Raw genomic sequence first — 106,988 nt, 5'->3', positions numbered from 1 at the left:
TTTAGTCATCGGTGCAGATATTCTGGAGAAATCCTGCACGAACCGACGATAATAGCCAGCTAACCCCAGAAAACTTCTGATCTCGGTAACTGACCTCGGCCTCTGCCAATCCATAACCGCCTCAATCTTCGTCGGATCAACCTTGATCCCATCCTTTGACACCACGTGTCCTAAGAAAGTAACTTGATCCAGCCAGAATTCGCACTTCGAGAACTTAGCATACAGCTGATGCTCACGCAAAGTCTGCAGTATCGTTCTCAAGTGGAAAGCATGCTCCTCCTCACTCCGAGAGTAAATCAGTATGTCATCAATAAACACAATGACGAACTGATCCAGAAACGGCTTGAATACCCGGTTCATCATATCCATAAACGCTGCTGGTGCGTTAGTCAACCCAAAGGACATGACCAGAAACTCGAAATGCCCATACCGCGTTCTGAAAGCAGTCTTAGGCACATCGACATCTCGAATCCGAAGTTGATGATACCCGGATCTCAAATCGACCTTCGAAAAGCACTTTGCACCCTCCAACTGGTCGAACAAATCATCAATACGAGGGAGAGGATACCGGTTCTTGATAGTAACCTTGTTCAGCTGTCTGTAGTCAATACACAGCCGAAATGACCCATCCTTCTTCTTGACAAACAACACCGGAGCACCCCACGGAGAAGTACTCGGTCTGATAAAACCACTATCAAGCAATTCCTGTAACTGTTCCTTCAACTCTTTAAGCTCCGCAGGAGCCATCCGATACGGCGGTATCGAAATAGGAGCTGTGCCAGGAGCAACATCAATACAGAACTCGATGTCACGATCGGGTGGTAATCCAGGCAACTCCTCTGGAAATACATCAGTGAATTCATTCACTATCGGAACACTATGCACATCACCACTGTCACCCTCTAAGTCACGAACAACTGCTAAAAAGGCCTGGCAACCCTTGCCCATCATACGCTTGGCCTTGATCGCCGAAATTAGATTCTTAGGCGCTTCTGTCTTTTCCCCTTGGAAGGAAAAAGGCATATCACCCGGAATCCAAACAATACCGACTTCCCTCGACAGTCGATAGATGCAAAATGGCGTGAAAGCCAATCCATCCCCAAGATGACATCAAAAGTCAATACATCAAGCATAATCAAGTCAGCACTAAGCTCTCTACCATGTATAACCACAGAACAAGAAGGATAGACCACATCCACCACAACACAGTCAGACAAAGGCGTAGATACAGATAAAGGCTCTAACAACCTAGATGGTGTCACACCCAATTTAGCAGCAAAACTCGATGAAACAAAAGAGTGTGTAGCACCCGCATCAAATAAAACCAAGGCATCTACAAATGAAATGGGAATAGTACCTTGCACCACGGCGTTTGATGCACGAGCATCCTGAGGAGTCAGAGCAAATACTCTGGCCTGACCCTGCCCCTGCTGCGGTGCCTGAGAAGAACTGTAACTACCCGAGCCTCTACCACCGTTCCCACGGCCACCAAAACCACGCCCTCCTGAACCACGGCCCCGCTGGCCACCAAACGAAGCGGCAGGTTGAGAATACCCTGCCGAAGGAGTGAAAACGGGCCTCTGCTGCTGAAAGAACGGCTGAGCAACACTAGCCGATGACATCTGCTGCCCAGACGACGGACACTCCCTAGCAAAGTGACCCTGCTGGCCACAAGCATAGCAGCTACCTGGTGCAACTGTGCACTGTCCCGAATGTCTGCGCCTGCAGTTCTGACAAAACGGAACGCTAGAAGTACCACTGTAACCGCGACCAGATCCACGGCTATTCCCACTGTAACCCGAACTGTGAGAATACGGCTGATACCCTTTTCGAACACCTCCTTTTTGACTCTTATACTGGGAAGGCTTGTGGTGATAGTTGCTGCTACCACCCTGCTGCCCAACACTCGCCTTCTTCGTCTCAGTCATTTTTCCAAAGTGCAGCAAATTTGCCTCCATCCGACGGGCACTGTCCACTACAGCAGAAAATTCCTTGGTCGTCTCAGTCAGAAGACTAATAAAATCAGCACCCAGACCCTTCACGTATCTATCGTTCACTCTCTGTTGTTCAGTCTGCAGATCTGGGGCAAAGCGACTAAGTCTCACGAACTCAGTAGTGTACTCGTGTACCGATCTGTCATCTCTCTTCAGAACCAGCAGTCTGTCTCTGAAACCCTCTGTCACTGAAAACGGCAAGAAGAAAGCTCTGAATCTTGCCACAAACTGAGCCCAGGAGATGGTAGCCATTGCAGCATGAACAGAGCTACGAAACCAGTCCCCAGCTGAACCCTTCATTGACATCTCTACCAGAACGATGGTCTGACGCTCTGTAGCCTGTAGTCGCCGAGCATTCTGCTCAACCTCCTCGAGAAAATCCAGCGCGTCTCCGGAACCGTCAAACTCTGTTGGCTTCAGCCTCATGTAAGCCAATACCAGCTCCCTGTCAGTGGTTCCAACACCACCAACCGCAACACCACCAGCCTGTGGTGCCTGTTGCTGCACGATCTGTCCCAGCATAGCATACTGGTTCTGCATAGCGATCTGTCCCGCCTGCAGTTGCACTTGATTATTCTGGAGTGCAGTGATCCCCGCCAGAAACGTCGTAAAATCAAATGGATCCATAGGAGCTTGTGGTACACCTGGTGCCTGAACGCCCGCACCACCACGTCCCCTACCTCTACCTCCAGCAGCCTGACCTCTGCCACCCCGACCTCGGCCAGCTCGGCCTCTACCAGCCGGAACTCCACCTGCACGTCCCCTGCCAACTTGAACCTCTGGTTCATGTTGGTCGACCTCAATCGACATAGCGTCATCAGCTTCAGCCTCAGCCTGAGCTGTAGCACGCCTACGAGTATTCATTCCTAAGAATGAAACAAACAATTCTCAAATAATGCCCACTTGGCAACACCCAGAGTATAATTAAATGGCTCAAAAATTAACAATTTATCCAAAGTAATAACACAAACATTCCAGAGTAAAGCAAAAATTTCGCAAAATAAAACATTAGTAACACATAAGACCGACTCAAACATCCCTAAGGGTGAAGGTAGAGGTTTTGAAAACAAAAGATGACGTTTCAAGAGACAAAACTTGAATCCTAATTCCGCAGTAGATCCTATGACACAACTATAACACTTATCATGCCTTAAAGCGATGAACACGTAACATGCAAAAATTTGGCCTTAGTTCGAAACTAAAGCTCTGATACCAACTTTGTCACGACCCAATTTCGTGGATCGTGACCGGCGCTAGGGTATGGGTATGGTCGTACCAAAACCCGTAGCAAGCCTTGCGGAAAAACAATAAACAATATAAATAACTTAAATATCTGAAAAGTTCAACAGCATGCCTTATATATAAATAAATAATATTTCAGAGTGAACATGGCAAATATAAATAGTCGCTCAAATCGACAATCCCAAAGTACAATAATAAGTAATGTATAAACTAGTTCTACTGCGGTCTAAGAGTTCGAAAAATAGAAACTAGTTTAATAACATAAAAACCTCCGAGGAGTCAAAAGAATCGGAGTGGACCAGCTTTCAAATCATAAACCTGGAAAATTTGGGAAAACAACGGGGTCAGATATACTGAGATGAGTTCGCAATACTATTTACATTTATTAAGTTTAAAACCCTTAAATCAAAACATTTTTATACTAATATAATATGATTATGGAAAAACAGTATTGAAATGATCCCAGCGTAAGTATGACTTAGCATACCGATAACCCAGAGTGGACGGGAACAAATCCTCGTCAAATAAATATACCAGCGTGAGCAAGACTTTAGTCTGCCGTTTCCCAGAGTACTTACCGGTGCACACAGTCTCGATATAAGCCTATCGAGTAGCTCGTTTCAATCCAGATCCATAATCCGTAAAAACAGTTCACAAACATTTATAATATTAAAATACGATGCGGTACTTAATAAAGCGGTAAATAGCACTACAAACTCACTGCTTGCTTATCCACGTGATCTTGGCAAACAGCTAACCCTGCGTAGACTCCGAAGCACGAGCAGTCGACGGGTCTAAAATAATAAATAGGTTAAAATCCGTTGACCCCTAACTCTAAGATCACTAGACACCACGTAGAACTAGCACAATTAAATAACCAGATAAATCACAGAGAAACACAATTCCCAAATAAAATATAATGCCGTAATTAATTCAAGACTATTGAGTCCGTACTTAAATTCAATCCGAAAATATTATTAAAATAATATTTAATTGATAAATAAAATCAATTCCTCAAATAGTGGGTTAGCCGAGTTTTTCAAAACTACCAAGCTAAACCCACATGTCGGTGACCCAAGTTTAAACCGACCCAACTGATATTCCAGAGTTTATAAACCACAGTTTATAATTAATAAAATTAAAATAAAACTCAATAGCTTGAAACCCAAGAAATTAATTATTACCGACAAATATCTCAAATAATTAAATAACAAACAAAGCTAAAATATAATTTAATTCCAAAGGCATTCTAAGCCAAAAGTATCAATCTAACAATTAATTAATAATTAATAATAATTATTAATTTAATTTTTAAATATTCAAATATTATTTTTATGCCTTAAAAATAATATAATTAATTTGACAAACTTTCAAATAAAAGAAAATCCCCAATACTTATTTATTATAGTTAATTTTATGTATAACTATAACTAAATTAATATTTAATTTAAACTTAAAATATTAGTGCCCGGAGAAATTTCAAATTATAAAATAATATTATTTAAACCGCTAAATAATTAAGTCGAAATCATTTTAGTATTTTAAACTCAAAATAATAAGGTATAACTAGTTAATAATTAACCTTAAGCACTTATTCAATTTACTCACAATATTTCAATGGTTAAAACAGACTTTTAACCAATTCAGAATTTTAAGTAACCAATCATGCATAGCCACCTACCCCTTCTTCTCCAATTCAAAACTCAAACAAGCCCAGGTTATATAATTGCACATACGAAACCAAACCTCAAAACATCAATTCCTTATAAACTCATTAATCAACCAAAATTAACACAATGAATCAAGGACAACAATCAAGAGTTCAAGAATTACATAGCATCTCCAAATCAAGAAAACATTCCCTGGACAATTTAAAACATAGCAGTGAAGCTTAAGAACTGAAATCGAAACCGAACAACCAACCAACAAATCCGTAAGATAAGGAACGATTCAAGAAGCTATAGAAGTAAAACTAAAACCTATGAATCAATGTCCGTAAGACTCAAACTCAGAATCACAAGAACATAGCCTATCAATTATAACAAAAACCGGCAGAAAACAAACTAACAATTAGAACCAAATAGCACGTGAAAAACGATGAAACGGCATCGATCATTACGGGTTCGATTACGTACCGTTTGACAAACGAAAAGTGTAGAAACGTAGATGTGTGAGTCTACTTTCATGGGAAACAAACGGAATTGATTTCGACCTCCGAACGGCTGCCAAACGGATCAAAATTCAGGAAGATCGATTTAGAACTCAAAAACAGAATTTCTTAAAACGGTAAAACGGCGGCGATTGATACGAGAAATATAGCGTACCGTATTACGAAACGAAAATTGGGATTTGTAGATACGTGAGTCTTCTTTGACTGGAACCTTTCGGAACTGGATTTGGGTCTGAAACGAGTGAGATATCAGTTTTGAACGGAGGCGTCGTTTATTGATCAAAACTGAAGTTGGATTAAAACTTACCAAGATTTTCACCAAACTTTGGTTGATGATTAGCTCGATAATACTCAGCGATTTTGAGTATGGAAAGCGGCTGGAGATTGATTGCAGTGTGGTGAAAAGATTGGGATCGAAAAGTTGCTGATTCAAGGGAGTTTGTTAGGTTAGAAAGTGAGGCAAAGACGGGTTGGTGAAAGGGCAAAACTGCCCTTAGCAGCTAAGCCTGGTTCTCGAACGAGACAGGCTGGTCTTGTTCGAGACCAGTGCAAAAATTGCACTGTCTCGTTCGAGACAGCCACAGTCTCGAACGAGACCGTTCGAGAAAAACTCAGGTCTCTCATGAGACCTGGGTTTTTCTCCTTGGTTCAACCATTTGGTTGAACCAAGACACAAGGGGACCGAAAAATCAAACCCAAACTTGAACCTAACCTTTAATCGAACCACAAAAATCAAAAAGGCCCGAAAAATTACCGAAAAACCTTCAAAAATATAAAAAAAAATTACGGGGTATTACAGAAAGATATGTAAATTAGTTTTGGTATTTAAATCATACGCTCACACTATTTACAATAATCTAGATAAATTAATTTAGCTAGACATAGTAAAAATAAACAAGCAAACAAATAAGAATTGTATAATTAAAGAGAAGGAAGAAGAAATCAAACTTAATTTGACTTGAAAATAATCCACTTTAATAAAATTTTAAAATCCAAATTGTACTTGGATGATTTTACAAGTTAAGTTAAAGAATAATTAAACTAAAAACTCAAATTAAACTAAACTAATAATAAAGAATAGAATGATTTATTTACATTATAAATTGTATGAATCAATAGTGTTGAGTTGAACTCTATTTATCGTTTATTTAATCTCTTTTTAGGAGTAAGATTCAGTGTTTAATGTGCAGAGAAAATACTCCTAATCCAACTTGGACTTTGATCCTTGATGATCTCAATCTTCTAGAAATGCAAGATTCCACCTTTTTATGTTGTAAAAGAAGTTCGGGTCAAATTAGGATTGATCCCGATCAATTTGGTGCGTTCCGAATGACTTTTTCCGACAATTTTTCTCTTGCAGGTCCTTGCCGAGTTCCCTCTTTTTTCCTCTTGGAAAGGCTTGGTAAACTCGGAAAAATCAATTTCTAGACTTGATTCTTGCTGAGTTTTCCATTTTTACCGCTCGACAGAATTCTCCACGCAACTATCAACTTCGGAAAGCCATAGCTCTTTGTACACACCTCCAAATGACTTGGTTCATGATTCATTGGAAATTTTAAGAAGTATAGTTTATTTAATACGAAGAAGAAAAATTCATCAAAGATCTCTCTATATTCCTAAATAGCCAATCAATGGAGAAATGTCAAATATGCATGTAGGAAAATATAAAGCACAGTTTGCCAATTTTTAAAACTTCATAAGTCGAGTGAAGCACCTCTGAATAATGTAAATCTGGATGTCTACTACAAGTTATATGAAGAACACTTTCTCATTGAGGTCATGAAACATCAGTTCATGAACAATATCAATTTAACATATTTTCTTCGTTTCTTTGCAAATTTCTTTAATTCTTGGTCCACGACTTTCTTGCATAATTGACATATAAAACAACACCTTTCCAAACATAATTTCCTCAAAATAATATCTAATGCACATAATATACTTAGAAAAGGTACTATACAATTTAAGCATATCAAGTATTTTACATGTAATCTCTTGCATTATACTATTAAATGACAATTTTGTAAAATTATGGATGAATGTATTAAGGGAAATGTTATTCTTCAAAGATATGGAGGCAAAGGGATCCCCTATGCTTACTTTTTCTTGATTTGCTCAAGGTCTTTTTAGTCTTGTTAACAATGTTGTGGACTCTGGTACAATTCATGGTGTGAATTTTGGTAATAATTGTCTTGTGTCACATCTATTCTTTCTGGATGATAACCTTTAATTATCTATGGATAATGTGATTGATACAAAATCATTAGAGAGTTGCTGCAGGTTTATGGCAGAGCTTCTATTCAAGTTAAAGCCTAGCAAAATAAGCTATTATTTTGTAAAAGGCACCGATGTGGAATGAAAGAATGAAATTCAACAAGTGCTTTAAGTTCCAACTGTATAATGCTATGAAAAGTATTTAGGATTGCCATCAAGTCTTGGAACAAGGAAAAGGGGTAATTTCAAGTCAATCAAAGATAGAATCTGACAATAGCAAGCTGTAAGGATAATTTGTTCGTTAGGAGTGGTAAGAAAGTTTTTCTTAAAGCCGTGATTCAAGCAATTTGTACTTTCTATATGAATTGATTTAGATTTTCTAAGACCGCGATTAATGAAATTGAAAAGTTGTGTAATAAGTTCAGGTATGACAGTCAAGAAGGGATCAAAATTGGGCTAGATGAAAGTCTTTACGTGAACCTAAGTGCCATGGCGAAATGGACTTCAAGGATTATGAATGCTTCAACAAAAGTCTATCATCCAAGCAGGAATGGAGAATTTTTACTCAACTCAGCCTCTCCTAGCAAATTTTTACAAACAACAAAGATATTATAAAGATAGTCCACCTTTCATGAATGCAAAGTGTGCTGCTAGCTAGAATGGTTTCACATACTTGAAAGTGCATTATATGTGGTAACTAACGGTGTTAGTAGAAAATAGGAAATGGTAAATCTATCAGAATCTATCAAGATCAGCGGATCCCACGAGAAAAAACTTTCATAGTTATTAGTCAAACTATCCTAGGTTCGAATGCTATGGCGAGGGATGGTTCAGGGGAAATAAACCGTGGAATTTGGATTTGAATAATGCTTCGTTTACTCCTGAAGATTATCACCAATATCACTTTTGCTTAACTCTAATAAACCTGAAATATTGAGATGACATTATGACGAGAAAGGTATTTATAAAGTCAAAAGTGGGCACAAAGCTCCATTTTATATAAGGCGACTCATGAGGCTCTGATTCTTCTATTATAATAAAATGGTGGAAGTTCTTTTGGAGCCTCTCAATTCCATCTTAAATTAAGATTTTCATATGAAAATGCTTCAAGAACTAGCTCCATTTCATAACCAATTTATCCCGCCGATGTATGTGTATTGACATCCTATCCTCTCTTTGTGGTAATGATTACCAATCATTCATACCATGTTTAGGGTTTGATGCTTCAGGCTTTTAATTATACGCACAAATGTCATATTTTGATATTAGGTTGATTTGGTTCAATAGACATTTTGTTCTTTTTCGAAAGAGCATCAAACCGGGTTAATTGTCGGAGTGGTATATGAATCAACTATGCTCATGAGTATTAGGTTGGGAGCAAGAATGAGATTCACATAGTAATCACTGTACGTAGTCATGCCTCTATTGTAGATAACCGATGAATTCCTCATAGCATATGTTTACTGTGTAAATATTGATGCTGGTTTAAGGAGATGATCCAAAGCTATAATTATGGTGTTGTGATAAGAGACTGGAAGAGTGAGGTTAAAGCTGCATGGTTCAGACGATATGGTAATACTGCGGAAACTAGTGTAAGAAAAGCTTGTGCAAAGAGTTAATCTATTTTTCTTTTATTACCAATTCAGATTCAAATGATACATATACCTTAATTTGCATTTTAATGATGTTAGTTTAATAGCACATGATTGTTTTAGCTTCATTAAGGATAATAGGTGTTCCTTTAAAATTGCTTTTATGTGCCGGCAGATCAATCAGCTCTTTGAATAATGAAATTTCTACTTAAAAAAGGTGTAAAATACTTAAAGAAAGGTATTGCACATTTAAGGCCTAAAATAATTACACAAAACTAAATAAAATCTGAATTAGAGTATGAATATAACATTTTCATGACTAAACTACGCAGCTAACTGTGATATCGAATCCAAATAGCACCACTATATCCCATCAATTTTTTTATAGGGATATAGAGTTATCTTTTGTACACAAACCCTAATAAATTAAGATACAAATCCCAAATTCAGGGTGAAATATAAGGACTATATTTAACATACCTATATTTGTTGCTTCTCCTAGCACAACAGCCAATGAAATAAGTGATCATAAGAAAACAAATAATTAAAATGGTATGAATAAAAAAAATCCTGAAATCGATCCTCAATTTGGCTAGAAATCCAGCCTTACAAGAATCGCAATCGTAGCAGAGCAGATCTTGATTGTTGTTCCATGTAGTGCAGTCTGTATCATTGTTCATGGGCAGTTCTAATACTGGCACTTCCCAAAATGTTGCATTTTGGTATTCCAAATTACATGATGTTGGTGGCTTGCAGCAACCCGACTGAAAAATACATTTAAATCAATGTTAAAAACAAAGAATGTCGATTATTAAAAAGATTAAATTCAGTTCACATATTTTAAAATAAAGGAGTTGGATATTAAATAAAATCTTTTCATTGGAGATAAACTCATTAAAAAGTTGGTTTATTTCAAACCGAGCTTATGGGCAAAAAAATGAACTTATCCATATCTATAATTAAATTGATATAATGTTCATAGAAATAATTTCGATAGTGTGATTTTTTAATTTGACGAGTCCTTGCCAATTATATCCAAAGAGTAAATAAAAATAAAATATAAGATAATCCACTAACTTACTTTAATGATAAAAGTTCATAAATAAAAAATAAACAAGATACATAAATGATTAACATTAACGTTTTATTAGAATATAGGTTAAAAATGAAGGACTAATATAAGATAATCCACCAAAAGTCACCAACTTTCACGTGTTTTTGGTATTTAACATAATTTTTTAATTTTGGCAAAACAGTACATGAACTTTCATAATTTTGCAATTAAAGACACCGACATCAGTATGGATGTAAAACGACACCGTTTTAGATTAAAACGGCGCCGTTTTGGGTGTCTAATTTCACTATTTTTTAAAGTAAACATACACGTGCTTTTAATTGCAAAATTTTAAAAGTTAATGTACTTTTTGTCAAAATTAAAAAATTATATTAAATACTAAAAACACGCGAAAATTGGTAATTTCTAGTGCATTTAATCCAAAATAAACCATAAAATTAGAAAATATTATGTATAATTTTATGATTTGTTCGTATGTCATTATTAAAATAATTGCTCTTATAATTTGTTTTATAAAAGAAACAGCTAGCACTACTAATAAAGACTAATTTATCATAAAAATAGGCTTAATTACTTAAAAACCACCCACCTTATAATTTTTTTCATTTATACCATGATCTAGGAAAAATTTCAATTGTACCCTATTTTTGATTTTCATGTTTCATCTCTACCCTAATGAGTTGAATTGATCTATTTTCTTTTAAAAAAAGTTTAAATTAGTCCTTCATTTTTAACCTATATTCTAATAAAACGTTAATGTTAATCATTTATGTATCTTGTTTTTAATATTTTCATCTTTAAATTAATTAAATTATCAAAAAATTACTTTTGGGGTACAAACGAAACATAAAAATCGCAAATAGGGTACAAATGAAAATTTTCCTACGTCGTGGTATAAATAAAAAAAAAATTAAAAGGTGAGTGGTTTTTAAGTAATTATGCCCATAAAAATAACATAAGATAGTAAAATTAAACTCTTTCATCTTTTTATTTACTTTTCGTGTATAATAATTCGGACTCACAAAAGTTACGGATTAAACTTTATTATTTAAGATTACTTAGACAATCTGATCATAGATATGGATAAACAAAATTTGCCTAATTTATATGCAAAAAAAACTAGTTTCACTTGACCCTCTATATATTCTAAGAAAAAAATGGGCTATCTATTTATAACAAAAGAAGCATATTGAAAAATTGACAATATGATTTGTCTTCTAATTGTGGCATAACATGTTTGTTCCTTATCAAATTTAGTGACTAGATATCGATGATTATGCAGGGTAAAATTAGTGTCAATTCGTTGAAAACACTAACTTCAAATCATCACAAATATTTATGGATTCACAAATAGTTTATGCATTGTTGTTATTCTTAGCATCCATATGCAAATCTCAATGGAGAACACAATTGATCATTAAATAAAAAAATTAATTAAATGACTAATTAAAGAAAAAAAAAAACCTGAATCGGAGTTAATTTCATTTTCTGAAAATCAGCTTGATTTTGATTAACAGTCTGCAGGCTAAATTTCTTGCAAACTTGAGCATCAACCATACAACTCTTGATACGATCCCAATGATATTTATTAACGACGTGAATCTGCAACCATTTTGAGAATTGTTGTAGCCTATACTCCTTAAACCCTAATCCAGGCCGTACACTACTACTGCCTGAATATTTATGTGTAACCAAGAATGCAAATAATGTAAATGCCATTAATCCAACAATAAGAAAGAATATCAAAGCTAAGTAAATCATTAGAAGAGAATTATCTTTGCAAAATGAACCCAATAACCCTATTAATGACAATACAATGAAGAATACACCCATTATCAATAGAGGATTTTGCATGAGCCTTTGGCAATGATTTAGACCATGAACATGAATATAAAGTCCCGAGCTTAAACCCGTAATCCCGAAGATTAGGAAAATCAAATTGATCAACGATATAATACAATTGCTAAGGCGAACCATAATTTTCTTGATTTTCGATTTTCGATTTTCTTGATTTTTCGGATTCTTGATTATATTTATAACAAAGAAGAGAACATTTTGGAGATGGTTAATTGAGAATATATAACAAAAGGAATTTGTAGCAAACAGTGAACTGGGTATTATTGGTAACTAATAAAGGTATGTAAATTAATTAGGTTATAGAAGAAGTTGAAGGAGGATGGACAATAAGTTTCATAGGCATGAATTTGGAGAATAAGAGAACCATGAAATTCTTTTAACAAGAAAAACAAATTAACTTTTAACAAACAATACAACCAACTCCTTCGATGCTAACTCAACTAATTCTTATTTCAGGCCAATTGGCTGGAATCTTCCATGTATTATATTTAGTACGTACCCAAATATTATCAATTAACATAAATCGTTCAAATTTGGGTTTAGCTGTTATTATTTTTTATATTGATAATTTATATGTTTATGTTTTTGATGTATTACTATTGCTATTTATAATCTATATATTAATTCAAATTATTAAATGTTATTTTATAAAATTAATTAAGAAGAATTTTGAGTAAAGTGTCATGGTGCTCCTAGAATTATGCCGCATTCATTTAAATTAACTAGATAAAATATGGCCAAAATTTTAAAAATTTATTTTCTCGTTTAATTTTTTTTTATCAGAACTTAGTACCTAATATATTTTTATCTTATGCCTAAAATATTTTATCCCTTTTAAACAGTATATTTCTATAAACACTTTATGGCTTAATACATCATTTGACCGGCCCCTAAATTATACTATTTTATTCTCTGCGCCCTCTAAATTAATTTCGTGTTCTTTTAGAACTCTTAACTCTTTTTTTTTATTCTATTTAACCCCTCATTCGGAATGTGCACACCACGCACGATGACGTGGATAAAATTGCTGACATGACTTTGCTGACATGGGGTTAAATAAAATAAAAAAATAGTTAAGAGGTCCAATGGAACACTAAAATAGTTTAGAGGTCATAGGGAATAAAAGGGTAAGGTTTAGGGGTCAAAAAATATATTAAGCCTAAATATTTTTTTAATTTAAAATAAAAAGTGATGAACTTTACATATAATTTGAAAAAATTCATTTAAGGTTTTAAAAATCATGAAATTTAGCGTATTTTCCAATTTTAACACAAATTTTAAAATTTCAGAATTGATTTGAAAAGTTTGAAATTGCAAAAAATTAAAAGCTAAAATTTTTAAAATTGGAAATTCGTGAAACACACTAAAAATTATATTTTTTTAAAAAAATTTAGTCTTTTTTAATATTATCACAGTATAGTAAATTTATATATTTTATAATATCGTTAAAAACAGACAAACTTCATTTATCATTATTGAAATGTAATAAAATATTTACATGTACAAAAAGTTATATTATATAATTATTCGACTAAATTTTGATATTTTTTTATTTTTCTAGAAGATTAAATGGATAAAAATTAAATAATTGTATTTTCAAGAAGGTTAAATGGGTAAAAATTAAAAGTTTGAAGATGCAATAAGAAAATAAAATAAGTTCAGGGGTCAAATAGAACAAAATAGTGTAATTCGGGGGTTCAATAGAACAATTTATGCATTTTAATTATTTTTCACGCACTTCAAAGCGTTTGAAAACACGCACTTTTGCCATGTTGGAGTTTGGTAAAAAAAGTTGCAGTTGACGGATTAAATAAAATAAAAAATAAAGTTAAGAAATCTAATAGAATATCAAATTAGTTTAAGAGTTTCAAAGAATAAAAGTGTATAATTTAGAAGTCAAATGATATATTAAGCGAATACTTTATCGTAAATGAAACATTAATTTAACAACTTAGCTTATATATCAATAAAGGAATTAGACTACGATATATTTACATAATTTAAAAGTTATAACGGTAAGAATATCATGAAAAAACTAATGTAGCTCGAACTCATATCATCATTATATGAAGGTCTAACCGCTCAAAAAAACCTTGACCTTTAAATCCTTTTTCAATCCCATCCTAACGTTAAAATTTGTTAATTTTATCTATTTTTAGTTTTTCGTTTTTAATTGTACCCCAATTTTTTAATTTATGGTAATTTTTTCAGTTCAACGATGAAACATTCAAATAACTAAATAAAATGATAAAATTACTTTTTTTATTTAAAAAATTACAAATTAATACTTCATATTTTAAAAACTAATAGAAAACTATAATCAAATTAAAACTAATTTAAATTTTTAATTAATTTTATTAATAAATTAAAAAGAGACATAAGTCAACTTCTGACTCCAAATCTGCCGCCGTTTTTCTCGAGCCCGCCACTGACCACCTCGGACCCGATTCAGACCCGCCGCCAGAAGACTGCTCGTCCTCCATGGAAGATAAACTGATTCCAAATCGGTTTCGGGTGGTTGTGAGGTCGGAGTTAGATGGCTACGGGGTTGTCTGAGGCGTTTTAATGCCGGGAAGAATTTGACAATTTTGTAATTTAAAAAAATATTTGTTTGTTTATTAAATTTATTTTGATTTAATTAAGATTATATAAAAAAAATTGTGAAGAAGAAGGTTTTTTGTACTATTTACAACACTAAAGTCTATTTAGAATATAGTTTAAATTTATTTTGAATATTATCCAAGTGAAAAGTGGTCAATTTGATGCTTCAGGGTGTAATTAAAAACGAAAAATTCAAAAGTGGGTACAATTGATAATTTTTCAACATTAAAGTAGGATTGAAAAAGAGTTGAAAGATCAGAATTTTTTGACGGATTGGGCCCTATATAAAATACTCATATGTGAAATATATATTTATTTATAATGATATGATTTTTTATGAGATTCTAACTCCATTAAAATATTTTTAAAGTTAATTAACTATTTTTATTTTATTTTTAAAAAACTTCAATTGATATTTTCATCATTTATGAAGTAAGTTGTTTAATTTAACCATTTAGTCTAAATATATCTAAATAATTTTATCAGCTATAAAAGAAATATAATAAAATGCAAGGTCTTAAAAAATAACAAAATAAACTTTTTTATTATATGAGACATTTCTATCCTTGTAGAAAATAATAAATAAATTTGTACATATATGTATTCCTTAAAATAATCTACTTTTTTTTTGAATAAAAAATAATATACATAGTATCCCTATATGAATTTTTTGGTAAAGTCCAATAAAAATCTGATACAAACCAGAAAAAGCTCATAAAATGATCCAAAATCGGGAGAAGAAAACGTTCAAAGCTCAAGAGTTTGAAAATAAAACTCAAAAGAGGTTGAAAAATAAAGGCTAATAGATTAAAAAAATCCTGATCTTTTTTTTTAATTTTTAATTTTACCCTGATGTTGTAATTTTTTTAATTTTATCATATTTTGCATTTTTAGTTTTCAATAGCACCCTGAGATAAAAAAATTAAATGATTTTATTATTATAAAAATTAAAATATATAAAACAATTATATTGAAGGATTATTTCATACTTTTTTTTCATATGTAAAAAATTCAATAAACCCTTAAATTTAAAAAAGTTTCAAATAAATTCATAATAAAATCTTAATTATAATTCATTATTAATTTTTAATACACCTCACTGCGCTTTTATCGAACCCACAATCACCGGACCAATCGACCGAACTCCGCTTATCACCTACCATCGGAAACCACCGGAAAAAAAATATTTTTATTTTTTATTTTTGCCGTCAATGCCCCTCCTCTTCCGAGGAGCAACAACTCCTCGGAAGAGGAGCATCTGCTCCTTAGGCGAGGAGTTGCTGCTCCTCAACGAGGAGTAGCTTTTGTTCCTCATTGAGTAGCAACCTGCTCCTCCGGCAAGGAGCAGCTGGAAATTTTAAAAAAATTAATTAATTTATTTTTATTTTATTGAGAAGATAGCCTTTTTGTATAAATTATAACTTTAAAAAGTATTTAGATTTTTTGATAAATATAAATTATCTATTTTGAATATTAGCCAAATAAAAAGAGTTCAATTGAATGCCTCAGGGGGCAATTGAAAACTAAAAATGCAAAATAAGGTAAAATTGAAAAAATTGCAACGTCGAGGTGGAATTGAAAATCAAAAGAAAGGTTAGGGGGTTTTCAACGTATTAGCCAAAAATAAAACACAAAAGGTTGAAGAGTCCCTGCTCCTAGCCACACCCATAAGGTCTGGCCGGTACTCGAGCATCGCTTACTCATCCAGTACCACCCATTACTCGTTGAGCACATAGAGCTTGACAAGTAGAAGACCAAGCAGAAGGTCTATTGTTTCTCGGACATGTTCACATTATATTTTTGACCTTTTGTGTCACGACTCAAATTATTGAGCCGAGACCGGCGCTAGGGAATGAGAGTGCTAGCTCCGAAACCCGTAGCAAGCCTAAAACAGTTATAAATTTTTCGCATTTAAAATTATAATATTGTATATAGAATATTTTCGGGAAACCCCTTTTAAATAATATACTTATAGATATTAAAATATGATATCAGAGTTTACAATGAAAATCAGTTATTTGAAACCAATTCACAAAACCTTATATTGACGCCTACTGACTATTGCAGCTCTAAAAATTCATACTTGTGCAAGTCCAACGACTTTTGGCACAATGGAGATGGTTTGTCTGATCCGACTCCGATTACCTGAAAACATCAGAGTGAGAGGTCAGTATTTAGGAAAATACTCAGTGAGCTTGCAAGTTAATAACAGTATTATTAAGACATAACATCGCATATAATAAAAATTCATATATGCAAATCGATGCACGATATCAAATTATAACATAATGTAGTATATAATACTCCAAGTATTAGATCCGATTGAAACCCTAATCACGATACTCAATACGATCTATAATTTCATGCGGTTCATAACGATAACAATCGATTCGATCGATCCAATTGGTAGGGTCCCGAGATAATTCAACCGAGTTCAACCTCTACCGTCACTTTATCCCAAGTTGTGGGTCCGAGATAGTTCAACCGAGTTAAACCCACTGGAAACGGGTGTTGAGATAGTTCAACCGAGTTAAACCTCGTATCCCATTCGATATACATATTCCAATTTCGATACGATACGATTCGATAAACGATGTTCGGTATTCGATATAATCCCATGACACGATAATAATCTAGACACGCTAGACTGACATACTCACCAGTGATCACACAGTCCTATTGACGTCCAATAGATAACACGTTTCCTCGAATCATATACTGGTTCCAAAACTATAATAATTCGGTAAACGATACTATAATCGATAATAGCAATTCGATAAACGATACTTCAAACCATATATTATGCGATGTATAAAATCATAGTATATAAAAATAACTTTTATAAACAATACGCGAAAGTAAAATGCAACTCACAGTGACCGCTTTCCGAAATATAATAATATAAAGATCCCATGAACCCGAGCTCCATACGTCGTATGATTACGTAGCTATTCCAGCTCATCGGCCTGGTAGCTCGTCGATACGTCCGTTACTTATCCGAATCACATGTACGTTTAATTTATAAACGTAGACTTAGAACTAAAATCCTAAGTTATAAACTTAGGTGAGTACAATCGTATTCCAATACGGCTCTTAACTTTGATAACTTCTTAATCGTTTTCCTTTTTATCGATATCTTATAATAAGTTCTTTATATATTAAAACCTTAATCGAACGCATTACGTTCGATATCCAAATTTTGTATTCTCGGAGTCCGTGATTCACTTTTAATGTCCGACATACTTGAAGTCGGAAATCTAGGTCTTAATGGGACGAAAATGCTCAAATAGGAAGGTCTATGGGTTGTGCGAGCGCACGAAAGGTTGTGTGTGTTCGCACAACCTTGTGTGCGTCCGCACACATGGGTGTGCGCTCACACACATGAGCGTGCGTTCGCATACTTTGGTGTGCGTTCGCACACATTTGTGTGCAGTGACACACAGTGCTTCGCACTATACGGAATCCGTTTCCGGTCGATTCCGACGTGCTCGAACTTGATTCCGACATGCCCCTATCTTATTTAAATACAAATTCAACTCCAAATTTATCAAAAACGATAGTAGTAACGCGATTATAATTCGTTTAATTCGTTAAAACGAAATAACTCTTGTTTATTAATTCTCGCAGCAAAAATGTCGAGCTTACCTCGATTTGAAGCTTAAAGATGGTAGAGAATCAAATTCTGAACAAATCAATATAAAAAACGCTCGATTTGGACGAGAAACGGCGAAACCGCGACGGATCATATTTGATCGTCGAAACCTTCAGTAGGTTTCTTATTCCTCTGATCATCTTTCATTTTTCCTTATTCATAAGGAAAGATATTTATATATCTTGGCTAACTAGCCACTTTGGTCCTTTTAATGTCCAACATACTTAAAGTCGGAAATCTAGGTCTTAATGGGGCGAAAATGCTTAAATAGGTAGGTCTATGGGTTGTGCGAGCGCACGAAAGGCTATGTGCGTTCGCACAACCTTGTGTGCGTCCGCACACATGGGCGTGCGCTCGCACACATGGGCGTGCGCTCGCACACCATGGGCGTGCGATCGCACACCATGTGTGCGTTCGCACACATTTGTGTGCGGCGACACACACAGTGCTTCGCACTATGCGGAATCCGTTTCCGGTCGATTCCGACGTGCTCGAACTTGATTCCGACATGCCCCTATCTCATTTAGACACAAATTCAACTCCAAATTAATCAAAATCGATAGTAGTAACGCGATTATACTTCGTTTAATTCGTTAAAACAAAATAACCCTTATTTATTAATTCTCGCAGCAAAAACGTCGAGCTTACCTCGATTTGAAGCTTTAAGATGGTAGAGAATCGAATTCTGAATAAATCGATATAAAGAACGCTCGATTTGGACGAGAAACGGTGAAACCGCGACGAATGGTATTTGATCGTCGAAACCTTTTGTAGATTTCTTATTCCTCTGATCATCTTTCCTTTTTCCTTGTTCATAAGGAAAGATATTTGTATATTTTGGCTAACTAGCCATTTTGGTCCTTCATTTCTTTAACTTAAACCAATTCTCTTTTAATCTTTTTAATTTAACCAAATGGTTAAATTATCCTTTTTAACTCGATTACCTATGTATTCTTTATATCCATATAAATACTACTACCTCAAAATTATTATTTTCCGTCAATAATATTTTAATTACTATTCTCGATATTTAATTGGCTAATTTGCACTTTAGCCCTTAAACTTTTCAAAAGTTGCAATTTAGTCCAAACGCATCCGCGTCCAAATTTTAATAGGTCTCCGATTGACCCGAAACTTTTACCACATATACTGTAAAACATTTCGCGGACCTCGGCGAAATAATTTCCCTTTTCGGGACTTAACTGGTTAAATTACCACTTTTGTCCCTGAACTCTAGTTTGGGACTTTTCTTGACAGTTTTCCTTTTAATTTAAATTCCAAATTTAGAATTGGAATATGATATTAAATTCCGCATAATTACTTTCCCAAGACCGACCTAATAAAGACTTATTTACTTTAATTTCTTGGAAATTATTTCCGATATCGCCACCCTGGCGAATCAGAACTGGACACTTGGTCCAATTAAATACTTAAATATTTTGGGGTATCACATTTTTGTTACAGCCCGAATTTCACCCGAAATTTCGAGCTGAGACCGATGTCAGGGAAAGAGAGTAGTAGCTGTAAAACCCCCAGTAAACCTAGAACCTCCATAAATGTTTCGCAAATACAATTACTCCGAAGGCTTCGGGATCGATGTCTCATTAGCCGAAGAAGACCCTGGTCAATCCACGTCGCCTGCTTGACGAGAGTCAGCAACATAGACATCGTAAATTGGTCAGCGGGCATTCAGATTATATATCATATACAATCCGTTTTCAGAAAATACCGTTAACACTTTTTGTCCGTTTAATGTAAACACGTTTTTAAACACTTATATAAGCGAAATACGTTTCTAGAAATACTAGTGAAATAACCCTGTTTTTTAACATATGTTTCTTTCTAAAAACTGGTGTAGTAACACTAGAAACTAAAGACTCAACTTATTTGCCTTATCACATAGGCAGCCCTGTGTCAAACCACATCACAACCTTTAATATAATTATATGTTTAATAAAATAATGCAAACACATTTACATTTCAAAAGCATTATATTAAACATATTAAAATATATATACAGCGAACCAATTACATATAGCTGGTATATATAAAACATACCGTTTTCGTAACTCAAAAATAGACAGCCAGACACATATGTAAAAGAATGGTAGCAACTATACAATGGCCTATATGTAGCCACCAAAATGGTATATACAAAAACAGCAGTTTCAGATCAGAGTATATAAATAATGAACTACTGGTAAGGCAACAGTCAACTGTCTAAAACTACTACAGAATTCTAAGATTACAAAATAATATGCACATGTCAAAAAGGTAAATCTTCCATGTAACAAGAGTATGGAAGCTCGATCACTCTAACGCTAGACACCTAAAAAACATTAACAACAATGGGGTTAGAAATATAAATATTTTTAAGCGAGTAAACATGTTTACATTTCAATACCAAAATCGCATAAACAGAAAAACATTAGTATCTACAAATATTACCAATTTGTTGATTCAGATGAAACCTTAGTTCTGTCACTTTCTAGCGTTTATAATATTGTATGAACTACAATGTATGCCTTCTTATTTAATACAGGATGGGCCACAAACTTTGTTATAGCCATCTTCACTATGTATAGGGTTGTTGGGTTGTAAACTGAATTACCGCAGGACTTCCCGTTAGGTCTAGGCCACTTGCAAGCCATTGCCATATGACCTAACTTTAACATGCATATGCTTATGGTACTTACAATTAAATCTACTTTATTAACATCAGTAAACACACAGTTCTATTGTTGCTCAATAGATTGCTCGTTCCAACAGATCTCTTTTGGCTAAGTTTCATATTTAATGTGATTTTTGGATTTAAACAGTTGAATATTGATATTCAAAAGGAAACACGTAAAGTCACAAAACTTCTATGTCTGATACTTATTCCTGTAATATGTGTGACAGACTTCATGGTATCCTGGTCTGACTGCTTGACAGCTGGTTGGATCAAACACACAAAACAAACAAGATAAATATCAACACATATTTCATGTATAAACTTCTAGTTCGGAAACCTAGTTTTAGACAAAGCATGTTATCACATAAACATATAACACTTATGGTCTTTCTCTTTTTAAAATTTTATGAATAATTCTAAACTTGAAAAAAACGTTCAAACTTCTCTTTTAGAAGTCATTTTAGGTATTGCATTATCTAAAGAAAATCACTTTATAGTATATACTTAATTGTCAAAACAATTCATGATAGTTATATACTAATCGTTTAGCAAAACCGATTGCCAAACCTTTTAAAACCTTTTAAACGCCCACTTTATATCTTTAAATGTTTGTTTTTACATTAAAACTTTATTTTTAAATATTCACGTTTGCGTTTAAAATATTCATTCAAAACATTTTAGTTTTGAACAGAAAACACCTCGAGCTATTAGGCAAAAACTCATCGGTATCGCCCCCCGAAAGTCCTTTGTAAGCCCCGTTGAGCTACTAAGGAGATTTTTAGACTTTGAATCTTCTAATCATAGAACCAGACGAGTTTATAGTATAACCGGTTCAACGATTATCTGGGTTTTTACGGTTTTTTGCGATTCAAAGAGGTTGAACCGGAAATCCGGGTTTGAGAAAAGAATTGGACTGGACTGACCTCCGGTTTACGGTCGAACTGGCCGGTCCGGTTTTGAAAACACTGCTCTTGACAATCAGCAGCCAAATTAGCTTGTCTTAGAACAAAAGAAACAGTAAAATCATGTCTGTTAGTTAAAAGAAAATTATAATCATTAATACTGAAGGCAAACTCTGAAATATTTATTTGCTGAAAATGAATTTCATCAACCACAAGATTTGCATACATTTCAAAAATGACTTGTCATTTTCCTCTACTTATAATCTAATGAATTGCTTCCCTTAACCTAATAGTTCCAACTCCTTAACTCCAATTTGACCAGTCCAAGATTAGAAAACAAGGCTCTGTGTGCTTGTTTCTGGGTCTGTTATAATTGCTGCCTTGTCATCAACAATTGCCTTTTCCGTCTCTTTTGCACAACTCGCAACATTTTTCACCAGACAAACCTTACAACCCATCGCCGCCCCAGCACTGCCGCCATCAAACTCATCAATTGATAACCCATCGTCGTCGCCATGGCAATCAAACCCATGGATCAACAACCCATCGCTGTTGTAGCAAACCTTATGATGCAGAGAGAAAAACGGAGGAAAGAGTGCTACGCGAGGAAGACGAAGATCAGAAGCAAGAAAAAAAGTTGCAATTGATAATGCTTTGTACTTGATTAATTGAAACCGTAATATTGAAATGAAAAAATTTTGTTCCCAAATTTTAAAAATATTTTTCAATATGGACTATAGAACGGTATTTATCAAATTAAATTTGGATTGGACAATGTACTACTCCCTCCGTCCCGTTTAAGAAGGGACATATTCCATTTTTATTTGTCCCATCTAAAAAGACCATATCGTGTTTTCTGTGCCAATTTATATTGAACTTCCACTTTTATCCTTTTAGTTGTTTCAATATGCATTGAATGCAACTCAATTTATAATACATTTATTCTATTATTAGAAAAAACTATGCTAATTAATAGGAGTAGACATGACAAAATAAAATATTATCTTATTTTATTAATCCTTGTGCAGAACTCATTTGTCCTTTTCTAAATGGGACGGAGGGAGTATCTAATTTACTCAAATATTGTAATCATCCGCTAAATTAACTTAAAGTAGGAGGATATTTTGGCATATAGACTGAATTTTGCAATTAAGTATCAATATTTTAACAATCTGATTCGTTTGTTATAATTCCAACTCTTATTTTGAATCTATTTTTAAAATTTATTTTTACGGGTGATGTTTTAATTTTAATTTCATGAATGATTATTTTAAACTATTTACAATTTACAAATGATTATGTGGATTTAAAAGGATGATTATGTATCCTAAAATAAATTTAAAATTAAGAGCCGGATATATTTGCCACAAATTATAAAATTAACAGATAAAAATGTCAAAAAATATTTTTAAGATCATACTAGTCATTTTGGTCAAAAAATTGGATACATAAAATTTATTCGCCTTTTATTTTCTATTCTTGAATCTAAAAATTAAAATATTTAGTTTTGGGTCAAACAACAAAAAAAAAGGCCAAACCTTTCATAAAAGTTTCACAAAAGTCAAACCATTCAATTTTATCCAATTTGTCTTAAAACACATGATTTCTTTTCAATTATGTCCAAATACACAATTTTTTTTATATGGCGCTGATGTGTGGTATTGCCACATGAATAAAATTACATAGTTGGACATTATTGAAATGAAATCATGCGTTTCAGGACAAATTTGATAAAATTAAAAGATTTGGACTTTTGAGAATTTTCATGAAAGGTTTGACCTTTTTTGGTTATTTGGCCTTGATTTTGATATAAAATTGGATAATTTTTTTTTGAGAGAAAAGATGAGCTTTATTAACTAATAAACTGGAGTTACAAGCTCATTTATCGGGTAAGGAATGTCACCGTCAAACATACGGTCCTTATCAAAGAAAATACCCCATTTGGATAAATTATATAGTTAAATTATTAATTAATTTTCTCTTACTCATAATGTAAAAATTACTTTGATAGTAATTGTTTTTTCTTGTAATTATCAGAATCACACCATATTAATATGTTCTTACTAATTTTAAAAAATTCAACAATAAATACAAATTCATCAAAAAAAAATTACAATACAAAATATATATAGTTCAAAATTGTGCAATTATAAACATTCATAATGATTTTTTTGGTCATTAGGCATATTGAATGTTAAATTAATGTAGTTTACCTTATGTCTAACACATTCGAATATAATTGTAAATGATCGCAATGAACATATACTTTAAAACTTAATATAAAAAATATTAAAATTGTATTCACATTGCTGAATGTATCTCTTCCTAACAATTAGGTTAACAAACTAACTACCTAGTTCAGCAAATCCATCAATAAATGAACTTCTTTCTAACCATTATATTTCAACAAAATTAAAGAGAAATCTTTAACATTTTGCTGTAGGACATCCTTACTTTTGCTGCTTTTACCTTCTTCTAATCATATATAATATGGAGACATATTTCATCAAATCGTACTTCAAAGTATCACAAATAAAAAAAAAACATACGCGCGCCTTAATTATGCTGATTATTCTCCACCTCCGGTCGATTTTAGCTAATTAGTATTAAAGTCTACTTAAGGATTAAATTTTTTCATTTGAGAGCCGCTCGTGGACTAAAAGAAGAAAGAAAAATAGTTGTAGCTAAAACATTTAATGTCTTGGCTAAGAAGTTGCCTCTTCTTATCGTTCAACTTTGTAGCCCTAATATCGGGTTGTTTTGCAATCGGTTCGTATCTTTACTTCCAAACAAATGGAATCACCGATTGCAAAAATGTTGTTCAGAAACCACTTCTGATAATCGGAATCATTTTAATTTTGATATCATTGATCGGATTAATCGGTTCATTTTACAAGTTGGCTTCTCTTCTATGGCTATATTCATTGGTTGCATTGTTAGTTCTTATTGGGTTAACATTATTTTCCGTACTTGCCTACAAACTTGATAACCCTAATGGTAGTAATCAGAACTTATCAGGATTAGGGTTTAAGAAGCATAGTATGGGAGATTACACTCAATGGTTGCAAAACATGGTTTCTAATGGGAATCATTGGAATGGAATTAGAAATTGTTTGATTAATCACCAAGTTTGTGACCGTCTTTATAAGGATAATCTTATTCAAAATGCTGGCGATTTTTTTCTCAAGAAATTGTCTCCCATTGAGGTAAGAATCCATAAACCAAATTCTTAAGTATTATTAATTCTTCTCATTTTGTTATTATTCATTTCGACTTAAGTCGTTGCCCTGAAAACCCTAAAACATATTACAGATTACAGATTATTGATCGATGGCGACACAAATTGGAAATGGCCGGGTTGGATCAACTAACTATAATTATAAAAAAAAATTAGTTCATTTTGGTTTTCAATCTTGAAAATTGAAAAAAGAATATCTCTATACGATACAATTATTTAAAAAAATCTGATAATACATTTTTATTTGGTTAAAACATACAATTTATCATATTTGGTATGAATTTGATTTTAAATTTAAACATTTCGTACTTTTATGAAAATATGTAAAAGAGAAGCATTATTTTTGTGTTTTGGTAAAATAAAAAACCAAACCCCCTCTAATTCGGTCTACTTTCTATTTCCTACAAAAGTATCAATTTTATCATTTTTACTATCCAACCTAACTGAAATATTGAAGGCTATACTCTTGTTACAATTAATGACATTTGCTTAAATATAGGTGAAATGTATTTGTCTATAATTATAGTTCGTTTGCTAAATATTTCATGATTTTAAAATTTTGACATTTTAATCTATTAATTTTAAGGGTTAATGTCAAAAAAAATCACAAACTTTACACATTTTCTCATTTTAATCACGCAGTTTAAATTTCCTCATTTTCATGCACGAACAAACATTTTTTCCCAAATTCATGCACGGCGCTGAGGTGACACTCATTCATTGGTGTAAAATGACCTCCACCTCAGCGAATTACACCAATGGAGTCGTGACACCTCAGCACCGTGCATGAAATTGAGAAAAAGTGTTAATTCGTGTATGAAAATGAGAAAATACGTAAAATTGGTGAATTTTTATGACATTAACCCTTATTTTAATTTATGCTAAATATATTCAACACTTATTTAGAGCTCACATTCCACAATATTATATATCATCATGTGCAAAATTTATCCTATTTAGCATATAGAACATCGCATCACGTTAACTAAAAACTAAGCATAGATATATTTGGTAATACTAAAAAATAATGAACCAAATTAACAAATTTTTATTATTATGATAATTTGGCAAACGAGTGATAATTATAGAAAGATAAACATTTTATTTTAAATGTATGACAATTATATCTCATTATTATGTGGAGATAATATTAAATTTGGATTAATAGCAAGTTCATTAACATATTTTTGCCTGTACAGTCTGGTTGCTGCAAGCCACCAATTTACTGCGGATATGTATACAAGAATGCAACAATATGGATACCAAAATCAGGTGCAGCCATAAAAGAAAGGGACTGCACTATTTGGAGCAACAATCGGAAGAAGCTATGCTACGATTGTAATTCATGCAAGACTGCTGTTATGGAAAAGAGTAGAAAAATTTGGAGAATTTTTGCTATTCTTGATTTTATTGACATTGCTATTCTCCTTTTCATGTTTTTCCTTAGTTGTTGTACTAGGAATCAAATTTTATCTGATAGAAAGTACAAAAGATTATTATTTTAGTTCTATATTTTTTTCTTTTTCTGAGATTTATTGTTTTTCTTTTAGGATTAGATGTCTATATATATATAAAGAATAAATCTAGAATAAAAAGTGGCTTAATACATAAATATGTCCCTACACTTTTAACTTTTTGCACATAAGGTCCTTGTATTTCAGTACCCCTATTATAAAGCCCTACACTTCTTAAATCAGTAGCCCGCGATTCCTCAATTCAAGTTGTTGGGCGGCACAGTGGAATCAGTGTAAGCATATCGATGGAAGTCGAGCTTTTGAAGCATAAACGGCGGTCGAAGGTGCATAAACGACGATCAGAGGCGATGGATGGCAACCGTCCTCTGCTTCCTCCGGTGTTGTATATTGTTGTTTACAAATAAAAGGTGTGGTGCGTAACAGAGGAATAAGTAAAGAGGGGTAAAATGGTACTGAAATTATAATTAGGTATAAATATAAAGTTCATAAATCAATCGAAAGATTTCTGCATAATTTTTTTTAAATGCTAATGTATATTTTTATAAAAAAATGGGATATAGCGTGTTATTTTTTCTATAATTATTGTTAAGAATGTAATTGAGGAGGCATGGTTAGTTGAAATTTAAAGAGGAAATTACACCATTTAACCAAAAAAAATGAAAATAATTACAAAATTATATAATGACTTTTTTCATTTATAAAAATCATAGTTGATTTAAAAATAATTAAAAAAGTATCAAATAATAAAAAATAATTACAAACATACAGTGTATATTGTTGGTATTATAAACTAACATTATATCAACACTATACCAACATTATGCATACTGAGATTTTATTAATATTAAATAAAAATTTATCAAAATTATATCAAATCGTATACTAAAAATTAAATTAATAATATATCAAAATTATACTAGCAATATACCAAGAGTATACAGATTAAAATTTGCTGGAATTTTATTATCTACACTATCTATAAAAGCACGGATGGGGGGGGACAGACAAATTTATTGAATAGTCCTTTTCAGTTTACTACTAAATAAAGATTTTATAGTCATTAACTAATTAGTTAATTAATTAATCACTATTGTGATTAAAGTCCTAATTAGAATACTTAGCTAAATTATCTCCAATTTAATTTTTAGTATGTAAAAAATAATTAAATTGTCTCCAAATTAGTAGGAATACCTATCTTTTAGTTTGATTGAACTACAAAATTAAAATATTGTATTTGATTAATATATTATTATTTAAATTTCTATTTTATTATTTTTAAAAATATTATTAATAAAATTAAGTTAATTATTTAATTATAGTTATTATGAAACCAAAAGAAGAATAAATTCAGTATAAAAAAAAATTAATAACCGAATATATTATATTTAGTTTTACAGAAATTCTTAACTAATTTAATATTAATTATAAATAAAAAACTAATATAATTATAATAAATTTACTAATATGTTCATTGACGAGTTACATTACGAGTCACGTGCATAGCACGTAATGCGAAACTAGTTAGATAAAAATTATACTAACATTGCACCCAATGTTTTTAAAACCGGACCGGAGAGCGAACCGACTTCATTGGGGGTTCACGGTTGGACCGGTTCAACCGGGTTCGATCGGATTTTTTAATTTTAATAATTAATAATTTTTAAATTATAATAATATTAATATATAAAAAAAACAAATAGAAAATATAAAAATTAATTTTTATATTATAATTTCATGTATATATTTTTAATTTTGTACAAATACTATATCTTTTTAAAGTAATATAATATTTAAAATCATTTTTTAATTAATTTTATGATATAATAGTTTATTTATTAATCAAATCTTACAAATTTATGAGGTTAATTCGTATTTTATTAAATAACTACTGATTTTTAAATTAAAATAATTATAATATAACAATTTCAGATAGAAAATATATATATGTTTATTATTTAATTACCATGTATATATTTTTAATTTTGTACAAGTACTACTATTTTTCTAAAAGTAAAATACTACAAAGTCAAATTTTCATTAATTTCATAGTATATTAGTTATTATATTAATGAAATCCTACAAATTTATAATGTTAATTCAGATTAATTTTAATATTATTGGATTTCATACTATTAGAACATGTTTAATTTTATGTTTATTAATTTTAACAAAACATTTGCAGGTAGTGTAAATTTTATTTTAGTTTATTATTTTCTGGTTTTTCATGAGAATAGACCCACTAAGTGACATTTCTTTCATTTAAGAGAGTTTTTCAAAAATACCCATACTGTGTATAAATATTCTCAAAAATACGGTTTGACCAGTTTGGATTGATTTTTACGGTTTGACTTTTAAAAGTTGCGAAACTACACTTTTTGAGTTGAAAAATACGGTTTTTTATTTTAAAAATCCAGTAAGTTTACTATCGGGTTAATAACAGTTTACCAACGGTTTACAAACAATAAATTTACTAACAGTTTACTAACGGTTTTTATTTATAAAAATACAGTAAATCTCCTATCGGTTTACTAACAAAAAGTTTACTATCAATTTACTAACTGTTTACTAAAAGTTTACTTAAAAATCAAATTTACTATTAATTTACTTTTTAACCGTATGGTTAATTCATTAATCGTTTACTATCAGTTTACTAAAAAATAAGTTAATTTACCATCCGTTTACTAACAGTTTATTGGTTTTACTAAATAGTAAACCGGTAGTCAATCGATAGTAAACCGGTAGTCAACCAATAGTAAATCGGTAGTGAACCAATAGTAAATAGGTAGTCAACAAATAGTAAACCGTTAATCAACCGATAGTAAACCGATAGTTTAACAGATAGTAAACCGTCAATCAACCGATAGTCAATCAATAGTAAACCGATAGTGTAACAGATAGTAATTTCAATTGGGTATCCTCAAAAACACAAAAGATTACAACTTTTGTAATATTAAGTTTGAGGATCCATCTCACAAGTCAGTATGATTCTTTATAATTTTAAGGTCATTTTTATTAGAATAAGTGCAAAGTTACATCGACACTTCAACTACATAGACCATCGGTTGCAACAGAAATTATACCAAAAGACAAAAAAATACAATGGACACTTCAAATGTATAGACCACTCTTGTTTCAAATAGAGTGGCACGATATGTTACAAAATTGCCACCGTATGGTACAAAATAATCAGACCCAGTATTAACAACATTTCCTCGTTTCTAGCTTCTGATTTAGCACTTCTTTGCAACTCAAAGATCACAATAGCTCCGACCACCTATACATGTATAAAAACAGGCCTTATTAGTACTAGCATAACAAAACTCCAATGCATATAGCTAAGGGAATTACAAATATCCAATATATGTAGCATTTAGAATAATTATTGAATCCACTTTAACAAGTGCCCTGAATGCAAAAGCCACAAACATTCATAATAGATGCAACTGAAGCTAAGGTAGTCACTAATCATAGTACAATGCATTCCTCTCATTTATGTTACCTCAAAAAGCTACATTTGGCACTGTAGTTTTTTGTATCTATTAAGGAAAACCAAAAACAAATAAATGCTTACTAAACATCACTGCAGAAAATTGTAGGTTCATTCATATTTTTCTGTAATTAGTTTAATTGTGCAGCGGTATATCCCTAACCTCCAATCACCAAAATAGTTCAATTAAATTCCAAAAACATCTACAAAAAGCAAAGATAAATTGAAAAAGAAATATTACAGTGAATAAGTAACAAATGAAAACCCAAGCAATTAAACATAGCCGCAATGATATGAACCCGGCGAATCGACGAACAGAAAACTGCAAATCAACCTTGCCACTTCTAGATCTGACGGAGCTCAAAATTTCCGAATAGAAGCGCGGTGGTCATAGAATTATTAAAATCAACGGCAACCTCATTTGGTGGTGGCGGCGACTGCTGCGGCACGGAGTAGACAGAGATGTAGGAAATTAATGGGACACTTCAAAAAATCCTTAAGACATTGAATCATTATAAAAAAGAAAATGGAAATCGTATTTTTCAATTAAACACAACATAAAAATAAAAGAAACTTAAAGTGCACAGTACTTTTGTAGGTGAACGGGCCGGATAGTATAATTGAGATTATTTAGGGCTTCCACAGTGCTAGGCCTAATTTCCTCTTCATTTAATTGTCATAGTAAAGCAATAAAAGTGGGTCCCTTTCCAAAAGTAACGGCTAAAGTTGTCAAATCTCCTCTTTTCCCTTTTTTTAATAAAAAACCGGAGTTGTCCGTTTTCCATTATTAACCGGATTTCACCGGTTTGATCCGCTTTTTTCCGATTTTCTGACTTTTAAAATTTTAGCATTTAACCGGACCGGATGACTGACCAGTTTCCGGTTAATCCGGTCCGACCATCCGGTCCGGCCCGCTTTTAATAACATTGATACACCACATCGTATACTAAAATAAAACTAACAATATATTAAAATTCTCTAATTCATTACCAACTATAGTGAAAAATACATATAAAAAAAATATATCTATTATCAACTAGAAAATATATATAAAAATTTATTATCGATATACCGAAAATATACTGAAATTATATCAATAATAAACCAAATACTATTTTTAAATTCTCTGATTTATAGTTTTAATATACTGAAATTATACCATAATTATACCGATATTATACACATCATATTTTTGTAAATAATTTTAATTTTTTGGTAGTTATGTAATTAATTTTAAATCAGTTAATATTTTTATAAATAAAAAAAATTTACAGATACTTTTATAAATATTTTTAAAATTTTAAATAATTTTGTCATCATCCCAAATTTAAATTAGAAATTGGACTTAAATTGAAACAAGAAGTTTAAGTCCAATGCTATTTCACCCTCAAATAAATAGGTAATAAATAAGTAAGAAGCAGGTCTAATGGGTATGTTTGTTTTTTTAGGGGACATGGCCACCTCAGGTCATAAGGTAGGTCCGTCACTATCGCTCATCAACTGGTCACCGTAATTTGTTCAGCTCACCAAATCTTATCCTCCTACTTCAAACACTTTCAGCTTTTGTTCCAAATGGAACCAAAATTCCAATCCTTTACTTCTCCTTGCATTCACCGGGAAATGTCATCGACACTAGAGGTGGCCATGGGCCGGGTCAGCCCGTGAACCGGCCCGAAACCGGCCCGGTCAAACCCGGCCCAGAACCGGTCAAACCCGGAACCGGACTAAAACCGGCCCGGAACCGTATAAAGGGCGGTTCCGGACCGATTCCATATTTGTTGAACCGTGAACCGGCGGTTCCGGGTCGGAACCGGCGGTTCAAGGGTCGAACCCGTTGATAAAAAATATATATTGTATATTTTTAATATATATATTATATCTTTACCATATAATATATTTACTTTTACAATAAAATATATGTTATATTTGTTTTAGTTAAATTTTGGATTGACATTTTAATTTAAAAGAAAAAAGAATTTATTTTCTTGTAATATTATCTCTGTGAGTTATTTTATTGTTAAATTACATTTTTTAGTAATTAAATTTTAATTTTATTTTTAATTTTTTTTAAACCGTCCTAAACCGGAACCGGAACCGGAACCGTCCGGTTCCGAACCGTCATGGAACCGTCTCTTAGGCGGTTCCGGGCCGGTTCCACTTTTTCTTGAACCGTGACCCGGCGGTTCCGAACCGGAACCGCCGGGTTATGAACCGTGGCCACCTCTAATCGACACCATTCTTATTGACTCGCCTGAGATTGTCTCATTGATGACAGAATGAATTCGAGAAATTTGCATTGGCTGTACTCTTCAACTGAAGAAGATGACTGAATTTTTACTTCTCCACACCAGTGGAATGGAGAGAAATATTTTTTTATAAGAGAATATAGGTGAAGGGTAAAATAGGAATAATGGTATATTGAGGCATACTATCTAAACAATTTTTTTAAAACGAGAGATTTCTGATGTAAGTTTTTAAAAATTTGAGTCATATGGTGTAATTTTTTTAACGTAAAGACTTTAAATATTGATTTCTAACGTAAAGATTTTAAAAATTGAGTCATATGATGTAATTTTTTTCCGTCCTGCGCCTATTCAGACTTCCATCCACGAATTATTTCTTCTTTATATGTTATTTCTGATAAATACATTTTAATATATTAAATTTGTCATAAAATCTGCTAATTTAGTCTCTGAAATCTAGAAGTAAGTCGGCCGCTAATTTTTTTTGAAAATCATCATTGGGGTTCGGAATCTTCTCACCAATTTTTTTATGTGAGGTCGTGGGAATGAGGAGTTTTGCTCTTATTATTGGGATTTATTTTTATCACCCATTATTATCCTTAATCAGGCACTAATTAAACTCACCCTTAGGCAAACCGATTTATTTTTAAAAAAATTGGGACTAACGGGTTTCCAAAAGTTTACATATATCCTAATAAAATCCAAGTGGTGTAACCCCAAGGCGTAGATGAGTTGGTAAGGCGCTCTTCTAGCTTAAGTGAGGTCGCGGGTTCGAACCGTACTCATGTATGCAGCCGTTTAAAACTTGGGGCCAGAGCTTTGCCTCCCGCAAGGGACCTACCCGGCTCGAGTGGGGATTAGTCTGAATGTGGAAGGCTTAAAGGTGCCGTTTCATAGTTGGAACCCGTTCAGGACACCTCATGATCAGATCAAAAAATCCAAGTGGTGTAGTGGAAAGTGAGTTGTGTGAATTTTAAAGGAGAATTAGGAAGCTATCTTGTTTTTGAAGGAGGATGATTAGGAAGGTAAGGAATGGTATGCATCTTTGCAACTACCACAAAAGAAATTATTTTCTATTCTATTCGTTGAGTCAACTCCAAGACTCTTCTCATCTCTTTTTCTTGGCTACCTCTTCACTTTTTCTCTTGTTGTTGGTAATAGTTTAGCTCCAATAGCGTTCCGTTAGATAGGAACAGATTTGATAAATACTCGGATAGAGTGTTCGAACGGAAAAATCCATATGGAAAAACATGGACATGGTTTCTTGATTTTCTTGTTTGTTATTCAATTGTCCCTTGGCCTGCTCTCCTTCGCTTGTTGTATGATTGCTGAGTTCAAGAAAGTCAAGGTAATTTCATCTTATAATGAACTTTTATTTTTGTGTTTCTTTGATTAATATGCAACTTTTTTTGGATTTTTGTAGAGGGGAGATGTCAAGTTGGATAATAAATTTTGTTATTTGCCAGAAAGTAGGGCTTTTGGCTATGGAATTGCTGCTTTGATATGCTTGATAGCTGCTCAAATCATAGGTAATTTGGGAATTTGCTGCAAAAAGAATTCATTTACTTCAGAATTTGCAACACCATTTCTGGTTTTATCATGGTAGGTCTCTCACTCACATGCCTAATTTCTACTTTTCTTTCTTGAAAGTGATGTACCACACAAATAATATACTTATTTAGTCAGAAATAATTTTAAATAATTGTCAAATGAATATATCAGCTTATTAATATGCATACATAGGTTGCTGGATTCAAAAGTATTTTATTCAGTTTGACACAAATTTACTTTATTCTTTTTTATTCTTAACCATCCAACTTATTCAGTTTGACACATATAATTTACTTAAATATCTTTATATATATATATATATTGTAAAAATAAAAGCATTAGTACAAACATATCTTTAATGAATTAGTATTTGTTTTAATTTTTAATGATCTACCTAGTTAATTAAAGTAAAGCATTATTTGGTAATATGGTTGAGTTGTTTATGACTCATGCCGCAAAGAATTTCAATTCTATTTTGTTTCCACTTGGACTATGTTGCAGGATGAGCTTTGGGGTTGCAGTGATTCTATTAAGCACAGCAACTAGCATGGGGAGACGGCAGGAATATGGAAAAGGATGGTTAAAGCAGGAATGCTATGTAGTCAAAGATGGAGTCTATTTCGGATCAGCATTCTTAGTCCTGCTTTCTGTAGCGTCCGCAATTGCCTCGGCTTTTTCCAATATCAGAAAAACACAAGCGACAAGAGTACACGCACACGCACAATCACAAGCACAAGAAGTTGCATAGCAAACAAAGTGTTGTAGCAAATACAACCTTTGTTGTGGATATATATTCAAAGAAACAACTACACTAGCAACATACACTGCTAAAAAAACATATATTTTGCCCAACACATCAATTTACAGCCAAAAAAAGAGTTCCGATTGTAAATTAAACGCGGATAAATAAGTGACTGCTACATGTTCTCATTTTTCTTACCACATGTAAACAAATCGAATTGACAGTTCCAGTAATAAAAAAAAGAGCCAAATTGATATCAAGTTGGTCAGCTAGATGAATTCTAATGATTTCACTGTAATATGGAATCACAAAGTCCTATCATTATATGAACATACTTCTCATATCACTAACACTACAACCAAGACTTCTCTTCAGAAGCTGTATACCTACAATGGAGGAAAAGGAAGAGAAGAACAATCATGCATACATCTATAGCCATATTTGGTTCATCTAATAGGCGCAGAATGAAATAACTATTCCGTATAGAATAACAATTCCTTATTTTGGTTCATGGAATAGGTATTCCATAGAATTGCTATTTCATAATTTTGTGGAATAAGTACTCCTCTCAAAAACTAAAGAATGACTATTCCATTCTTTATAGATTAGCTATTCTATTTGACAAGCCAAAAGCCTAACAGAACAACATTTGACGAATTTTTTTAATAAATCCAACCAAATCATGATTAATTTTCCACATAATTTGGTCTTTTATCTGTGAAAATTATAAACCGAATACTAACCTCATCTTGCTTTTTTCACTCAGAGAAATGGTTCTGACCATTCCATCCCCGACTAAGTGAATTACAAGATATTGTGTCGAAGAATTCTTCTAATATGCAGGCTGCGAAAGCAACAACAAAGTTACTTACTCAATAACTACAATAACTATTTCACAGAGAAACAAGAAATAGTTGTAGAACCTTTGTGTTGTCGTAATTTTCTTGGTAGTATGATGGGTATCAAATCATACTACCTAAAATGTTGTCGGACCTACCTTATGATCAAAATTAGTAACACTGTGATCATGTGCCTCTTTGTTTTAAACAGTAATACAATTTGTTTTAAACTATAATGATATTAACTCGTACATTATATACTTATCAAATAATGCATTACAAGCAGCTCAAAATAAGATTTAACCATGAAAAAGGCAAGCGGCAAGCTTAATATCGATATGAAAAATCTTAACAAAATATGGAGCAACAATTAAGAAAACGATTTAGGTTTATAGAATCTTAAAGAAACGATCAAAAAATATTATAAAAATTAATTAACTAAGAAATAGTAACAAAATTTAGAGAAACAACTTACTGATATAAATGTTTGTAGGTTTAGATAAAACATAAAATAAATAGCAATTTAATCAACAGCTGAAACTAAAATCTACTGCTCTTTTTTTCTTTCATTGGACGAAGAACATGTTTAGCCAATTTTAACGGGCGAAGGAGATGTTTGTGCCATGTTTGATGTTCTTTGTGTGTTTAGCCAATTAATTAGTAACTTTTTTTATTGTTAGTTGTGACATGAATCCACAGCACAAACTTAACTTTATTAGGCTTTATATTTTGGGCTTTTTATTCAAATAACCAACATTTAGATGTAATTTACTTTTGAGAGAATTAGCTAATTACCTAGATTAGAAAAATATTAGCATTTAGTAACCCTAAAATTCTAACTTGATTTACATACCCCACGCGTGTCAACCATTTATTTTTTTACTCTGCTCTTTATTTTTTATACTCCACTTATACCTAACACACTTTATTCAAAGTTTCTTCTTCTTCTTCTTCTTCTTCTTCTTCTTCTTCTTCTTCTTCTTCTTCTTCTTCTTCTTCTTCTTCTTCTTCTTCTTCTTCTTCTCTTCTCAGCTCATTTAAAGAGAAAAAAAACAACAAATCAACAATTCAATTTAAAATCTTCAGCTCATAACAATTCAACAAATTGATTTCTCTAATTCTATCATTACTTTTTAAAAATTTATTGTGACTTTAAAATTTAATTTCGATCCGCTCGAATTTTTAATTCCTAATCAAATAGCTTCAAATTTCACTTCGAACTCAAATCTAACGATCATAACTTTCTTAAAAAATAAAGAAAACTGTAAATTATTAATTTATTTGTTCTTATTAAAAATCTATTAAAAAGGTTTCAAACGGTTTCAAGTACAGTTTCAATTACGGTTTCAAACCGTTTACAAAGGTTTCAAACAGTCTAAAACAGTTTCTAAAAAACACTTTTAAACAGTCTAAAAAATAACAGTTTCAAACAGTTTCAAAAAACAGTTTCGAACCGTATAAAACAGTTTCGAACCGTATAAAACAGTTTCAAACCGTTTACAAAGGTCTCAAACTGGATAAAACAGATTCTAAAAAATACTTTTTCAATAGTTTATAAAATAACAGTTTCAAATAGTATCAAACAGTTTCAAACCGTTTACATAAAAAATAACAGTTTCAAAAAATCAGTTTCAAACCGTTTACAAAGGTTTCAAACAGTATAAAACAGTTGCAAACCGTTTCCAAAGATCTCAAGCAGTCTAAAACAGTTTCTAAAAAACACTTTCAAACAGTTTAAAAAATAACAGTTTCAAACAGTATAAAACAGTTTCAAACCGTTTACAAAGGTTTCAAACAGTATAAAACAGTTTCGAGAAAACAGTTTCAAACGATTTCTAAAATTAATTTAAAACATTTGAAAACCAGGTCAAAATATCATTAATGAAAAACATTACGATTTTTTCAAAAAAAGTTGTAAAAAATACCAAAAAACGATGCTAAAATAATTTAAAACAACATAAAAAGAAAAAAGTAGAAGAAGAAGAAGAAGAAGAACTTTCTCATCTATCACCATCATATTATCTCTTAAACTCTTTTTTTATTCAAATTTTTTTGTCTTGTAGTTCATTTGTATAATGGGGAAAATAAAAAAAGCATATTTAAGAAAAACGAAGAAAAAAAAAAGTTGCAGAGGAAAGAAGAAGAAGAAGAAGAAGAAGAAGAAGAAGAAGAAGAAGAAGAAAAAGAAGAAGAAGAGAGAGAAAAAGAAGTGAGAGAAAAAAAATGAGAAGGAAGAAAGAGAGAAAAGGAGAGAGAAAAGAAAAAAACGAAAAAAGAAAGAAGAAAGAGGAAAGAGAAAAAGGAGAGAGAAAAAAAAGGAAAATAAAATATGCATGTGTTTAAAAAAAGGAGAGTAAAAATACAAATAAGTTATTTTGCTAATTGAGGTACAACTAAAAATAATAGAAAAATAGAGTAAAAAAGTAAATTTTTGAAATTGAGGTATTTAGAACAAATAAGTTAAAAAAAGGAGTGTTTTGTGCAAATTCCTCTTTACTTTTATACTGATATATGTGTTTGACATTTTAAAACTACCATACAAAAAAAAAATTTATTATTTTTATACCATTCATATAAATAGAATCCTAATAACACAAACTCTCATAATTACAATTATTTTCCCTCTCTTCAGATTTCTCTCTCGCAACTCACCTTTTGTTCTTTGCACCAATCCGCTCTGCCGTTCCGTTTCCATCGTTTCCCTTCCACCGTTCCACCTCCGCCGTTCCGCCTTCGTCTCGCCGTCATCTTTCTTTTATCGTTTTGATTTCAGATCTGAAATTTTTTGTTCTTTTTTTTCATTTTTAGATCTGTAATTTGTTATTGTTTACTGTTTTTTTCACCATTAAACATGTATAAAGAGTATATTTAAAGAATCTAATACTCATTTCATGTTATGTAGAATAATTTTGTGATTTTATGGAATAAAATTCTGTTATTTCTGCATTTTTCTTGTGTTTCTGCGTTATTTTATTTTGTAGAACGATTTGTTGATGATGATTGATTGCTGAATTATTGTAATGCTACAGTTTTGTTGATTTTATGTTGACTTTATGTTGATATTATGTTGATATCAACTGTTTTTTTATTTTAACATTGGCAAATAAGATAATATTGTCTGTGAAATAAACTAAAAAATTAAATTAAATTGAGACTACATAATGATATGATTACATTGGAGAAGATCCTCAATCAAAATGTTTAATTGATGAAGTTCGAAAGGAAAATTGTTCGGAGTTCAGGATAGATAACGGAATGTTAAAATTTGGTACAAGAATATGCGTGTCAGGTGTAGAGGACCTAAGACAAAAAAATCATGACAGAGGCACATGGATCAACGTATAATGTTCATCCTGATTTCACAACAATGTATGTATCATGATGTTAAACATATGTATTGATGGAACGGAATGAAGAGAGGCATAGCAAAATCCATATTATTATAACATAATCATAACATTATGATAAGTTTAATGATAAAGTATGTACAAATAATTTTACATTATCCGATTATGATACAGTTATAATAATATTTATGATAAGGTTATAAAAAAAAGGTTATATGATAAAGTACGTAAAATATATTTGTATTAATGGTTATAATAATGTTATGATACAACTATGATAATACTATGACATGATTATGATAAGATTATGATATAGTGCGTAAAATAATTTTGCATTACGTTTATTATAATAATATAAGACAATTATAATAATGTTATGATAAAATTATAATAAAATTAATGATAAAATTATGATAAAGTATACTATAATAATGTTATGATAATATTTCTAATATTGTTATGAAAATAAATTAAGATAAAATAATGATAAACTATATAAAATAATTTTACATAATAAGGTTATGATAATATTATGATAGTTCTATGACAACAGAGTAAAAAATCATTAAGTTTTAAATACCGAGAGTAGAAATATAAAGTTGGAAAAGAAGTTATATTCTTTAATTTTTCTGTGTTGAGGTTAAAAAATACAAATATTTTTATATTGTAGATAAATACGTAAACTTCTCATAAATTTAGGACTCAGCTTATATAACTACTGTAAATTATCAAGATCGTGGATTCAAATCCTTCCACAAGCGCTCTCCCTACCCAATAAAACTACTTAAAATAATAAAATCAAAACACACTTTTATAAGGAAGACAGATAAACGAGGTAAAATTTATTTTAATTGATTTCTTTATTAATTTATTTAATTTTGTAACTAAAAAATAAATTATTTATCTAAGGAAATTTATTATAAATTTAATTTACACAAAATTTATTTATGTCAGGAAAATAAAAACCATATTTTAGAAAAGAAAATTATGATGATATTTATTTGGAAAATGCTATTTAACCCACCATTTTATATCACCTTCATTATCCCTCCTTACGTGACAGCATTTAATTCGTCAAATCCACCTCCAAAAGTGTATATCTTAAATTTCAATTTTTAATTCATCCACTCTTTTAATGCCACATAAGGTGGGTTAAAGAAGGTGGGTTAAAAAGGAGGGTTATATAGCATTACTCTATTTATTTTTAATATCAAAATTTGATGATCAAATATTCTCATCTAAATTAAGAATAAGTAATTCATACCAAATATAAGAATTAAAACAAAAAAAAAACAAAAATTAATACAACAAATTTTGAATTGGAAAAATATGATAGCAATAACATTAATTTGTTGGAAAATGGTTAGATATAGAAACACATATAAATAAGGAAATAAAACAGTGAAATTATGCAATTAACACTAAACCAAAAACAGTTAACGAATCCAGAAGAGAGTCTCCACTTCTTTGCTGTTTTACTCCGTTTCTCCCTCCCTTATTTCCTCTTCCCAAAACAATAACCCCACTCACAAAAACATTTTATTTTCCATCATTTCATTTCAAAACACACCATTTTCTTGGCACCCAAACACCATGACTCGTGCAAGTAACATTGTTCTAGGAGTCTTTAATGCCATTATATTAATCCTCGGCTTAGTCGCAATCGCCATGGGTTTGTATTTCTTCCTCGGAAGCAATTCGCAATGCGAAAAAGGTATTCAAAATGAGATGTTGATAATCGGGGCCGCTTTGTTTATCGTAGCATTGATAGGACTAATCGGTTCTTGTTTCGGGATTAACTTTTTTTTGATTCTCTACTTGGTTGTGATGTTCCTTTTGATTCTCGGACTTATTTGTTTCACAATATTTACTATTTTCGTCACGAATGAGGCGGCCGGTAGGGCGGCTTCTCGTACCAAGATCATGAATTTTAATACATGGATAAGAGATCGTTTTGTGAATGGTAAGAATTGGAATCCGATTAGAACATGTTTGATCGATGCAAATGTTTGCAAAAGTCTCGGCAATGTTGGTGTTGATCCTAATGTTTCGAATTTTTACAAGAAGCATTTGTCTCCCATACAGGTACGTGCAATTTATTTTTTCTTTGTTAGATTTAAACTCTCTTCATTTGTTTGATTTTCTAATTCAATTTTTATTTACATTGTGGTTATTTCCATTTAGAAATCTAAATTTTTACTTGAATGATTTGAAAGACTAGACACATGATTATGATGAGCGGTGATAATGTTGTAATATTTAGAGAACTACATCCTCTTATGATTATATGATAATATGGATTATAATTTTTTAGATTTGACCATAATATTTTGCACATTAAATTTGTTTCAAAAAAATCGTGATTTTCTTAAATTATCATCTTTTAAAACTAATATGGATGCACTTTGTGTGGGGTAATACACATGCGTAAACTAAAAATACATTAGAAATTTATTAATAGCCAATGTTGTTGGGTTAAACATTTTCGGTTTGTTATATATTGATAACTCAACATTCGGGAAAAACTACAATAACTTTATTTTTAGCTTACTTTGTTCATTTGACCATTGAATGAATGTGATGATAATTCATCCGACAGTAATAAATGAACCAAGTAAGGTTTACTTTGTAAAAAACAATGTAACCTAAGAGCATCTCCACTCTAGTGCTAAAATACCTCACAATGCTATAATTTAGCATTTAGTATAAAAAGCACATCTCCATTGCACTTCTATTTCATGTGCTAAATTTAGCATATGCTAAACTTTGTGCCAAATTTGTTAGAAAGTTTAGCATATGCTAAATTTTATTATATCTAAATTATTTACAGATTTGCCATCAATAATGATAATCACTTATAAAACTATAAATTTAGCATTTAGTTTAGCATTTTGCAATGGAGCAAATTTTAATAATATGTGCTATATGTAGCATTTTATCTTATTTTATGCTAAAAATAGCATAAAAAATACAACATGCAATGGAGATGCTCTAACGTTCATTTTCCAAATAATGAGAGGTTATCCGGTCAAGTCAGCCGCATACGCAAACTTGACTAATTGATCGGATAACCTCTTCTTGTTTTTTTTTTAAATAAATAATAGGCTAGTAAAATTTAACAGATTAAATATTAGTAACCGTTATATAAAAGTAACATAGTTCAGTAACCGTAAAAATATCTAACCGTAGTGTTGCTCGAGAACCTAACAAAGAACGACGAAATGGATTCCGATTTTTTTTTTAATATGAAAATTGAAATAATGAGTTTCGTTTTGGTAAATATTTTCAGTCGGGTTGTTGCAAGCCACCAATTGAATGCGGATTTGAGCATGAAAATGCAACATTTTGGGTAAAACCTAAAGAAGGATCAGGAGTGAGAAACAGTGACTGCAGAACATGGAGTAACGAGCAGAAGAGTTTATGCTACAATTGCGAGTCGTGTAAGAGTGGAGTTGTGGATAATGTCAGAAATAAGTGGAAAATTATGGCTATTGCTAATGCCATTTTTACTGTTATCCTCATTCTTTTGTATTCTGTTGGTTGTTGTGCAAGGAAGACTTCTTCCTCCTCCGCTAGTTATACCAAATATACAGGATATAGATCTTATGCTTGACTTCTCTAAATTGTTTTTTTAGTTTTATAATATAATTTATTTACTACTTTTTATTATAGGATTGTTCTTTTTATTTTCTTTTATATGGATTGATTTGTAAAGAGTATGTTTTAGTAGTATTTTAATTTTCATATTAGATTTGTTTACATAATAAGAATGTTGGTCAGTAATATTACAGTTTGTGTTGTATACTTTTAGAATTACAATTTAGTCATATTTTTCTTTTTTTTACTAATAGATTTTTTTTTGAATATTATTAATTCAAATCCGAAGCAGTTATAAGCGCGAGAAACTTAGGAAATTGACAATACCACTCCGAATGATCTGAAATGAAACAAACGTTTTGCGCTAAAGCATGTGATGTCTGTTCGCAGATTGCCTCACAAAAATAAAATAAAGATAACTAAACTATAATTTTGATTTCATATACTAGGAGAAATTATATTATAAAAACTAGCCCCTTTTTTTTAATCAAGATAAACATATAATTTTCCTCAAAAAAGCATTTACTATAACTTTTACATACAGTCTTTCTACATTTACTTTAATTTTTACAAAATAAATGTTTCGGATATATTATTATCACTTTTATTTAATAATAAAATTGACAAAACAGATAAAAGAAATTGCCAAAAAAAAAAACCCTTCACATTGGCCGGAGATGAGCCTAAGACATAACCAATCGTAAAAGCTCGTTGGCTAGTCATAATGACTTGCTCAAAATCAATAGATTAACCACACAAATTGGGAAGAAATTACTGGTAATAGTTAGCATTTTTTACCCAAAAAAAAAAAAAGAGGTTGAGCACATGCACAATTTTGGTTCCCTATAACCAGTGAATTAAGAATATTTACTGTATAAGGTAAAATGACAGCATAAAATGATACCATAGGCAGTTAGGTTAGCTGGAGATGAATGTTCTGCAAGATGCAGTATGACAACTAAAGGTGTGCATCAACCGGTTCAATCATCAAACCAAAATAATCAAAACTGAATTACTATAATTTGCTTTACTCAAACCATAAACCAAATGCATACATAACCAAATTATAACAAAACCAAATTAACCAACATTCTCCAACCATAACTAAAACTAAAAAACTACAAATCGATCCAAACTAAAGCTTCAATTTGGCCCAGTCAGTGAATTTGATTATACTCCATAGTGCAAACTCCTAATGACAACATTATACATCTAAACCAATTCAATTTTATCAGATGAAATCCCAATCGCAGCCAAATCCCCGTATGATGACAATTGCCAATCTTATAAATTTAAATTATTAAATAATATCATAATAATATTAGTTTGTCCATACTAAAAAAATTATGTTTCCTGCCTTCATAAAATTATAATTAAAATATACATTACTTAATATTTATGTCCACATTAGAAGAAAAAAAAATCATATCCGCCACGATTCATTATTTATCACAATATAACCTCAAAAAATTAGCCTAAGACTCTTTTACTTATTTCTGATAGAACTTTGAACCATATACAGAAATTTCCAACCATAAGAATGTAACTAGATAGCTACTTTAAGAAGCACTAGCCCAGTAAGATTATGTGAAACAAGTTAAAGCTGCATCACAAATATTTCCGAACCTCGTGGTATTCAAAATCTATCTAGGAAAATAAATATCAACGAATGGGGAAATCGAGTTAGCTTCAATACAATTCTCAGTATTAGTAGGTAAAATTGCAGCGTCTTCCTTATTTCACTTTAGAAAAGTACATGCAACAAACAAGAAAATGTACCCTACCAATGAAGTCATGAGTTCCAGCGTCCAAGTCGGCTGGAGTAGAACTGTTGGAATCATAGGAACAACTATTGAGCCACACACCCACCCAGCTGCCAGAGCTCCAAGACTGCAATACAGATGAGATGCAAAAAAAGTAAGAAACACAGTAAAAAGAGAAGAGAAACGTGGAATTTAGAAAGAAAAAAAAAACTCATGTTTGGGTAGGTAAGTGCGGCTTCTATTATCTTCTAACATTAACTTACCCAATAGTGAAAGCTCTGCCTAAGCTCTTTGTCTTCTCATTGAGAAAATATATGCACGCTGCTAAAGAGACTGCAACCTGCAAAAGAAATAATGTCGGTTAATGCAAAGAAAAGGGAATCAAGGTAATTTACTTTAAGATCTCCGATGAGTTTTAATACGTTTAGAAGTGCAGGTGAAGGAAGAAACAATGCGAAAACAGCTTAAAATTTGCAATAAGTTAAATAAACTAAGTATTATTAAATGAAAGTTCACAAATTAAATTTTGATTCAAAATAATAAAACAAAACTAAATTCATGTAAAAAGTGCAAACAGCCTAAGGTTACGTCAGACAGTAATATTTCAAGAGATCACAGCAGCTGGGAAAGTCAATGTCATACTTAAAATGCAGATAAATTCAGTTCGTCATCTGTTAAGTACATATCATTAAACAAAAAGAAGGTGCAGCATCTATACAGTTTCATTAAACGTGCATCTTAGCAAGTGCACTATTTGACCATTATAGCCCTGCAAGTTTCCTTATACACAAAGTAGTGAAGATAGTAGACTAAATACTGAAAAGTGAAACCCTTCTTCAGGCAAGTTCATAACTGGATAGAAAATTGTTCCCTGCCAGCCAACATTTCACCAATCTATTATCTGTGATAATGTACATATGCTTCAAGCATAAATTGGAAATGCAGCCAAAGCTACCATATAATATAACAATCAAATTCAGGAGAATATTGTGTCTTCTATTCCATTTGTATGCACAATGTGTTGCACCAATAGATCACAGCTTATAACGAATACAAATTTAACACCAACCTGAAAAGCAGGTCCGCTTTCAGAAGCAGTCATGATACTCCATCCACCCATGAATGCAAAGAGAAACAATCTTCTGAAAATAACTTCAAGAGGAGGAAGTTCCACAAAATTGAGTATGTTCTTAACCCAAGGTGGAGACTCCTCCACTTTCTTCTTTAACCTGGTTTTCAAATTAATTTTTGTTTTCTTCCTTTCTTTAAAACTGGTCATCAACAACTTTTCAAAAGCTTCCTCTATTGATTCTTCACTTCTCTCATTTCCAGCATATTGCTCCAAGAGAAAATTGCGTGCTGACCAAATTTCCTCCTCAGAAGCATAAGGGCTGACCCCAAGACGCTTATAGGGATTCCAAACATTCATTCGAGTAAATTTTGGAATATTACCTACAAGACAGGACAAACACATATCAGAACAGAGTTCTTTAAGGTCAAATCAGATAGACCAAAACAAACCACCGATGATGTCAAGTTAGCTGTAGGGATTTCTTATTTGGAAGTATTTGCTAGGAGCAAATGCTACTAAACTGCATATCAACAGTTATAAAATCATATTATATCCCCCACCCCCTATCCAAAATCTTGTTTCCTAGCCGCAGTTGAACATGGAAAAATAAAAGTTCACAAGATGTCAGTTTGTTTCAAATGAAAACAAAGTTTGACAAATTCATCATACACTAAAAATTTACAGTCAGGACAAATTATTACCAATTCAAAGCCTCTGTAATCTGTATAAATTCCGAACTATGAAAATAAACTCAATTTGTTAAACAACTCACTTTTAGATCCAGTAGGGAACTTTTAATGCTAAAAAAGAATATCAGTAGACTGTAGAACCTAGGTACCATGGGGACACGGCAAAATGGTGTTATTTTAAGGTTTCCTATGTAAAAAAATGAAGTTTTCCAGAACATCAAGTGTGCGAAACATGACATGTTGATCGAATAAAGTGTCCGTGCTACCTTATATTATTCATATGTATCAGTTAACCTTGAAGCCTACAACTGGGACTCTACAAATGATCTATGGGCTATGATTATGGACGCTCCAAAATATGGACATCCAGCACGCATGCCATAGCCAAGAAATAGTATTGGAGCCTTTGTGTCTATGAAATTACACATAATTTAGCACAATAGTAGTATTGCCTAAGAAGGCCATACACATGGACAAATTTACAACTTGCATCTAATTCCATATGATTCATTTACTGAGCCCTCTTACAAATTCCAGCAAATTTGGTAATAACTATCCAGCGTCGAATTTCTAGAAGTCTTAATATATGCAATTTCTAGACAGTGCTCAAAATCCATGAGCCAAATACAATGGAGGATTATCCAACATTAAAAACCAAGCAATTTCCTCCAAAAAAAAACTCAAAACTTGAAGACTAATAAAAACAGCAAACAGAAATCGTAAACTTGCAGAAATGATAAATATACCTTCATAGGGGGCATCAACTGCACACCTAATTCTTTGAGATTTTCTGGGGATTCTTGAAATCGGGGAACAAACTGTTCTAATGTTTGTACTTTGCTCATATTTACTACTGCAGCACAACAAGAAAATAAACAAAAATATCAACAGCTTAACTAATTATCATACACACATGTAGCTGAAAAACAAAATAGAAGAGAGATGGAGCTTACGGTTTGTTTGGGAGGAAGGGAGAGGAAAGAGTAGGGTTAGAGAGGACAAGAGAGGTCGCCATAATCTTATAATTTAAATCAAATTCGATTTTGGGGAATCAAAAACCCTAATTCTTGTTCGTTTGTTGTTTGCAGCTTCAGAACTATCGCTTATCCAGAGAGGCTTCGGCTTTGGGTTAGCTGGACACAAGAGAAGAGCAGCCAAAGCCGAAAGGGCAGGACGGAACTGTCCGCTTTGGATTATAAACATTTATAATTTCATTTTAATTCATTATTTAATTACGTTTTCCCTCCTATATCCTATATAAATTTTATTTATAAGCAAAGATTTCTGAAATACATCATAATTAACAGTTTAATACTTTTTATTTTAAATATTAAATGGTCTCTCAATTTTAATTTCGTTAACTGAGAGACTTTTCCATTCATTTGAGGGACTAAATCGTTCAAAAGTAAGGTACCAAATCGTTTAATAAAATTAAAAATAAAGGAGCAAACCGTTCACCAAATTAAAGATGGGGTACCAAATTGTTTGAAAGTAAATGTCGAAATTAATGGAAGTGTCTAATAGTTGACGGAATTGAAACTGGAGGATCATTAAATAGATTTTTGAAATAAGAGGTATTAAACTGTTTATTATGCTGTACCTCAAAAACCTTAAAAATTTACTTTTTATTTATTTTTTTCAAATAGAATTAATTATTGTTATTTATGAATTTGGTCTAGAATATTATTTTTCTCCTTGGTTTTAAAAAATGACTATTTTTATCTCATTTTTATGTTTCAGTTTTAAAAAGACTAATTTTAAAGAGGTTTTAATTATTTGAAACATAAAAGTAAAGCGGAAAATAGTTATATATTTTTTAATTGAAGAGAAAAATTGGGGTTCGGATCTTAATTTACAGGAATAATGTTAATTAATCTTTTTAAAGAATAATTTATCATATGTATATGCAATTATAATAAATTGTCTATCAACCAAATAAAGAAAAAAAATTATGAAAGATAGATCTATTCTACTTTAATTGTTAGCACGGGTTAGCGAAAACTAATACATTGTATAAACTAGGCAAACCACAGCCTAAGAAAAATTGAGGGGTCAAAACTCGATCTCATGCATATTGAATGACTTTAGGTTGAGCCTGCAAATGCCTATTAATTAATATTTTATCGAAATGAAATAAATTTTTAATTTTTATCCTATCAATTTAAAATGAATAAAATAATTATTACTTTGTAGCACCACACCATTGTATGTATTCCATTAATTAAATTATATCTGTTGGTCGTACATTGTTGAATTCAGAAATGGCGTTCTTTCAATGAACATATATACATAATATCATTGTATATGAAGTGAAACTATTTTATAAAGAAAAAACAAAAGGATTTCAGAAAGACTATCAGCTTAATGTATTTTGAGCACAGCTTCTTGTTCCAGTTTAACATTTTATACCGGATTTCTATCTATATTTATAATTCTACTTTGTAAATAAATATTATTTTCCCATTTTTTTTATTTTCTGTTTCCGTGCTACATTATCGATCTATAGTTTAGAATTTTGTTCTTGTTGAACAAACTGCTGCCGCAGAATCCTCCTCATCACCTTGTTTGTTGCTGTCCTCGGTAGAGAAGGAAGAGGTACCACATGAGAGACCTGCACAAGCAAGTATTTTTCAGCCAAGCCAATTCCAAAATATTCAAGTTATTTTTAATGGAAAGAGCTGCGGTTTGCAGATATTAATATATCAGGATATACCCTGAACAAAGGATTTAGCTTTTTCTGCACAGCGGAATTGAAAGTCTTCCTCAGCTGTTCCAAATCCGTGGTTGAATCTGGATTCTTGAATACAACAGCTATAACCAAACGCTCCGGTCCACCTTGAGAAGGTGGTACTCCAATTGCAGCTGTCTCCAATATGGTGCTATCAACCGCGTTACAAATGCGTTCAAGTTCAACAGAACTAACCTGCCAAACAGAGTTTACACGAACAATATTTAATTTCAGAATTAATCAACAAGAATCCAATTCCATGATGCAAATCCGGATAAACTCAAGTTCAAAAGGAGGAAAGACAGAACCGGTTGCAGTAGACTGTCAAGTTATAGCAAACAATGGTCCTGACTCCTGCACTCTATCTAAGTCATAGTTGTTAAATCGAAATGTTTGATTAGTGAACCGAGAATGGAAAATTGAATTGTATCTATCTAGAAGCTAACATGTCCTACATTGGGAAGTAATTAACCCATGTATCATCAAAAATGAAATCAATAGATTATGTTTAACAGCTTAAGTTGCAATATGAAGACCCTAGAAGTGGTACACAAGATACCTAAGGGTACTTGGGGGTGGAGCTCACTCCTAACTCTAACATTCAAAATAGAACAAGATATGAGGAATTGGTTAATTGTGCCAGATTAGAAAGATACTGTTAATGAACAAAGAAACAAAGAATATTTAAGTAAAAATAAAAGAAGGTTCATCGGTGAGAATTCAAAAGGGTCAGCAAAATAAAGTAAAACAAGAAAGGTTTGCCGATGAGAATCATGAAATATCTAGCATATTTTAGCAGAAGAAAGAAGGTGCATTTCCAATTTCCTATATCTGAGAGGAAAGGTGCATTTCCAACCTCCTATATCTGAGAGGAGACTACCCTAATATATGTGGATTTATTAGAACATTTCATTCTATTTCTAAAGTGTAGCAACCAAGCAAAAATTCATACCTTGATACCCCCAAGATTCATTGTATCATCTGAACGACCATGTGCATGATAGTATCCTCTAGAAGTATGCTCGAAAACATCCCCATGCCTTCGAAGAATCTGCATAGGTGAAATAAAAAGTCTGAAATCTCAAGTGGCTTTAAACTGTAAACTGCTACTAAGGTGCAGAAGAAAATCATTTACCTTCCCTTTCCAAACTGGCATTCCTTTATAGTACACTTTATAGTGGTCACCATTCAGCAGTGAGCTTGAAGCTCCAAAAATGAGAGAACCAAGAGCCAATTCACCCATTCCTGGTGCATTATGCGGCTGCACTTGCAGAAGAAAAATGAATTAGAACCTTTTTCTTAGCTTGGAAGATTACCTCATTGCAGCAATATGTTCATTAGTGTCACGGGAATTCTGTTTTGAAAGAATGCAGCAAATGCATAATTTACTAAAAAGTTCATAAATGAAAAAAAAATAAGGAAAGCATTAATTTTGCAGAAAGAAAAACAGTCATAAGTAAAAAGGTAAAAAAATTATCTCCTAATTGAGATTGGATTGGGGGTAATAATGGTACTGAAAACTTTCTTAAGCCTCATAACAGAAAAACTCTATGACCAGTATTGGTCTGATGGAATGCAGAATAACTTCAAGTATAACACAAGTTATTCATGTGTAGAAACTTATAGTTGCCAAAAACCACAAGATTTCTTTATTAGGGTGCTAATTAGAAACTATATTCAACAAGAAATGACCAGAGAGACTAGATATCGATATGAAATTTAAAATCTTGAAACATTTAACAGAAGAGGTCCTCTACAATTTAACATTACGGCCAATCAAACATAAAGAAAAAACAGGGTAATGTTTGCTCAGACGGCAGTAATTGCAATTTTTCATCTATAATTCGACAAGAATTAGAGTTTCTTTCACATCTTATTAAATGAAAATGGTGCTTACAATAGGATAGCCATCACTGCCAAGAATAAACAAGCTGCAACCCATTGTTGGTGTGCTAAAAGCAGCTAATGACTGAGACTGCAACAAAGACCCTGTAACAAATGCACCGCCAATCTCTGTACCACCACAGTATTCAATAATGGGCCTATAGCAAGCTCTCCCCATCAACCATAAATATTCATCTACATTAGATGCTTCACCAGTGGAGCCAAAGCAGCTACCAGATTCAAAACAATGTACATCTTGAATCAATATCGAGAACAAAATCTACAATATGCATAACCATGAAGTTCAATAAAATAACAACTCACCTGTAGACTCTTATACAAATGCTACTTCAAAAATATGCTGAATGAAAAGGAACAAAAGTAAATCCTGAAACTTACCGAATAGTAGACCAATCATAGCCAGCAGTGCAATTTGTACTTTTCCATGTTCGTACAATACTTGGTATCACTCCCAACATTGTTACTTTAGCATCCTGATCATATTCAATGAGGATTTATTAAAAACATGCCTGAAAGATATTCATATACCAGAAAAGCATCATATGATACTAGAGCATCTTGAAGTAAAAATACTCTTATTTAATATCCTATTGTCACAACATGCAAAATAGTTTTCAAAGATCATGTCACCGTCCCAGAATGCAATTTCGATGGTCATTATGTTTGTCACATCTCTAATCTGGATAAAGTTATAACATAAAGAAAAAAGATACATGAAAGAAAGATATTATCATCTTATGTCTCAACAAAATATTTAGTTTAACAGGTGCTGCAGTAACCCTAAACCCTAAAACCCATCACCACATATACCGAAATGTAATGGAAGACAGAAATGCAAACAATATTAACTCGGTGGATCTCAGGGTGCACAATTACTACTGAAAATAATGAACAATATAAATACAAGAAAAGAAGCATATATTAGAAAGAGTGCCTTTGTAATTAGACCAGAACAAATTACCATGGATTGATGAAGAATTAGTCACTTGCAAATCACATGCCTTCACAACTAGACCAGAACAAATTACCATGGATTAAACTCCGATTCCCATATTGAACAAAACAAAATTGTTAAAGAACAAAGAAAAAAACAGCTTTTATAAAATATGAGCTTTATCTTGTGAATGGGTCATATGGTACCATGAGGTTAAGCTAAAGATGTCATACAACCGTGAAATATGTGAAAGAGAAAATGTTACATTGACAAATAGGAATGTGAAGTTCACCTGTACAAACTTGGCAAAGCCAGAACCTATTGGGGATCCATTATATAAAGCAATGCAAGCACCATTTAATAGCGAAGCATACACCAGCCAAGGTCCCATCATCCACCCAAGGTTAGTGGGCCAGGAAACTATATCACCTCTCCGGATATCCATGTGGCACCATGCATCTGCTGCAGCTTTGAAAGGAGTTGCATTGGTCCATGGAATTGCCTTTGGCTCCCCTGTACAATAAAATAATCCCTGTTACAAGACAATTTGCAGCCTTTGCCCAGTTCTGGAAAATCTTAATATAGCAACTTCTGGTGTTAAGTTATTAGCTTATCTAATCTGTCATTTATTAAGCTGAGTTGCATCTTACAATTTTCCAATTTAATATATAATTAGCAGTGACCACATCTGTATCAAAATTCAAACCTAATTTGAAAATTTTGTCAAGGAAAGAAATTAATATCAAATCAATTTGTCCAGAGCAATACGACCATACACATAAATTTTGGAGTTAAAATTAAAAAAATTCAAAATGCAGAATCGTATGGGTAATTGTGATGCATTTATTATGAAGCACCGATACGGGTACGGATACGGACACGGGTACGGGTACGGGTACGGACACGGGTACGTGTACGGGTACGGACACGGGTACGTGTACGGGGAACGGCATTTTAGAAAAAAATAGGACACGGGTACGGCGGGGACACGGCAATTTTTTTATTTTTTTTAAAATATATATTTACTCGTATATAAGGTTTCAAGATGAAAAAACAATAAATATTATGTCATAAGATGCGTAAGTAATACGTAAGTTAGTTGAACTAACAATTCCAACATAAAGAAGTGAGTTGGGGTTCTTTTTTTTAAGAGAGGGACTGCTGTAATTTTTTTTAAAATAGGGCTGCTGTATTTTTTTTAAAATAGGGGCTACTGTATATTTTTTTTAAATAGGGGCTGCTGTTTTGTTTGTTTTTTTCCTTCTAAAACAGCCTACTGCTTCTTTTTTAAAATAGAGGGCTGCTGTATTTTTTTTAAATTAAAAATAGGGTTTAGTTTATGTTATTATCTAATTGTATTTGTGTTTGGACCTATTTATTTAATTTTTTTATAAAAGAAAATCCATACAAAAAAAAAATCTAAAATTAACTAAAATGCCACTAGAAGTGTCCCCGAAAGTGTCCCCGAAGTGTCCCCGAAGTGTCCCCGGCGTGTCCCCCCTTTGACCAATCAAAGGTACGGGGACACGCCACGTGGCGTATGGGGTACGTATCCCCGCCGTGTCCCCGTGTCGACCCCCTAGATACGGCACTCCGACAGAGTGTCGGTGTTTCATATTTTAACTAAGTTGTTACACATTCCATAAGAAGAGAATTCATATGAACTGGTTTAAACTAGGACATACATACTGATGCTTAAACAATTCATGGTTACTGGCTACTTCTTTTGTTCCAATTACCACCACATTCTTGTATCTAGATATTCTGATTCTACGTCATCAGATAAAAATATGAAATATTCTATTTTTCATCAGTGTTATAAAGATCTATTATCTGGGAACATAAAACTTACGTTTAAAAGACCATAATAATCCACTTGTTTCTCCCTCTTCTCTAATTAATTAACCCATATAAAGTGCACGACGAGCAATCATACTACCTGTAACATTCCTTTTAGAACTTTACTATTCAATTCTAGAACAGTGGAACTGAAATATGAAGGAAATTTTTTGCTAGACATCAAATGAAGCCCTGTCACAACCAAACTACAAATAACCTTGCAGTACACCACTTGCTTTTTCTACCACAAGAAATCTAAATAGAAAATTTGTCGAGCATGCCAAATCAAATTGACTGAGAGAACAATGCAAAACAGAAGAGAACGTATTATAAACAACAAAGAAAAGCAAGAACAGTTATATTTTCTTGGGCATCTACGTCTAGAAAATGGTGCACAAGGGTGAAAATATGGGGCATCCAAAGAAAACAGAGTACGAATACCAAAAACCGTAAATATATATATATATGTATGTATATGAAATTAAATTCAAAGACAATGACCACAAACTATCAAGAACTTAGCCCACTTAGCCTACCACAACTATACATTATAATAATTGGCATGCTCAGCTATGACATAGATACGAAGCAATTATCTTTTACAGTTAGGGGTCAATGACTTGTGTATTTAAAAAACTTTTAAGGAACTAAGCATCACCAAACAAAAGGCTTGCAGTTAAATTTTGAAAAGTAATTTTATCATTTTTTGATAAGATTGTCATCAAAATTAGAAATCTAAGCCACAAATATACATTTTGTATGTAAGCAGTTCAAATAAAAATGTCAAGAGAGCTTGATGAGATAAAAATCCAACATGTAAGTTACCTGTAGTCCCAGAGGAGAAAAGAATGTTTGTATATGCTTCGACTGGTTGTTCTACAGCAGAAAATTCATTTCCCCTACAGGTTGATGATTAATATGAGCAAAAATGGTCTCAAAGATACACCTAAAAGTGATTTCAAAATAAAGAGAATCATTCAACTCTAAGATAAATTTCTCCACGGTTGTTTTGCTGAAATGTAGACAAATATGAACTCAGATGCAAGTAATATGTGAATTTATATATGCCAACTTGGTCCAACATGAAAGAGGCAACAAACTGCATAATCTCCGCAATCATTTTTTTCAATATACAATCTACAAGCTTAACTTACAATGCACATCCCTTAACTTTGTAAGTAATCAAAAACCTAAAGTTGAATGAAATGTTAACTCATTTAATACTTAGAAGCTACTTGCAAAGAAATACCAAGATCCTGTAGAATATACATTCATGTAAAGATTGAAAACTTCATTATAAAATCAACTACTTCACCATCCTGTGGCAGAACATTAAATTAAACAAGATAGCTCCTCTAATTAGATAAGGAAAAAATTATAATCATGAAGGAATTAAAAGGCTTCACATTTCTAAGATTTTAAAGATTTTATATTGTTAGCAAAATTCACAATGCATCTATACATTTGATGCTTTTTGCTTCAAAGGTCACATTAGTTCCTTGAGTGAAACAATTATATCATACGTCCAACCAAAAATTGTCAGGACAAGGATAAAACTATCACACCAATATTTGGCATGGAAGTCAAAAGCAAGACATTTATCATTCCTACTTAATGTTTATATGATTGAAAAGTAAAGGGGAAAAATAATGGACAACTATAGATTTGGATTGGCTAAATTTTGTATAATCAAATATTGAACAAGAAAGAACACCTTAGATTATCAACTTTATTTAGGAAATCCTGCCAAGAAATATCTCCATCACGCAATTTGATGCTTAAGTTAGAATCTTTTGCTGGAACAACAACTGCCATGGGAGATTGAGCATCCACAACTCTACTGCAGAATCCAAATCATATTGTGAGATAAGCTGTCACTCTGAGAGATGAAGAGTTTCACTCACAGAGACTAAATATTTAACTTTGTCTCAAGGATATTTACAACTTCACCTGTATAAAGGAATAACTTTGTCACCACGAATTATATGATCCTGAACAAAAACGAATTGAGATTAAGATGGATTTAGAAAGAAGCATATCATTAAGTGGGAGAATGACATCAACAAAATGAAAAGCAGCATTGACAAAGAAAAAAAAGATGGGAGCAAATCAATTAGATTGTTGATTCCACATGTGTGCTAGAGAGCTAAAAAGCCTAAAACAATATTGAAAGAAAATTTTAAAAACGAAAACTATTACTCTCAGCTTCTACCATCTTGAAAATATGACCTGGTCACTAATATTTTTTGTATTCCTAGGGTAGGTTTACTAGGTAAGAGGACAAATGCCTTTAAACAACTAAAACAGTAAGGAACTCAGAAAAACAGAATTCAACATCAATATTGTTCACTATAATGGATTATCAGAACAAACCAAGTACTACTAATTTTTTGTTCCTTCAACATATCTAGGGACAAATAATGCAAATTCTAAGCCTTGGTTCAGAAGTTCAGATACATGATGTTGACAACTTAGTGACTGCTCTAACTGCCAATTCAATGAAACATGAGAAGCAAGATACTACTATATATCTACAAATCTATGTATCAAATTAAAAGAAGCAGAAATAATTCAAAAGAAACAGTAACCTGAGTAAAAATAGCTTTTGCTTGTGATATTTTAAGCCGTGTTGATATCTCAAGAGGAGCAAAGCTATCAGCAATAGACACAACAACATATCCGGCCAGAACAATGGCTAAGTAGATAACCACAGACTTGACATTCATAGGCATATCAATTGCAATCGCAGATCCTTTTGCCAAACCCAATGTATCTAATGCATATGCAACTAACCAAACCTCCTTCCGCAACTCCTCAAGTGTCATACTACATACAGGAAGATCATCATTCCCTTCGTCACGCCATCTAATCACAGTATCACCCAGACTTCTTTTAGAATTGAGCATCAAACAATTCTTTGCAGGATTCACATAAGCTCCAGGAAGCCACTGTCCACCAGGATTCAACATGTGGCTATCTTCGCGTAAAATACACTCAGGAGGTACAGCAAATGATACATCCATCTCATCCAGTACAGTTTTCCAATAAACCTAATTGAAACTAGACAGTTAAAGATTAAAACTTTAAAGGGTAAAATTTTGAAGGGTCAATTTTTATATAAAATCCCAACCTTTAACGTTTGCAATGATTTAAGCATATTATTTAAAACGTGGCATCCTATATCCCAACCTTTCTAAACTTGGTATTGTGTAGCCCATTGTTGTTTTTCTTTCCTATGTGGCAAAATAGAGCAACAACCGCACACCTACTCAGCAACACCATTAGTTGCATACTGAATCCTGATCTTTTTCATTTGTAGCGATTTAAGTACATCATTTGTATTTATCAAAAAAAAAAGTACATCATTTGTAATTTGGTAACTCCTAGCCCAATTGCCATGTATGCTTCCAACAACCGGAAAACAGCAATGGGCTATAGAATGCAAAGTTTAGAATGGTTGGGACGCCACGTTTTCAATAATATGCTTAAATCGCTACAAACGCTAAAGGCTGGTGTTTTATATAAAAATAACCCAACTTTAAACAGTAAAAAATACAACAATTGATAAAACCGCCACCAAATAAGTTGCAATACCTCAGGATTTGAAACCGAAAATACTTGAAAAGCAGAAAAACTCGAAATAGGATCCACATATAGTGAACCTAAAAACTCATTCCCGCGCTTCTCTAAAAGCTTCCCTACATTAGTCAATCCAGCACTTCCCCTACATAATCAAAAATCAAAAACAATCAAAAAGGTGAAGAAAAAAAAAATCAAAAATCTGAAGTACTAAACATAAAGTTGAATAGCTTATAAACGGAGTAAGGTGTTTGAGATAATTACGAGTCGGGTAACCAAGCAGGCGGGTCGGGGCCGAAGTCTTTGAAGCAGCCATAATACATCATCTGATGAAAAGAGAATGGAAGGTCAGGATTAAGGACGTTGTTTGAGATACGGTTCCATGACTCGGGAGTGGCGGCTCCGTGATTGGTTATGATATCGGAAACTTGTTTGAAAAGGTTCTCGGCGGTGGTTGAAGATATGCCGAGGGCTTCGATGTCGGAGACGGAAATTGAGTCCAGGGATTTGTATGCCATTTTTTTTAATGATTGGATTCGGAGCAAGTATGATAGAGAGAGTGAGAAGAAAAATGTGCTGATAACTACCTACCAGTGCCTTGCGTGTTAACGGCTAGATTTAAGTGATCATCCACCTAGTCACTCTTTTAATTAAATACTTTATCTATAAATTAAGGATTTTAGTGTAATTTATCCTCTCAACTTGTAAAGAATTGTGAATTAGTACATATTTTAACTTTACAGGCAATTTAGTACATAGTATTTTTAAATTATCAAGTTGGAGATAGTTTTTGGCAAAAAAAAATGGAGAAATTTTTAGGTAGACCGAGTCTGCCACATTATCCGTGTAGTAGCTTATCACATTATGACACGTCATTAAAATAGTGGCACTATTGTAATTTAGTTTGTTACTTTTTTACACATTTGAATAGTAATATTACGATAAGGCCATTATTTTAATGACGGGATAATGTTTGGTCCATAGATGATGTGGTAGACTCGGTCTACATAAAAATTTCTCATTTGAGTTGCCTTATTTTTGTACATAATCTGACACGTGTTCCAATGAAAACATGTACCCTTTAAATTCAATTATCAATTTTCATTTTTCAACAAATTAAAATACCGAATTTTAAAAAAATACTGACGTGAACATTGTAATATACAACTACATCAGCATTTTTGTTGTTGCATGATTAGTCGGTGTTTCAATTTGTAAAAAAATAAAAATTGATAGCTGGCATTATCAAGTTTCAAAATTCATATTTTAATTGTAAATCACGCTAAAGTCGTTATTTAACTTGTAATTAACCATTTATTAAAAGTTTAAGAGGTTATTTTTGCAATTTTGTTTATCACATATAGAAATGTTGTAACTTACTGATAGAAATTTAATTGTTTAGACATTAGAGCATTCATAATCCAGTGTTATTTTTTATACAAAATCTAAAATGAAAAAGTAGCAAAATATATATATAACTAGGTCGATGCCCGCGCGTTGCGCGGGTGTTATTGAATAATTTTTATTTTTTTTATATAAGATGTATATTTAAAATAATTTTTAAAGTTTTTATATAACTAAATTTGTAATGATTGCCAATTTTTTAATTTATATTAAATGAAACTATTTAATACTCCCTCCGTCCCGTTTAAGAAGGGACATATCCCATTTTTAATTGTCCCATCTAATAAGGTCATATCGTGTTTTCTGTGCCAATTTATATTGAACTTCCACTTTTATCCCTTTAGTTATTTCAATATGCATTAAATGCAATGCAATTTACAATATATCTATTCTATTATTAGGAAAAACTATACTAATTAATAGGGGTAGACATGACAAAATGAAATATTGTCTTATTTTATTAATCTTTGTGCAAAACTCATTTGTCCCTTCTTAAACGGGACGGAGGGAGTATATAATATAAAACAAAGTTTCTTATTTGTTAATATAATATAGTTAAATTTAGATATTAAATTTAAAAAAATCAAATCTCATAATTTATAAATAGTATTAATACAACGTAACTCTTCAAAATTTATAAGAATAAAATTATTTAAATTGTTTTAATTTAAAATTTATTCAACAAATTTAAATTTAAATTTTTGAAATAAGTTTTGTTTCATAACTTGTAATATTAATTATATATCAGAGATCTTAAAACTTTATAATTTAAAAAAATTAATTCTACACTATAATTTTTCAGATCTTAAAGCCATTGAACTTTTTTTTTTATACAGGATAAGGAGGCAAAAGCCTAAAAAACCTACAAAACAACAGCTCTACTATAAGAGACTCAATGCATATCATGCGTGAGCCACGGTAACACACTCGTAAGAGGATTATCGTGAGTGATAAACTGAATTGATCTATCGTCACTGAACGAAGCTAGGTGATTTGCAACGAAGTTCGCTTCTCTATGGATATGAGAAATCTGAACCTCCCAATCCCAACGAATAATAGCACGAATAGAAGCAAGAATACCGGAATAATTCCCTGCAACTGAGCCATCTTTAATCTTTTCGACAACGTTCAAGTTATCAACCTCCAGAAACAGTCTTCGAATGCCCAAACGCCAAGCCAATTGAAGGTCGTGCAAAACCCCTCTAAATTCAGAACCTAAAACATAATCCTCTCCTATCGTCATAGAGAAGCCGCTAATCCAAATACCCAAATCATTACGAATCAAACCTCCCGCTTTAGCTACACCGGTAGACTGATTGTAGGCACCATCTGTATTTAGCTTGAAACGACGAGTCCAACTAACTGAGACATTATGCTTCATCCTACTGTTCTTGATAATTGTCAAGTTCTTCACAGCAGCCATCCGGATATACCCAACTTGCTGCATAATCTCGTTCACAATCTGATTTATCGGAGTAGAAATATTAGCGATGACTTCCTGGTTACGCCAATTCCAAATCCTCCAAACAGCGACTCCGAACACACACTTCCAAGAATTCTGCTCTTCACCAACTTTGCCACCTGCTAGATTTAAAACCAGCCAATCATTATAGTTAAGATTAAAAAATTGTTGTTTCAAATCATTAGGAATAAGCCTGCTCCAAATCTGATGGGCAAACAAACAGTTCAGAAGGACATGAATCACATCTTCTTCCTCCAAAAAACATCTCTGGCATAATGAATCCGAGCAGAGATGTCTTCTTTTTCTTTCGGCATTAGTTAAAATCATGGAATGCATAGCAAGCCACAGGAAATGACAAATTCTCTCTGGTCCTTCCCAGTTCCAAACGAGCTTCCACCGGTCTTCAGAAACATGTAAATCCTCCCTAACCAAATGATCATATGCAGTCTTCGTCGAGAAACAGCCTGAAGATGATAGATCCCAGTAAATAAAATCCTGACCATTCTCAAGCCATTGAACTTTTAAAATTCAATAAGTTTTAGCTTTCATATTTCACAACTTATAAATATTAATATTAATTATTAAAAAAACTTAATAACATCATAAATCAAATTAAAAAAAATAGCATTTGAAAATTTATGGTAAAAGCACTTGTCAAAAATTCCCATGATCATTAAAAAAATTACTTATATAAGTTTAAATATTATTTAACTATATTAAATAATTAAAAGAAAAACTATATTTTATAACATATAGTAACAGATACAGGGTTCTATTCTTAAAATGTCAAGATATAATAGTACATTTTAAATATATTGATTGTATATTTAATATTGATAATAGACAAAACATACCAAAGACCCAATAGACAAACTCAAAAATCGTAGCTCCTATCTCCACTGGTATCTCTCATTCTGCAGCAACCATTCATCACCTGCATAACCTGCCTAACAACATCAACCAGACAACTCCTCAAATTACAGTTTCTCTCTACATGACAGTGTCTTCACTCAGTGCTCTAGCAGCAAGCTCATATGCAACTTGATTTCCATTTCCAAGGACATGATGCCATCTAATTAAGGTCCTAGAAATCATTTTCAAAATTTCTGATTTCATCAAGGATTTCCTTTCATCTCCGAGATGCACTGAGAATTACTTCGGATTGCATTAATCATTTGCAGACAATCGCTTTCCAAAATAACTTGAGGGAAGTCACCATCCTAAACTGCTATACCAACACCATTGCCTCCCTTCTTCTCTGTCAACATGAGCACCTCCTCCTGTCATTTTATTCCTAGAGATTAAGACATTTTCAGCTTCGTTAATTAGATGTAAGACCAACAAACTTCATAATAGTAGAAATATTTCAAGAAGGTATTAAAATCACTTTGTTGGAAAGATTATACTACCATTTCTTTTTTTACCAAGTCGACACATACATAATAATTTGTATTATTAATGACCTTTAATTGTGATGAAACTTGTCAAAAGGACATTTAGAAAATGATGAAATTTGTATTATTAATGACTTTCAGTTGTGATTTCAAATTTGATTCTTATTGTGATTAAGTATAGGCTATTGTTTGTTTGCAACAATGAGATATCCTCTCAAATCAACATGACAGCAAGCACATTATTTCCTATGAGGCGGTGTCATAGAAGTGTAATGTTATAATAAAAACATGACATATAAATTGAACATAATTAATTAGGCAAGTACTGTAAAACTAAAATCTCTAATCAAAAAGGTAATCACTTTGAAACTTGACTGCATTCAGCCAAATGACACTCTAATAAACCAAAACAACCAATAAATTACATTGATTAGGTAAAATATATCTTACTGCACATATTAGCAAAGGGGCATCCTGTTAATTCAAATGCATGTTGAAATGGTAAAACTAAAAAGCATTACTATGAACAAAGTTATGTTAATAGAAAAAAAATGCGTTGTTTGAGCCAACAACTCTTATTTTCTTCTAAAGCAATAGAGATTTGCACTTTAATTGGATTACATTTACATGTATGTTAGTCAATTTTCGGGTAAGAGTCATTTAATCGAACATCTTATGTGCATAACAACTTGAGTATAATAATTCAAATACATTGCAACATCAGCACAACACAAATTTTAAAGATTAAAAATTAAATAGTCTGACCTGAGTTTCCAAGATTCAGAGTTTCTGTAAACATGTCAGTTTCTTTGACATTCCAATTAGATTGAAGATGGGGTTATTGGATAATGGAGCTGAAGATGAGTTATATACTGCTTCCGATTTCATTGACGAAGCTCAGGAGTTTAACGTTTGAGGCGTTTCTTTATGGGAGAAGCGTTTCTTTGGAGGAAGAAGATGTGATTCAGAAATAAATGATCAATTTGCTGGAGAAGCGTTTCTTTTCAAATGAAGAGACAACGTTTTGAAATTGAACAGTTTTAAGAGTCCATGTGTCTGAATTACAGGACTCCACTTGTCGTATTTGTATTGAATATTATGTGAGAGCTCAGAATTATAGTATGTATAGATTTTTTAATCAATAGATTATATAAGAATTTTTTTAAAAAAATTATATTGGTGTATGATTTATTATTAAAAAAAATTAATCAATCGAGTCGAGATCGTAAAAATATAAAGAGAGCACAAAGTTAACATGAATATTTTGAGAAAAATTAAAATAATAAATGTAAATTGTAAAAAAAATATAACTATTAATAAATTTTGATTGGTTTAAATGTAGCACAAGTTTGACTTAAAATACAACATTTGAGTCTGAATATTAAGGTCCATGCTAAATTCAGATTTTAGCATTGCATTTAGGAGTTTAACGTTTCTGTTTAGCATTTTGCATCCCTCATTTATGGGAAGATACTGCCGTCCTAAATAGCTTTGTAAGTATCATTTCTTTTTCTATTCTCTATTTAGCTGATACAGACGTTCTCTACATAAATAAATTGTTAATAAAGATTATAGAACATATAATACGGGGAGGGATGAAGAGAATTAGCTCAAACACATCCAATTTCTATCTTAAATGTATATTTGTATCTGTTGTGACCATGGCAGAATCGCTTGTTTTCGAAGTCTTAGCGAAACTCTCGTCCCTCATTTATGAGGAAGTGAGTCTGTTGAAGGGTGTCCGAGGAGAACTTGAGAAGCTTCGAAGCAATCTTCGAGCCATCCAGGCTGTGCTTTCTGATGCGGAAAACAGGCAATGGAAGGAGGCTGTCGTCAAGCTATGGTTGGATAAGCTTAAAGATGTATCCTACGACATTGATGATGTGCTAGACGAATGGAGCACTGCAATTCTCAAAGGAGAGATGAACGAAAAATCAGATAAGCGATCTTCCTCGCAAGTATTTTCTCTGTTGCCAACCTGTTGCTTTTCTTGCTATCAGATTCCTTTTCGTTATGAAATTGCCGATAAGATAACAAAAATAAATGTAAGACTAGATGTTATTGCCTGTGGAAAAGACAGGTATAGCTTTAACCAACTCGTCGTTAACAAGGAACAACTAGTTGAGCAACGAATCACCACCTCTGTTGTTAATAGTACAGAGGTGAAGAGAAACAGAAAATTGTAGACAAGTTGCTAGGTGAGAGTAGCGAAACATTAACCCTCCGCATCATCTCCTTAGTGGGGATGGGAGGCATTGGAAAAACAACTTTGGCAAAATTAGTTTACAATGATGATGATGTAAAAAACCATTTCGACACGAGAATATGGGTGTGTGTCTCAAATCTCTTTGATGAGATTAGAGTTGCCAAGGCGATACTTGAATCTCTTACGCATGCCAATCCGAATCTAGTTGAACTGCAAAGCATACTGGAGCAGATACAACAATCCATTAGTGGGAAAAAGTTTTTACTTGTTTTAGATGATGTGTGGACCGAAGATCGTAGTAAGTGGGAGCAATTGAAATGTTCTCTTCTATCTGGGTCGACAGGAAGCAGGATTCTGACAACCACACGCAAGGAGAATGTTGCAAAGATAGTAGGGTGCATTGAATCTGACATATTCCCAATAGGACATTTGTCTGTAGAGGAATGTTGGTCATTGTTTAGCCAGATTGTCTTTGCTGAATGTACTAGCAAAAACAGTGAACAAATAGAAGGAATCTGTAGGGAGATTGTTGCAAAATGCAAAGGCTTGCCTCTTGCTATAAGGATGCTAGGATATCTATGCTCTGGAAAATCCAGAACAGAGTTGCAGAGTATCTTAGAAAGTGAGGTATGGGAACTAGAAGAGGCTGAAGTTGATCTGTTCCCCCATCTATTGTTGAGCTATTATGATTTGCCTTCTGCATTAAAACGATGTTTTTCATACTGTGCGATCTTTCCAAAAGACTACAGCATAAGTAAACATAAACTGATCGAGTCATGGATGGCTCTCGGGTATCTCAGGGCAACATCAAGGGAAGACATGGAGAAAGTAGGAGAAAAGTACTTCCAGAAATTAGCAATGTGCTCCCTCTTCCAGGATTACATAGAGGATAGAGATGATGGGAGCATAACATTTTGTCATATGCATGATATAGTCCATGATTTCGCCCTTTACATTTCAAAGAAGGAATGTTTTGTCATGGAGGATATTGGTTCTGAAGGGACAAAGATGAAATCCTTACCCAAAGAAGCATGTTATTCGAGACTTATGGTTGCAGATGATGCTCCACTGCTGAATATTTTGAGTGGTTTGAAGAGACTGCACAGTCTCACTGTTCAGGGTAGACCCAGCACAACCATTTCTGTGGTGCAGCTAACTTATATGTTGGAAAAACTAAATCTTTTGAGATTTTTAGACCTGAGCAATTGTAATATTACAGAAATCCCATCTGCCATATGTAAATTAGTACACTTGAAGAAACTAGATTTGTCTTTTAACGGCTTGAAAAATATGCTTGAAACAGTATGCGAGTTAGTTAACTTGCAAACCTTAAATATCTCTTGTGGTGGTGATGGTTTTGCTAAGCTACCAAATGGTATAGGAAAACTACTCCACTTAAGACATCTGCACAATAGCCCAAATGTAGTACTTCCTAAAGGAGTTGGAAGCTTAACTTGCCTTCGAACATTAGATGATGTTTGCCTTGGCTATGGTGGCCAAGATTTTTCTCTTGCGGATCTTGAAAACTTGAACCATCTTCAAGGAAAGCTTAGTATCAAGGGGTTGAATGGTGATGTAGATGTAGTTGCTGCTAAGCAAGCAAAATTGAAGACAAAGGCTCGAATCATTTATGCCGTACTAGGTTTTGAAGGAGAAAAAACAGAATTAAGGAATCATCATGACAAAGGAATAATAGAAGAATTGGAGCCATCTCCAAATTTAGAACATTTATTTTTATAGGGCTACCAAGGCTTGGAGTTTCCAAGTTGGATGATGTCATTATGTAATCTGAAGAAGCTTGATCTGTATTCTTGTTATAACTGTGAGCATTTGCCTTCACTAGGAAAGCTTCCATCCCTTGAATCCCTCTACTTGTCCGGGTTACTTGCTGTGAAAACGGTTGGTTTGGAATTTTTGGGAATGGAACCACACATTGACAATGAGTCAGCTGCATCAACATGCTCGAATGTTGCATTTCCCAAGCTAGCTCTACTAAGCTTCTGGGAAATGACGGGTTGAGAAGAATGGGACGATGGAATTAATGGAGACACCGATGAAGATTCTTCCAGTAGTATCGTAATGCCATCTCTTCGGTATTTATCTTTCGTTGAGTGCCATAGCTTGCAGTCAATGCCAACCCACATTCTCGGAAGGGTCAGGCGAAGGGAATTTCAACTGAGAATCAAGCGTTGTACATTTCTAAAATTACGTTACCAACATGATTTTTCTGACCTACCTAATGTCAGTCTATGGTGAATGCATGCATATGATGCCGAGGCTGATCAAGCCATAGGTAATCTCTCTCTAATTCTGTTTTATATTGGAGAAAAAAAATACAAGAATTCACTTGTGATCTTTTGCTTTGTTTCACATCTTTTTGTTAACTTGCAAACTTTCTGGAATAATTTATGGTAACTTCATGTAATATTAGTTATGGAAGTGATAATGAAAATTTGTCATGCTCGTAATTTGAAGATTTCACATTCCTGAGCAGGCCTCTCAACTTGCTTGGTAATTCTTCCAACTTGAAACATTACACACTACACAGTAATAAAACTAGCTAGAATAGAAAATTTCCATCTGAACTGTATAAACTGATCATGGTATAGGTTGAGAATTCTAGGCACACAAAAATTCAGAGGATTTAGCAGATAAATAATAATGCATTAAAGCAATAAAACTTGTCCTTGTCCTTCTCTGAAGGTTCATAACATAGTTTTTGGTAGTATATAAGATCCAGTTTGAGCAGTTCAGTCACAATAAAAACATGGATTAGCTTCATTCATAGCACTAGCTAGTTTAGGCATAGCTTTATGCAGTACAAACTTATGAAACTGCAACCAAATTAGCCTTTGTACTTTCTGACCAGGCCTCACAACTTGCTTTTCCCTTCTGTTAGATTTCAAGGAGAGAATGATTTAGTTAAAGAAAAACTGTGATTTTAATTAAAATAGGAGAAAAACTGTTACTTAAACTTTTTTTTTAATTTCGTAGAGTGATAGTAATTTACTTACTCTATTTTATTTTACTCGGAAAGTAGTATTTACTCTTTGTGTCGCCAAATCAGACTACAGTCTCCTCCTCCGTCGTCATGCTACTGGTTTTGCCGGCCAGATATGCGAGGAGCTATTATCTTGCTGGACACCAAAATACATAATGACAGGCGCGGACAAAATGACTAATCGATAAATAAATTCTTCTATTGGTCGATTTAATTCATAATTTGTCAATTTGTCATTTCTTTTCTATTTCATCAAAGGTTGTTTGATAAAAATGATAGACTTTTAGTTAATGGTTGCTTAATCTTTTTAAATATAAGCATTGGTTTTATGATGCATTAATTATTAGGAAGGAAGTTCAATATGATTTCTCAATTCTGTCCAAACTCACACAGGTATGCCGCAGAATTGTGTGCCTTTTCAGTTTTGCAATTGATAGTTTAGTAGATACCAGGATGTAGATTTCTAATTGCCAAATTTTAAATTGATTCCAAAAATTACTTGGATAAACGATTAATTATTTATGAGAAAATTATCACTTACGGTATATGAATTCTTTTTCTCTCGCAACGCGATATCTACATTGTGATTGATAGCTAAAAAATACCTAAACTATATAATTTTCTAATAGTAAAGTATTTCTTTTTATAATATTATAAAGGATGAAACAAGTGATTTCTGATTAAAAAGTAAAAAATCACCCTATTCAAACTATGAAAATAGTATTTGTGTAAAAATTATAGAGAAAAAGAAGAGCTTTTAGAAAGAGAATTTTAATTTATTTTTTTGAATAGGCAGGATATAAGATATTGGAAGAAATTAAACAAAATTCCCTTAACAAAGCTAAATTATTTAACTTCCTCCAACTCTCACATACAACCTACGCATTCATTTCTGGAACTAATCCTTCTTGAAAAAATTACCTGTTAACTCGAGCAGCAAATGAACATGTTGGATATGAGATATTGGAGGAAATTAAACAGAAAACGCATCAAACCGAATGCTAATTTTGTTTAATTTCCTCCAATCCTCACATTCAACTTAGACAAAAAATGTAACTGTAATCGAGTAACTGTAAAAAATTGAAGATGAAATATTGGAGGAAACTAAACAGAAAGCAAAATGAAATGCCAAATTGTTTAATTCCCTCCAACTTTCACATACAACATCTACAAGGGAGCTCATTATTTTACTGTGCAGTCTACACCAACTAAAGCAGTAACCTGAGTATTTATAGGCAGTTTCAAGGATAACAATGAAAAGAAATTGTAAAAATAAAATCTGATTTGTTAGTTACAAATGTGAGGACCACATGAAGGTACAAATTACAAATCACAATTGGCATGTTCATGCAGTTTCAAATACTAATTCAACAGTCAACAATTCAGATTTATGAAACTGAGTGTACAGAATTCAAAGATACATATAACAATTTTGTACTAAATATTGGTAAATTTTTTACATTTTATTTGAATGTATGAGGGATTGAGCTTAAAGAAAATCTAACAATACTCACCCTTAACTCTCAATCATAAATGTTAGTTATGTTGTCACTTACAAATTATATTGGCTTTTGAAAATAAAAACAATTTACTTTTTGTCGATTTTCTTTTAACATTCTTTCAGTATAAACAGATTTTGTTTTAAATCTAAATCGGATAATTTATAGGCTTCTTTCATAAGCTACTCTTTTTAAATATCATAAATCACGTCTAGATAAGAATTATCAATCTTTAAACATTAATATGATAATGAACATATAACACTTTATGCTTCTGCAAAGTTTCGAGCTATGAAGAAGGATCCTCGACATTTCGCCATATAGACTACATGGTAATTTATATAACTGCTATGTTGGTAATCTCTGTATTTTTGTTTAAAAGAGTTGTTTGCCTCTCTAAAATCATTATTATAATTATCATTGGCAATTTACTTTTTTGTTATCTGTTAATTGTTTACCATAATGTCAATGTCAGCTACCAATAGAACTTTAAGATTTAGGTTTTTTTAGACTATTTCTTATATAATCTTCTAACTACATATTTAGTTATTTAAAAATGAATATCCATATCCATCATCATAGCACCAGCCTTGAGATCTAATGAAAAAAAAAACCATAGTATCGTTTGGCACATAGTTAATTTGTAATAATATATTTTAGAAACAAAATTATTCGGGCTTTAAGTATATATAATTCATTATTTACATACATAAACCTACCATTTGTGAGGTATATTTTCAGCATTCAAGCAAATGTAAGAGGATGAGATATAATTCTTATGTGAATAAAATTAATTTAATTAAATGAATTAAACTATAAATTAAAATATAATGATAAACATTTAAACTAGTTAAATCATCAACATTTTACAAGTTTTGCATAAGCTCGGGCTACATATTTGCAAGAAACTTCTGGTTTCTACAAAACATGATCAATCCACAAATAATGATTTAAAATAATGTTGAGATATCTGCTCTTCAAGTAGGAAAAAGACAAAAAAAACTTGAAAAACAAAACCTCCTATTACACAAAATATTATTGCTTTTGACTTCAGACACAATTTAAATATATTTAATTAATTCTAATTAACTCATATAATTTGATTCAATTTAATTTTATATTCTTAAAAATGAATGAATGCTATTAGAAGATTGATATTAATTGACACCCAAAGAATAAAACAATAACTAATAAAGTTTAGATTCATTTAGGTGAACGGGTAATTTAAGTAATCTCAAAATTCAATAGTTAACGACTTATCTGAACAGATTAAACATTTTTTTCCATGCCATACAGAGCAAGCTCCGCAGATCGAAAATCTATGAAACTAATGAAGCTGATGCAGAAACAAAATCTTACTAGCTTCAAGCAAAAAGCATATTTCATGGGTTTCATTACATAATTCTGTAGATTTTAATACGGCGAGAAACAAAAGATATAATATATGAATCTAGTAATAACATCAAATATATCGAAAAGAAAGTTACCTGCTTCTATCTCTTCTTTATTAGTCATCATAACTCATTGCTTAATTTCCATGTGGATAGTGCATAACCTACAGAAACTATATGAACCAGGAAATAATAGAGAAATAGTCAGTTAAATAGCTCATTGTATTGGCCTTGCATTTCTTGAATAGCGGTCATGAATGAAGTAAGAGTTTAATAGTACATCACAAATACAAAGCAACTCGCCATGTTCAGTATCTGTTTCCAATAAGACTTGCATCTCAACTACAAATAGTTGCGCAATGCTCGAACCCCACTATTTTCTGGAATAAAATGGTTATAAAAGATCATGAAATTTCTGTCAATATAAATAAACTTCATAACAACCCATTCCCTCACCATTTTTCCCCCCAAATTTATCTGTCAGCGAGATTGACGAGGATATAAGACACTGGGTTAGGGCCCAACACTTTTGGACTGTTTCCACATGCAGGTTGAGAATACAGTCGCCATTTGCTATCTTCTGTCAGATAACTTCTGTATCTGCATAAAAGAGATGCAAATGCAGTTAGAAAATGAACAACTGAAGCTTATAGACTGTCTAGCGTTTTGAATCATTACATAGACATGCTTTACAATTACCCTAACAATGACCTACCAACTAAGGACTTGTAAGCACAGACGTTTTAAAATAAGCATTTCAGTATCGTATACCAGATAAGATAGTTATCCATAGTTTGTCAAATGCACAATACTCATAGTCATAGTGAATTGCATACTCTTGATCTGTACCAATGCAAAGTGCAAGCATAAAGTTAGAAGAAAAAGCTTCCTTAAACTGTAAAAGTAAACTTTAAATTCTTACAATCAATCCACATCTATAATTAATTTAATTTAATGTCAGCTTATTTAAGCAGGGTTTTTGTAAAACTATAGTTTTTGTTCACAGTTGTGCATCTAACATATATCAATGTATCTACTCATGAAAGAAACAAATTTACAATTGATACATATGACCACTCACCAGTATCAAATCCCTCTATCCAAGAACCAAAATATAATGTATCATCTAAACTTGTAATAAAATTAACAAGTGCATACTCAATGGAAAAGCTTACCCCTTATATAATGAAGATATTTAGGTCTTTAAAATCAGTGTTTGTAAAGGCCAAGCAAACTTTTTTCCCTTTTCTCAACTCTCTTTTTGGCAGCCTCCCTTGCTTTAAGTGCAGCTTTTTCTTCTTCAGATATAACCTTCGGCTTCTGATCCTGCCTCTTTCTCTTGTTCACAGCAACTGCTGAAGTAGCAGCACCTTTAAAAGTTCTCAAAGGGTGAAAAGCACCTGAAACCTTTGGACCGGGTGCAGGCCCATTTTGAGCAGCATTTTTTATTTCCTTAGCTGAACCTCCAGCTGACATTGAGATGGGCTTTTTTGAATTGGATTCTGACAAGATCTGAACTGAAGCATACGCCTCTTCTTGTGTCACCCACTTGCCTATTGCATAACTTATTAGGTCAACAAACCATAAACAACATAGCACAGATGTCTCAGACGAGAGGATAAAGATAGACTAAAGTAAAACAATTTCAGTTGTATGACTTCATACCTATGGAATCAGAATAATAAAAGCCTGATTTTGAATCATAATGCAATCCATTATTTCGATTGTAGTAATACCCTGATGATTGGTCATGCTCCCATTCTGTCATCATTTAAAGCTGTATCAGTTTGAACAGTGAAACAATCAAACAAGAAGAATCTAACTGGATAACGCCCATCAAAAAAATTATGGCATAGCAGTCCATGGTAATAAAAAACAAAGTACAGCAGGAAAAAATAAAAGGGAGAGCAGCACAAAAGTATGGATTACAAATCATGTCCTTAGAGATCACTAGGCCAGCGGTTCAGTGAGTTAGCACGTCAACAAAACTAAGAAGAAATTTGTATTAAATTTACTGGCAGAAACAGATCAAACATGAAACCATAAAACAACAATAACCTAAATTTGAATTTCACCTAGTCTTAACCACTAATTACACTGTTGTTGACAATTTGGATCGCTTGTTGCCACATTTTCCCAACTAGCTAAGTTTGCAATGCATTTCTCAAGTTAAAACCTACAACTTAAATAAACTTTATCAAAGGCTGTAATCTCTGTATAATGATTCTACTGTGAGTTTAATTACTTAAATTTTACCAAAGCATTAATTATTACAGAGGTCTTTATTCACTCATCCAAAGTGATTATAAAGGATCAGTTAGCTTGTATAAAACAATGATAGCTGAGTATTCTAGATCAATATGCAAGCCAGAACTCATTACTAATGTCCCAGCACCAAATTAACAATTCAATTGGCTCCTCATTTTCATAATTTCCTTAATCAAAATTTAATCGTACCAAGACCCAAGATAGTTCAACTAACCACAACAGAGAAATACTGGAAAAAAAAATTCTATGTTCTGCAAGCATTTGCACCAATACTGGAAAAAAAAATATAGAATTTGTTTGAAACAGCTGAAACATATACTTACCCTCTTGACCATCCTCTTGAAAATCTAATGCATGTGCACTACTGGCCTCCTCAATATTCGCTACATCTTTCTGATAGCTACGCTTAGCTTTCTGCAATGCAATTTTGAGTAAGAGAAAATAATCAGATACTGCCAAAAGCATAATTAGCTTCATCAAAATTTATGTGTTGAATGTTCTATACTTATTCATTAAGGTGATTTCATATAAACATATATTATCTAATATTTTCTAGATATTTGCTCCTCACTGCACTCGGGCGAGCGCGATTTTTGCGCCTTCCGCCTCGAGTGATCTATGGCTATCTCGCCTCGAGTGCACCTAAAGCTAACTACCATGCATAATTCATAGCTTCATCAAAATTTAATTAGTACCCAACAATCTAAGCAACTTACAGCTTCAATTTGTTCAAAAGCATGAGCTGCTTCCTTCTGCTGCTTCTCCTTAGCAGCATTATCTTTTCGCATAACAGCGAGCTTTTTGGTAACGCTCTCTTTATGGCGTACGCCAAGTTCATGGTTTCTAATACTAGAAGGATTGTTTGATATATAAATCTTGCAAAAATCACACCATTTATTGCCTTGACTCACCCAATACTGCAATCACAAAACAAACGCCATCAATTTAAATTAAACTCTAAGGTCAAAATTGAAAATTGAAAAATTGGGATTAGCGTACCTCAGTCATGGCTAAAAGAATCAGTGTTGGTGAAGATGATCGACGTTTTGAATCGGAGACTTTGGATGGTAAATCGACAGAATGTTAGATTGTTGTGAATTAAAACCCTAAAAGGGTTCGTCTTTTGTTAATTTAGTCGTCGTTTTAGGACTCTACAGTTTACTTTCTCTGTCGTCTTTGCTTGGGCTAAAAGGGTTAGAGCCGTGCCTCGGTCGGTTTGGTTTACAAACCAAAATCGTTTAGTTTTTTGTTTAAAGGAAAATCGAATCAAAATAAGAGGAAAGTTTAGTTTGGTTTAGTCGGTAACCGATATGTAATACAGCTGGTAAGAAATTAGTTCTATACATATGACCCGCTATTAAAAAAAGAATTACAATAGCTAAATGATGGTCGGTCAGTCTCCCTAGTCACTAGACCCAAACTTCCAAAAAAAAAATTCCGTATATTTTAACCAATTTAAAGTGAAAATGGGGTTACTCTTTCAGCAAAACTGGGATAAAATTGAGTCGAAAGATTTTAATTTAAAATAAATTTATGAGGAAGTGGTATTTTTTAGGGTCCACTCAATGTGTAAAAACTGGTTAACTGGTAAAAATACATGTACTTGATGCTCTGTCCAAAAAAAAGACCCAAGTCCTAATAGCCCCATTATATGGTGATTCAACATAGATTCTACATCTTGGATCCAAGCCAATTTTGGAATATCCTTATGATAATGGAACCAACCAACAAAAAGCATAAGGGCTGCAAAAATCAATGCATCAACTGCGGTACAATATAGTTGTAATTCACTAGTTATTCCAAATGTTCTCCAAATCGCTCACATCTCCATTCAATATTTCTTGGCTCACTATTGGCCAAGCTACTTGGGCATCGGTCCAATATGAATAGAATCACTTAGTTATACTTCATAATTTGAAAAACGAGCACCATGAAAAACGGCTCGATACTTTATACCGGTTTGATCCAAAAAGTTGAATAGGATTTCATTAAACTGAACTAAAACATTAATCTGGAGGTTAAGAAATTCAGGCGAGACTAATATTTAAACTATTTCTACTCCTAAGTTAACCAATCACGGGAATTGGAAATAGAAAAGCACAGGGCTTTAAATTGGTTTTTCTTTGATAATTTATGATGTTTTTTTATTAATGAAAAATATGATCTATTTATAGGGACAAACCCCCCCAACAATAGAGAAAATAAATCAATTAGGACTGAACAACTAAAGAAAACCTATTCTAGTAAGACACAAAGTCTTTATTTTAATTTATCCTAAATACTAACTAATAAATCCATACTATATATAAAAGCACGGATTGGGGGGGACAAGCAAATTTACCGAATAATCTTTTTCAGTTTATTAATAAATAAAGGTTTTATAGTCATTAACTAATTAGTTATTTAATTTATCACTATTGTAATTAAAGTCCTAATTAAAATAGGTAACTAAATTATCTACAATTTAGTTTTTAGTATGTAAAAATTAACTAAATTGTCTCCAAATTAGTAGGAATACCTATTTTTAATTTAATTGAACTACAAAATTAAAATATTGTATTTGATCAACATATTATTATTTAAATTTCTATTTTATTATTTTTAAAGATATTATTAATAAAATTAAGTTTTTTTTTTAGGAAAATAAAATTAAGTTAATTATGGATATTATAAAACCAAAAGAAGAATAAATTCAGTATGGAAAGAAATTTAATAATCGAATATATTATATTTACTTTTACAAATTTTTTTAACTAATTTAATATTAATTATAAATAAAAAATTGATATAATTATAATAAATTTATTAATATGTTCATTGACGAGTTACGTTACGAGCCACGTGCATAGCACGTAATGCGAAACTAGTAATAAAAAAAAGGTAGATAAATGGCTCTCGGGCTCAAATACCCGAATTAGCCCATATGAGCTCTTTTTAGCGAATCGAAATCGACGTATCAATCAGACTGCTTTTTTTTTTGGGTTTCTGATTAGAGTCCTGTAAAGAGATTTTTAAGGACTTATTCCCACTTTGGTAAGTCTGCTTTGTTGCTCTGCCCTCATACCCATGATTCATTCTTTCCCTAAAGAGATTGGATACTGACTTGCTAGCACTTTTGATCGCCATTAAATTAAATAATGAGTTCATCCTATTCACTGAACCCACTTTAAGGACATAATCAAATCTTTAAATTTTTTTTAACCGCGATAGATAGATACGATATATAATTAAAATCATATAAAAAAGAAAACAGTGCTAATAAAAACCAATTAAACTGATGCCTGCTGAATTTGGTATAGCACTGACGCTTTAGTTGATTGTGCCCATTGATGCGCCAGGACATTGGCTTTGCGTGGTGCGCATTGGAAAGTTGTCGAGTTGAAGGATTGTTGAAGATGCCAAATGTCATCGCAAATGCCCTTACAGAATATTATAGAACAATTTTGTGCTATAATATTTGAGGTTACTTAAAGTTCATCACCTTCAAAAATGACATTTTTCCAGCCATTCATCATAGCCCAGTTCATTGCTTTTCTTAATGCCAAAAATTCTAAGATTCCCGGATCTGAAATATGTCTAAATGTTGCTGAGAATTTGTGAATCCGAGTTTGTGTGCCATTCGTAGCCACAACACCAATACAACCAAGTTAATACTTGGTATTAACAGCCGCATCATAATTTAGCTTGTAAAAACCTGGTGGGATGGTGAAATTTATTCCGCCAGTGTTTTGAATGTGTGAACTCCGATCATGCTTGCTGTTGTCGAGATGGATTGCTTCAAGAAATTCTCCTTGACCTGTGATGTTTTACTTAGTCACAACACAATTTCAGTGGCCGATCTTTGCGATTATTTATCAAAAATATTATGAAGGGCCAAGGTTATGAAATCAGTATGTGACAATAAAGGGCGAATGAAAAGTAGGTTGCAAATGTGGTTATTTATCTCCTCCTCGGCTACTTGGTTTAGACTCTTGACTCTAAGGTCGACAGTCATTGTCCCGGCGGGAGGTACGTTGGTCCTCTTTTACAGCTATACCCTGAGTTATTGCCCTTTGCCATAATCACCTCAAAGTTTGAGTTTGAATCGCCTAACAACACATTTCTTACTTCAAATTTTTATCACATGTAATAAATCAATCTATAATCAGCAACAGACTGAAAAAGTGAATCCGATGTTCATACATTTATTTTGAGCGATTAGATTTTGTAATTGTTTATAAATCTGAGCGGTTAGATTGTTTATATGAGCTCTTTTTTGGGTCGGTATAAACAAATATATATTACACTATTTCTGTCGGTTCGATTTGTGACTATTATTTAGAACATAAACGGAAGCCAAATCGAAATCTTCAGAATTGAACAAAATATAAATTTTTAGTTCAGTTTAGTTTGAGTTTTTGGTTTCGGCCGGTTTTTACATACTCTTCTGTTAATGAAAAATATGATCTATTTATTGGGACAAACCCCTCAATAATAGAGAAAATAAAGTCAACTAGAACTGAACAAGTAAAAAAAACCTATTCTAGTAAAACACAGTTTTTATTAAAACTTATCTTTAAAACTAACTAATTGGGCTCAAAAACCCGAATTAGCTCATATGAGCTCTTTTTTAGGCCGGTATAAACAAATATATATTACACTATTTTTGTCGGTTCGATTTGTGACTATTATTTAGAACATAAATGGAAGTCAAATCGAAAATGAACAAAGGATCATTTTACCTCCTGAACTTGGCACAAATTATCAAAAACGTCCAAATTAGCAAATTAGGGTCACTTTTACCCTGAATTTGTCAAATTTGGTACAAAAACACCCCTCCCCACTCTCACTTAAGAGAGTGGGATACACTCTCCGGTTTTAATAGTGGTTTTGTATTCTGAAGTGATTTTTTGATGTTAAAGAGTGTAAAATGGTCCTAATTTTTGTTTAATATTTTAATTTAATACCAAATAATTTAAAAAATACAATTTAATCCACTTAATTTTCAATTATCTATTTTTTTTTTAAATAAATTATTATTTTTTTTAAAATTTCTGTTCTCAGGCAAGGAGCTCCTCGCCTGAGAACGAGGAGCTGCTGCTCCGGTGGAGGAGCATCAGCTCCTTCAAGAACAGTGGACCTGTTCTTGTTTCAAGAACAGATCCTCGGATTTGTTCTTGATTCAAGAACAGACCTGCGAATCTGTTCTTGATTCAAGAACAGGCCGGTCCGGCGAGGTGGAGGGAGCTTCTCCTCGCCGGAAATCAAAAAAAAAAATTGATTTGTTTTGAAAATGTTTTAAAAAGCCCCTGTATTAATTAGTGTTAAATTATGATTAATTAGTGTTTAATTATGATTAATTAGAGTTTAATTAGAGTAAATTATGATATTTATAAAACTCACTCTCCAATTAAGGTGCCACGTCAGCATAGGGAGGTTTTTAATACGGTTTTGACAAGTTCGGGGTAAAAGTGATCCGGTTTTGCTAATTTGGACGTTTTTGATACTTTGTGCCAAGTTGAGGGGGTAAAGTGATCCTTCGTTCAATCGAAAATCTTCAGAATTGAACAAAATATAAATTTTTAGTTCAGTTTAGTTTGATTTTTCGGTTTCGGCCGGTTTTTACACTTTTCCTTTTTATGTTTAATAATCGCAAATTCTTAGTAAAAAACCTTAATTTTATTTAATTTGACAGTTTTGCCTTCTTTAAAATAAATATTTGTTAATGAAATTAATAATAATAATAATAATAATATACATAGTATAAAACTTGACCCAAAATATTATACGTTGAGTGTTTTTAGGCTCAGTTTATTAAGACTCCCTTCACATAATTTCATAAAAGCTAGTGAAAAATAATAGTAATAACTAGTCGTATACCCGCGCAATTGCGCGGAATCAATAAAATAACAATAGTTTTTCATAATATTTTTATCGTTATACATTTTTATATTAGATTTACAATAGTAAATTTGTACAGCTAGATTGATAAAGGAATAAATTTATATAGTAATAATATTTTTTTGAATTGTACAACAAAAAATACAACAATAACTTACAAAATTATTTTGAAATGCAATAAAATCAATAGGTTGTACGTCTGTTGGTTTGGTCATTAAACCAAATTAACCGTACTCGAATTTCTCCAAATTCTAATAACCTTAATTATAATATTTAATCAAATCATAACCAAACTGAAATAATTATTTGGTTTGATCGGTTATTTTAATTAACCGAATAACCAAATATTTTATTAGTACTAATTATTAAAATGTAAAAATAAATTTATTTATTTCGGTGTTACATTTTTAATTATATAGAAATTTAGAGGGCAAATTCACATCGAAGTCCTATAAAAATACCTTAAATTATTTTAAAAATATGAATATAACATCATGTGTATATATGAAATTCCAAATTAACCAAACCAAGTAAATTAATCAATTTTTTTCAAAATTATTGACCATAACCAAACCGAATTAATAAAAAAACCAAACCAAATCAAAATTTTACTTTGGTTTAATTGGTTAATTCGAGTATACCTAAATATTGCACACTCTTATCCCCTGTCCTATGAAAATACCTTAAACATTTACTATAAGAATTAAAGAAAAAATGCCTTATTCCTAGAACTGAGAAACAAATAAAGCTAAAGTGAACTATCTTGAGTTTATACTTGCCTTTATCATTTTTCAAAAAGAAATGCCCAACATAAACTGTTGCCTGGTTGCATCGTTTGGTATTACATTGCAAAACGAATTTATTAGATTGCTCATATTTTATCATGAAAATTCCTCCTATCATAAAGAAAAAGTAGATAAGTAGATATGATGCATTAGTATGTCTAAAACTCTGCCATACAAAAATTATACATAAATTAAAAATAAATAATAATTCAACCAAAGACTTGACTGCGATTTAACTTTACAAATCAAAATCACCTATTTTGAGAACCACATCAGCTTCCTGGATTAAGCTACTAAGTAAATTAACAAACAATTGTATAAAAAAATTGGGACGTGAATTAAAAATAATACGGTAAGTTGTATTTATAAAATTGGGAATTTAAGGGAATGCTTCTTTTGATGAGAATCAATGAGAAAATTCCGTTGGTATAAAAATAAAATAAGGGTAATATAATATGTGATAATCCGCAAAAGATATCGACAAACTGGAAACCGAAGAGACATAATAAGCTAAAGGAATGCCTATAAAATTATATTAAACAGAATAAGAATTAATCTTTGAATTGTCTTATCTATTTTTAATAATTTCTATATGTTAAAACAAATTGAACCCACAGCTACTTGTATCCAAACATTTGTCTGGATCATCTATCTAGCCAAAAATTACAAAAGGAACTTGAGAATTCATATTTTTTGAATAAATATGTCAATTATAAAGGAAGTACAAATTTGATCAAAGCATAAAGATCGTCAATTTGAAGTAAATCAAATTCTTCTTTAAAGAGACATTCTAATTAAAATTAAAAAGAAAAACATCTATCATAATTTAAAAATTTAAACAACACAATTGTGATAAAATCAAGAAAAAAGATAGTACCTGAATATCATCTTATTTTGCTGATCGGAGTTAGCTTCTATGAATCTAGGACAAAGAATGACGAAGAAAATGAGCTTTAACGTCCAGTTTTGTTGTTGTTAAATTAAAGTTTTTGTTGTTGTTGAATTAACGAATGAGAAAAGATAGTTTTTGGTAGAACAAAGAATGGTGAATGCCAAACAAATGAATAAAAAAATAGTTAGTTTTTTAGTAGGAATCAATATCTATGGATTAAAAGAGTTATAGAATTTAACAAAAACTCATTTAAATTATATGTGTGTTAATTTAATAAGTGAATTAAAATAATTATAAAATTTAATTAAAATAAGTATTTTGAAAAAAATGGGAACTAATAGGAACGCTCTATTTGGTGAGAATGAATGAGAGGGCTTCGTTGGTCCTCTCAATTATATAATATATAGATAGATAGATAATAATTTATCCAGCGACTCAGCGAGAATTAATAGAAAAACTCAATAATTTGAATCTAATTGGTTTTTACTCTCTCTATTTGCAATATTTATTCATGTTAAAATGTCCTTTTCTTTTTATTGATCTTGTAAGTAACATATAATTTCACTCTATGAATATTATAAATAAAAATAAAAATATTTTTTGAAAATATTTATGTTTATTAAATTTTAATTAAATAAATGTTGCACACATTAGTAAGTCTAAATTTGAAATTTATTAAAAGATAAAATTAAAACAAATTGTTTAATATAGAATTTAATAATTGGTTATCACAATTGTTATTGCCATGTGTCACACGATAAATGAATGATTTATATTTCTATATAACTAATTTAGTTCACACAGTATTTTTTATAAAAATATAGAATTAAAATAAATAGTTTAGAAAACATGAAAATTCATAGTAATGCTCTATTTGGGGGTTATTAGCCAAAATGGTACCCAACCATTATACTTTGTATTAAGATAATATCCAACTTTTAATTTGTATCTTTTTGATGCCATAATTTATATTGTTTGTCTCATATCAGTTCTTTTATAAAATTCGGCCCTTTTTAATGACGTGTCACCTATAATAAAAAAAATTATATATTCGTTTCATATTAAATGACAAATCAAATAAACTAACAACTATCAACCCAATAATATAAATTATGGTGAATCTAATGTGTCAATCTGATGTGAAAAAGAAAAATTCTTTTCCGGCTGTTAGGTTATTAAAAGTTGTCGGATTTGTAAAAAACTGATCTGAAACAAATAATAGAAGTTATGGTACCAAAAAGATACAAATTAAAATTTCGATAACCATTTTGATAAAAGATATATAAAGGTTGGATACCATTTTGGATAATAACTCCCTCTATTTTTTTCCAATAACTCCATCTATTTGGTGAGATTAATAAAAATCACTTTAATAGAAATTAATAAAAAAAACATAATTATTCTGTCAAATATATAAATAAAAAATAAATATAAATATTTCATTTCGTATAATAAATTAGTTTTGCAAGTTATGGACCTACTTGGCAACTTGCTCGTATAGAGCCAAGAAGCAAAAAAGATGAAAAAGAAAAACAATGGAACGAAGTAATGTCCAAAAGTAAACAACCACTTAAATTGCTGGGGTCCGAAAATGCAAAGTAATGAGAAATAAAGAGTTAACGGTGCACCAACGAGTTATAGCTCAAATGGTATAAGCGCTGGCAGCAAACTGCTAGGTCGCGGGTTCGATTTCTCCCACAAGCGCTCCCCCTCTCCAATCATCAAAAAAAAAAAGAGTTAACGGTGCAAGCGACGTTTCTCTTACACAAATTTCCAAACTTTTTCCTTATGCTAAAAATTGATCGCCAAAGGCGAGAAAGCGCGTTTTTAGCAGGAAATTCATCATTTTTTTAATTTATTCTAAATATTTTTTGGGTATTCCTATTAGAATTAATTCCATACAAAAATCACGACCTCTACACGAAATTTCATTTTAATCACAACCTTAAAGTTGGCATTTGAAGACACGATCTTTCATTTTATTTCAAGTTTATCACCAAAGTAAAATTCAGTGTATTTTTTCGACGAAAAATTACTAATCCTACATATTATAGCCGATATAATAATATTTGGCGTCGATTTATAATTTGGGTATTTAATTATTAAGAATTTAGTCGGAAAAAATACACTAAAATGATAGATTTGAGAAAAAAAATGAAAGGTCATGGTTTTATACGGCAACTTTAAAGGTCGTGATTAAAACAAAATTTCGTGTAAAGGTCGTGATTTTTTTTTATGAAATTAACCCTTCCTATTAAATATGGGTTTTTGACGGATATGTGCCTACGGGTTTTTGAAAATTACAATTTCGTGCCTGTATGGGAATTAATCCCATATTTATGCCTGGGTCCACGTCATCCGCGATTTAATATTGCAGATGATGTTGCCATCCGCGATATTAAATCGCGGATGATAGTAAGTAAGGTTAATCTCTCGATTAACCTTACTTAAATGCCATCCGCGATATTGAATCGCGGATGGCATTTACAGATTCCCTGCCATTGGCAGGGAATCTGTTGACCGTTGGAAGCACAGCTTCCAACGGTCAAAAATTGAATGCAATCCGCGATATTAAATCGCGGATTGCATTCTATAAAATGGGGGCTCAGCGCCCTCATTTTCCTCACACTTTAAGAAACTCTCTCAATTATTATCTCTCAAGCGGTTTTAGAGCGGATTTGGAGCGGTTTTGGAGCGGATTTTATTTTTATTTTTGAAGAATTTTATTATCGACAGGCTACACCACCCCCATTTCAGGCACCTCAGCATGGTCAACCTTCTACCCCCTCTGATCAGGGTTACCGGCCCGTGTTTTCTTGGCTCGATCAACCGTCAGCGTCACATTCGCGTCCCTCCCCTTCCACCCCGGTCGCGGATCCGTCGCAGATGTTTTTTTCGATATCAGAGGCTTGGTTGAACAGTCCAGGTCTCGGGGAGGGGGGCTCTTTCGAGGCGTTACAGTCCGGTAGTATTCAGTTTTCGGGTCCGTCCTTCAGCCTCCTTCCGCAGTCACAGGAGGCACCGACTACTGCACCGGCTGCAGATGATCAGGAGGTATCCCTAGACGATGATCACGAGAGCGAGGGCGCGCCAGGTGACAGACCGGGTGATAGACAGTATCGCGATCTTACTGAGAGCAGTCTGCCCGCAGGCAAGATATGGGGTACGATATGAGGACTCAACTGGAGAAGAACACTAGATATCGAGATTATTTATGATTTTGTTGTTTTTAGTAAAACACTATCAACTTTGTAATCCTACTTTATTTTATCGACTTTGTAATTATATTATTTGTGCAATTTATAATTTTTACTTTATTTTATCGACTTTGTAATTATATTATTTGTGCAATTTATAATTTTTGTATTAACTAGTAAAAATATATAAAATAATATATAATGCTAACTAAAAAACAGTTTTTATGTTTTATTAGAATTTTATTAAATTACGGAATTTATTTTATAAATTAAAATACAGTATTTATTTTATAAAACAAAATGATGGGGTAACCCAATTATTGTCTCTCCCCAATGATTGGGGAGACAGATTACTGTCTCCCCAATGATTGGGGAGAGATGCCATCCGCGATATTAAATCGCGGATGGCATTAATTGGGGTTAATTACCCCAATTAGTGCTGTTAACATCATCCGCGATTTAATATCGCGGATGGCAACATCATCCGCAATATTAAATCGCGGATGATGTGGGCCCAGGCACAAATTTGGGATTAATTCCCATACAGGCACCAAAATGTAATTTTTAAAGGCCCGTAGGCACAGATCCGTCAAAAACCCATTAAATAGCACCACCTTTAGCGTTTTTTGCGATTTAAGCCATTACTACAAATTGTTTCAATTCTTAGTCCAAGCTTTTCAATCTTTTTAATTATTGGCTCAGGTCCCATTTTCGGCATCTGAAATCCCACGTGACTCGCCAGATTGACTCGTTAGCGCCAGCGTGGTCTTCTTTATACGACGTCGTTTTGGATTATTCCACCAAATAATACGAACTAACATTCTGTCTCAAATATTAGCACTTTCAAATATTTTTAAATTTTAGCCTAAAATCTGTTTCCGGCTATTGGAATCATAACTAACCCTACATCACAGTCATAAATTTACAACCCTAAAATCACAACCATAAAATTCACAAACTCTAATTGCTATTTAAGCTATGCGAATATCAACTGTTAGAGAATGCTATGTTACTATCAACTGTTACAGAATGCTATGTATGCTATCAACTGTTACTTACAGTTACTGGAATGCTATATCTGCTATCAACTGTCAAGCCATATAAATGCAATAAGTTAGTAGTTGTGTTGATAGCGCCTACTTCATCTTAATAATGGGTCATATAAGTGCAATAAATTAGTTTAACTGATATAAATATATTTAACGGGTTATATAAATGTCGCTCTCATGCAAACAATTACTATTTAGAAATAAATATTATATTTTGATATTATAATTAATTTTAAATGTAAATAAAAATAATTTATTTAAAGACAAAATATTATATTTGATATTTTGATTAATTTTAAAGTTAAATAACGGGTAATGTAAATATCTTAATCAAGATTAATACATATAACGGGTCATATAAATGTCGCTCATGTGCGTAGCACGTGATAATAATAAATTAATATTATATAGAACGGGTCTTAATATCACAAACGTGGTATAGTATCTATTTAAATAAAAATAATTATAATAATTTATTTACAAATAAAGAATTATATTTAATATTTTAATTAATTTAAAATTTAAATAACGGATCATATAAGTTTCACTCACGTGTGTAAAACGTGGCGAAACGCTAGTACTATATATAAAATCACCGGGGGGGAACGGGCATATTTACGTTATTATCCTCTTCACTTTATAAAATATAATTATTAATTAAAAACTATTAAGATAATTATTAGAAAAAGAGTACTAACTAATATAAATTACTGTGCTAAGCTATTTTAGGGGGGGGGGGGGGGGGGCGGAACATTTACGTTATTATCCTCTTCACTTTATAAAATATAATTATTAATTAAAAACTATTAAGATAATTATTAGAAAAAGAGTAATAACTAAAATAAATTACTGTGCTAAGCTAATTTAGAGTACAAATTAAATTAAACTACTATATTAAGATAATTGTTTAGAGTACTAATTAAAATAAACTATTTTAAATATTTAACAATTACTATTTTAATTATATGTAAATCATATAAAAGTCTATAGGGTTAATTGCAAATTCATACACGAACTTTACTCAAATTTGCAATTACAATATGAACTTTGAAACTTGACAATGTTAGTGTTACTGGCGTTTTGCGTTTTTGTGAAAACCGTAACAAGTGTGTGAATGCGGGCGTGCCAGGAAGTAGATTCCAAATTGTGAACTTAACTTCTGAAAAAGCGATTGGGATTTGGTTAACCTTATTACAAGTACTCCAAAAAGTAATGCTGAGAACTTGAATGAAAACAAAGAAATTCAATCGTAAAGTTCTTTACTGATTGAAAATTGAGAATACAGAGTGTTTGTGAGTTTTTGCCTTTGGGCTGGTTTTTGTTGGATTTGATCGGGGGCTAAAATTGTTCTGCTTCCTTCTTATTTATAGTCTTTGAAAACTACTGCTTGAGTTTTACTCTTCAACTGCCCACTATCTCCACACGATGCTTTCCACCTTCAGAAATTCCAGAAGGTGCTTCTTCAACTGCTTCGAGCACGTGGATTGGCTTATGGGCTTCTGACTTTTTCTGATATAAATATCATGGGATTCTGACATCAATATTATGGGCTTTTAACCTCTAGGATTTAAAGTTTTGAACTTCAGCTTCTGAAGTTCGCTTCCCAAGTTATATTGTTTGAACCTCTGAAATTAATCTTCTAGTCAAAGGTCTGGTCAAACCTCTGAAATTAACGCTCAAACCTCTGAAATTAACTTCTGAAATCAATCTTCTGTCAAAGGTCAAATTGGTCAAACCTCTGGAATTAATGGTCAAACCTCTGAAATTAACCTCTGAAATTAATTTCTGAAGTTAATCTTCTGTCAAAGGTCTTCTGAAGTTAATCTTCCGTCAAAGGTCAAACCTTGGTCAAACTTCTGAAATTAACTTCTGAATTGCTTTCTCTATCTTTTAAACGATATGACTTTTATGGCCTTTTGGCCATATTTTTAATTTTGGTGCAAACAGTTAGTAACTACCTTACACTTTTGGTAAATCGATACACCAAACACGAAAAACACTAACGTGGACATTATAATATACCGCCATGTGTCGTTGCGTGATTGGTCGGTATATCAATTTGCCAAAAAATGAAAGTTAGTTATTGACATTGTCAAGTTTCAAAGTTTATGTTGTAATTGCAAATTAGGGTAAAGTTCGTGTATGCATTTGCAATTAACCTTAATAAGGTAAACTACTTTCAATAAATAAAAAATTTAATTATTATTTGATTTTTTATTTAAAATCTTTATAATTATAAAATTTTATTATCAATTAAAAATGTTAAACTATTAAATTAATAATCCAAAGTATTGTATAGATAAACTATTCCTAATTAACTATTATTTTAAATATTATTTAATAATTAGACGAGTCACACTGCGAGACACGTGAAATGACACTAGTTATTCTTAAATGTGCACAATGGATTCCAATAGCCGAAAACAGATTTTAGGCTAAAATTAAAAAATATTTGAAAGGTTGTGCTAATATTTGAGACAAAATTATAGTTCGTGTTATTTGGTAGGAATAATCCAAAACGACGTCGCATAAAGAAGGCCACGCTGGCGCTGGTGAGGCAATCCGGCGAGCCACGTGGGGTTTCAGATGTCGGAAATGGGACCTGAGCTAATAATTAAAAAGATTGTTTTAGCTTGAGCTAACAATTAAGACAATTTGTAGTAATGACTTAAATCGCAAAAAACGCTAAAGGTGGTGTTATTTAATAGGAATATCCCACTATTTTTTAACAAATTATTATATAGTAGAGATTTGAATATATTTTAGTAAGTCTTATTTTTATAATTTTGATAAACTTTATTTTTATATTGTTTGTGAATTGACATTTTATTTGATTAAAATTATTTAGCGTTTGTTTAAATTTTAAATTTTTAATATTAGAGCTATAGTTAGTCCATTGAAGTATTATCGAAACATAACATAATAACGATGAAAGATTTAAGTATGCAAATGGCATTCGAAAATTTTCACTACTTCTTTTTATCGAAGATTTACACTGTGTCAGTACTTTTTAGAAATTCATTTTTAGCCCACTGGCTGACAGAGGGGTGGGTCGAACCGATGCCTTTCTGAAGATGCAAAGTGCAGTGTTGCCATCCGGGCCAACACTCACTTGCAAAAAAATTCACTACTTAAACTCACTAAAACATAGTTAAAATACTGTTGATGTCTTTCTTTTCAAAAACCCTAACCGCAACAAGAGGGAGGTGATTTTGGCCATTTTTTGGTTCAAAATCACCTCCCTACCTTCTCGTTTTCTGTTTAAATATCGTATTTAGTTTATTTTGCGTCAATAATCACAGATCTGATATCTGTTGATATTTTTATTTCTTTCTTTATGAATGTTTTGTCTTCCTTTGTGGAGTTCTGACTCTTATTCTTTGTGGGTTTTGCTATTTCTTTGATGGAATTATATACGGAGCGTAGATCTGAAGTGCTATCAGTAGAAATCTTATTTTTAATATTCTCTCAATCGGACTCATTTAAAGACCAAAGAGTCGATTTGTGGTTTACAATAACCTTCGAGTGGAGCGGACCGATCGCCGAGTTGCATATTCAAAGAGTTCCGTCAATGCGATTGAAGAAATTAGATATGATTTTCTGTTATTTTACTGATGTTTTATTATTGTACTTCTTGAATGTATTGATTTATTCAATATTTGATCAAGTTGTATTTTTATTTCTCAATTAATGAAATTTTCATTATTCTTAAAAAAAAAAATACCGTTGATGTTAAAATTTTATGCTTAATCTCGTATCATATTGTACATCTCTTAGTAAATTAATTGTTAGGTTTCATTTTAATTTTTAATTTTTATATCAGTCAATTTGCGTTGCATTTATTGGTGGACGCAAGAAGAGTTAAAGAAGACACTTGACCCTTCAAAATAACAAAAAAATGCTTTTTTTGTTTTGAACTGAAAGATAATTTTATTATTTTTGGCATCAATTCATATATCACTTTCTATTTTCGATAAACAATTTAAAGATTTCATATCCTTTTTACCCCGGGTAAATATATGTTTATCTCATTACTCCATCTTTTTAATATTATATATGTTATTTTAATACCAATAAAAAATAAATTGGCGTATTTGATATACATCGTGCCAATAAAAAAATTCGTCAATGTTACGCTATTTATATGCCTAAAAACTATAAAATAATAAATGTAAAATAAATTATGAGCTATATTTCTCCACAAATATTCATTTTTCAATAATAAAAAACTAATTTTAACTAATTGACTATTATTCAATTTTTATATTTATTTAAGCATTCTATTATTTTAGGACAAAGAGAATATATATTAAATGCCTTATGGTTAAAAAAAATATAAACAGTTTTTCGTTTTTATAAATTGGATAATTTTTTCAATAACTTTAATCAAATTATAAAATTTAACATCAATTTTAATCCAATTTCATTTGTTATTTAAATGATATTTAAAATAAATATTAAAAAGTTAGATTTTAAAGTGATATCATATCAGATTGTGAAATTCTCTGGAAAAAAAAGACTGTGAAATTATTGTAATTGGCTAAAATTATTTTCAATTTATAATTAGAATAAATTATTAATATTAAAAGATTAGGTAAATTTCTAAAGAATAGATATTTTAAAAAGTTATATCAAACTGTAATTTTAATAATTTTTTTTAAAAAAGAATTTCGATTGAAATGTCATGTGATTCAAATAAATTAGAATTTTATATTTATTCCAACTTGGTAGTTATTTTTTTAGCTAAGTGATTAAATTGTGACAAATTTATAACTTTAAAAAGATTTGAATAACATTTTAAAAAGTCGACAATATGCTTTAGCACTATTATATATGAATTACGATTATTGTTTGTTTCCAACTGTTTTTTTTTCATGTGCGATAAAAGTTAAATAAATGCCATATTTTTAAAAATTAATATAATATAGCAACCATTTCAGTAAAAAGTATTTTTTAAAATTAATTTTTTTATTTGTTCATCCAACTAAATTCTATAATTACTTGCATTTTAGAATTTTAAGATGATTTTAACAATTATCTTTCAATTTTATCCTTTCCTAATAAATTCAATTCACAAAACATTTATCAATTTAGTGCATCTCTAATAGTGCTCTTTATTTTAAAGAGCATCTTTAGTAAAATAAAGAACATTTTTCAAATAGAGAGTGATATTTCTATTTTTACTATAACTAGTTTCGCATTACGTGCTATGCACGTGGCTCGTAATGTAACTCGTTAATATACATATTAGTAAATTTATTATAATTATATCAATTTTTTTATTTTTTATTAATATTAAATTAGATAAGAATTTTTGTAAAAGTAAATATAATATATTCGGTTATTAAATTTTTTTCCATACTGAATTTATTCTTCTTTTGGTTTTATAATAACCATAATTAACTTAATTTTATTAATAATATATTTAAAAATAATAAAATAAAAATTCAAATAATAATATATTGACCAAATACAGTATTTTAATTTTGTAAATAAATCAAAATAAAAGATAGGTATTCCTACTAATTTGGAGACAACTTAGTTATTTTTTACATACTAAAAACTAAATTGGAGATAATTTAGCTATCTATTCTAATTAGGACTTTAATTACAATAGTGATTAATTAAATAACTAATTAGTTAATGACTATAAAACCTTTATTTAGTAATAAACTGAAAAGGATTATGCAGTAAATTTGCCTGTTCCCTCCCATTCGTGGTTTTATATATAGTATAGATAAAATTTTTAAATTTAATTTTTAATTTTTATAGATAATAATAGAAATATTAAATATTAATAATGTTTATTTAATTATATTTTTAATATAAATTTTTAATATAATTTTTATAATGAATAATAATAATATATATTAATAATATAAATTTATTTTTATTTTAAAATTATTTATTTATTCATTTTTTGTATTAAAAATAATTAATATCATATTTTAAAATAAAACACTAACTTATTTTTTAAATGTAAAATTTTATCCTATAAAATTTGAAGTAGAGAGTGATAATGACTTTTTAGAGCATTTCCAGTGGCACTCTTTATAATAGAGAGTATTTTTTGCAAAATAGAGAGCATCTCAAATATAAAGAGTATGGTTTTTAATTTTAGTTCAATTAGACTCTCCAATTCATAACTTTTTAATTTATTATTTTTATAAATATTAAGTAATATTAATCTATTAATTTGTTTATTTGTAATTTATTTATTTTATTACTTTTAAATATTGAAAATAAGATAAAATTATATTTTCAAAAGCAAAAATCATCAAAATCATTTTAAAATTTGAAATTTTGTTTATAAAATTTGAAGTAGAGAGTGAATTTGGCTCTCTACATGTGGAGAGCCAAGTTCACTCTCTTCTCTAAATTTTAAATATAAAGAGTCTATTGGAGTTTATATTTTGCACAAAACTCTTTAATTAAAGAATTTTACATTTTTAATGAGTGCATTAAAGATGCTCTTACATATGGAGAGGCATTTTCACTCTCTTCTCTAAATTTAGAAGAAAAAAAAAAGAGTCATTGAACCTTTAATTTATGGCCAAATAGTCTAAATTAAAAAGTTTAATAATTTTAAAGAGTTTTTTTTGGAGATGTTCTAATAAAGCTACATTAGTATTTATCTTTATAATTGAAGACAGAAATAATACTTTTTTAAAATGCACAATTTTATCTAAATAGACAAGTAAATAAAAATGAGGAATGAATTAATTTATGATTGAAATAATATTTGAAAATTAAATTTAAAATGAATTGGAATTATTGGACTAGGATAAAATTGAAAGATAATTGTAACAATCATCTTAAAAATATAAAATACAGTAATTATAGAATTCAGGTTTTTAAAAAGAAATTTAAAATTATTTTTTTTGATTAAATTTACAAAAGGATTTAGATTTTTTTTTCCCTTAAGTCAACTTAAAGATATGATGATTAGTGGCTGAGCACAAGCTCATTCAATATAAAAAGGGGAGAAATGAAGAGAACTATTACATACAAACACATCCAATAAATACAATCGTCTCTCCGGACTCTAAACTAAAGTAGTAGATCTTTTCATCTGTTGTGGCAATGGCAGAATCCCTGGTTTTCGAAGTCCTACAAAAAGTAGGATCCTTCCTTTATGAAGAAGTGAGTCAATTTATGGGTGTCCGAGGACAACTTGAGAAGCTTCAGAGCAATCTCCAAGCCATCCAGGCTGTGCTTTCTGATGCGGAAAACAGGCAATGGAAGGAGGCTGTGATCAAGCTATGGCTGGATAAGCTCAAAGACGTATCCTACGACATTGATGATGTTCTAGACGAATGGAGCACCGCGATTCTGAAAGGAGATAATCCATCTTCCTCCCAAGTATTTTCTCTACTCCCTAGCTTTTGCTTTTCCTGCTATCAGATTCCTGTTCGTTATGATATTGCTGATAAGATAACAGAATTAAATGTAAGACTAGATGTTATTGCCTGTGAGAAAGAGAGGTATAGCTTTAACCAACTCGTTGTTAAAAATGAACAACTAGTTGAGCAACGAATCACCACCTCTGTCGTTAATATTTCAGAGGTGAAAGGAAGAGGCGAAGAGAAGCAGAAAATCATTGACATGTTGGTTGGAGAGAGTTGTGAAACCCAACCCCTACGAGTCATCTCCTTAGTGGGGATGGGAGGCATTGGAAAAACAACTTTGGCCAAATTAGTTTATAATGATGATGATGTGAAAAACCATTTTGACGCGATAATATGGGTGTGTGTCTCCAATCCCTTTGATGAGATTAGAGTTGCCAAGGCGATTCTTGAATCTCTTATGCAGGTGACGCCAAATCTGGTCGAACTACAGAGCATACTAGAGCAGATACAACGATTGATGAGTGGGAAAAGGTTTTTACTTGTTTTAGATGATGTGTGGACTGAAGATCGTAGTAAGTGGGAGCAATTGGAATGCTCTCTTCTATCCGGGTTGCCAGGAAGCAGAATTCTTGCAACCACTCGCAAGGAGAATGTTGCAAAGACTATAGGGTGCACCGAGTCTGATATATTCCCAATAGGACATTTGTCCGATGAGGAATGCTGGTTATTGTTTAGCCAGATTGTGTTTGCTAGATGTACTAGCAAAATTAATGAACAACTAGAAGGAATCTGTAGGGAGATTGTTGCAAAATGTAAAGGTTTGCCTCTTGCTATTAGGATGCTCGGATCTCTATGCTCTGGAAAATCCAGAGCAGAGTTGCAGAGTATTTTAGAAAGTGAGGTATGGGAACTAGAAGAGGCTAAAGTTGATATTTTCCCTCATCTATTGTTGAGCTATTATGATTTGCCTTCAGCCTTGAAACGATGTTTCTCATACTGTTCCATCTTTCCAAAAGACTACAGCATAAGTAAACATAAACTGATCGAGTCATGGATGGCTCTCGGGTTTCTCAGGGCAACATCGAGGGAAGACATGGAGAAAGTAGGAGAAAAGTACTTCCAGAAATTAGCAATGTGCTCCCTCCTCCAAGATTATGAAGTGGATAGGGATGATGGGAGCATAACATCTTGTCATATGCATGATATAGTCCATGATTTTGCTCTTTTCATTACAAAGAATGAATGTTTTTCGTTGGAGGCTATTGGTTCTGAAGAGACAAGAATTGAATCCTTCCCCAAAGAAGCACGCTATGCAAGATTAATGGTTGCAGATGGTGCTCCTCTTCTAGATTTCTTGAGTGGTTTGAAGAGACTGCACAGTTTGAAGGTTCAATGCAGTTCCAGCACCACCATTTCTGGAGCTCAGCTAACTCATCTGTTTGAAAACTTGAGTCTTTTGAGATCGTTAGACCTGAGCAATTGTAATATTACAGAAATACCATCTGCAATACGTAAATTAGTACACTTAAAGCAACTAGATTTATCTTTGAACTATAACTTGAGGGAGTTGCCTGAAACAGTATGCGAGTTAGTTAACTTGCAAACCTTAAATGTTTCTTGTGGTAGTGATGGTTTTGGTAAGCTACCACAAGGTATAGGAAAACTAATCCAGTTAAGGCATTTGCACAATAGCCCAACTGTAGTACTTCCTAAAGGAGTTGGAAGCTTAATCCGCCTCCGAACATTAGATGATTTTTGCCTTGGCTATGGAGGCGCAGATTTTTCTCTTGCGGATCTTGAAAAGTTGAACCATCTTAAAGGAAAGCTTAGTATCACAGGGTTGAATGGTAAGTTAGATGTAGTTTCTGCTAAGCAAGCAAAGTTGAAGACAAAGACTCAAATTATTTCTGTCGCACTAAATTTTCAAGGAGAAGAAGCAGAGTCAAGGAAGTATCATGACAAGGACATAATAGAAGAATTAGAGTCATCTCCAAATTTAGAATGTTTATCAATATATAGCTACCAAGGATCGGTGTTTCCAAGTTGGATAATGTCATTAGCTAATCTGAAGAAACTTGATCTGTATTCTTGCTATAACTGTCAGCATTTACCTTCTCTAGGGAAGCTTCCATCTCTAGAATCTCTCGACTTTTTTCGGTTACTTGGGGTGAATAAGATTGGCTTGGAATTTCTGGGAATAGGACCTCACACTGACAATGAGACCGATGTTGCATTTCCCAAACTGACTCGACTAAGTTTCTCGAGAATGGCTGGTTGGCGAGAACGGGATGATGTAGTTGATGGGGACACCGATGAAGATATTTCTAGTAGAATCGTAATGCCATCTCTTCAGTCTCTATCTTTTTTGAAATGCTATAACTTGCGGGCATTGCCAAGCTACATTTCCCAACGGGTAAGGCAAAGGAAATTGAATTTGACAATCAAGCGGTGTAGCTTTCTGAGATCACGATACCAGCAAGATTTCTCTGACCTTCCTAATGTCAATCTATGGTGAATGCATGCATATGATGATGAAGCAATCATGACTCCGTAGTTAATTCCTGTGCTTTGTTTCGTTATTTTTTGTTAAGTTGCAATCTTGCTGGAATTATTTATTGTATTTTTTCTCACATTTGATGTGCCATTGTTTTTTCTGTTTCTGTGATAATGTTCATTTTATTTGCTACAGTTCCATTTTTGAAAAGAGTAATCAGTTATTATCTAATGTATTCTGTTTTTCTCATATTTGCTGTACTAGTATCTAAGCACGCCTGTCAGATTCATATCCCCGTATTATTTTGGAAAGTAAGGCGTCCGTGGACATACACCCACATCGAACACCCCTATTCGAATTTGAGTATCATAGGAAATAGCAAGGCGACATAAGAATATACAAAATTTAGTTTTTAACTCTAATAAAAGAATTACAAGATGTATTTGAAGAGAGCTATACTAAACTGAGAGTGCATATATTCAAGCATTTCTGCAAAAAAGTTTAGTCAGATCCAGGAAGCAACTTTGTGCTGGTTGTTCCGAAGCGTCTAGATGCTGCAGGAATGATTCGGGATGGTGATAGAACCTCAACTAAAGATAGATTATATGAATCTGTTCCTAAACGACTCTGTGACCATCCTTTGCCTCCAGAAAATCCATCTGCTACTATCCAGCAATTTTTGAACCCCAAACTTGTTAGACTTCTGGCAACTATTTTTGCAGCATCCGAGTACCTGGATATATATTAATGAATTTAAGTTAACACACCATTCGGTTCAAACTGAGCAGAAAATTTTGATTTTTTCTTTTTACAAAATTCAAACTGAACTAAATTTACATGGATTTAAAATATTTCAAAACAATATCAATTCAGTTGGTTTTTTCGGTTTGGTTCACTTTGTACCAAAAGTGAACTGAATTTTTTTATAATGTCGAAATGAACCTGACTGAATTTGTCGGTTTAGTTCAGTTTTTGCACACCTCTAAAAAACAACAATGAAAGAATATGGAGAAAGAACTCACGAATCCAAGATAACAATGTTAGAGCCTTTGTTAATTTTCTTAAGATATGAAATCTTGAGAGCTGTTATTTCAGCTTCTACTTTCTTCACATTTCTGACCAAGCCTCTCAACTTGCTTGGTAATTCTTCCAAACTGTAACATTAACAACAATAACTCAGAATAGAATGATAATAAATGACTGAAAACAATGCAATAAAAACCGACTACTCACGGAATTGCAATCAACTTGTTCTTAGCACCGGAGGGGACACGGGGAATACCCGTCTTGTCCTTGTCCTTCTCTGAGCGTATATCGACCATAACATAGTTTTTGGTGCATATAGCATCCAAGGTTTGAGCAGGAGTCAGTTCACCTAAAGGGTCACAGAAAAACATAGACTCGCTTTAATATTCGAACCCTCAAATTAGCTCTTTGATTGCTTATGAAACTGCAAAATCAAAGGTTACTACGGTACGTAAACATTATTGATAAGAGACAGTAAATTCACCTTTGTATCCACGGAGATTAAAGGAGATGGCAGACAAAACAGGAGGCAGAAGGAGGTATCCGAGAAAGATTGCTCCAGCAGTTCCTACAATCACCACAGGTTCCGCTGACAAAATGGATTCGACAGTGGATGATGCTACCGGTTTCATGCCTACGATCACATTTGAGGTCTGTTGTGCAGCGTCAGCAGCCGTCTGTGTTCATAAGAGACATCCATATCAATATGAACATAAGAACAAATACATTTCCACATTGTCAGGATTTACTTCTATTTAAATTATGATAATGTGCAAACCTTAGCAGCACTAAGAACTGGCTCTGTATCAATGCCGCTACTTTGAATTGCTTCTTGAGCTTTCCTTGATGCTTCGGAAATAGCCGGAGAAGCAATCTTCAACGCTTCATCTCCAGCTTTCTTTACAATTGGCATTGCTGCATCTACCCCAGGCTTCAATGCATCACTAACAACTCCAAAAACTCGTTGAGCAGTCTCGAGAAAACCCGAACCAACTTCCTGAACTTGATCAATAGTCTTCTCCACCTATGAATTTTCAAATTACAAGTAAATTCAGCAACCGAGTACCAACTAAAATTAAACATATTAACATCACTACATAAAATCTGAACATACTTACTTGAGTAAGAGAGGAGACAATTTGATCTTTAGGGAGGGCCTTGGCCTCAAGAGGAGGAGCGAAAACAGCTAAAAGAGAGATGGCTGTCGACGCTGGTAAAGAAACCGAGATTGGTCTCAATAGAGATGGTTTGGATGGTAAATTAGAAGACGATGGCAGGGACAGTCTTGCAATGGCAGCAGAAGCTGAGGATGGTGATCTTAAGGCCATCTTCTCAGCTGCTGCCAATGCCATATTTGATAAGACTCGCAAAGAAAAAAATGGACAAGAAGATCAAGAGAGTGTGTTTAAGGCATAGACTGAATGTCTGGTTGGTAAGTATATGGAGAAGGGATTTTGTGATGATAAATTGATGGCTCAGAATTCATAAAATTTTGGCCAATTGAAATAATGTTTTTGTTGGCCCACATTAATATCCTGCCTGCTGCTGGTTGGCTTGTACTATACATAATAAAATTATAAGTAGAATTATTGTTGAATAATTTATAACCAATATGCCTAAAATGTTTTTAAAATATTAAGTCTATTTTAGTACCTTTCTATACATGAAGAGCTCAATTAAAACTATGAACTAAACATGAAGAGTTCAATTAAACTATGAACTAAACACGAAGAGCATATTTAAATGTTTTAAAATACAAAGGTGGTTCTTACAGCACTACAAATCATAATTCACAAAAGCACACATCATAACTCATATATCAACAACAAACATATAGTTTAAGCCAAACATTCAAAATTCAACCAGAACCAGAGATTTCAATGGATCTAACATTAGGGTTTCCAGAAACAGCACCACCGCCTTCTTTAGGAACAGTGACAGTGAGCACTCCATTAACCATACAAGCTTCAACTCCATCCCTTTTAGCATTATCAGGCAGCTTAAACCGACTCATAAATTTCCCACTCTCAGTGCTTATTTGAAGCATGTTCTCATCATCAATATGCACCAACACATCTTCGTCTCCATTGAACACTGCTCTAAACACATGGCCTCTCTGTGTTTCTCTCCAATCCACATGGGTTTCGAGGGATCCAAATGAAGGGAAGTGATGAAATGGGGGAATTAAGGTAGAGGGTAATGGGAAGTTTTGGAATAATAGATCAAATTCATGAGGATAATCCCATAATTCTGAAGAGGAATTTCTGCTGCCTCTTTGATTATTATTTACTGGGATAATTGACATTTTTCTTACGTTTTCTGATTTGGGAAAGTTCAGGCTAATTTAATGGAAGAAGATACACATGCAAATTGCAATTATTGAACCTTTTCTTGATGATTCTGGAAAGTTCGTACATATTATTGTTATAGGAAATTTACAGATGAAATAATAACTGGCCCATTAGCTCAGTTGGTTAGAGCGTCGTGCTAATAACGCGAAGGTCGCAGGTTCGAAACCTGCATGGGCCATTTTTTGTATTTTGAAGGCTCGTTTGTGGTTTCCCTGGAGAAAAAACTTAATTTTTTTGGATAAATTATTACCAATGCGGTTTGAATTTTTTGAAAGATGTCTGAACTTTTATTATTTTCTTATCGTTTCAACTTTTTAATAATATATTTGTTTGCGTAAAAATAAATTCAAAAAGATCGAACTTCTAAATTTACTGTAGGTTCTATATGAAAATATATTTTATACCGAAATTCAATCAGAAAAGAGTAAAATTAATTAAATTATGTCTAAATTATATTAAATTAATTTGAAAGTTCAAAAACTCAAACAAAATTACTGAAATTATATTAAATTATTTATTGCTCGACTTAAAAATATATTTATTTATTTAATAATATAAAAATTATCAAAAGACATTTTTGTCTTTTAATTAAAATCAATTTCGTACTTCTCGGGAAGTAAAAATCAAAACAAGCAATATTTATCAACTTTCTGAGAAGTTAACTTCCCAGGAACTATATTTCCCGGGAAGTTAATTTCACAGAAATTACTATAAAACGAATCAAGTGAGGCGTTAAATTAACCTATCACATAGATTGGAGATAAAAAAACATGTAATTTTAAAGATCTTTTTGTTTGATAATTGTGTCGTTCCATATACGAACTTATAGCTACTATTTATATATGACAAATTTAAGTATAAAAATCTATTCTAATGAGATATAATCTCTTAGTGTCGTTTTATATATTTCACACATAGCTTCTAATGTGACTCGTCAAATAATAATAATTATATTTATTATCGGTTACTGTAATTATATTTATATTTAATTAATAATTATTTTTATAATTATAAATTGTGTTTAAGGATAAATTTCAAATACTCCCTTCGTCTCAAAACAATAGTCTATTTTTTCTTTTTCACAAAATTTAAAAGACACAATTAATGCTCTAACTTCTTACAATTTTATTTTCATTTTTTTTATTATACCCTTATTAAACGTTATGATTAGTTTACTTTTTAACCTAATGACATTAAATGGTAAATTTGTAAATAAAGGTAACATGGAAAAATCAACACTATAAATTGTGATTTATTAGGAACATGGACAACTATTTGAGACAAAAAAAAAAAGAGAAAAGTGGACTATTATTTTGAAATCTAAATAGTAGTTAATTAGAAATACTTTTTATTTTTATTTATAGAGAATATAAATAAAAAAATTAATTAATAATTAAAATAGTAATTTATTAGAAGTAGTTTATCTTAGTTAGAGTTTTAAATGATAAAATAATAATTAAAATAGTATTGTGAGCGGGTTTCGGGGCGCTCATCTAGACTTATGGTTGACCTTGGTCTTGTTAGTTTTGAAATAAATAGTGTCACCATCTAGCTCAGCTAGGAAATATCTTTTTTACCGATTATATATAACTTCACTCGCTTATGGATAAAATTATCGTGCATCAGACCAAAAGATCGGGTTCATGGATACTATCAAAACTCTTGTACTTAACTTACTGATTTTATCGATTTTAAAAGATATGTTATGGATAAACATCTCATCAAAATAGGAAATTAATGGAAAAAAAGGACTGTATAGTAAATGCAAAAATGTAAACATGTGTTACACTGAGACACACATATAACTTGATTTAGACTAGTATGTGGACAACTAGCAATTACCTCTAAACAAGCATCTAATCCTAAGATTTTTAGCATATAATAGATAAAGGTGGATTTTATTTTATTTGCATGCACAAAATCTAAACTGGATATATATGTGAGATTGATTTCAGTTTTACCATCTTGAATTTCAATACAACCACTAATTATATTTTCATGGCAATTTTCTATATGGTTTGTTATTTTTGAACTAAATTAACATGATTATCTTGATTTAATCTTTTAATTATGAAACTGGACATACATTTAAAGTAGTAAACAGTAAAAACATACCCAATTGCAGGTGATATACATATGAGGTTAGAAATACTTTTAAACCTCTTTTCTAAAGTGATTGGTGGTTGTTTGTCGTGTGTCATTGATACATCCAAATTCAGGATCCGGTCAGAACATGGAAATTGTTCTTCTGATCCACATGAATATAATGGCCAAAACCGTATTCGCTTTCGGGTCCAGAAAAATTTGGGATTCAAGTCTAAAAGTTGATGGTCCGGCGATTGGGCCTCAAATCCCATAATGACATAGATCCACTATTGCTGATGTGGCAGGAGAATACTGATTGGGATAGGTCCGAGAAGTTATATAAAATAATTCTATTACTAATTATAGTCCAAAGATTTAAACGGGGCCCAATTCTAGCTCAAATGAGACCAGAAATATAAAGACAACATCTAGAATACATCAAAAAGATCTGGAAGGGTATGGTAGCGAAGAACGACGATTCTAGAAGATCCGGCGCCATCAAGGTAGGGGTCGAACTGAGTTTGTGATTTATTCGAAAAACGTGCAAAAACAGTTAAAATGCATAATTAAAGGTTTGGAATTTAAAATACTTTACATTAATGCATGAAAACAATGAAAAACATCATAAAACATGTTTCTGGAATGAAAATCATGACAATCATAGCTCTTTATATATAGTTTATAACAATTTTATGGAAATAATAGTGAAAATCGCTAAACAAGCATTCTAATGGAAAGAATCAAAAACGCAATGTGCATATGATACTAAAAAAGTGATAGAAGTACTATTCTAAAATTTGGGGTTATTTTTGGGCGATTCAGATATCCAGCTTTATATCGAAATGCAAAAGCGTGCTTTACTGATTAAAGCGTTTAATCTTAATTTTTTTTTTGCCAGAGAAGCGTTTAATCTTAATTTTTTTTTTGCCAGAGAAGCGTTTAATCTTAATTTGGTAGACTAAAATAGTCCGGAATTGGTGTGTGTGGGGTTTGTAGGGTTGGCCGAGGATTATTAGAAATCTAGAGTTTGTTCCTTTAATATTATATTCCCCCTTCCATTTTAGGGTTCATAATGTTATATCTATACTATATATAAAAGCACGGATGGGGGGGGGGGGCAGGCAAATTTACCGAATAATCCTTTCTAATTTACTACTAAATAATGGTTGTATGGTCATTAACTAATTATTTATTTAATTTATTACTAAAGATATAATATAATTAGAATCCTAAGTATAATAAAATTAGAGTCTCAATTAGAATTAGAGTCCTAAATATAATAGAATAAAGTTCTAATTAAAAAATAGCTATATTATTGGTTTAATAAAATGTTAATATGCTTAATACGATTTTTTTAATGAAGTTCAGTATACTCACAATCTTTACAAATAATGGCCAATTTATGGGTTTTCTTTTGTTCTCTATTGTTTTTATTTGGTTTTAGAATTTATTTATAGAGTTCTAATTAAAAAATAGCTATATTATTGGTTTAATAAAATGTTAATATGCTTAATACAATTTATTTAATGAAGTTCAGTGTACTCACAATCTTTATAAACCAATTTATGAACTTCTCATTAATAGGTTTTCTTTTGTTTTCTATTGTTTTTATTTGGTTTTAGAGTTTATTTCTAAATAAAAAAAGTAGCCGATTTGTTTGTTAATCAAGAAAAAAATTACACAATTTTATATGGTGATTTTTCCAATCTTATTAATAATTGGATATGTGCCGTATGCCTAATTGATGAAGATTTTGTATATTATGATATCTTATTTGGCATATGATTAAAGGATATAAATTCCAATATTATAGTACGTTATAGAATTTGTAGTGATATGATGCTATATTATCTCTCAAATATAAGTCTATAATTATCACAATATATATTTCTAAAAGGTTTTATAGTCATTAATTAATTAGTTATTTAATTAATTATAATTAAAATTAAAATTCTAATTAGAACAAGTAGGTAAATTATCTCCAATTTAGTTTTTAGTATGTAAAAAATAACTAAATTGTCTCCAAATTAGTAGAAATGCCTATCTTTTAATTTGATACAAAATTAAAATACTGTATTTGTCAATATAATATTATTTAAATTTCTATCTTATTATTTCTAAAGATATTATTAATAAAATTAAGTTAATTATTTAATTATGGTTATTATAAAACCAAAAGAAAAATAAATTCAGTATGGAAAAAAATTTAATAACCGAATATATTATATTTACTTTTACAAAAATTCTTAATTAATTATAAATAAAAAATTGATATAGTTATAATAAATTTACTAATATATTCATTGACGAGTTACGTTACGAGCCACGTGCATAGCACGTAATGCGAAACTAGTATATATACAATAGTAGATAAGGGTTAGGATTTATGGTTAGGTATTAGGAGTTAGAATTAATTTAAAACTTTATTTTAGGTCAGATAAATATTAAATTTGCAATAATTCATATATGTCATAAATAAAGCGGCAAAAAAGCTATTTTGATTCTTGAAAGTGTTAAAAAGAGATTTCAGGGCCACTATAGTTTGGTTATGGTTAATTTAGTCTACTAAATCTACAAATTTACCCATAAACATTTAAGGCATGATAATTAGACTAATTTTTTAGACTTTTATTACAACCTCTTTGGATTTTTATAAGCTATTTATGACAAATTACGTTTCAATCTTTCAAATTTGTCGTTGCATACTGATCTAGGCCGCTTTAATTTTAACATGTGGATCAATAGCTCGTCACCCGGATGAGTGTCTTTGAAAATCATCATCAGACGCTTTAGTCCCTTATCACTTTTCTACTTGTCCATAATAGAAATATCTACAAGTAACAATTAAATATTTAAAATAGTTTATTTTAATTCGTATTTTAAATATTATCTTGACATCGTATTATAAGTAATTTATAATTTTGAATTAATATTCTGACTCTAATAACTATTTTAGCAATTTTTTAATTAACAATTATATTTTATAAAATATAGAAGGCATTAATTAAATTGCCACTTGACAATTTTATCAATCCAGTACTAGTCACAATATCCACGATGTTTAATTTGTAGTTTAAAATTATAGCACTTTATGATATAGAGATAGATACTCAGCATGCATAGAGGTATTTATTGGCCTCTGTGGAGTGGTTTTGTGGTCTGATATATGGTGATATTTTAACATTTTTTTATGGATAAAGATGTATATTAAAGGGCCACAAGGCGTGGCAAAGCAACCGATCTTAAGTTTTCGGCTAATAATCACCCATGGCACCTCAATTTTAGGGGTACGGGCGCTAAACCCCCTGAAGTTTAAAAACGGGCGCTAAACCCCCTGAACTTTGAGGCGGCGCTCACAAAATCCCTTTTGGACGAAATATGACCAAAATACCCCTGACGCCGTTTTTTCAGTCAACTGACATTTTAAAAAAAAAATTATGACACTGCCATATCATCTGACACGTCAGAATTATACCTTAAAAATTTGAAAAACCCAAAATACCCTTACTTTAATTTAGAAAAAGACAAAAAAAAAACTCAATCTAATGAATTAACCCAACAACTGACCCGACCAATACCCCAACCCGACCGACCCGACCACCGCCGGAAAATTTTCCGGTCATCTTCTCCGATTTAAAGATGACCGGAAAATTTCCGGTCATCAAAAAAATTTGTTCCTCAGAGGAACAGATCGTCCGATCTGTTCCTCAGAGGAACAGATCGTCCGATCTGTTCCTCTGAGGAACAGATTATCTGTTCCTCATGAGGAACAGATCTGTTCCTCAACATGAGGAACAGACCGATCTGTTCCTCAGGGAACAGATCGGCGGCGATCTGTTCCCTGAGGAACAGATCAGCGCGATCTGTTCCTCAGGGAACAGATCGCCGCCGATCTGTTCCCTGAGGAACAAATCCGCGCGATCTGTTCCTCAGGGAACAGATCTGCAGATCTGTTCCTTGAGGAACAGATCTGAATCTGTTCCTCAGAGGAACAGATCCGACGATCTGTTCCTCTGAGGAACAGATAAAGATGACCGGAAAATTTCCGGTCATCTTCAAAATGGAGAAGATGACCGGAAAATTTTCCGGCGGTGGTCGGGTGACGGGTCGGTTGGTGGGGTGGTGGTTGGGTCGGTTTTTGGGTTGATAGATTGGTTTATATTAAATTGGGTTGGTTTGATTTTTTTTTTTAAATTAAATTAGGGGTATTTTGGGTTTTTCAAATTTTTAAGATATATTTCTGACGTGTCAGATGATATGACAGTGTCAGATTTTTTTTTTAAAATGTCAGTTGACTGAAAAAACGGCGCCAGGGGTATTTTGGTCATATTTCGTCCAAAAGGGGTTTTGTGAGCGCCGCCTCAAAGTTCAGGGGGTTTAGCGCCCGTTTTTAAACTTCAGGGGGTTTAGCGCCCGTACCCCTAAAGTTGAGGTGCCATGGGTGATTATTAGCCTAAGTTTTCGCACAAAAGGAGCCCTAAAGAAAAGGCACACTAAGGCTAGAACTCAAGAAGGGGCAATCAAAAGTTACATCAAAAGAATAAGGTCTGGATTCCTATAGAATTCCAAACCCGAATAAGCAAAACTAGAATCATTACATTTAACGTAGAATCCAGCCGAGATGAAACATCTGAACACTATATCCTCCACATCCGGAAGCATGTGATCGTATAATCGTTTGTTTCTACTTTTCCACAATTCCCAAATTGTAATATCCCAAAGAGAGTGCCAAAGCTTCAACTTACTTCCGCTTGAAACAAGAGATCTCCACTGGATAAGAAAATCAGTGATAGAGTTAGGCATGACCCAAAGGAAACCAACCTTGGATAAAATGCTATTCCAGACTGCGGTTGCGAACTCACAGAACATGAGTATGTGTTCTTGAGTTTCTTGTTGTTGACACAGAGAGCAGTAAATTGCTTCTGCAGCCACAATATTCCTGCTGTGAAGTAAGGATAGCGATGAAACACGACGATGGAGAGCGAGCCAAATGAAGAACAAGATGCGAGGAGGGGAAATAGAAGACCAGGCTGCTGAAAACGGTAAGACTGCAGCTGTTGTATTTGTGCGATTCAATTTGCAGAAACTGTTTGCAGTGTAAGCACCATTGCTTTTCGTCCAAAGAATCAAATCTGACCGAGAGTTAACAGTAATCTGATTCAATTGGATTTGTAAACTGTCAAGTTCCCTTTTTTCTTGCAGGCGCAACCTTCTTCTCCAAACCCATGCCGAGTTTATAATGGTCGAAAAGCTGACATATTTCTGTCTAGAGAGGTTGTACAGACGTGGATAAAGAGCTACCATTGTACCTTCGCTGTTCCACCTATCAGACCAGAAGGAGATAGAATGACCATTCTGAACTGAAAAACGAACATTAGAAATGAATAAATTCCAAGCAAACTTGTCGAGACAACAACAGATTCTAATATTCTTCCAAATAAAAGAGAGGCTCCTATTATCATTGGTTAAAAGAGTGTTCCAATCAGTAATCTTGGAACAAGAAATCATAACTCTTGACCAAAGTGAATCCGGACTGTTAAATCTGAGTTTCCACACCCATTTGAAGAGTAAACTCTGATTGCGAGTACGAAGTCTGTGAATACCCAAACCACCATCTTTGTAATCGTTACAAATTGTATCCCAAGAAACTTTACAAAGAGTTCTACTAGATGAATCACCTCTCCAAAGGAACCGTTTCATATAACTTTCTAGCTCGTTTTGAATAGAGACTGGCATTTTAAGGATCGACATGAGGTAAACCGGAATACTCTGCAGGACAGATTTAATTAGCGTTAATCTACCTGCCGGCGAGAGAAAGGAACCTTTCCAAAGTGAAAGTTTATGTTTGAATCGCTGAATAATGTTGTCCCACACTCCAGATGTAATAGAACGATGAGATAGGGGAAGACCGAGATATTTGGTAGGGAGAGTGCCAATGTTACAGCCTATAAAATCTGCTGCCGACTGTAATTCTGCTTGGTTTAAGTTAATACCCATGACTGAACTTTTGTTGAAATTGATCTTGAGACCGGAAACGAGTTCGAGACAACGTAGTATCCAAGTGATATTCTTTACATTGTCCATGGTGAAAGGCAAGAACAATAGAGTGTCGTCTGCAAATTAGAGTTGCGTAATAGGAGCTGAACTATCGTCAAAACAGAAACCTTGAACCAACCCAATATCATTAGCCTTTTTAAGAACACTGTTCAGACCTTCTATGGCTATGACAAACAAAAAGGGCGAGATTGGATCTCCCTGTCGAACCCCTCGGTGTAATCTAAATGGCTCAATTGGACTTCCATTAACTAAAACCGACGTGGAACCTGTTGCTAAACACTTTTGAATCCAGTTAATCCAAGTTGTAGGAAAAAGCATGGATCGCATCACACAGAGAAGATAATTCCAGTCTATAGAGTCAAATGCTTTATGAAAATCAAGCTTGAGAAGCAATAACTTATCTTTTCTTCTGTTTGCTAAGTGCAGGAGATCGTTTGCAATCATAGAACAGTCAAGAATGCTACGGCCTTTGATGTAAGCACTTTGGTTGTCGGAAATTATGGAAGGCAAGACAGGAGCTAGTCTGATTGAGAGGGCTTTTGATAGAAGTTTATAAACACCATTGACAAGGCTAATGGGTCTATAATCTTTAAGGTTATTAGAACCTGCCACTTTTGGAATGAGAACCAAAAAAGAGGTATTGATACCTTTAGGAAGTTAAGTAGTCCTGTAGAAGGTGTTAAACATATCCAACAAGTCCTTTTTCAAATACTTCCAAGCTTTTCGATAGAAAAAGAAGTTGAAGCCGTCTGGCCCTGGCGCTTTAGACACCCCGCAGGAAAAGAGAGCAAAGAATATCTCTGTTTCGGTGAAAGGACGAGTGAGCTGAGATGCTTGAGCTGGAGAAACTGATCTGAAGTCAAGGCTTGAGAGATCATAATTGTATATTTTCCGACTAGAGTAAAGGCTGCTGAAATAATTCCTTATATGCAACCTGATATCTGAAGGGGCAGAGAAGATATTAGTACCCGTCTCTATTTCAGAGATGAAATTATTTCGATAGTGGACCGAAGCTACACTATGATAAAATTTAGTGTTCCTATCCCCTTTTAGGTACCATTTTATTCGAGATTTCTGAGCCCAAATAGAGTCAATTATATGTTCAGCCTCCCAAAGATTGGTTTTCAAAGAAGTTAGTTGCTCAATTTCTGAAATATTCAAATCTCTAGAGTCTTGAGTTGTTTCAAGGGAATTGATTGATATTGATAAGTCTCTAACCCGGTTACTTTGGTTACCAAAAACGTTCAAATTCCACCCTTTGATAATCTGCCGAAGTTCCCTTAATTTATGAACTAAATCCTGATTTTTATCCGAGGAAGAAAGAGATAGCCAAGAGCTAGAAACAAAGCTGTCAAAATCAAAATTATCCCACCAAGCGTCGATAGAGCGAAATGGTTTCGGACCCCAATTGAATTCGCTATCTGATTTGAAAAGAATCGGAGTATGATCGGAACAACATCTGGGTAAGGCCGTGAGAGAAAGGAAAGGCCAATCGATAGCTGAACTACTAGAGATGATGCACATGTCGATACGAGATCTAGAGTTCGCGTTGTACCAAGTAAATGCCCGACTCTGAAGAGGGATATCCATAAGTTCCGAACTGTTGATGAAGTCTTTAAAGGCCACCATACACAGGGTATAGTTAGAGCAATTAGATCTCTCGGATGTTTCGATAACTTCATTAAAATCCCCGCTAAATATCACGAGACCCGGAAAGATAGTCAAAGGCTTAAGGATCTCCCAAAATAAAATGCGTTCAGCAGCTGAATTACTTCCATAAACGAGGACATGACGAATGGGAGTGCCAGACCAAGTAAAATCCATACATAACCATCTAACTCCTTTAGATATAGAGACTGTTTGAAGCAAAACTGAGTTCCAAATTAAAAGCAAACCTCTTGATGCTCCTATAGACGGAATAAAAGAGAATCCAAAGTCTGAATTTGGCCACAATTTACGCACCAGAAAATCGTCAATAGTTTCTTTTTTTGATTCCATTAAACCAATAAAAGCAATTTTATGATTGGAAATTAAATTGCGGATAGCTCGTTGTTTGTGAGAACTGAGCAGTCCACCTCGACAATTCCAAGAGATAAATTTTAAAGGCGTAGTCATTGAGAAGATAATAACCTGGAAGAAAAAGAACTTAGGCCGAAAGTCCTTTGTCTTTTGAAATGTTTTCAGCCAGCTGCGCAGT

General features: G+C 32.1%; 12 protein-coding genes, 1 long non-coding RNA gene and 1 other non-coding gene across 16 annotated transcripts; 7 read left to right on the top strand and 7 right to left on the bottom strand.

The window, feature by feature from the left end:
• Positions 1-9,482: 9,482 nt before the first annotated feature.
• Positions 9,483-12,541, bottom strand: LOC126686447 (tetraspanin-11-like). Its single transcript, XM_050380497.2, has 2 exons — positions 11,752-12,541; positions 9,483-9,976 (listed from the first exon to the last, which is right to left on the bottom strand). The coding sequence occupies exons 1-2, from the start codon at positions 12,262-12,264 to the stop codon at positions 9,659-9,661; spliced, it is 831 nt and encodes a 276-aa protein (XP_050236454.1). The 5' UTR covers positions 12,265-12,541; the 3' UTR covers positions 9,483-9,658.
• Positions 12,542-24,638: 12,097 nt separating this feature from the next.
• LOC126687561 (tetraspanin-11-like) lies at positions 24,639-27,090 on the top strand. The gene is made up of 3 exons (XM_050382119.1): positions 24,639-25,179; positions 26,411-26,694; positions 26,889-27,090. Exons 1-3 carry the CDS (start codon positions 24,670-24,672, stop codon positions 27,088-27,090), a joined length of 996 nt encoding a protein of 331 aa, XP_050238076.1. The 5' UTR covers positions 24,639-24,669.
• A 2,581-nt stretch (positions 27,091-29,671) lies between these two features.
• LOC126686454 (uncharacterized) lies at positions 29,672-30,831 on the bottom strand. Its single transcript, XR_007643965.2, has 2 exons — positions 30,415-30,831; positions 29,672-29,960 (listed from the first exon to the last, which is right to left on the bottom strand). It is a non-coding gene; the product is annotated as an uncharacterized LOC126686454 (long non-coding RNA).
• Positions 30,832-33,126: 2,295 nt separating this feature from the next.
• Positions 33,127-34,969, top strand: LOC126686452 (protein MODIFYING WALL LIGNIN-1-like). Its single transcript, XM_050380507.2, has 3 exons — positions 33,127-33,764; positions 33,840-34,018; positions 34,469-34,969. Exons 1-3 carry the CDS (start codon positions 33,657-33,659, stop codon positions 34,713-34,715), a joined length of 534 nt encoding a protein of 177 aa, XP_050236464.1. The 5' UTR covers positions 33,127-33,656; the 3' UTR covers positions 34,716-34,969.
• A 5,328-nt stretch (positions 34,970-40,297) lies between these two features.
• On the top strand, positions 40,298-42,639 carry LOC126686448 (tetraspanin-8-like). Its single transcript, XM_050380498.2, has 2 exons — positions 40,298-40,980; positions 42,185-42,639. Exons 1-2 carry the CDS (start codon positions 40,489-40,491, stop codon positions 42,506-42,508), a joined length of 816 nt encoding a protein of 271 aa, XP_050236455.1. The 5' UTR covers positions 40,298-40,488; the 3' UTR covers positions 42,509-42,639.
• A 1,486-nt stretch (positions 42,640-44,125) lies between these two features.
• On the bottom strand, positions 44,126-47,196 carry LOC126686450 (protein CHAPERONE-LIKE PROTEIN OF POR1, chloroplastic). 2 transcript variants are annotated; one of them, XM_050380500.2, is made up of 5 exons: positions 46,970-47,196; positions 46,763-46,866; positions 45,325-45,707; positions 44,519-44,595; positions 44,126-44,382 (listed from the first exon to the last, which is right to left on the bottom strand). In XM_050380500.2, exons 1-5 carry the CDS (start codon positions 47,029-47,031, stop codon positions 44,232-44,234), a joined length of 777 nt encoding a protein of 258 aa, XP_050236457.1. In that variant the 5' UTR covers positions 47,032-47,196; the 3' UTR covers positions 44,126-44,231. The 2 variants fall into 2 exon arrangements, with proteins under 2 accessions (XP_050236457.1, XP_050236456.1); XM_050380499.2 differs by having other exon boundaries at positions 46,763-46,869; positions 46,970-47,195.
• Positions 47,197-48,300: 1,104 nt separating this feature from the next.
• On the bottom strand, positions 48,301-57,612 carry LOC126686442 (probable acyl-activating enzyme 17, peroxisomal). Its single transcript, XM_050380492.2, has 13 exons — positions 57,266-57,612; positions 57,017-57,146; positions 56,011-56,472; positions 55,373-55,413; positions 55,137-55,262; positions 54,248-54,321; positions 51,876-52,096; positions 51,028-51,122; positions 50,642-50,858; positions 49,880-50,005; positions 49,697-49,795; positions 48,730-48,939; positions 48,301-48,627 (listed from the first exon to the last, which is right to left on the bottom strand). The coding sequence occupies exons 1-13, from the start codon at positions 57,517-57,519 to the stop codon at positions 48,517-48,519; spliced, it is 2,166 nt and encodes a 721-aa protein (XP_050236449.1). The 5' UTR covers positions 57,520-57,612; the 3' UTR covers positions 48,301-48,516.
• Positions 57,613-62,922: 5,310 nt separating this feature from the next.
• LOC126687559 (putative disease resistance protein RGA1) lies at positions 62,923-63,447 on the top strand. The gene is made up of 2 exons (XM_056106323.1): positions 62,923-63,219; positions 63,262-63,447. Exons 1-2 carry the CDS (start codon positions 62,923-62,925, stop codon positions 63,445-63,447), a joined length of 483 nt encoding a protein of 160 aa, XP_055962298.1.
• A 21-nt stretch (positions 63,448-63,468) lies between these two features.
• Positions 63,469-66,660, top strand: LOC126653438 (putative disease resistance protein RGA3). Its single transcript, XM_050347334.2, has one exon. It carries the CDS (start codon positions 63,507-63,509, stop codon positions 65,205-65,207), a length of 1,701 nt encoding a protein of 566 aa, XP_050203291.1. The 5' UTR covers positions 63,469-63,506; the 3' UTR covers positions 65,208-66,660.
• A 2,899-nt stretch (positions 66,661-69,559) lies between these two features.
• On the bottom strand, positions 69,560-72,795 carry LOC126653437 (zinc finger protein ZOP1). Of its 2 annotated transcripts, XR_007632236.2 has the most exons (7): positions 72,626-72,795; positions 72,343-72,543; positions 71,950-72,040; positions 71,024-71,119; positions 70,534-70,911; positions 69,815-69,958; positions 69,560-69,738 (listed from the first exon to the last, which is right to left on the bottom strand). XR_007632236.2 is itself a non-coding variant. In XM_050347333.2 (6 exons), the coding sequence occupies exons 1-5, from the start codon at positions 72,632-72,634 to the stop codon at positions 70,568-70,570; spliced, it is 741 nt and encodes a 246-aa protein (XP_050203290.1). In that variant the 5' UTR covers positions 72,635-72,795; the 3' UTR covers positions 69,560-69,958; positions 70,534-70,567. The 2 variants fall into 2 exon arrangements, 1 of the variants encoding a protein (XP_050203290.1); XM_050347333.2 differs by having other exon boundaries at positions 69,560-69,958.
• A 17,646-nt stretch (positions 72,796-90,441) lies between these two features.
• On the top strand, positions 90,442-93,521 carry LOC126687027 (putative disease resistance protein RGA1). The gene has a single exon (XM_050381372.1). It carries the CDS (start codon positions 90,513-90,515, stop codon positions 93,291-93,293), a length of 2,781 nt encoding a protein of 926 aa, XP_050237329.1. The 5' UTR covers positions 90,442-90,512; the 3' UTR covers positions 93,294-93,521.
• Positions 93,522-93,669: 148 nt separating this feature from the next.
• LOC126687028 (calcium sensing receptor, chloroplastic) lies at positions 93,670-95,774 on the bottom strand. Its single transcript, XM_050381373.2, has 6 exons — positions 95,417-95,774; positions 95,077-95,322; positions 94,783-94,975; positions 94,506-94,647; positions 94,295-94,426; positions 93,670-94,005 (listed from the first exon to the last, which is right to left on the bottom strand). Exons 1-6 carry the CDS (start codon positions 95,648-95,650, stop codon positions 93,774-93,776), a joined length of 1,179 nt encoding a protein of 392 aa, XP_050237330.1. The 5' UTR covers positions 95,651-95,774; the 3' UTR covers positions 93,670-93,773.
• A 232-nt stretch (positions 95,775-96,006) lies between these two features.
• Positions 96,007-96,650, bottom strand: LOC126687029 (18.5 kDa class I heat shock protein-like). Its single transcript, XM_050381374.1, has one exon. The coding sequence runs from the start codon at positions 96,601-96,603 to the stop codon at positions 96,157-96,159; it is 447 nt and encodes a 148-aa protein (XP_050237331.1). The 5' UTR covers positions 96,604-96,650; the 3' UTR covers positions 96,007-96,156.
• A 103-nt stretch (positions 96,651-96,753) lies between these two features.
• TRNAI-AAU (transfer RNA isoleucine (anticodon AAU)) lies at positions 96,754-96,827 on the top strand. Its single transcript has one exon. It is a non-coding gene; the product is annotated as a tRNA-Ile (tRNA).
• The last annotated feature ends 10,161 nt before the right edge of the window (positions 96,828-106,988 follow it).

Source organism: Mercurialis annua, linkage group LG6 (assembly GCF_937616625.2).
Source record: "Mercurialis annua linkage group LG6, ddMerAnnu1.2, whole genome shotgun sequence".
In the NCBI taxonomy this organism is placed as follows: domain Eukaryota; kingdom Viridiplantae; phylum Streptophyta; class Magnoliopsida; order Malpighiales; family Euphorbiaceae; genus Mercurialis; species Mercurialis annua.
Note: the sequence above shows the minus strand (reverse complement) of the source record. Positions and strands in the feature narration are given on the sequence as shown.

Bases quoted from the DNA above. Each gene is read 5' to 3' on its own strand.
- LOC126686447 (XM_050380497.2), bottom strand. From the start codon at position 12,264: ATGGTTCGCCTTAGCAATTGTATTATATCGTTGATCAATTTGATTTTC. The intron at 9,977-11,751 runs GTTTTTTTTTTT...TGTATTTTTCAG, and splicing joins TGAAATTAACTCCGATTCAG to TCGGGTTGCTGCAAGCCACC.
- LOC126687561 (XM_050382119.1), top strand. From the start codon at position 24,670: ATGTCTTGGCTAAGAAGTTGCCTCTTCTTATCGTTCAACTTTGTAGCC. The intron at 25,180-26,410 runs GTAAGAATCCAT...TTGCCTGTACAG, and splicing joins AGAAATTGTCTCCCATTGAG to TCTGGTTGCTGCAAGCCACC. The intron at 26,695-26,888 runs GTACAAAAGATT...CCTATTATAAAG, and splicing joins CAAATTTTATCTGATAGAAA to CCCTACACTTCTTAAATCAG.
- LOC126686452 (XM_050380507.2), top strand. From the start codon at position 33,657: ATGGAAAAACATGGACATGGTTTCTTGATTTTCTTGTTTGTTATTCAA. The intron at 33,765-33,839 runs GTAATTTCATCT...GGATTTTTGTAG, and splicing joins CTGAGTTCAAGAAAGTCAAG to AGGGGAGATGTCAAGTTGGA. The intron at 34,019-34,468 runs GTAGGTCTCTCA...ACTATGTTGCAG, and splicing joins CCATTTCTGGTTTTATCATG to GATGAGCTTTGGGGTTGCAG.
- LOC126686448 (XM_050380498.2), top strand. From the start codon at position 40,489: ATGACTCGTGCAAGTAACATTGTTCTAGGAGTCTTTAATGCCATTATA. The intron at 40,981-42,184 runs GTACGTGCAATT...AAATATTTTCAG, and splicing joins AGCATTTGTCTCCCATACAG to TCGGGTTGTTGCAAGCCACC.
- LOC126686450 (XM_050380499.2), bottom strand. From the start codon at position 47,031: ATGGCGACCTCTCTTGTCCTCTCTAACCCTACTCTTTCCTCTCCCTTC. The intron at 44,596-45,324 runs GTTGGTGTTAAA...TTTCTTTTGCAG, and splicing joins AAAGCGGACCTGCTTTTCAG to GTTGCAGTCTCTTTAGCAGC. The intron at 44,383-44,518 runs GTAAGTTAATGT...TCTGTATTGCAG, and splicing joins GGCAGAGCTTTCACTATTGG to TCTTGGAGCTCTGGCAGCTG.
- LOC126686442 (XM_050380492.2), bottom strand. From the start codon at position 57,519: ATGGCATACAAATCCCTGGACTCAATTTCCGTCTCCGACATCGAAGCC. The intron at 55,263-55,372 runs GTGAAGTTGTAA...TGGATTCTGCAG, and splicing joins AAAGTTATTCCTTTATACAG to TAGAGTTGTGGATGCTCAAT. The intron at 51,123-51,875 runs GTGAACTTCACA...GAATATGATCAG, and splicing joins GCTTTGCCAAGTTTGTACAG to GATGCTAAAGTAACAATGTT.
- LOC126687559 (XM_056106323.1), top strand. From the start codon at position 62,923: ATGGCAGAATCGCTTGTTTTCGAAGTCTTAGCGAAACTCTCGTCCCTC. The intron at 63,220-63,261 runs GTATTTTCTCTG...TCTTGCTATCAG, and splicing joins ATAAGCGATCTTCCTCGCAA to ATTCCTTTTCGTTATGAAAT.
- LOC126653438 (XM_050347334.2), top strand. From the start codon at position 63,507: ATGGGAGGCATTGGAAAAACAACTTTGGCAAAATTAGTTTACAATGAT.
- LOC126653437 (XM_050347333.2), bottom strand. The intron at 72,041-72,342 runs GTAAGTTGCTTA...ATTGCATTGCAG, and splicing joins CTTTTGAACAAATTGAAGCT to AAAGCTAAGCGTAGCTATCA. The intron at 71,120-71,949 runs GTAAGTATATGT...AAATGATGACAG, and splicing joins TCAAGAGGATGGTCAAGAGG to AATGGGAGCATGACCAATCA.
- LOC126687027 (XM_050381372.1), top strand. From the start codon at position 90,513: ATGGCAGAATCCCTGGTTTTCGAAGTCCTACAAAAAGTAGGATCCTTC.
- LOC126687028 (XM_050381373.2), bottom strand. From the start codon at position 95,650: ATGGCATTGGCAGCAGCTGAGAAGATGGCCTTAAGATCACCATCCTCA. The intron at 95,323-95,416 runs GTAAGTATGTTC...GAAAATTCATAG, and splicing joins TTGTCTCCTCTCTTACTCAA to GTGGAGAAGACTATTGATCA. The intron at 94,006-94,294 runs GTGAGTTCTTTC...ATATATATCCAG, and splicing joins AACATTGTTATCTTGGATTC to GTACTCGGATGCTGCAAAAA.
- LOC126687029 (XM_050381374.1), bottom strand. From the start codon at position 96,603: ATGTCAATTATCCCAGTAAATAATAATCAAAGAGGCAGCAGAAATTCC.